Source organism: Rhinolophus ferrumequinum, chromosome 3 (assembly GCF_004115265.2).
Source record: "Rhinolophus ferrumequinum isolate MPI-CBG mRhiFer1 chromosome 3, mRhiFer1_v1.p, whole genome shotgun sequence".
Taxonomy (NCBI): Eukaryota; Metazoa; Chordata; class Mammalia; order Chiroptera; family Rhinolophidae; genus Rhinolophus; species Rhinolophus ferrumequinum.
In genome coordinates, this window is record NC_046286.1 from 79871902 (window position 1) to 80016080 (window position 144179).

Genomic DNA, 144179 nt, shown 5'->3' on the forward strand with positions numbered 1-144179 from the left:
TGCACTCCTGGCTCTGTCCCCACACTCCACCCCTACAGGGTCTCGCCTCACAATTTACATGACAAGTGTCTTCCGCTAGGGGCACTACACGAGGAGCCTGGAGGTGAATGCAATATCCTGGACACAGCCTGGCTCTCTGGACATAGCCAGCATTTCTCAGGGCACCACCAGTCCTTCTAGGCACAGCCAGACTTCCGGGGCTTCTTAGGGTACCACCAGTCTCCCCAGGCACAGCCAGGGCCTCTCAGGGCACTGCCATTTTCTGTAGGCACAGCCAGACTTCCTGGACACAGCCAGGGCCTCTCAGGGCACTGCCACTCTCTCTGGGCACAGCCAGACTTCCTGGGCACAGCCAGGATTTCTCAGGGTACCACCAGTCCTTCTGGGCACAGCCAGACTTCCTGGGATCAGTCAGGGTTCTCAGGGCACTGCCACCCTCTGGGCACAGCCAGACCCCCTGGACACAGCCCGGGCCTTTCAGGGCACTGCCACTCTCTCTGGGCACAGTCAGACTTCCTGGCCTTCTTAGGGTACCACCAGTCTCCCCAGGCACAGCCAGGTCTCTCAGGGCACCGCCAGTCTTTCTGGGCATAGCCAGTCTTCCTGGGCACGGCCAGGGTTTCTCAGGGCACCACCAGTCATTCTGGACACAGTCAAGGTTCTCATATATTCTCGACGGTGGCCGGTTGAGATACAAAAGTAAACATCTGCCAGTTCCACTACATGGTGGTACGTTCCCAAGCAAACAGTCAAGCGGTCCATTAAATTAGGGATGGAGCCCATTCCCCATAGTCCACAGTCATTCGCCAGGGCTGTGCGTTAGCCTCACAATGTGTGCCCTCTCCACAGGGCAAGGGCTCCAAGTCCTCCCCAAACTGGGGGTGAGGGCCTCAGCAAGCACTTCCCAGCCCACAGGGCCGCAAAGACCTTCGCTTTCTCTGGCCTATGCTGGTTGGGGAACCATCCATGTCTTCCCACCCCTCCACGGGGGTCCAGCTCTTGGGCAGCTGCTCCTCCTGGTCTTTCTGAGACTGAGCTTTCATACGTATAAACTGTTCCATTATCTTTTGGAGAGTTTCAGCCAACACCGAACCCTCCTTGCTGCGCCATGTGTCATGCAGGGTGTCAGGTGGGATTTCTGGTCCCACTCCCCACATAAGAACACAGGATATGGTTAGGTCAAAAAGGAACACCCACAGCCATAGGTAGGGGAGTCATACCACTGTATTCTGGCTGGCGGCTGGGTTGGAGACACAGGAAACAGGAGCCACACGACCTGCAACCTGCCATCCGCTTCTCTGTCAATCAACCAACCCAACTTGCTAACTGCAATCAGCCATGATAACTGCAATCTGCACTTGCTAGCTCAGGCACCATCTTCTTGCTAGCCCCCATCTGTAGCCACAGCAATTATATTAGTGGCCAATGGCTCACTGATTACAGCTGATGGCCAACTAGCCACAGCTGATGGCCATCCAATCACAGTTGATGGCCATTTACCACCTGAGCCAGCACCTTTCCATGTGAGCCCGAGAGCCTGGAAATTGCACTCCTGGCTCTGTCCCCACAGTGGGTATTGCTTTGTGAGGGGTATAATGTCTAACTATTATATTGTTTTGTACACCTGAAATTGAAAAAAAAAAAAAAAGAAAAGGAATGCATAGACCGATGTTCCAGGACCTAGTACCTGGAACACAATATGAAGTCAATAAATGCTATCTGGATGGAAGAACAAAGGTTAGAGAGTGAGCGTTGAGAGAAACCCGAAGGTCTGGCTTTATAATACAGGGGCTGTAATTGAGGAAGTTGTAATAGAGCATTTCATTAAAAAAAAAAGAGGAAAGCTTGGTGAAAGCCAAATAAATGAAAACCAGAGGCTTATTTATTCCCTCCAAAACCACAGGAAAATTTAAAGGTGAGACAGAAAAATGGTTATCAAAGAAACTGGATTCTGACATCACACTCTTCAGAAACTAAAGAGCTACTTCTTTAGGTGCATTTCCCTAAATCAAAGCCAAATCAAACTATGCTTGAGTTGTATGGTAAAATAAAATATGTGTGTGTGAAAAACACTGAGGAGATAAGGGTTAAAAAGTTGTGATGGGAGAAATTTTACAATTGAGTTAAGTACTCTTCCTTTACCTTGGGACTTGGTGCTGTTTTATTGTTTTTGGTTTTGTTTTTAAATGAATTGAAGCACAGCTGATAGCCCAAAATGTGAATCAGGGGGAAAACCGTTCCTTAGAATCTGTGAGGAGCTCCTTGTTTATATCTTTCTCAAACCAGTGGGGGTAGGGTCAGCTGTTGACTTCAAGACAAGAGTTTAACTTTTTGCAGTAAAATATCATTGCACAATATACATAGCAATACCATTGCATAATGCCTAACTTTCTCAAGCAGAAACCTGGCAAATTTGAAATGTTCCATATTTCAAGAAAAAAGAACATATCATTTTGAGGGTTATGTGATTTGAAACACACACACACACACACACACACACACACACACACTCACCACCACTTTAAAATGACCATCTTGTCCCAATGTTGAACACAGGCAACATATAAACCTTTCTCAAAATTAAACACAAAATGTGGCTTAACCTCCATTTCCTTTCTCTTAATGGCAACCACTTCATTATAAAAGGAGTCTTAAGTTTTCTACTGCATTTTAATAGAATATTCAAATTGAATCTGTAAGGAGTAGATATACAACAATATATAAAAACAAAACATAAATGCCTCAATTTTGATATTTTGATGTGAAAGTTCTCGACTTAACATAATTTTGGAGATATAAAATCTGACCAAAAAATCTGAAAATTTATTTCCTTAATTTTAAGATAATTTGTACTAAACGATCAGTAACAAATATATTTTAAGTAACATATGATATATATTTTTTGAAAAAAATAGACTGCCCAATGTTGAAAATAGTGTTACAATTAACAGTCATGGCTTTTGTGTTACGGGATTTGGGCCTGTTAAATTATATCACAGCCTTCAGGTGAGGTATTTTGGTGCTATGAATGCTCTGGGCCAGGTCTCCTTTAATATGAACCTGGACTAACTGTCATCTCTTCTAGAACATCTCACAATAACTTTCATTGTGAAGATAAACTGCAATATTACTATCTGATTAGAGAGCAAATTTCCCCCTAATCATTAACATAGGAAAATAGATGAACTCAAATTATCTTTAATGTCAAATGGAATTCAGTCATAAACCCCTCAATTCCCATCATTACCGCTCTCTTCAAAGGACACAACTGTGTTTACAATGGCCCGAAAGCACTTTACTTTGTTCCCTCTCACACACAAGCACACACAAGGTCACAGAGTAAATAAAGCTAGAGCTAAGATTTGATTGTCATTTATCTGACCCAAACACCCATGCTCTTTCCATGATCCCACACAGCAACATTTCAGAGTAGCCAAAAAAGGAGGCAACATGACCATAATACTTAAAAATAATTCTTGATGTGCAAAACACATATTTAGAAATCGTTGTCCTATACTACTGAGATAGCCCTTCAAAGTTTCTTAGTAAACTTGGGAACCTGATAAACACATTTAGCAAATAAAATATATGCTGCAAAAATGAATGTGATAAAGAGATATCCTACACCATCATAATATTTTGCAAAGTTATCATTAATAAAGTGGACATTAGCAGGTAAGTTGTTGCCAAATTGCTGGTACTTCCTGAGATGGAATGTGAGTCCTTAGTATACCATCTCCCAAAGAGAGACACTGTTAGGATAGGCTCGGATAATCCATTCTTGTTTACCAAACGCCCATCGTTTAGTACCTAAAGAAAAGTGGGAAAATATAGTCAGCTCGATTAAAATACGCATTGCAAGTAGAATAATATTTTTGAAACAATCCTATATGTCATGGTTGATCAAGTAGTTCCAGCTTGATGGGGTGGGGTGACTGGGAACAGGAAGCACAGGCAGGGTACAACCATTTTATTAGGTTGGTGCAAAAGTAACTGTGGTTTAAAAGGTTAAAACTAACTGCAAAAACCGCAATTACTTTTGCACCAACCTAATATATGTAATGGAGAGTACAACCACTCTAAAAAGGCACAATATTTGAATTTCAAGGATCAACTATAACCCTTCATGAAAAGTCAAAAATCAGCTGCAGCAAAGATTTTAGTCCAATTATGAGCAAGATAATCAGGAGCTAGAGGAGTAAAATCACACCCTCCCCTCAAGAAGCTTAAAAATTAAAGGTGAATGTCCCACAATTTCTTTATCCAATTGTCTGTTGATGGACATTTTGGTTTTGCCATAAAAAAGAATGAAATCATTTGCAACAACATGGATGGACCTAGAGGACATTATGCTAGATAAAATAAGTCAGACTGAGAAAGACAAATACCATATGATCTCACTTACATGTGGAATCTAAAGAACAGAATAAACGAGCAAACAAAACAGAGATAGACTCATAGATACAGAGAAAAAAACTGATGGTTACCAGATGGGAGGGGATTTGGGGGATGGGGGAAAAGGTGAAGGGGTTAGAAAGTACAAATTGGTAGTCACAAAATAGTCACGGGGATGTGAAATACAGTATGGGGAATGTAACCAATAATGTTGTAAAGATATGGGAGCCAGATGGGTCCTGGACTTATCGAGGGGGTCACTTCATAGATTATATAAATGCCTAAGCAATGCTCTATACACCTGAAACTAATATAAAATAATACTGAATGTCAACTATAATTTGATATATAATATATATATTATATAATCACAGGATATAATATATAGTCACAGGATATAAAGTATAGGAAATATACAATGGTATTGTAATAGCTATGTACAATGTCAGAGGGGTAGTAGACAGGAGGGGTTATTTCTTTGTGAGGGGTGTAAATGTCTAATCGCTATGTTGTTTCTGTACCCCTGAAAGTAATCAAAAAATAATAATAAACGTTAAAGGTGAAACTGAGCAGATCCTAAGCATAGCATACAGGGAGAAATCAGTATATTAGAGAGGGAAACCGATAAAATGCTTAGGAGGTCTGAGAAGAAGAAGCTGGACTCATCTGCTCCACAGAGTAGGACACAACCTGCCACAAGGAGCAGTTAATGGAATTTCTCTCTGGGACTGATAACAGAAGACGTGTTGGGGAGTGGAAATCAAAGAAGCAAAGTCTCCTTCTGAGACAGAAGTGCGTGTGACAGGTCTAGGCGATGTGCTGTCTCACTCCAGTTGGTTAGAACCAGTGGTATGCTGCAGCTAGTGGTGCATCAGCTTGCCAGGACAGACTGTTAAAATCCTGGGAACTTTTAACAGCTGGTTGGTAAACACAGTCATTCTTGGAATTGATCATGGTCGGAACATTTACACCATGAAAACTAGCAAACGCCACAAATCAGGGCTTTTTCTTTTCTTCCTCGGAGCGTGGGTTGTTTAAATTGATAGCACACCACTGTCTAGAGCTGAAGATCAGTGAAGAGGAAAATAAGCCATAAAAGAGGAAGGCAGCGATCAGTTTGTAAGAGCCATGAATGACCAGATGTATCCTGAGTCACACAGGCCTCTTCATAAGGGAGTAACGTGTGCAAACTGATGGGACAAGATTAGGAAGAAACACAAACAGACACTAGAACAGGAATAAAAGAAAATGAATCCATTAGTTGTGGAAAGGACCATTTTGATGGAAAAAAAATTAAAAATTGAGAAACCAGATACTTTATAACTGGAAAAAGAAAATAACTAACTATCTTAGAAGATAATTTCCGTGGTGATCACATACACGTAAAGACACAGGTCACTAACGAGTTGTCAAACACATCACAACCTGCTGGTAATTAAATGAATAATAGCAAGTATTAAATGTTCACTGTGTTTATTAAGTGTTCATTGTTTATAAATTATTCCTTATTTATTAAATTGTTCATTAAAGGAACAAAAATAAAATATCAGAGCTGTATTTCAAATTGGGTGAAAGTATAAAACAAGTTAAACACAGATATTTTATTTTCTAGTGACTTTTCATCAGTATAGTAAAATTTTGTCTATTTGGACCTTTTTGGGATTAATTGTTGTAGATCAGTGATTGTCTCTCAGGTTCTAGCTAGAACTTAGTATTTTTACTGGTTTCTTGGTAGACATTTTCCAAAAATAAGTTATACAGTTTACTAGCCCTCTCAGCAGTATATACTAATATAATTTGACCTATTTTATTATCCCTTAAACTGGTACTTCTTACCCATCAAAATCACCTGTGGAACTCTGAAAAAGTATAGGTCCCACCTTTTCGAGATTCTGATTTACTAGATCTGGAATAAGACTTGACTTCTTTCTCCTCCAGCCCATCTGCACATTGAACTATACTTACATGATGTTCAAAACATGTGGCCTATTTCTGGCAAGCTTTTCCTCCCAGTTGTTAATGAACTTGGTTAACCAGGTAAAGCTTTTGTAGTAAGTACTTAAAAATACATCCTGATATTTGTATAATGCTTCACTGTTCACAAAGTACTTTCACATGCCTTATTGTATCTGATGTTCACCTAATCAGCGAGGAAGATATTCTCTCCCTTTCACAAGAGGTTAAGATATTCTCTCCCTTTCACAAGAGGTTAACCGACTTGCACAAGGTTACATAATTACTTACTGTGTTTCCCCGAAAATAAGACCTCGCCGGACCATCAGCTCTAACGCCTCTTTTGGAGCAAAAATTAATATAAGACCCAGTCTTATTTTACTATAATATAAGACAGGTCTTATAATATAATACAATACAATACAATACAATACAATATAATACAATATAATACCGGGTTTTATATTAATTTTTGCTCCAAAAGACGCATTAGAGCTGATTGTCCAGCTAGATCTTATTTTCAGGGAAACACGGTAGTAGATATAAACCTACAGTCTGAATTCTAATTTGAGACCAGCTTAATTTGTGAATTATTTGGTTATAGCCATTATAATTTGTGAAATAAATATTTGATTTTCAGTTTGTTTCCACATGTGACAAAAGGAAATTAAAAATCTATAAACAAACATTTTTCAATGAATGGTGCCTTGGCTTCATAAGTTCTAGGTATCTTATCGTATTACTTGAATGAAGTGCCATCACTTTGCAGTAAGTGGCTGTAAATTGGAAAAATGGCCAAGAAATTTCCTCTTTTATCCATGCCCTTTTGCAATGTGATTTTATAGCTCTTCCCACTGAAAGGTCTGCATCATTTATTTTTCTAACCCTTGAATCTACATTGGTCATGTGACTTGCTGTGGTTGATGAGATATTTGCAAATATGGTGCAAGAAGAGACTTGAAAAGTCTCACTGTGGTTTTCCCTGTTGATGCTCTTGGACTCCTTCAACTAACACGTGGACAAGCACAAGATTGCTGGAGGAGGAGAGACCTCAAGGGCAGAGTGTCCCCAGTCATCCCAGCTGTCCCAGGCAAGGCCATCACAAACCAGCCAGCCTCTGCCACCGGCTAGTGGCAGAGGCACAAATGAGCCCTGCCAAGATCAACTAAGCCTGTACCAAACCAGAAGAACAGCCTAGCTACGTCAAGTTCACATTGTCAGCCACAAAATAAGGGCTAAAAAAATGGTTATGTCTAAAGCCATTAAGGTTTGAGGAGGTTTGTTACACAGTAAAAGTTGATAGAGTTGCCATAGCCTATTTTACTTAGCTTCAGAGAACAGATAAAATGAAAATATTCTTAAAATCCTCCTACCGCAAATTTTCCAGGTGACAGTTGAATTCTATTAAGTAGCACTTCAGGAAAAACATACTCCGTTCCAAATGTGCCACTTAGGGAGAATACGTCAAATCTTGTCAAAGCAGTTTCTACTGGCTGTCCACAAGTTATCAAATTAGTTGTTTTGCATTTCAGCATTGTGCATACCTGTATGGAACAGATGCAGATAAAATGCAATGCCTTATATCTAAGTTACTAGTACTAGAATTGTTGACTCATTTTAGAACCATAGCAAAGCAAGTATTTTCTCCATTTGATAAAGGGATTTGGATCATGTTTCTTTAAATTACCTGCTTTAAATTATGGCAAATGATTTGAGAACCAGCCCCACTTCCTGGGTAACAAATGGATTAAAAGAAAGAATTCAGTTTAAGTTAGACTTAAACCATTAGTTAGGCTTGTCAGATGATTAGTTGGCAAAAGAGAATAGAGGTCTTTTGGCAACAGTAGTACTGAAGCTAAAATGATGATTACAATTTTGTCCATCTGTTTTTCCCATATCCTTTTCTCTAGGAGAAGGCAGTGGGGCACAGAGTATAAGAAAATACAAATGCATAGCCAACACTATATTAAAAGTTTACATTTTAAATATTTGTCATTGGGAGAGAATAAAATGACCAGGACATCTGATTACAAGAGAAATTAAGATAAAAGTGGTATCTCTACTCATTGTTGGTTTTAAAAGTTAAAACAAGACTGTTTATATTCAAATGCATCAGCAAAGCTACTTAAGGAAGCCTTATTGAAGTTTATTGTAATATGTAAAAATAGTTCATTAGTCAAATAGGAAATAATCATGGTCAGGGAAATAATTTTTTTTTAAAGGTGCTTAAAGCAAGCATCAGGTTATACTTAACTCCAATTGCAAATATCATACGATTACTCCCAACGTGTGTGTGTGTGTGTGTGTGTGTGTGTGTAGTATTAGCAATGCATGGAGTCATGCCGAGAAAAAGCACTTGGCTTCTTGGGACAAATATGAAAAGTTAATCCTGGAATGTAATGACACTTAAACGCTTCCTTTCACTTGAGCCGAGCTTACCTGCCAGTACTCCCTTCTCCTTCGGCCGTGAAGTCCTGTAAAAGCTCCTAGCACATACACTTCATTCTCTTCTTTTTTTAACATTCTATAGCTTAAATGACAGCAGAGATCTTTTTGACAGACTGTAAGGTTTCCAGACTTTTCAAAAAGTTCTGTGAAGTTGAACATATCCTTGGAAATAAATCCCCTGAAAGTATTTTTCTGTACTGGGAATGGTTTGATGGCTGTGGCGTAGGCACTCCAATTCACGGCTATTGGGTAGGCAGAAGAGTTTCGAGGATGGGAATCCACTTCTGAAAGGAGGATCTTTCCCAATCCTGTTTTCATATCATAATGGTACACTTTGGGAGAGTGTGGTGCATAAATTCCACTGCCTGTGAATGGAAAACAAGTCTTTTAAAAAACAAAACCAACACTGCCAGTTTCCCCATCAGAATTGAGCAAGTGGTCATGTCACCATAGTTATAATGAGAGCACACAGGCTTTGAGTTACACTGAACACCTAAGTACTTCTAGTCTCATTTGGATGAAATTAAAACAGATGTTTCATGGTCTCATGCCAAATAACTTTGAATATAATAATCTATTAGCTTTATGGGAAACTAAACCAAATATAAAACCTATGTACTTGGCAGTTACTGAAAAGTAGGGAAAGATAATGCAAAATTCTGTCCTGTTCCCCACTGTCATGGTTTTCAAATGTGCTCCAAAATTGTTCAAAACACCTTTCTCCACTGGGTAGATCTACTTCCCTTCCCTCTGAGTGCAGGCTGGACTTTGTGACTAACTTTTAATGAACAGAACGTGCTAGAAGTAATAGCGTGTGACTAGTCATAAAGGGCATTGCAGCTCTCCCTCTCCACTCCCGGCCCCTCCCCTCCCCTCCCCTCTTCTCCACTCTCCTCCTCTTCCATTCCTCTCTCACGACTTGTTCTGGAGATAGTCAGCTGCCATGTCATGAAGGATACAGCACACAGCCCTGTGGAGAGGCCCAAGTGGCAAGAAATGAAGGTCTCCTGCCAACAATCACTGAGGAACTAAGGGATCCTGTTAATAAACATGTGAGGCAGCTCTTCTGGAAGCAGTCTGCCTGCCCATCATGACTCCCTATGACTGCTGGCCCAGAGAACAGCGTAATGTACCCTGAAGCGACAGTCTGAGCCAGGACCACGCAGCAAAGCCAGTCCCAAATTCTTGACCAACAGAAAATGTGAGATAATAAATGTTTATTGTTTTAAGCCACTTTTACTTTTCACTTTTAGGGTAATTTGTTACAAAACTACACGTTAATAATACATTCATTTGCCCTTTGCCAATGTTCGAGTAAATCTCGTTTCGTTTCTTGCTTTGCCATTTACTAGCTGGCAAGTTACTTGCATTCGCTGTGCCTCAGTTTTCCAAACTATAAAAGTGGCGTGATAAGACTCATCTAACAGAGTTGTGAGGATAAATGAAATAACACACATAAAGGTCTTAATACCATCATAGCTGTTAGTCAGTCACTAGCCTTTCTTTTTTTGTGAAAGCATGACAAAACATGATTAGTGCCAACAGAGAAGCAAAAAATTAGGACAGGTCATATGTGAGGCATTACTTTCTCTGCATTTAGAAACATAATCTGCGAACCTCATCTGATCATGAATTACCTGTCATATTTAGGTGGACATGATGGATATTGGCCACAAGAAGATTAACTCCCATGCCCATAGCCCAGGCTGAGTGGAATTCAATAGCTGTCAAAAGAGGCAAAACATTCATCCAAGCTGTGGGAAACACTATGGTGTCCACGTGGAAATCCTCCACCAGGGTCACAGCAGGATCGTGGAAGAGTATATCAAAGCACGTGAACATGCCAAACCTTCCAAAGGGGGTGTCGAAAGTCACCAACTCTGGCTTTTCAGGGACATCAAACTGAGGCTCAGAATAGAGGTGGTACTATAACAAATGCAAAAGATAAAACCGGAAAAGGCTTGTTTATTGAAGAAGTGACTTGTAGAAACCCTCCAAAGTTAGTAACAGATTTGGCTATGGTCAACAGCAGCAAATCTACAGGAAGTGAATGACTCTGGAGATTGGAAGTAAAATTCCAAGGAAAACATGGAGAAAAAAATCATTCATATTCTCTCTCTCCCTCCCTCCCTCTCCCTCATTCCCTCCTTTTCTCTCTTTCTATCTCTGTCCTTACTTCCCCAATCCCCTCTTCTCAATTAGGAGCCAAATACCTTCCTATAAATTCCAAAAGACTAAAGAGCTTTTGTGAAAGCTGAAGAAGCTTTTTTATGTTTCCAGGATTCAAAGAACAATGTGTATTAATCTACTTTGAATCCCTGATGTCTAGAAATATAATAGATGCACAATAAACATCTGTTAAGTGGATGAGGGATGCCACTTCCATCTTTACAATGTCCCATCCAAAACAATTCCGGAGACTCTTATCCAGCTTTCAAAATTGCTGTTGAAAATGAATATTGTACTTAATTTTCCCTGATTCCTTCCAAGTAAACTTGAAAAACTAACCAAATGTGTCAACAGTTTAAGACAATGGTCTGCAAAGTAGGGAACAGCAAGTATTGGGAACAAGACTATTAAAATTTAGCTCTACATTTATTTTCTATCTAAAACATAAAAATGGATTCTTACTAGTAGTTTAAGAATTGGATGACAAAGGTACTCTTAATAGGTCCATATGTTAGAACTCGTGGGTCATGAGTGGTCTTTGAGGGGACAGTGAAAGCCCTGAAATTTAGAGTAACCACAGGTTCCCCCGCTAGCTTGTCACATTCAGTGCACTGCACCATCCTGCAGTTCACTGGGTCCTGGTTAAGTTGCTTGACCAAGGATGTTATCAGCTTAACTAAATTAGCACTTAAAAATGGAAGAATAGCTTAAAGCCATTCTTGCAAAGAAGTATGTTAAAAAAGGGTACTAATAATGCAAAGTTTAGAAAACAATAAAATGGAAGCATGGACATTTTTATTCCTAGTATGAGACACAGATTTAAAGAGAACATGAAAATTTAATTATGTATGAAAAGAAGTTGTCAAAATGTACCAAGTTATAAAGAAAACTTTAAAAGTTATGTTTTACTAATGAATGCAAAACTAAATATACATTTATTGAGCACTCAAGGTATTCTTTTTTTCCAACATATGATCAAAAACATTGGAAAACCACTGGTTTAATGTCATGCTTCTTGATTGATATTTATATTTTAACTGGAACTTCTGGCAGGTAATTTCTCCACTCAAAAGACTGTGAGGCTACAATTTTAAGATGTTTAGAATAAAAAGGGGGGAGGAACAGAGACAGTCACACTGACAGGCACATAACGTATCCACTTAAAAATCCAGGCTCTCTTCCTACTCACTTGGTATAAAATTATGGCTTACGGTCATTTTGCTCTTTCAATTCAGAGTTTAAAGTAAAAATGTTATGATCTGACCTTAAATCTATAGGAGGGTAATTAAATTAACTGGTGTGGAAAATAAAGAGAAAGATCATTTTTGTGGTCTGATAGAAAACAGGGAAATTAACTTCTGTGAAACTGATTCATACCATTTGGGAACATTTTGTATCATTTCAATATTAAATGGTATCTAGATTATAGTCACCTTAGTAACTTTTGTATCAATATTAAAATTACTTGTTTAACATATACCAAAAAAAATCTCAATCTTAGACTATTGCAACATCTTCTTAATAGGTCTTTGCCTACACTTTTTTTTCCAGATTAGTGTTTTCTTAAATGTCATTTTCTTTATTTCTCACTTTTTAAAAAAATATCTAGTAACACTGTAGTATATAGGAATGAAGCTCAAACTCCCAAACCCAGCATTAAGCACTCTCCTAACAGGTACCATTGTACATCCCACCCCTCCTCTTACCTTATGGTACCGTGCCACCAGTTTTCCCTTTTTATTATATACCACGTTGGTATTGTATTGATAATAGCCATTAGCAGGACACGTGGAGTCAGAGGAATTACATGGCTTTTTGTCCCCAATATTTGCCAAGACATAGATAGAGTTGTTCTTGGCCAGGCAGCTGAGTCTTGCTTGTATTGGTGTGTGACCAAATCTAAATCCAATTTTAATTAAGACATTTCAATAAGTCAAATGGAGAAAGACAAATAATGTATGATATCATTTACGTGTGGAATCTAAAAAAAACAGACCAATAGAAACACAGAGCAGAATGGTGGTTAACAGGGGCTAGGGGTTGGGGACATTGGGAACGGTTGTTTAAAGGTACATTAGATAAAGAAGTCCTGGAGATCCAAAGCGCATCAGAGGGATTAATCAACAATACTGTATTAAAATAAACCTCAAAGTTTCCCCTCTAAATATTGCTCCATAGCTCAGTTCCCTCTTATAGGAAAACTCCTAGGAAGAGCTGCTATTTTGCTGTTCCCAGCTTCTCCTCTCTTTTACAGCTCTCAGATCAGCTTTCATTTCTATCATCCCCCCCAACAACTCTTACTGCCAATGATGAGCCACATCTTACTTGGTCTCCTCCTACTTACCTGTAGCCGTTGACACGGTTAATTACATCCTCTTCTGGAAACACTTCACCTTGCTCACTGGACCCCACTCTCTCATTCTCCTACTCTCTGGCTCCTCTTCTCATTCTCCTTTGCTGGTTCCTCCTCAACTCTCCCGAATCTAAACACTGGAACGTCCCAGTTCTCAAGCCTTAGATCCCTTCTTTTCTTTAACTCACTCCATAGGCCAACCCATCATAGTGTGAAAACCCTCTAAATGCCGACTCCTGATTTTTTATCTCCAGCCCTGACCGTGTCCTTTCGTGCCAGACTCGTATATGTAACTGCCAGGTTGACATCTCCACTTGGAGGTTTTAAGGGTAGCTCAAACTTAAGATGCACAGAATTGACTTCCTAATTTCCATCCCAGACATACTATTCCTTCAGTGCTCCCTATAAGTGGCAATTCCATGTCTCTAGTTGCTCATGCCAAAAACTTGGGAATCACTATATTGTGTAATGAGGCAAGCCCATTTTCTGTCAAAATGTGTTCCTTCTACTGTAGGGCCATAAAAGAGGCATTTCCTAGCCTTACGGAAGAACCTGTCCCCAAACCTTCACTAGTTTCCATAGCTACTGTGATCTTTGACTCATCCATAAATTTGCAACATACATTGTTTTTAATAGGAAATCCAGAACTCAATCCTACTGTGAGATAAAAAAACAAATGGGTTGTTGCAATTCTAAAAACTTCTATGCAGAAAGACTACCTAGCTATTTGGCCTCTTTTTTGCATACCAGAAAATTTCTCAAAAACATGATGGAGAGCATCAGCTAACAGGAAACATAGGCCTTTTCCTAATTGCCCTTATATAAACCTCAGAAGAATGAGGAGTGCCTTAAAATGTGTGGCATCCATAAACCTCCAGCAAAAGTATGACAGAGGAATGTTTGATAAACTTAATTTGAGGTGAAAGAGTGAGGGGAAGTGTGAGAGGGGTAAGAGAGAGTGAGAGGATTTGAAAGATGAAAAAGAATACGTGTGACAGAGAGACCTTTTCTTGTAAGTTTTGAAATGTACACTCTGTACCTCGATAATCTAGTCAAGTCTTGTTAGGCAGTATGATTTATATATTAAATATACACATATCTATTAAATATTCTATAGTAGGAAGTTTCTGTATTACATTTTTCTGCAGGAAACGTATCTTTATGAGCTTAGGAAAATGCAAAGTTTCAAAGCATAAGATCTTAGGGTTCACTGAAAAGTACAGAGTATGGTCTTCCTACCTGGGAAGCAGATTCTGGAACAGAGACTCTATGGAACTAAAATGTGGTACCTTCAATAGAGACCTTGGAATATTTGCCAAATACAACCCACTATCCACTTCAGAAATTAATTTACTACTTGTATCTATGAAATCCTCTTCTCCTTAGTTTCTAATCCTAATAATAAATACCTTGTTTACATATTTTCTCCAAATGTAATAAAGACATTAAACCAAAGGATCATTTAGTGATATCTAAGTAGAATTTCTTAAATCTAACAAATGACAAGATAAGTATAATAATAACATACACCACGTATATAATCATTTGGGAGTTATCATTTTGCTGTGGTGAATGTGCACCTTTTAAAGAATTATAACACTTTTGTACAAACAACTAGGATAGTTAAAATACCTGTGGGGGTCTTCACATGGAATCCAGGTCGTCTGAGGGTCTGGGATGTCCTCCAGATAAGGGAAAATGGTTTCCCTTGTAAATTTCCATCCATAAAGTGCATCTTCTGGAGTCACAATGATTTGAGCATCCTGTTCAGAATAAGTCAAATCAAAATTACTTCTCCACATGTAATAGAGACACTCCAATACTCCAATCTTCCACAAGCTCTCATGTCTCTCCCTTAAATTATGATTAGAAATAAAAGAATACCTGCTCAGCTGCCTGCTTAATGGCGCTCTCTAGAATATCTAGATTCTTGTTCATAAGGAGCAAGGCATCGTCTTGAGAAACAGGTGTTTCTGTTTTATTTGGCAATATGACTGCATGTTCATATACTGCAGCTATAAATGTATCCAGGGCACTGACATGTAGGGTCATCAGGGTAAAAACTGCCACAGAGGTTTGAAAGGAGAAAGTGCTCATGGCCAAGGTCGAGAGATTTCTGAAAGTAAAAGTAACATGTATGTAGCATTTATAAAGAGCAGGACATTTATATAACATGACTACCAGCTATGGGGCTCGTATTTTATAATCTTATGAATATTATGCCTGACCACTTTCGAGGGGAAAAAATATTGCAGTTCAATGAATACAATCAAAAAGTGTGACAAGAATTGTACATGTACGATTGATAAGATGTGATGTCAAATTTCAAAAATCAAAATTCCTATGTAGTATAATCGTACCCTTTTATTAACAGACAATAGTAACTAAAGAAACTCTCATGTGAAAAATGAAATAACAACATACCTGTTCTATCTCCTTCACAAGGTTATTCTGAGCGTCAACGATACATGAAGATTTCCTGTAAGGTAGGATGGGATGACACTATTTAACAAAAATGGGTGACAGTTTAGTAATGTAATGATTCTGACTGCTTAGTATGATTTAATTGTTAAGACCACAGAATACTACTGTTCAATTAATCAAATGTAGTCTATTTGGGGTACTGTGCTAGAGAACCACTGGAGATGAAATGGGGGACAGAGTACCTGGATCACGCCAAGCAGACGCCCATCAACCATGCGGTGCAAACACAGCAAAGACAACAAGACACGCAGGACGGCAGGAGCTGCTTCCGGCTCTGCCACAGCCTGAAGGACTTCCTGGTCTGGCTTCGCTCCCAGAAATGAAACGGCAATATATGAGCTGAGAAGTGAAAGCAGCCTGGAGAATTACTTACAGCATTTCCTCATAAGCACTTAAAAGATGACACATCAAAATGAAGCAAGAAAAACAGAAAAAACAGACCTTTAAAAAAAAACAAAAAAACATTCTCTTGGTACTGTATGAAAGAAAAAAAGAAAGAAAAATATGATACTGTATCCAAAGAAGTACACAGTGGGGAAAAAAACAATGTTTCTGTCCTTGCCCCCATTGGAGGCTTCCATATGCCTTCAGCAAGACTGTTTGAATCGGTATGTTTGGAAGGAAATGTCTGCTTGAGAAGAACCAGACTGAACTTGAGCAATATTTTGGTGGTCCCAACCAGGTGAGGTGCTCCTCCAGCTCAGGACTTGCAGCCTATACGACTAAAACCAAGAGAAAATCTGAGAGTAATGGCATGTCATGTCCTGGTGTTCCCTGAATGATCTACTGGATGGAAAGGGTTGTGTCACAGGAAGTTGACAGTAGCCCCCAGTCTTTGACTTACAGCAACAGCAATTTCATGTGTTTTAAACTACCCTTCTGCTTTTTGCCCTCAGAAGTTTAGGACTGTGGGATGCTGAGCTACAAAAGACCCTTTGAATTGTTATCATGCTCCCGTACTTGGGGCCCCCACTTCTTCAAAAGCAAAATGGTAACAAGCTCTCTTGTTGATGATTTCACTTGCAGATCTTCAACTTTAGTTCTGGTCTAACTCTGCCAAAAGTTCATTGTGTTCACCCACAGTAACTTGAAAATTCTCGATTGTTGCTATAGACTGAATGTTTGCGTTCCTCCAAAAACTAATTTGTTGAAACCCAATTCCCAGTGTGTCGGTATTAGGAGGTTGGGCCGTTGAAAGGTGATCAGTTCATGAGAGTGGAGCTCTCAAGAAGGGGATTCCTGCCCTTATATATATTTAAAAAAACAACAACAACAACAAAAAAAACAGCCTAGAGAGCTCTCTTGACCTTTCTACCATGTGAGGACACGGTGAGAAGATGGCTATCTATGAGCCATGAAGTGAGTCCTCACCAGACAATGAATCAGCTGGCACCTTGATCTTGAACTTCCCAGCCTCCAGAACCATGAGAAATAAATTCCTGTTGTTTATAAGACACCCAGTCAACGGTATTTCATTATAGCAGCCCAAACTGACAATCTAGTTGGATTCTAAACTTTTGGAAAAGTAAAGACGACTGCCTTCTTTTCAGGACAGATGAAATAACTCCGAAGGAGCTGGATCAAGGTCATTGTTTATTTAGGTAGGCAGTTGTAGAAGCATGCATTTGAAAGGGTATGATACAAAAATAAAGCTGAAATCTCAGGTACTACAGAGGGAAAAGAATAACAAAATCGACTAAAAGTATAAAAGTGTCAAGCTGTGGTACATTTATTGTTTTGTCAAGTGATATGAGGGTATTGACAAAGGAAAGTCCAAACCTAAAGAAAGGCTTACAGAGTTTATTAGAGTCAAAGCTGAGGGCCAGGCCCAGAAGCAAAATCACAAAGGATTAAGAAAATGCTCCAAGGAGTCGCGGTTTTGTAGTTCACTTTATATATTAAAATCAAAGGGCTAGATGGAAGGAAAGTTCCATGAAATCCATTGGTGGTAGATTAAGGAGGCAGGAGAAAGCAAAATGGGGAAATATGTAGGATTGGATAAAAAGTACAAATGAAGAGATGCATACTTTTTTTTTTACATTGGTGGGTGCAGGATAGTTAACATTTAACATACACAGTTTACAGAGTATGCAGGTAAAGGATAACAATGATGAATGTAGGGGTGCTCTTGGTCCAGTTCCAGGTGTTTTTCTCTCTGGAGGTCCGCAGAAGAGATCATTCTGACATTTGAAGTATGTTATCCTAGATGCACAAAAGCAATGGACAGGGCTTTTTCAAGGTAAAGATTAATCTATCACATAGGCCTTAGGACATGACTTCCCATTATAACGTGCTCAGTTAGGAATTTTTATGATCAGAACATCCCTGTGGTTACTTTCAGTTACTGAGTTCGTCGGGCCTACCAGGTAGCCACCTGACTTTGTCAGTTTGCCAGGCAGCCCATTTTTCGCTCCCAAGAGCATCACAATAATTCACCAATAATTCACCTTATTATTTTCAATGAGCAAGGATGTAAAAAAACAACAGCAACAACAACAAAAAAACCCACCACAAAACATGTTTGAGGTCTAACATAGATAACCACTTACCCATCTGTCTAGGTGAAGCCCTCCTCTCCCCTGGATTCTATCTGCTTTCTTCTTTCCAAGGCCTGTGGCTCCTCCAGTCACCCGACTTCCTGTTTTGGTTTATTTTCTGTGTGAACAGCAGCTGGCCAGAGGATTTTGCCTCTTGGGCATCAGGAGAAGGAGAATTTGTTTTATCCTAGCCTGGCAACTCTGACTTCTGGGGTTTTCTTCCAAGCAGTCATAGAGGCTAGGTAACACAGGCCAGGTGGAATTACATGATTTCGACTGAACAACGTCCAAATAGCCAGGAGAAGTAACAGAGCAATGGCAAGTGGCCATTTTCTAGCCCTCAGAGCCTAAGGTGACTCTTTAAGTTCACATATTCTTTCTCTTAAGCACATTATTCTTGTACAGTGACACAAATCCACTCTGGAACTTTCCTCCAGGTGGAGATAACTAAATTCTGTATGGTCCTGCATCTAACTACTGTCAACTTACGTAGCAGGCATTTTTTCTTACTGTAGTTATGAGAGTCATGGTGGTATCAGGTATGGTTAAAGACATGGGTCCTGAAGCCCGAATGCCTGGGTTTGTACCACTTCCTTGCTGGGTGACTGAGTAAGTTATGTGTCCTCTCAGTGCCATAGTTTCCCTCATCTGCAAAATGGTGAAATGTGTCGAGTACGTTTTGCTGTTACTATGATTGTGGGCCTCATGCCCACAAGACTGATGCCCTATAGAGAGAGCAATACCCAGTGCAGCTTCAACCCAGGTCTACGGTGCTATGCCCACCTGTTCTTGGCCACACATTTGTTAAAAGAATGTCAGGGGTCTGCATTCTCTATTTTTCCATTGTTCTGTCTCTTTCATGTTTCTTCTCTTCTATGCCAACCTGCTTTGAAGGGTTTATCCTGAGACGATTAACTTGAAGTGCATTTCTATGAGCTAAACATGATGGATTTCCCTCCAACGGTACCGTACATTCAGAGCTCTCTGCTCAATAGCTCTCGCTCCTTCCTTCATGCATCATTCTATCTTTTTAGAAAAAACGCATATACAAACTTACCGAGAAACTGTATTACTCATCCACCGCTTTTGGGGATGTGAAATGGCACAGCTGCTCTGGAAAACAAGTTGGGCAGTTTCTGAAAAAACTAACCCTTGCCCCACCTCCCTCTGGGTTGGAGCAGGATAGCAGGGAAGTGGGGCAGATCCCAGCGCCTCCTACATACTCTTGTTACCTGTTCTGAAAGAGGACAATAGGACAGTATTTGTGGAGAATTTAGAGGCCCCAGTGCAGGAAGAATTTCTTTATGACGTTACTTCCGTTTCTTATAGACCGCACGATTAACCAATGTGACTATATGCAAAGACAAAGAAGAAAAGCAGAAGTCTTGCATTTGTCTGCTTTGAGCTCCCAGAATCAGAACCATATGCCTGTCATACCGCTGCTAAGTGAAATTCATTCATGTGGAATATTAATGCACACCATCTATTTGGGAGTTCTCCATCTTCTGAATCAACTCCCCAAAGTCTTGAGAGCTACGTTAAGACAAATTCACCAGCTATAGGAATGAAGAAGTTATGGGCACATCTACCTTTCCCATGCAGTTTTTTCCAATTAATATTGCTGCTTTGCCTCAAGACATACATTTTTTTCTTTCAGAAGATGCAGTGGCATGCACATAATCCAATGCTGCAGCTTCCTGACCATGAAACGACAGTGCCACTTCCTAATGAACATCCCTGTCCTCTCACTATTCATGTTTCAGATCTAGAGGCTGGACCTAATTCTTAGGAATGGATTCACCAATAACCAAATGACTTTGATCTTTACCAGCTAAGCAAAAAAGAGGTAAAAGCAAACCAGTAACAGTGCTAGAACAGAAAACAATAGAAGAAATGTATTTAGCCCCAAACTCTGAAAGTGTAAGAAAAGACATTAATATTATGTTCAAGTAACATTTATCTACACTGGTTTTAACTCTCTTAAAGGGAAAAAAAAAACATCAGAATTCATCCGACTGATTCCATGGCTTCATGTTTGAAATGTATAATAATATGACTTAACTGATTTGATATTCAAATTTGTCTTGAATGACAAAAACTTTAAAATGATAATAATGTATTATTTTTCATATTTGTCATGCTTTTTTGACCCAGTGTCAACAAGAAAACACGCTTTAAGTTGTTTATTTTAGTACTGATGACACATTTGCACTAAACCGTAAATCAAGTTATACTGAACGCCGTGCTTTCCTAGATTGTCACTTATAAACCTCAACTACAAATAGGGTGGGATTAGAATAGGCTGTGGATTTTCTGAAAGAAATCACTACAAATATTTCAGATTTGCGAGTTGTTCTTAATAAAGAATGATAAAGCAGGTTTTAGTTAGTTTCCTTTAATTCTCTAAACAACATTTTCTTTGTCTCTGAATATGTTGTTTCTGAGTCTTACTCTCCTGTGGGTTTATTTCATACATAGAAATGACACTGATACACAAGGAAAGATAACTAACATAGGACTAGTCTTTGGATTATTCCTTTTTGATATGATTGCATATAAACAGAGATATCTGCTTCTTTACTTTTCACTTACTAATTGTATTTAATGAAAATTAGTTTGAAAATTATGTCAGTATTATCCACCAGCTTTTAGTAGTAGTAGTAGTAGTAGTAGTAGTAGTAGTATTTATAGTAGTAGTAGTATTTATAGTAGTAGTATTTATTTATTATTGGCCAGCTAGGTTTGAGAAGGTATATTTAATGTATTTAAATCTTCATAACTTAATAAACAAGTAAATAGAATATTTCATTAATGTATGATTTAATATTTCTTGTCCAAATCAAATTTCCTATGTAAAATAAATGGGTTATTTGGGAGGGAAACTAAACATGTAACTACCATACAATCCAGCAGTTGTATTATTCCCAGGCATTTATCCCAAAGAAATGAGGACATATTCACACAAAAACCTGTACATTAATGTTCATAACAGCTTTGCTTTTAATAACCATAAATGGAAAATAATTCACATGTCCTTTAATGAATGGTTAAGCAAGCTGTCTATACCCATTCCATGGAATATTACTCACCAACATAAAGAAATGAACTATTGATACATGTGACAATGTGGATGGATCTTAAGAGCATTGTGCTGAATGACAAAAGACAAATCCCAAAATCTAACATACCGTATGATTCTATTTATACAACATTCCTGAAATGACAAAATTGTAAAAATGGAGAAAAGATTCGTGGTTTTCAGAGATTAAGGAGGGAGTGAAGGTGAGAGAGAACTTGACATGGCTATAAAAGGGCAACATGAAGGATGGGAATGTTTTGTGTCTTGACTCTATAAACAGTAAATCCTGGCTGATATTGTACTATTGTGTTGTGAGACGTTACCACTGGGAGAAATGGGGGAAAGAGTACATATGACCTCTGCATATTAATTCTTATAACTCCATGTGAATCAATCATCTCAAAGTTTAACTTAAAAACAATTGATTTTTTTCTTTGCCCTTTCTATTTTTCCTTTGAGTTAGTTTGTATACATATAGGTTGCAATATAAACAACATAAAAAATACACTTTCTTATTATATTGTACATTCCACTACATACGTAAAATAGTCTCCTTTTACAAAAGGAGTGGGGATATGAGTGGAGATGTGATATCTTTTAAGCTGAGCACCTTTTACTGGGCACCTTTGTTATGTTTAGAATATAAATATAAAAAAACATAAAACATAAAAAAAACACACCCAGATTTCCTTTGATAGTTTTGGCCTAACTTTCGGTTTCATTGTTCAAAGTTCCTCTATCCTTTCTCATATTTTTAACTTTTTTTGTCATTTATTTTAATAGTATTTGCAAAATCATAAAATGAGGAGGGTACAAAGTTAGTTTCCTATCAAGCATCATTAAAATACACCGCTATCCACCGCAGCGTGTATGGAAAGCAGCGTGTTGGGAATGGGAACAAAAAGTTCTCTCACCAGAAAGCTTGGAATCTGTGTTCACCTTGAACTCTCAACAGTCAACAGCGCGAGTAACGGTAATAGGAGGGCAGTCCTGAGCCACACACCCAGACGCTGGTACCCGAGGTGAAAGCCCGACTGTCACGCCCGGCTGGAAGCTGCCGGCCAGCCCTGCGGTGTTTTAATAGCGGCCCCGTGCGGCAGCGGTGGGAACTGCAGGCGTTCGGCGTATCTTGGGTCATCGGGCCCAGGAGAGGGGCCCCACAAGAGCCGGCACCCACAGAAGAAAAGTAGTGAGGTGGGACCAGGTGATTTAAGCACTGAAGAGGCGTTAAGGCAATATGGGCCTGGGTCTGTTCTGCACCTAACACGAATTCAGCGGGCCGGGGTCATACTCCTTCCTGGCATCGCTCTGGGAAGCAGGGGAGGGGTGAGTGGCCACTTGGGCTCCCAGAGCACTGGACAACCCATTGGAGGTCTCATGACAAAGGGACTTGTGGGGAGAAGGAGAATGAAGAGTTCATGGGATTTGTGAATGTTCCATTTTGGCAATGAATGCCAGTCTTCCAAAATGGTTGTGCTTCCTGTTGCTCTTCATCATCCCCAACCTTGGTTCTGTCATCCTTTATTTTTTTTTTCCCTCTTCGTGTGAAAGGGCACCACATCATGGTTTAATCTGCCCCTTCAGAATGTTTTCCTCCTAATCTTCCCCATCTCACTAAGAGGCACTGCCATCCACCCATACCTTCATGCCAAAACCTAGGAGTCACCCTAAATTCTTCTCCCCTTCTCCCTCCACGCCAGCAAGTCCTGTTTGTTCCACTTCCAAACAAAACCCTTTGCTCTCCATCTGCACCACCACCTCCCGGATCCAAACCACTGTCTCTCTCAAAGCTTCCAAAGCTCTCCCTCCAACCCTGCTAAATCACGTCCCCATTCACACCCACATGAAGACACAATGACCTTCCTGAAATATCAATCAAAGTCTGGCGACCCTCCACTTCCCCAATCTTCTCTGCTTACTAGAGACTCCAGGCATGTGGTCCACTGTGTCATTTTTGACCATGTCAGGCCCTTTTGTCTGCTCTCCCCTCAGAATGGCTGCCTCACTCTCACATTTCAGATCTTAGTTCAAAAGTCCCACCTCCATGGAGAAGCTTTGTCTTTGTCGAAATTAAGACCCCACACTTAACCGACGCCAGAAAATTCCTCTCTCACTTCACCATGTTGTTTTCCTTCCTAGCATCTCTGTGAGATAATTAGAGATTCTGGTGTTTATCTATTATTTGTCCCTTCCACTGCAATATTAGATTTAAAAAAAATAAAGGCAGAGATTGTGTTTATCTTCATCACAGTGAAATCCCCAGCACCTACCACAGTGTCAGTTCAGAGAAGGCATTCAATAAATAATTTTGAATACGTAAATAGATAAAACCATTTCTTCTATTTTTTTTTAAAAGGAAATGTGTCTACTACACCACAAAAATGGATCAGGAGGTATGCAAGTTGCACAATAGAAATTGTCTCACTTCAAGCAACAGCATGGATTTTACAGGAAGTCGGAGAAACCCTTTCCCTATCATATAACAAGCACTCGTGTGAGGTCACCTGTTCTAGGAATGGATGATTATAGGAATATGTTTAAAAAACAAAAACAAACAAAAAACAAATGGTAGAACTGACACAGTGACATTAAGGGAAATGAACAATGTTATACCAAGCACTGTTTATAAATCCAGATCATAATTGAAAGCATGTTACAAAAATGAAAGTCTCGAGTAATGTTATTCTTGTACCTTCCATACAAACAAAATTTTTAGAAGAGCTGAGGGCCAGGAAATGATAGAGTTTTTACACGGTAGGTGGGAATTTAGCCTTTCAACAAGAAAATCTCAGGACACAGATAAGGCATATATTTTACAAACTGAATTTATAGTTATTGTTCTACATATACTGAATCATCTTTATATTATTTTAACCATATCAATTATTTCCCTTAAGCATATAATTTCTTACCCTGTTAATATAAAAAGGTACATTCACAGAATCAGTGCATTTAGAACGGAAAGTAATCAGAGGAAACAGCAGACCCAGAGTCAATAATATCTTAAGGCTCAGTTTGGTCACTTTAAAACACCAACTTCTTCTGATTTTCAACTACTCTTCTGAACTGAATGCTTCTAATCTGGCTTGTTCCGCAAGCCAGATTTGAAGGGCAATAGTGAATGTGGCACAACACAGATCATACAAAAACATGTGGACACTTCCAGGATGCTGGTGTAGGGTTCATGGAATTCTGTGCATAAAGTTAAGAAAACTTTTCACTTTGCCACTTTAATGTTCAAGGCAAGGCACCTCCATCTCCAAACCTTGTATCAATCCCAGATACTCAAGGCTAGATTTCATCAGACAAGAGAGCAGTTCGTTCCTCCTCTGTGCCCAGGGTATTTGGAACTTTCACTCTACATGGAAGGGAAGAAAAGAAGAACCTCAACATATCTCACCTTAAAAAACTCAGTACCTACATCTCTACCCAATTATCTCTTTAAACGTGTCTACCAAGTCCTGAGGCTCAGAGTGCCCAGAAATCTGATGACTAGAAGAGTGGAGGTAAATGGTACTTCTTTTTCATTCCCACAGGCCATATTTTAAAGGAAGAGAAAAGCTCAAGAGTTGGCCATACCTTTTTCTCCTTGAGTACTCCAGCAGATAAAACAAGCCCATCATTAATCCCTTTTAACACAATTAAAGGTACTGGTTAGTGTCAATTCTCCAAGTCACATTTCTCTTCAAGCGTAAGGAAAATAAACATAAACGACTGATTACTCACACTTGTCAGAGCCCACAGTCCTTGTATAGCTGCTGCCCATTCAAAACCAATTTTCTCATACAGAAATCCACCCAGCGTCGGTCCTATAATAGCACTAAGAATGAAAAGAGGAAAGGGTACTAAGTAGTGCAAAAAAAGAGTTCCTTCCTAAAGGCTGCATGATCCCTCAGTCATTGGTCTTCAATAATTTGCAACTATAAGTACTAAATAAAAATGGCAATTCTTGGACATAGACTTGGGTATAAGAAAATCATTCAACCTGATAATGATGATGCTTAAGTTTTAAACAACTGGAAAATTGTAACGGCTTTTACAAAGTGGGTGCCTTATACAAAAAGAAAAGATGACAAGCATTCAAAAGGATCTTTATATTATTCTCTCTACTCTTCTCAGCATTTGTATGAAAAATAAGAATTCAGTACATACGAGTATTTATGGGTATCTACATTGTCAGCATACCATTACCTCTGGTATAGCAGAAAGAGAAAAATAAGTAAACAAAGGAATACTTTTTAAAAACTGAGATATGCTGATAAAGGAACTTAAAACTATCATTGTTATAAGACAGAGTATATGGGGCCAGTTTGATTAGATGGTAAAACTGCTGTGTAACCAATGATCTCGGAGTCAGAGGGTGTAGGTTAAAACTCTGGTTTTGCCTGAAATGAATTATGTGCCTTCAGGCAACTCATCTGTCTCAGTGTCTCAACTTCTTCATCTGTAAAATAGGGATGACATGTTCCATCTTGCAGGTGGGAACGGAATGCAATGGCTACTCACCCAACTGACCACATGGCACTGAACAGACCTGACACCAGTGCCAGGGTACTCAATCCTTCTTCAAATCCATTTTCACTGCAAAGAGAGACGAGAGGTATCTGTGATTAAAAGGGAAACCTGTGTGAAAGAAAAGAGTTATGTACCACAGATTTAAGGTAAACCAGGGCTAATCTGGACAAAACCAATAGCAAGAACACTCCATTCCTAAGATTAAGAGCTAATCTAGTTTGAAGTCATTTTCATACCGATGTTTACTTCATGGTTTTCTAAAAATAATTTTATTGCATATATAAGAAATGACATCAAGAAGCACAACCCATTTGCACTAAATGCTCAGAAAAATATATGATTTACAAAGAAATTCTTAACATGAGAAGAACATACAAAGAGAACATTAGGCAACTTTCAGGAAATACAGGGGTAGTCCCTTATTTCTGTGAGAGTTGTTGAATTGACACAGCCTAATTACCAATATTCTCCTTGAAGTTCACTTTGAAATGAACTTCCTCAAGTTTATTTTGTGTTCTTCATCACTATGCCCATTAAACAAAAGACCGATGGCCAAGTGACAAATGCCTAGTGTGATATTATGATTTATAGTAAGAAAAACATATATGGTCTTAGTTTCCATTTCTGGCACAGAGCTCCTAAAACCCTTGAAATTTCCTAACTGATGAAAGCAATAAAAGTCTTTTGTTATATTAATGAGGTGACTTTTGGAAAACACCTGTTACCATAGGCAGAAAGAACAGGGTATGCTGGGAAAAAGAGGGGAGGAAGGGAAGAATAGAGGAGGAGGAGATAGGTCATTTTTAAGAAAAGGTGCAGCTACAGCTCATTGTAATAGAGTATAATACTATTAGTATTGTGGGCAGGGAAAAATCTCTAGCTCCTGTGTGGAAAAACCTCCACCCCCTGTGTCATCATGCTAGTTCCAACAGGGCCAAATAAAAACAAGGGAATCCCAAGTCCCCACAGGAAGGGTCAGCAAAGACCTGCCCTGGGAATGCCTGCAACACCATCCCTGAATATTTTGTGCCCTCATTTGAATATAGTCCTAAATTTCTTTGTTCTTCGGTGCAGTTGCCAGTTTTCCTGGCCTGCCCACGCCCATCATTTTGGGAGTGTATTCTCTTTCTTTTGAGAAATTCTCTGCTTGTTAGGCTGTGTTCACATGGCTTACTTCTACATCCTGGAGTGCCTTCCTGTGATGATACAAGAAGCCTTGCATTCTCCTGTAACACACCTCGGGATGGGGGCTATTGGCCAGGAGAGCTGTTATTAGAGGATTGAAACTTTCAGCACACACACCCCCTTCCCCACACTGCCCACTTCCTGGGAGGGGGGAGGGGCTGGAGGTCGAATCAAATACCAATGGCCAATGATTTAATTAATCATGCCTATGTAATGAAGCCTCCATAAAAACCCAAAGGACAGAGTTCTGGTTGGTGAACCAGATGCTTACACAAACCACTGTGCAGGGCCCCAAACTCCATGAAGATAGAGGCTCCTTTGTTCAGGGCCTCACCCCAGGTATGTCTACATGTGGCTGTTCAGTCTTACCCTTTATTATCCTTTGTAATAAACTGTAATCTAGTGAGTACACTGGTTTCCTAAGTTCCGTGAGCTGCTCTAGTAAATTAATCAAACCCAAGCAAGGGGTCGTGGGAACCTCTGATTTAAAGCCACTCGGTCAGGAGTACAGGTGATAACCTGGACTTGTGGGGACAGTCTTGTGGGACTGAGCCCCTAACCTGTAAAATCTGATGGTATCTCTGGGTTGACAGTGTCAGAACTGAGTTGAATTGTAGGACATCTAGCTGGTGTGAGAGAATGGCGTGGTGGTATGGAAACCCCACTCATTGGAATTGGTTCAAGAGTCATTTTACCGGGTCACTCTATGCTCTTGCATGGACTTCATGGGACAGAAACAATGCTGATGCTTTTCCATTTTGCTTTGGCTTTTTAAAAGTGTATCTGTACAGAGGCACAAACCAAGCAAAGCCTCTATCCACAGCCCATTTTACTTATTACTGTGTTAATACTACTCTATATTATCATTTATATCATTACATCATTGCATGGACTATTTATATCACAATAGTATGTGACACAAAATCATGAAGATTTAGTATTGTGGAAAAAATATCCAACATCCTACAAAACTGAGAAATTCAAGAAAGCCTGTGATGTTCACTGCTATTCAAAATATAGCTCTTCAAGCAATGAAAGTAACTTACTATGCACAATTGAGAATCTCCGGAAAAGTTGGAATTATACTCATGCCAGCCGAGATGCCATTTATGACTAATATCAGCACCAACAGCCAAAGCTGACTGAAAAAGAGTTTTGGAGAAAAAAAATTAGCATTTTGAGAGACACAAGCTTCATACTATGGAGGGCAGGCAGGATCAGAGAAGCTCCTTTCACAGGTTTCAGGCCTAGTCTCATCCTTATTTCCCATCTGATCCCATTTCATTCTGCGACAGCATCCTTGAGTTCCTCATATTTGGGGTGGGGTCAGCTCATCCTGGTATCTCAAAGTCTTTGGTCACATATAGCACATGCCTGGAGTCAGCCTGCCTTTTTATCACCATACAAAATCCTGCAAAAATTGGTGACAATGCCAATGCTAATGTTCCTCCAATTGACTCAAAAATGGCATAGAAAAGGGGTGGTAAGTGACAGGAAACTAACATGTGCACCATCTCGGCCATGATGCCAGTTACTGAACGTCCATTATCCTGAATCCTTGCAGTATCTGTGTGATTTTTAAAAATGATTAAAGCAGATAATTTAGCTGATAAAAACACACTTTATTTACCACTGTGAAGTGGACAATCTCCTTTCGGAGGACTGCAAGATAGAGTGGAAGGCAGGAAACTTTCATATGACAAAGAGTAAACAACGAGGAAGAGGAAAAATATATATATCTGATTGGCTGGGACGACATGCCAACTCTGTTTGGGGTGAGAAGGCCCAGGGCTGGCTTGGTGTTTGGGTTTGGCTGACTGGATAGACTGCATTTCTGGTCAAGGACAGCATTGACAGGTAATACAGGGAAGGGGCATGAGGACTATTTGTTTACCAAAGAAGAACTGGGAGGAGAGCTCAGGCAGACATTAATCAGTCACACAGAAGAAACCTTCTGAAGGCTACTGAGTAAAGAGATTCCATTGTAAAGGCCATTGTTATAATTAAACCTATTACACACTAGCCACAGGCTGTACCTTACAAAGGGCAAAGGTAAACCTGCCCCTATTCTTCTTGTACCTTGCACAAGTTTTCCATGGAAACAAGAAACACATATAAACCCTACCCCAACGAGGGGTGGGAGGGGGTCCTCTCTCTCACTAGTGAGTACAGACTGCCACTCTGTGGGGTGGCCTTTCCTTTCCTACTTACTCTCTGTTTAAAAAACTGACTTTCACTTTAAACTCTTTGTTGGTTCATGTCTGAATTCTTTCCTATGTGAAACATAGAACCTTCTTGGTCCAGGGCTTGAGTCCCCACTTCAGAGGATTTGCTCTGCCAGTATTATAGGGACACAAAAGTTATCTAAGGTTTGTTTGGCTGACATGGCACCCCAGGCAGGAGCAGCTTCTTGGGCCTAGAAAGTTATTTCAACAGTATTATTATCAACTCGCTCTTGTAGATTTAAAAAAAAAAAAAAAAGAAGAAAAGAAAAAAACCTGAGGCTCTTGGAAATTAGGTGATTTACCCAAGTTCACATATCTAATAAATGACAAAGCCAGGATGTAAACCTAAATCTGAAGGAATCTGAAACCCTTTCTCTTTCCATATTGTGCTTTATCCCAGAAGTACTTGAAAATGTCTAAGAAGCTTACTTTATTTAGCAAATCAATTATGTTAAGCAAGCTTTAATGAGCAGCTACTACATGCTAAGGATGATAAAGAAAAAAAAATGGCCTCTGCTTCAAGAAGTAAGGAAGAGGAGGAATAGTGAAAACAAAACATCTTCTAAGAACTATCAACTAAAGGCAGGTGGCAACAAATGCTGTTTTAAAAATAAAGTATAAACAAATGTGCCATTGAAACACAAAGGAAGAATAAGCACATTTCTCATTTGATTCAAATGTATGCATTCCTGTTTGCTTGTACCACTGCTAGCTTATAATATGGTAAAATACTGTCAGTCTAACAAACAATTCAATATAATCCTAAATCAAATTAATTACTTCAATAATAAGGCTCAAAATACTAAGCTATACCAGTGTTACACTAAAATTAAAAAAAAAAAAATCCCTAATGCTAGTCAGCCAAAAATACAGAAGAAAAACAATTACCTTTTAATGTGCAAGACTGGGACAGGTCCTAACAGCATGTAGCACCCTGCTGTGATTAAGTTCCCCAAAACCAGAAACCATTTTCTTAGATGCTGGCAAAGAAAGGGACAAAAGAAACTCAGAACCCTCTGTAATCAAAGAATATAAAAAAAATCCCTGATTAACATAAATCATGATCTTTAAAGAATCCAAATACACTGAAGAAAACAAATGTTTACATTTAAAATATGTAGATGGTAAACACAACAAAAGCAAGGACAATGTATCCAAGATAGGGACTGCAAAAGGAGTCCTTGGAACGGGAGTGCATTGAGGAGTTTGCACATGATGAACTCTTTCAAATAGAACAATTTCAAAAGCAGTCATTGCGAGGAACAAGTAGGTAAAACACCTAGAAAACTCACATTATTAAAAAAGTACCCAATCAAATTATTCCTTATAAACTACAAGGATGCAGGCTAACAATCATAGGTGCACAGGCTGCTCAGTTATATAAGACTATGTCTTAAAACCATGTTCCAAACACTGTTTAAGACACTTGCTTTTTGTCACCTGGGTAATTTAGTAATCTCCATGTAATGTAGGTCTTGATAAATTTATATGCAAATGTATCGAAGAAAGGAAATGCTAAAAATAAGCACAATAGCCATAGAAACTTGGGACTTGGCTAACAGTACTAGTTCTGTGTACTAGTCATGGACTGGACTGAACATACACTGGACTGAACAGTGTAGCCCTGGTTAGAGGAGAACTGAAGGGCTTTTCTGTCAGGATGGCTTGTGGAACAACCAGCGCATGCTGACGTGGCTAATCCTTTCCCTCTCACAGAAAACTAGATTATCTCAATTCTCAATTTGATCAAGTCCTAACCACCTCTGGACTCTGTCGTATTTATTAAAGTCAACCCTTTTTTTTTTTTTTTTTTTTTTTTTTTGCATCAAGAGAGCTTTTCCCTTTAGAAAGTCTAATCCAGTAGTTTTTCAACAGTTTTAACACAAGATTCCTCTTTTCCCAGGTGAAGCAATTAACAGTGAATATGTTCAGGGTGATGGCACGTTGAAAGTCACTGGAACCTACAGTAGTACCTCTCCATTAGCTCAAAAAATTGAATAAATTAGAACTTAAATATTCTTACTACGCCCCCAGAAAAAGATAAACAGGTGGGGTGATGGATATGATAATTAAGTAGATGGATGGAATCCTTTCACGACATAGTATATCTGTCTCAAATCACCATGGTGTACACTTTAAATATCTTACAATTTTGTCAACAATACTTCAATAAAGCTGAAATTTAAAAAAATGAATATATCCATTCTAATCAATGGACCTCTAGAGTTCTAGAGGTACAAACGGAAAAACCGCTGGCCTAAATATACAAAAGCATTCTTAAACATAAATTAAGTGTACATACTGGCATTTTATCACTTAGTAGACCAAAGAGTGGTGAAGAAATGGCATAGGACAGTGCCAAACCCAGGAAGACCAGTCCCACATGTCCAGCTGGTAAATTAAACTGTAAAAGAAATTCTGTATTAAAGTTACATTTTTAAAATAAGTATCTATCTTCTGTCTACTATTTCTTCAATTCTTATCTACCATGAGTCTACTAATTACACTCAGCATCCTTCCTAATTTTTTATCTTACTTTTATAAATGGATTGCTTTTTCTCTATGAGGGGAAAAAAAAAAAAAAAAAACAAAAAAAAAAAAAAAAAAAAAACCTAACCAGAGGTCAGAAGTCCTAGATCTTTTGCTTTGTAGCGTTTGACATAATTTTGCTTCTATGAATCACAGCTTTTTACTTGTAAACCAGTGCTTTGCAAACTTTTGTGTGCATAAATACCTGGAGAACTTGTTAAAAGAGGTTCTTGGAAACTAGCCCTAGAATTTCTGATTCAAAAAGTCTGGACTGGGCCTGAGAATGTGCATTTCTAACAAGCAAGCAGGTAATACTGACTGTCCACAGATTGAGTGCATTAGTATAAAAAAAACATTGCTGACATTATCTGTTCTATCCATCTCAAAGAGATATTAATCCCTAATCAAAGAATTCAATGCTATGACACATTGTGAAAAGCTTTGGAAACAGTTAGCTACCACATAACTCTGATACTGTCACTACCGTCAAGATGATAAAAATGCCTTTGATATCTGAGTTGTTCTTATTTTCCTTAATTTCCTTAACTAAGGCCATGGGATTTCTTTATGAGTCAGTATACACTTTAACAAGTTTATGACAAATATTAATTCATGCTCAAAATTAATCCTTTAAAGATACAAGCAAGATACAAAAGTCAGATAGTCTTCTTCTCATGTTACAACTCGAGGAAGGCAGGGCGGAACTCTCCCTACTCTACAAGGCTGGGTGACCAATGACTACACAGAAAACCATCAATTCAAACAGCTGATAAGTCAGAAGAAAAATAACAGGACAAAAAAAGTGATAGGAAAATACATTTCTAAAGATTTCTTATAAGATAGACATTAGTGACTTGGGTTTACCAGAGATTGGTTACAGTTTTTTTCCATTGTTTAGACACAACTTCCTGTGGACAGAAAAGTGACTTTTAAAGACACACACTGTTGGTGTAAATGTGTCATCATACACCTTTTTCTTATGTGTTACCTCCCAGATGCTCACTGCTTTAGCATGATAGTCTATTATTCTCTAAACCTTGGGCCAGGCATTAAAATTACAGTCCCCCAGATTAAATTTATCTTTTTGAGTAGTTCACATACCCCAAACTGTCTTTAGTGACTTCAAGGAATTGTCTTTCTGGTAACTGTGCTTTTTTAATTCTAGTGCCTCACATAAAGTCAGTGGGGGCTGCAATCGACAAATTTCTGCCTTTATAGACACACATTAATTCTCCAATATAATTAACTACCAGACTTAGTAATACACTTTATTGCATTATTAATAATCTTTTTCAAAAATATCTAAGAACAATTTTCTATGACATTAAACTTTTAGAATTCAGTATTTATTTTTCACCTCTAAACAATGGAGAAGGTCTTGGTTCCTCTCTCCCATCCCAGACCAATATAGTCCATAGTCATTCAATTATATGCAATAGCCTAGAAAGTAAGTGGACTCAGAGGAGATCTGGTAGAAAAGGAAGATACCTTCCATTCAATGAGCCAATGAGTATCCCAAACTCCCCACTGGAATTAAAACAAATAGAGGAAAAGAGTCCTTATTAAGCATCCGGGATGATACACAAGCCAGACCTATGATGACTTGAGTTTGGCCTTGGAAAGAAGAAGACCAATGGTGGGGCCACTTAGTGAAAAGTTTCTTTCATTTTCACTGAATCAGACCCCTAGTTATAGGGACATCACAGACGAAGGTACAGGCTACCTCAGTGTGCTGTTCCCACTCAGTCCCCTTCTCCCAGCCACTCAGAGAACTTTCCACAAAGCAGGGCCCAAAAGCAAGTAATTATCTCCACATTTAACAATGCAGAGCTCTTTAGCAATCAAGCGACTTACCTTCTCCAAAACAAAGAGAGACAGGGTAGGATCCAGGAAGCCAAAACAAGCGCTAAGCGAGTTGATGACAAAGGAGATAAGGGCAACCTTGGGGAGAGTGATGAGTTTCCAGAATGAGTGTTTACCTGGATTAGACTCTTCCAGGTAAAAATGAAAGAAAAAAAAATTAGAGTAATTAAAATCACTTAACTTTATCATTTAACCTGTTTTGAAAAGTAAAATTAGTAAGGCCATCTTTATCTGGTACTCAAAATAACTGCACCTCTGAGAGTGCCTAAAATTGTATATTACTTATATTTACATATAAGTTATTCAAACCTAGAGGCCATATTCAGTTTTCTTAAAAAATAATGTCTCACATTCAAAGAAATCAACCAGAATCTGAGTGTGAGGAGAAAAGAGGTCTTAGGTTATAGGTTATAATCCAGAAGCAAGTGAGACCTTCCCCAGGTGGAATAGAGAACATGTAGTTTAATTTGGTGCATGGACAAAGCCAGAAGCTTTATCAAGGAACAATGAGTGAGTGCTGAAGAGGAACCTCAGTTAGTCAAAGAACACAGGACGATTTTTTTTTTCCTGCTGGCAAAGAAAACACTGAATTGAAAGCGGTGCTACTGAATCATGTAAATTACACTTAGCATTCAAGGTCAGTTGAGCACCAAACTACCTTCCACTATTCCCCCAACTTCCTCACTGTTCCCAGCACCAGGAATGGTTGTTTCCAGGCCTCCAGTCATAGTCTAGGACTCCTTTCTTTTTCCCCTGTTAATTTTTCAAACTCTATACACTCTGTAAATTCTGGCTCTGACCCTAATTATTCCACACATTTTGTCTTTCTCTGGTTTTCCTGCTGAACTTCAAGTCTATACCATATATTTTAGCACCTAAACTATATTTCATTTTACATTGTTTACTATTTTTCAGTGGCTTTCCTATTTTCCAATAAATTTACTGAACAGAATCTTTGCTGAGCCAGGTACCATGCAAAATGCAGGGGAGAACAAACCCCAGACCCTGTCCTCACAGAGAAGTTACAGTAAGACATGGAGAGAGCCAGGAAGGTACCTATTGGAGCACATAAGAGTTTCCATTAAAAACAAAACAAAACAAAATAAAAAAACCAAGAAACGCTGTATAGGAGAAAAGGCTTTCCAAAAGTGATATCTAAGTGGGTGCCTAAAAGATGAGTTTGACATAGGCAAATAAAGGAGAAAGAAAGAATAATCCAGGCATATTGTTCCAGGAATGGCACATTCCAAGAAATGAGGAAAAACTATTGTGTTTGAGGGAGTGAAAGTAGAGAAGCAAAGCTGGAGGATGGAGCTTGGGGTAGAGACACCTGTGTAATGTGGGAGATCAGACTGCAGAATAACACACTGATCATATTATGCAGGACTTTCTAAACTGTGCTAAGAAACCTGAGCAATCACTAAGGGTTTCACACAGGAATGAGATTCAGGTCTGGGGTTTAAAGGGACCTCTCTGTGGCCTTGTGGAGAACTGAAATAAGAGCCTGTTGCAGCGATCCAGGCCAGAGGTGATATTGGCCGAGTTTGGACGAGGAAGCTCTTTGCGAGTCAGGATCAGCACGCCTATATCCCCATTTCTTCTCTAGTACCCACCATGGTTTATTACCAGTAAATTCCAGTTGAATAATGATCCAGTATGGAGCAAAGTACAAAAAAAGCACGAAGAGTGGTTCAACTATTTTAAGTGCTATATTTAGGCTTTGTCAGGATACGAGGGATAAAGTGAAACCGTGGTGTTAGTTTCTTGATTTTCAGTCAAATCTTCAACCGTAAACCAAATCACAGCACAGCTCAGGACAGTCCACTACAGAAACAGCAGCGTGTAATGGGACTTAGGAAGAGAACAAACACCACCGTGTGGTGCAGTGGGGTAGTGCCACCAGGGAGGCAGGGGTGGACTTGGCATTGTATGTTAAAGACGTTTATTAGTCCCCTTTAAGATATAAGTTACAAAAGATCAACTTTAATCACTTACGTTTATTGTGCATATAAAAGGTATTATGGATTTATGGTGTAAGACAAGGTATTATGGCATAAATGTTCCCCTTCTCTAAATCCAAAGTGGAAAAAGGGGTTATCAAAATAACACATAAAAATGTCCATGAAAACGAACACATAATGAATTTAATTAAGCTGTTGAAAAAGCTCAAGTAATAAAAACTTAGGGTGATATCTGCTTCAAGAGACACATGGCAGAATCGCCTGGGGCGCTTTTCCAAGCTACTCAGGTTCTCTCTCTGCTCCCCCCAATCTAATATACTCTTCTAAGAGGGATGTGGCTCCAGGGTTGGTAATGCCTGCCAAATAAGCTACTGGTAGAGATGGGGAAGTGGGGAAGGATGTGGGGTACCCCTCAGGTGTGGGGGGGGGGCAGGAAAAATACTGAGCACTGCAGCACAGCTTACTCAGCATTTAGTCCAATGATTGAGAACGTTCAGAAAAATGTCCCAAAAGAGGTAATACAAATTAAGTTTTGAAGGGTATGTACGAGTTAGCTAGTTGGAGGGGGAAATATTCCAGCTCATGTGACTCCTCTGCTAAAATCTAACAGTGCTTAATGGCTTTCAGAAAAAAGCTCACATTTTATAAATTTAGGGATTTTTAATAGGAGGATTAACGCCCATGACTGTGTTTTAAAAACATTTCTTTAGAGCAGTACAGAAAAGGGGACTTGGAGAGCAGATATAAAGGATGAGGGAGAGGGTGGAACCACAGCTGACGTAGACACCCAAAGATAAAGCCACACTGTCCATTGGTCTACAAGGAGGTAAAGGAGTGGAGTAGAACACAAAATTCTGCCAATATCATCAAAATAAAGGATTTAATTTTCTAGCTTCTACTTACAAGCCCTCCTAAACAATAATTTTAAAAAGCACTCCTTAATGGCAACATTTTGATCAGTATTTACAGCTTTAACATGTTCAGTCTTAGATATTTTTACACCAGCTTTTTCCATTCAATCTCACTAAGATCTTTCTGTACATAAACAGCAAGTTTGTCAAACCATTTTGTGCATTAAAAAAATATAGTTAGCTGGGACTTTTTTAAGTTCAGTGAAGATGCAGGGAAATTTTAATTGAGGAATAACAGAAATGAAGAGAAATAAGTATCAAGCAACTAGGCTGATGGCAATTAGAGAGGGCTGCAAAATATACCAATCTGTGGAGGTAAGGGGAGGAAATAGGAAGACCAGGCCAGGACACCAGGGTAACAGATGTTGGGGCCAGCCCAGCAGCTAATCACAGATGTTCTAAATACCATGTCCTACCGTTAGTTAGTAAGCAAAATCTTTTTTCCTTAAATGGTGTGGTAAAGCGTTCACAAAACTCTTTCCCTGGCTGCATGAGAATCTGACCTGGTGTCAGTTTCTTAGTCATCAGCCACTTGCTCATCTTTGAAGCAAGTCTGAGCACCGCCCAGAATGCAGCACTATAGAAACGCTCCTTGTTAAAGTGTTAGGGGTGTTAGAGAGAGGACAGGCACCGCTGTGTTTCAGGGTGATGGTGCCCCATGTCTAGCTCTCTTGTCTCCATCGAACTCTCTAGCTCTGTTCCCCTAGTAATCTGATAAGGGTAAAATGCCAAGCACGTTACTAGGCCATCTTGCTCATAATAAAAATGACCCTGACCTAGTAAATTTCATCGGTACAGAAGGAACTACAAACCACAAACACCGGATGGGGTATTTGTGCGTCCCTGTGCTGACTTGCACCGTATGTACTTCGTGGAGAACCTGGCAGCTATGCCCATGGAGTTGTTACAGGATAGGTTAACATCTATGGGGCATGAAGCTTTGAAGCCAAGATGACTTTCATTACTGCCTGATGTGGCCCTGGGTCCTTGCACCTCAGATGTGTTACACAGACAGCTGCCAGGGCCTCTGGGGAGGAAGGTGTGACTTTGCCCTCCTGTCTTATGTAGCCTTGCAAGAAGGTTGGTGCCATGTGTGGTGCATGGTAGCTTGTCATTCTGAATACTTAATTAAGTCCAAGATTACTTCCAGTTGGCACTGCATGTGGTGACGTTTTATGATCAGAAATGAAATATTTGCTAGTCTAAAGGTCAGAAAGAATTTATGATACATAGAAATTCATATAAACTAACTACATATAAACATCTATAGAAACGTTTCTAAAAAGAGAATCAGTTCTTTCACAGTGCTCTTCAAATCTATTATTGATTTTGTAAAATAAAAATGAGTACATGTTAAATTGGTGTCCAACAAAGGCATACAAATACCTAAATTTAAGAATCTTAAAATGAATAATAAATGTGGTCTTACCATAATTAGGTAGAATACACATGTTGAGTGGTACCATCAGCAAAGTTATGCATCCCAGAAAAATAAAAGGCACCTCATAGCCAAAGGATTGATACAACAAGGCACCTAGAGGAGGCCCTAGCACTAGTCCTAGTCCAGAAAATATCTCAAGACTTCCCTAAAAATAGGAAAAAAAGATCTGAGTTAATATATTTTGTTTGAAAAATTAACAAATAAAAATTTAATGGGCACAATCTGAAAACAATTCTATGCATCTCACAATTTACACACACACACACACACACACACACACACACACACACTTGCCAAGACAGACCCAAAATTTAAACATACATATTGAAATCATATAAGTACTAAAAAAATAAAATATGGGAGTTTTTTATTTTGTAATTCCTATGGTGGGGAAGGTTTTCTAATTATGACACAAAAACTCAGAAAACACAAAAGAAAAGATTGATAAATCTGATTACATGAAAATAAGAAAAACAATGTATGGCAAAACACATCAAAAGACAAATGAAAAATAGAGAAAAAATAGTGATAAAGGACTAATTTTCCAAATACATCAAGAGATCTATTTTATCAATGCGGAAACAAAAATGAAAAACTTAATAGGAAAATGGGCAAATGCTATAAATAGACTGTTGACACATAAAACGAAATACAAAGCTCTTAGGCATATAAAAAGAAGCTCACCCTCACTTTTAAACAAAATTAACTTTTAAAGCATAAGATACCAAGATCCACTTATCACCCATCAAACTCTTTATGCTGCCAAGGATGTGAGGAAAGAAGCACTCTTGTGCATTGCTGGTGAGTGAATACTGGAGGGCAATTTGGCACACTGATGACTGTAAATGCACACATTCTCTGACCAAGAATGCCACTTCCGGGAGATTATAGGGATAGACATAAAGATGTGATATGGTATACGCGTATGTACAAGCTTATGTCTGAAGCACTATTTGCAATAGCAAAAGATGTAAACAGTCTAAATATTCATCAACTTAAGTACACTAGGTTACAGCCATACAGTGAAGTACTATACAGCCATTAAAGAGAAACAAAGTAAGAAACTTTTTGTATTTAGGTACAGGATGATCTCCAAGATGATTCCATCGTTAGTGTAATCACCAAGACTGAACAGTGGAGAGAGTATGGTACCATTAATGTAAGGAAAATGTAGGGAATCACGCTGTCGTTCAGTGAGTGTATATGTGTGTGTACATAAACACGTGGAATCCCTTTGGAAGAAAACTAATATCTGCTGCCTTCTGGGAGAGTAATGCTGGACTGGGTGCCTGGAAAACAGGTGTCTATGAAAGCTGAGGAATGGTAATATATAGAATATGTTCACTATACCCTATATTTTCTTTTGTAACTTTTGAATTTTGAATTATGTAAAACTCTTTTTTTGTTCAAGTTAAAATAAACAAAACAGTGCTATGAAAAGAGTTCACTGTTACAGAACTCTTACAAAAATTGCACCATTTTAAATCAATCTGGGAGCTTGAAACAAAAAACTGTGACTTACAACCTTACATTCTTAGACCTCACAGGAGACACAAAAGTAGTCCATTAATTAACTTTCAATGTTTCGTAAAGAACATAGGAATTCTACATTCAATCATGACAAGGTCATCCAGACAAACTGCCATGTTAGGTATGTTATGTTTTGGCTGCACTTTTATATAGAAACTTGGTATGCCAATACTGGTTTCCCCTGCTGGTAAGAAAATCCCTTGGACTGTTGGATCATAGTTTAGATCATCATCACAGGAATTTCTTGCGCAGCACTTTCCAGACTGTTCCACAGAACACAAGTTTTGTAAGAGTCAAAAGTGGTTCTATAGTCAAATTGAATTTTGGAACATAAAGTATCTCTACTATAGAATTTCTCAGAGCCTTAACACACTAATGTGAACTGGACAGCATATGTATACTCCAAACATGTTTAGCCACAAAACCTTGTTTTACAGAGCATGCCAATGGACCAATCTTCTGAATCCTTCTTGAGAAATATATTTCTGGGAAATGTAAACAGTATACCTGTCACATGGCCACTGTTGCACACCAAATGGCTAAAGAACCTAAAATGAACCTATATACACAGGGTGTCAAAAACATGTATACACGTTTTAAGAAAGGAAAAAAACTATTAAAATTACGCTGATGGTAACCACTTTGAGCACCTCTTGTAACTGCAGAAATCAAACGTGACTTGTATTCATCTTCTGTTATCGGTATACATTGAGTATTACAATTTTAATACAGTTTTTCCCTTTCTTAAAATGTGTATACATTTTTTGGCACCTCTGTATGTATATGCTTAATAAAAAGTTGGAAAAGTTGGAATATTATCTGTCTACATTGCAAATAATTTATTTGATAGTCAAAACTTCCAAAATATAGTATTAATATGGGTAAAGGAGGGAGTCCTTGGAACTAAGCTGATTAGACCCAAGGTCTAGAGGACAATTATACGCTCTGAGGTGACATTTGGTCTGCTGTGCAGACCCAGGTCCTTCAGGGATGCACAGGTCCAAGTAGAGAACTATGGGAACGCCTGCCGGTTGTCAGGGAGGCAGTAGCCAAGAACTGGGACAGGAATCTGGCATATCACTAACACCACATGCCTAGGCACCAAGGCAATATATGAGAATGCACATCAATACCAAGCTACCAGGGTCTGGGTTTTAATGGCAAAAGAAGAGGATGCTCCTCAGACAGACAGCACAGAAGAAGCTATGGACTTCAAGCTGATCTCTTAAGATCCCTTCCATGAGTCTGGGGAAAGTGGAGGAATGACTCTAGTACAAATCAAGTGTTTGGCCATTAAAGATAGCTCTTTTCTAAAGTATAGGAGAGCTTCAAGCTGCAGACCCCCCCAATCTAGGCTACAGAGAGAACAAAATACTACTACAGAGCAAAATACTACTAGAGAGATTAAAAAAAAAAAAAAAAGTCGTATACAGAATATTTGGCTTGGCCCACATTTACCTATTAAGCTGCCCATCAGGGGATTCTACGCCCAGGAAGAGACCTACGTAAGACTAATGGTATAATTTTTGACAGCCTGGTGGTACAAGTACAAATTAGAACAAAAGGTAACAAACACAGATTGCAGAAAAAAGTGGGGCTAGTAAAATGGACCCTGCTTTAACTTGGAAGGTAAAAAAAAAAAATTTTAGCATACATTAAAAGGAAAATAGGAAAAAATGATAAAATACGTACCAATACCGTGGCCACATTATTTGGAAAAGTCTTTGCGAGGATAGAAAAAGATGCAGTTATTCCTGCAGCAAAGCTTATTGCATCTGTTATTCTCACCAGAAAACACATAGCAATAAATATTGGTCCTTCTGGAACTTGGTCCAATAAACTAAAAGGGAATGAATAAAATAATTCTTAAATGCCAGGTTGGTTTTTATTTTTTTCCTTTTAACTGTACTCACTGAAAAGAGTAGTACCTCATCCATAGTTATTAGAATATGAATTTTTTTAAAAAAGTTGCTTTGTTATATACTTTGAGTAGGAAAAAAATTACTTTTTTTTTTTAGTAACAATTTGAGGCATAATGAGAGCTTAGTTGCCCTTTTCTGCTGACACAATTGATACCTTAAATGGTAATACTAAATAGGCCTTTTGAAATATATAGATAGAATCACTCTGACAAGAACCAATATGCCCCCCACACACTGCCGTGGGGCTCAAACCCTCAAAAAAAAGAGTGAATGCAGAAAACAGAAGACTCCCTCCACACACATACACACACACACACACACACACACACACACACACACACACAAAGAAAAGTTTTAAAAACATTTACTTTGATAGGAAGGTTTTCCTGTGTTTACTTCATCATAACCTTATCAAACTCTTATCACTCCTCTATGTTCCCTAAGAACTTGCATAAGCTCTTCCATACGATTTGCCACTGTGCTGCTGGTTTAAGGACACTAAGTTTAAGAACTGTCATAGCTAATTTGCCTCTGGCACTTACTGTCCATTTTTCTTGAAGTAGCAGTAGGGGAAACCATTCTGCTCCCAGGCTTAGAAGTGAGCACGTGACTGAGGCCTGGCCAATCACAGCATTCTCTTCCCCTGGCTGAAGTGACCTTGATGCAGGGATGGGTCATCAACAAAGATCAGGCCAGTGGGACTCCATTCTGTGACGCTATAGAAGCCTTAGGAAAATGGCATTCTTAGATGGGACCTGCTGGGGCCACCTTGCCACCACAAGGGGAGTTTATCCCAGAACAAAGCATAAGAAAAGGAAAACAGAACCATGAACTTGAGAAAGACTTCTGGGGACATTATCTTAACATATGTTTCCTGATGTTCTTCAGCTAATTCTCTAGGTAAGAAATTTACTTTCTTAAGCCAAAAAATTTCTGTGATTCAGAAATGTGAGTTAAGTTTCCATCACTCGTAGTCACAGGAGCCCTAAGGAATAGATTCAGTGGCCAGCTTATCGGTGATTCCCTAAAGGACTCTTTTCTTAAGGTGTCACTCGTCCTGTTTCCTACATCACCCAACTCCCTTCACTGTTAGTCACATGCCAAGCACTCAACAATCAGTGGTACTGACTGATGTAAAGAATCCATTAACATTTTAAACTGAAGACAAATTATGAAGCTTCTAGACATAGACATATCAGAACATGGCTTACCCAAAGAGAATCGTAACTCCTCCTGAGACAAACAGTCCTGCTACAAACATAAATTTTGCTCCAATATGTACAAGCTATAATAAAGAAATCACAAAGAGGTAAACTGATGATTGCTACAAGTAATACTGAAATAAACAAATCCACTGTATCAGAAAATATATAATTTGAGGAAGATATGAACACTTAATATAATGATAATAATTCTTTAATAGAATAAAAACATATATTCCTTACAAATATGAAAAGTTAAAAATCAATTAACCCTAAAAATAGAACTGTCAACAATGGCACAATTCATACAATATAATGGTGGTTATTTCTGTATCATTATAAATTCTAGAATAATAAAGTAGAATAACTCATTACATAGTTTTTTAAAATTAAAATGTACATATGAACTTTAATACTTACATATTTTCCAAATACCAAAGATGCCAGCAATTGAGACAAAGCATAACATCCAAAGATCATACCGATAACTGTATTGCTGGCTTTTTTCTTTTCAGCCTTTAAAGAAATTGAAAAGAAAACCATATTTGAAAGACAAAGTCAATGTGAAAAAATGGAGATATTAGATCAGAGCATCATCATCTTGTAACATTTATCTGTGTAGCAATTTCAAAAATTATTCTAAAATAAACAGAGAGAAGAAGGGAAACTATACTAAACCTAGTCTTTGACATGAAAATAATACACTCACCATGTTTATAAAGAATTGTTAGCTTTATGATCTTGAGAAACAACAAAGTTAGGGGCATCACTCTTCCTTATTTCAAAAATAAATTACATGTGAGGTGTATAAATGTCTAATCATTATGTTGTTTTGTACACCTGAAATTAATAACAAAAAAATCACCAACCTGTAGTAATTAAAACAGTATGGCACTGGCATAACTACAAACAGATAGATTAATGGAACAGAATAGAGAGCCCAGAAATAAACCCACACACATATGGTCAATTGATTTTTCCCAAGAGTGCTAAGGACACACAATGGGCAAAATACAGCCTCTTTAAGAAATGGTATTGAAAAAACTAGATATCCATATAAAAAAGAATGAAATAGGACCCCTGTTTTACACCATTCACAAAATCAACCCAAAACAAATCAAAGACTTAAACATAAGACTTGAAACCATTAAACTCCTCAAGCTAAAAACAGGGAAGGTACTTCTTGACATTGGTCTTGGCAATGATTTCTAGATTTGACACCAAAAGTACAGACAACAAAATCAAAAGTAGAGAAATGGGACAATATAAACTAAAAAGCTTCTTTATAGCAAAGAAAACAACCAACAGAATGAAAAGGCAATCTACAGAATGGGAGAAAATATTTAAAATATTTGCAAACCATCTATTAGATAAGGGGTTAATATCCAAAATATAAAAATCTCCTATAACTGAATAACAAAAAAACCAAAGAACCTGATTAAAAAATGGGTAAAGGACTTGAATAGACATTTCTCTAAAGAAGACACACAAATGGCCATCAGGTATATGGAAAGGTGCTCAAGGTCAATAATCATCAGGAAAATGCAGGTTAAAATCACAATAAGATATCATCTAACACCTGTTAGGATGGCTATTACTGAATAAACAAGAGATAAAAAGTGTTAGTGAGGATGTGAAGAAATTGGAACCCGTGTACACTGTTGGTAGGAATGCAGACTGGTGCAACCATTATGGAAAAGTTAGAAGGGTCCTCAAAACATTAAAAATAGAACTACCACATAATCCAGCAATCAATCCATCTGCTGAGAATTGAAAGCAGTGTCTCAAAGAGATATTTACAGCCCCATGTTCACTACATCATTATTCACAATAGCTAAGATATAGAAAAACCCAGATTTCGATTGATAGATAAATGGATAAAGAAAATGTAGTGTATACTGTTGCCTTACAGCTGCCTTACAGCATTTGTTCCCCCCGTGCTCTTCCCAGGATTTCACAAGGGAGTGCCTCGGCAAACTGAGGCCCAATGGAGAGATATAGGAAAAGCTCCTTTGAGGTATATCGGTCCCTCCTCTTCAGTGGATTCCTTGGAGATGTGCATGTGTGTGAAGGCAAAGTACAAGCTGGAACACAATGGGAACTTTCGGAAAGACAGCCAACAGGCTACTAACACACAGATCTTGAGATTAACAATCATTACCTCTTTAGAAGTTAACCAATAAAAACTACGCATTGGCCCGATTTGGGGCTCAGTCCTTGAGGCTTGAGACCCTTGGCCCCACTTGCACTCTAATCTTGGCTACTGTCTTTTCTTAGCCCTGCGCTGCTCTTCTTGCCTCCCACAGCTGGTGTAGTGCTGGACACAACGATATACATCGATTGAAACATTACTCAGCTTAAAAAAAGAAGGAAATCCTGGCATTTGCAACAACATGGATGACCCTTGAGGAAATTGTGTTAAGGGAAATAAGCCAGACACAGAACAAATACTACATGATTCCACTTATGTGATGTACACCTAAAACAGACTCAGAAGCAGAGAATAAAATGGTGGTTATCAGGAGCTTCAAGGAGGGGGCAATGGGGAATTACTGCTCATTGGATATGAAATTTCTGTTAAGCAAGATGAGCTCATGTTGTATTGTTACCACACAAAAAAAAAAGAAAAAGAAAGAAAGAAAGAAAAAAAAGGGAGGAAGGGAGGAAGGAAAAGAAAGAAGAAAAAAGAAACCCACAAAAGAATGCTAGGGAATTTTTGTAGGTGGTGGACATGTTTAATATCTTGATTGTGGTGATGGTATCACAGGTATATGCATATGTCCAAACTCATTAAGATGGCTATATTAAGTGTGTGCACATTTTTGTATATTAATTATATGTCAATAAATCCCCCCAAATCCCTAAAAAAGGACTGTTGGCTTTGAAGGGCAAAAAGAATTAGAGTATAAGAGAGTACAAACTAAAGCAAAAAAATCTTGGCTGAGGAAATTTGGGCTTTATTTCACCCACGGAATTGAGCAAAAAGCTGATCTTGACATACTTCCTTTATGTTATCGGTGAGGTAATAGAAAATATATGGGTCTCTGTCCTTGGTTCCCGGTGCTGTTTCTGATATTAATACCAAGTACCTGGCAGTCTAGAGAAGCCACAGTTTTCTTTCCTGACATCATCCACGCAGAGAGAAGATACTTCCCTCTGCCACCAGCCTTCTACATTTTCCCAAAACACCTCCCCATCAATTATATCCTAATGCCGAAAGCCTATTCTATCGGTGTGTTCCTAAATTTGCTTCAGATGATATTTATTCTCAATCTATTTCTTCTGAGCTCCAAATGCTACTATTAGTTGTGATGTACAACGGAATTCATGTATACAAACAGAAGATTTGAAGAACTTTTTAAAACCCTGGAAATGTAGATCCTTACATCAGTTTCTAGCTATAGCCACTTAAGGAGTTAAAATATGAGTTTAATTTCTTTAAGATAGGATGAGTAGCTTGGAATACCGTGAAGTGTAAAGCCTGAACTACACAACTCTCTACCTTCTCAGGCTATCAGTGCTCATTTATTGAGCACTTTCTATGCGTCAGGCATTGTACCAGGAGCCAGGAGTGAATATTTATGATTGGAAGATCCAATTTAGAGTCATCCTTTCACCAGAGCTCCAGCTCTTTTGCAAATAACTTTACTCTTAATATAGAAATGCATGTGCAAGCACAAACACGCCTACACCCTTTAAAATCCATTCTCTATGACAGCCATAATCCCATTTCTTTACCTTTTCTCCCTAACTACAATTTTAAGTTAAAAATTTATACCATTGATTCCCACGTAATGTTACAATCATCATTCAATCTTTGTTTTCTTCAAAAATGTTTGTTTCATGTCAGACTGTGTCTCTTTAAATAAACCCTATTTCTCATAGCATTATACCACAGGAAACTGGATAGGTGAACTCATATTCTGAGCTCCACTTTAGGAAGGGCCCCCGTACTCCAGGAAGTCACCTCTGATATGCAGTCTTTAAGTACCTGGTGGCAGGAGAGAGTGGAGAGGTTGAACCTACAGCAGTAATTACTTGGGCAAGATTTAAGTCCATAATTCTATGGGATTCAGAATTAGCTATTTCCCAACTGTGACTAATAACCACATGAGATAATGGTATGCAGACAAGAGAGATTTCATGATAAAAGATATCTTTAATGGCATCCTTGCCAAAGGCTGTACTTTACGTAGGCTGGAGCATGAAGTTGACATTTCTACTACACAAAGGTCAGGTAGTGTTATGAGTTGAATTGTGTTCCCCCAACTTCACATGTTGAAGTCCTAACTCCCAGTACACCTCAGAATGTGACCTTATTTGAGGAGAGAGCCTTTCACAGTCAAGCTGAAATTAGGTCAGTTGGTAGGCTCTAACCCAAAATAATTTGTGTCTTTATAAAAAAGGGGAAGTTTGGACACAGAGATATGCATAGAGGGAAGGCCACATGAAGAGACACAGGGAGCAGTCAGCAACCAACAAGCCAAGGAGAGAGGCCTGGAACTGACCCTTCCCTTAGAGCCCTCAGGAGGAACCGACACCTTGCTCCGGAGAGCTAGCCTCCAGAATTGTGAGACGGTACATTTCTGTTGTTTACAACACCTAGTATGTGGTACTCTGTCATGACAACCCTAGCAAATTAAAACAGGTACCTCAAAGGAGTCAATTAAGATGTGCTGAGACAAGTAAAGAGTTAACAGGAGTGGGCTTAAACATTAACCACTTGGCTCTGAATCCCCCCGGCTCGCGCTGCACCTGCAGGCTATAAGCACCTTACATTCATCATAGGTGGGAACAGAACAGTTCCCAATTGCATCAGCAACACCCTGCAAGCTGACATCCATCGTAGAAGGAAACAGGACAGTTCCCAGGAGAAGACAATTGTAACAGCTTTAGTAAGAAATGAAAAAGAAGAGCCCACTCTTCATATCTACGCCTTATAAAGTCAGAATGTTCTCTTCCAGGCCTCTATTCTTCTTTCCTTCAGCCCTCCCTCCTATGAGCAAAAAACTCAATCAAAAACTTAAAAAAAAAACGTAAAAAAAAACAAAACCCACCAGCTCACAGCCTGGTTTTCCTTTGTCTATATTCCACTAACAAGAAACTAAAGTTAGTTGTGCTGACTGAGCTCCAGCTGAGCTGGCAAATACACCAGTTCTCCTCTGTCTTAATTCCACAGGCTCCCACCCACCATTTTTTTTTCCAAAACCCACATCTGGCCAGACTCCTCTGTCTTGCTCAAACATCTCTGATGACTTCTCACTGAAGAAACCTTTGCCATGCACTGAAGGATGCTTGCATTCTAACTCCAACCTGCCTCCTCGATCCTCTGCCTCCTTTCAGACCTCGCTCCACCCCAGGTTGTCTGCTGCTGGCCAAGAACTGTGCTAATCCCGTGACTGTCTCAAGCTGTTTCCTAGAACACCACTGCCTCTTGTTCACCATGGGAACTACCACTTCTCAAGAGCCACCTTTGATTTATCCTGTGAAGTCCCTTGCAGTACCACGCCTTCTTCTCTTTCTCTCCCCCATCCCCACCATAGCAAAATTAACCCTTCCTCTTAGAGTCTCATAACATTTTGGACATCTTTTTCTTTAAGGATGTCCAAATGCTGTGTAATTTCTTTTTCATATTTTTTCACTCCCAATGGACAGCCAAGAGAGGGACATTTTCCTGACCTTAATTCTGCCCTAGCATCCCCAGCTTAGCGCACTCTAGAGTGGGAAGTCGTTAGCCCTCCACTCCCATTCAGCGAACAGAACTGGATTGGGCCAGTCACTCAACTTCTGAGTCAGTTTCTTCATTTGAAGCATGGTTAAGATTTTCACTGCTCTGCCTATGCTATGGAGTAGCTGAAGATAAATATGGGTATGTGGGAAAGTACACGGAAAACTAAACAGCAGCGCATGGGTGCAGAGTCGGATTGTTCTTTAGCAGAAAAGCCATTGTTATTCCCTTTTGTCACACACAGAATGGAAGACTACATGTGATCAAAGCAGAGGACTGAGAGGGGCCAGTGCACTGAGTTGAGACTTTGGCAAAGAACACGAAGTATAAAACCCATAGGCATATTATGTCCACTCAGCCAAGCCAGCACCATTCCTTTCATACTGTATCCTATCAACGTCCAGATTCCCGGCAGATTCTCTAGATGTCATTTATTCCCTTTAAGCCTGTACCATTATCTATAGACCCTAACACCATATAAAAGACTATGATTAGAAGGAGCCAGTCAAAAATAATCCTTGGCACAAACATAGCCTCTAGATTCCACAAGAAAATTCAAATCAGAAAAGAGAATTTAGTGGACTATGGCTTCTTAATTCCAAAATATTAATAAACCAAACTTCAGGAAACAGAGTGACTGTCTTAACATAGATCTTTTGCAGTAACATTAAAATCTCAATTACTCAGTGCAGCCCCCTTTTTCTCAATTGCAGAAGCCAAATAAAAATTAATCAAACTCCATGGTAAGCAAAGTAATCCTCAGAAGGTCAATCATATTTTGGTGAATTACATCCCAAGATGATGTTTTTTCTGACTGAATTTTCTTTTTCTGGTATCAACTATTCTTTAAGAAGTCTTCTGTTTGCTAAAGTTCTATACATCATCTTTACGCAGATCTTTACATTTTCTATATTTTAAAACAAAATAACTCAAAAGGCTTTTTTAAAATTAAGAGTTCATGAGGTTATAAAAAAGTCTCACCTCTTTGGGGAAAAAGGGTCCAAGGATAGAATAGGACATCATAGAACCTAAGTTAAGGGAACCTGCCGATATCAATACAAAAAGCTGTTCTCTGGAAAGCCGGCTGGGTGTCTCTCTTGCACTTCCTGGAGGGCCATCACCTTAAACACAAACACAGTACAATTACCAGTATGTAATTCGAACTACTGATTGAAGGACATAAATGTCACTTCTGTGCACAGACGATACACTCTAAAAACAACACTTGCAGAACTTAAGGCTATTTTCAATATAACACATTTGATCGTAACACAATTCTTATACATCACTACAATTTTGAAAACATCATTTTCATTTACATATTCCATTCGAATTTCAGTGCAGAATTTATCAAACTATCTAATCTGTTTTGCGTCCACTATAAGGCCTATTTCTTTCACGTTTAATACATTCGTTCAAGAAGAATGAAGGAACAGGGTGATCTCCAAAGGGTAATGCTCATTGAAGCATAATATAATTTCTCCGGTTACCATCAGTAGCTTCATGTGCTACAAGGCCTCTGTGGGGACAGCGTCAGAAGTGCAATTTCCAGGCTCTCGGCCTCACATGGAAAGGTGCTGGGTCAGGTAGTAAATGGCCATCAGCTGTGATTGGATGGCCATCAGCTGTGGCTAGTTGGCCATCAGCTATAACCAGTGAGCCATTGGCCACTAATATAACTGCCATGGCTACGTTAGCAGAAAATGGGGGCTAGCAAGAAGATGGTGGCTGAGCTAGCAAGCGAGACTGGTGCAGAAGACCCCTTGTTGGGGTGCAGGCGGATGTTTGCTTCCTGTGTCTCCAACCCAGCCACCAGGGAGACTATAGTGGTATGGCTCCCCTACCTATTGCTCCGTGGGTGTTCCTTTTGTCTTCACCATGTTCTGGGTTCTTATGTGGGGAGCGGGAGCTGAGACCCCACATGACACCCCACGTGACAGCCTCAATAATGTTTTAAGCGTGTCATGTTTAAGCATTCTATGGCAGTACGGAAGTTGAAAGAAGTGTAAGTAGAAGAAAACAAACTAAAGCATTCAATTGATAAATTAATACAATGGCATGCTCCTGAAAATACAAGTCCCACAAATCAGTAAATCAATACATATTTTTTTACGCAAATGATTGATCTTTTTCATCGATTAATTTAATACTCATTCCCAGGGCTAAACTTTAAGACACCAGGTTGATTACTCAGTTTCAAACATCCAGCAAATCTATCGGCTATTTTTTAACTAAATGGTTTGGAGAAAAAAGAAATTTAAGAAACAAAAACATGGTTCGCTCTATTTTTCAGTTTGTCATTGCAGAAAAATCTGTGCACATGAGGATGTCTTAAGAATCTTTGAAAAAATGTGCAGTAGATGAGGAAGGAAACTTAAGAGAAAGTTCAAAAGGGTGGGACGGCAGTGAGGACTCAAAACGTAATGCTGTCTAAAGGCATACTTATTTGAATGCACTCTTAAACACACAGTACTTAAACGTGGAGCTACAGATCCCCAGTTCCATACTTCACCCCTTTCAGAGAGGAAAGAAACGTTGATCCGAACCCCACCATCAGGCACCCATCTTTTCGAACGCCTTGGAAACAAACCAAGCTAAAGCTAATTCAATCGTCCATAAAGGCACAGGACCCAAGCCAAAGAGGCGCGTCTGGCAGTGCCGCTCTCGGTTACCTCCTGGGGGCCCTGGGCCCTCGGGGTCCCCTGCCACGTCCATGAGCACTGCGCGGACTCCGGCGATGCACCTCGCGGGTCCAAGTTCTCGCCCTGGGACTGGACCGCCAGCGAGAAGACCAGCAGATAAGCAGGCGGAGAGTGCTCAGCCAGGCCCACACCTGCAAATACCCGCTGGCAGCGCTCTGCCAGCGGGAGGCTCCTGGCAGCCTCCAGGGACTCCGGGGCGCTAGGACAGAAGGGGCGGGGCCTTTTTTTTCCTTCTTTAAAGACACAGGCTACTATCAAAATTCACCACGTCGGATATGATGTACTTTTTCATTCTGTATGAGAAAAAATAAAATGAAAGTAGAAGGAACGAGTCTGTATTTCATAGAGTTGAACCCTCTACCTTAAAATGGGTAAAGTTGATTCCTACTAAAAGTAAGAAAGGAAGCATATGTGGACACAAAACATAGACCGAACCTAAACTGAAAGATACAAATGTGAATTAGAAAATCAGGCTCACAGCGACTCTTTGTAAGAGACTTATTTTTCACAGTGGATAAATGATATAGTGTTGTAATCACTGAAGCCAGACATTAATAAACTTACAAACCTTTCCCCAAACAGGATTGCTCAGCAAACTCTTTTTATTCTCCGAGCCATCCAACAGCTTTCCAGTAAATTTACTTTTTTTGTTTTATGTTGGCCATAGGTCATTATGTTGCATGCAAAGAACTATAACTGACATGGTATCATCCAAAATTTCTACAGTGAACATGTTTAGTAGCCCTAACATTAAAAAGCAACAACTGTCATTTACAAATAGAGATCACTTCTAACCTGGAGACACAGGAGGAAAGGTATCAGCTATAGCTCACTGTCATGTGGATGAAGTTATATGGTATCAAAAGCAAATACGGCAGACTACGTAGATATTCAACAGTTACTAAAAGTTAAAATTGTTTCAAACTGATGGCATAGAACCAAAAAAGTGTTTAAAACCATCTCACGCAACACCTTACTACATTTTGTAGATGAGGTACTGGAGGCCCAGGTATTAGAAGTGTTTTGAGTAAGGCTACAGAGTCAGAAAATGACAGAGAGGAGAATCTATATAAAGAATTCTTGAATCAGCAGTCTGCCTTTTAACTTCATTGTTGGGATTAGAACCAGTTATATGACTAGGACTTTTTTTTTTTTTAATGTATCTCTAATTCTAAGGACAGTAGTGGTCCTAGCTTCATTCCAATGATTCTCTAATAAGATCTGCAGTTATCAAACACATTGTAGAGCATCAGAATCCGTTTTTCAAAAGAAACATTATAAAGATAACAGCAGAGCTAGTTTATAGGAAGCAGCTAGTTTATAGGAAGTCTGGAGTCCTAGTACACACTCGGATTCTCCTTGTACCACAGTGAATAAATTTAATGCTAATTTAGCGTTTGCTCTATTGGCAACTACTCTGTATTTCATTTATAAGTTACCTGTGTTGCTGCTTTATAATTAGTTTATTCATAAACTTTATTATCTCTAATTATATTCCTGAATATGTTTAGTTCCCCCAAATTCTGAATCAGCCCTACAGCGAGTAGCTATAGCACTAAAAAGCTTTAGGTAGCACCTGGTAGCAATAGAAATAAGGGCTGAGAAAACATTCTTAGTAAGACTTATGAAAACTCAGATGAGAATTACACAAAACCCTCATATATAAGTACTGGCATAGGTTTCATACTTAGCTATATAATAACCTAGCCCCATTCCCCTCAACCTTTTTTTTTTTCTTAATAAACTGGGTTTTCCAATAAAAGTCCTTATATATTAACTTTACAAACTACCTACAGTCTTTATTAATCTATTCTAATCTTATTCATCTACTTTATATTTTTTAAATTCTCTTCCCTCTTACCAATTTCTCTTTCTCCTTTCTTTCCTTGATATAATAGGATATAATTCTATCTTCTTTGGTTCAAACATTATCTTCAGCTACAACTAATTCTTCTTCAGTGTGTTCAAAACTACATGCTACATATGCCAAGGCTAGACCTATATATTCCTAAGCTGCAGCAGGATAATATTTTCGAGTTGTCTCCTATTTTTTAGCTTCCATTTCCTTCCTTTGGATTTATTGTCTACCCCCAGAGGTAGGGACATTTTAAAAGTTTTCAAATTACAAGTTTTCTGGGATGCCCCAATCCTTCATCTAACTCACAAGAGATGTTAATTTATGATAGCAGTTCTCAACATGGCTTTCTTTTAGGTATGCCATGTTACCCAGATACTTTTTAAAACTTATTCATTTGCTGAGTTCATTTAGTAGACATTAACTTAGTGACTCCAATATGCAAGCCACTGTACTAGTAAGATGCTGGCTTGTTTGGGGCAGAAGAAAGACAATATTTAAAAACATTTCCATATGTTTTGCACATCAAGTTCTTTTATAAGGTAAAAAACTACTTCACAGGCACAGCAGTAAATACTTTAAATGACTATCTCATTTAATCCTCACAAAAATATTACAGTATTATCACCATTTTACTCACTCAGAAAAGTAAGTAATTTGCCAAACAAAGGCCACAAAGTGAGCTGGAATTTTACCTTAGCTCAGTTGGGACCTACCACTCCAAGATATAAAATTTGACTGTTTTCTCTTCCCAGCTGTGGTCATCCAAGTAAACTTTTTTTGTAATTCAACGCAAAGATCTTTCCTATCATTTAATCTGTTCGACATCTCCTCCTTCTTTAACCTCTGTTATGGATAAAATTGTTTTCTCCATATGAAATATGTTTCCACCCTAACCTCCAGCATCTCATATTGAGACCCTATTTGGAAATAGGGCTGTTCTCCATGTAATCAGTGAAGATGAGGTCATAATGGAGTAGGGTGGGCCCCTAATCCAATATAACTGGTGTCCTTATAAAAAGGAAAAATGTGGACATAGACAGACATGCACACAGGGAGAACATCATGTGAAGATAGGAGTTATGCTGCCGTAAGCCAAGGAAAAAGATTCCTGGCAGACTCCTGGAAGCTAGGAGAAAGGCATGAAACACATTCCCCTAACAGACTTAACCCTGCAGGTACCTTGATCACAGACTTCTTGTCTTTATAACTGTGAGACAATATTGTTGTTTAAATCACACAGTTGGTAATACTTTGTTATGGCAGTTCCAGCAAACTAATACAACATCTACACTTAAATGATTCAGAAACCCAAATTTCAACTGCTCTCTTCCGCTTATTACTGCAATATCCTTTCTCCACCTATGCAACTTTTTAGCACAATAGGCAGAATCAGTTGTATTAGGTTGGTGCAAAAGTAATTGTGGGTTTTGCAATTGTTAACCTTTTAAACCGCAATTACTTTTGCACCAACCTAATATTTTTGCCAAATGTGAGATGTAAAGAGTATGCCTTGGGGCAGCCGGATGGCTAAACTGGTTAGAGCTTGAGCTCTGTACAACAGGGTTGCCGGTTCGATTCCCACATGGGCCAATGAGCTGCACCCTCTACCACTGAAGAGACTGAAGGACAACGACATGGAGATGATGGGCCCTGGAGAAACACACTGTTCCCCAATAATCCCCAATAAAAAATTAAAAAAACAAAAACAAAAAAAGAACGTTCCTTGAATTCTCAGTGATCTCCCTCCCACATATGGACAATCACCCAAATGGCTGAAGGGTTAGAAGCATGAGCCTTAAAGCCCACTGGGCTCAAACACCAGCTTCTGCATTTGTGATCTTGGGCAACTCTCTAAGCCTTGTTTTCTTTACCTGTTAAAGGGAGCTAATACCACCAGTACCCCACAGGGTTTCAATGATGATCAAGGAAGAAAATATATGACAATAATTTAGCACATTAACTACTAATTTTGCTAAACAAAATTACTTATTATTTATTGTTCCTAAAACTTTAGAATTTATTTTTTGTATTTATTGCAGATGCACATTTGTGTATGTTATGTAAGTATTATAATCTGCTGGTATAAGAGTGACTCTAGCTATTAGGCTCTACTTAATATTGTGTTCCACCTTTGGTTATATCTAAAATTGAGAAGAGATAACCTTAAGCAAATGAACTAGGAGAATCCATATTTAAAAAGCTTTGAATCATCAGTGTACCCTTTAACTTCATTTCTGGGATTAGAACTGGTTCTATAAATAGGATTTAAAAAAAAAAAGCTCAGTTACAGTTCTAAGGAGGGAGGTTTACAACTAACAGAAAAGGTATTTATAACATGAAATATTAAGGAATAGGCCCATGATACTTGAGTCTACAGAATAAATTACAAGCTGCTAGAAAACAGAAACCAACCACAGCATAAGCTAAAAGGCACTTAATAATTTTCCCCTATATAAACATGTTTGGCAGTGATTATTTTCCCCATTTGTTTCCTGAGTTTTTACCAAATTCCCTGACTCTTTCTCTATATATATACATACATATGTATATATACATACATATGTATATATACATACATACATGTATATATATATATATATATATTTGGTGCGGGGGGAAATCTACTAAAATGCTTAGCATATCAACACTTATTAATTTTAGATAATGGGAAATTTGGTGACACACTATTTACCACATTCTTCCAAAAATACAAACGTGTTAAGATAACTTCCAAAAAAGCCAAGGAGGCATCAGTGCTTTTGCCTTTAGTCTTCCTTCCACTTGGAATACCCTCTCCTTTTCTCTCATTCTCCCTTTGGAGTCCTTTTATTATTTATTTATTGAGCTCTTTTCAAGTGCTGCCAGAAACCTTCTCTTACCTTTCCATATGTCGTGCAGGGTATCAGGCGGGGTCTCAGCTCCCGCTCCCCACACAAGAAAGCAGGACATGGTGAGGCCGAAAAGGAACACCCACGGAGCCATAGGTAGGGGAGTCATACCACTATATTCTCGCTGGCGGCTGGGTTGGAGACACAGGAAGCAGGAGCCACACTGTTCCCAACCCTCACTGCTCCACTTGCAGGCTCAGCCACCATCTCCTTGCTAGCCCCCATTTGCTGCTAGCGTAGCCACAGCAGTTATATTAGTGGCCAATGGCTCACTGGTTACAGCTGATGGCCAACTAGCCACAGCTGATGGCCATCCAATCACAGTTGATGGCCATTTACTACCTGAGCCAGCACCTTTCCATGTGAAGCCAAGAGCCTGGAAACTGCACTCCTGGCTCTGTCCCCACACCATATCATCCCCACTCCCCAACCCCCATGCCACTTTGTACTTCTCCTGTGGCCTTTAGGTATTTTATTTTTTGACTCAAATCCTAATCCCACCACAAGTATGAAAGCGGCAGGAATAAATCTTCTCATCTTTATAAACTCTGTAGCTTTTTTTTTTTAAGCAAAAGCTAAATAACTAATTGGATGAACAACTAAGTAGGTGAACAACTTTCACGATGAATTATAAATGAAAATTAAAGGCATTTGAAAAGCTAAAAGTGAATCATATCAATGTATTAAAATTCCAGTATATTTCTAGTCTGGTTAACCCTACCTCACACTCTTCTCGTTACCCATTTTTGTTTTCTTCTAGGCACTCAGTTTGATATTAACTGTTCGCTTTCCACTGGATCCAGAGTTGGCACCTATCACACGCTTAATAATTGCTACCCGGTTTGGTGACCTGTCAGGAAAGGAAGTTAAAACAAAAGGAAACAAAAAAAAAGACTGTACTGATTAGATTAGCCTGTATTGCATTGAAAATTAGCAGGGTGGGGAGGTGGTCAATCATTGCAAAGTTCAAAAGGTTGCTTCCATGGAAAACCAGTTTTAGGGTTCTTGGATTCTACTCCTAACTTCGCCAGTCCTGGATGGCGAAATTAATGCCGGATATCTCAAAGACTACGTTTTCCTCTCTGTTTTCAGACCCTATAGATTCCTTCCTGTCTGGTACATCGTGTTTTAAACGCACATATTGAATCCTGATTTTCGCGGGATAACGAATTCAGGGGACAATTTAGCATTAAAAAAAGAAAAAAAAAAAAAAGAAAAGCTTCATGTAAAACCAACCACCTGGGCTGGAGGTTCCACTTTACTAACACGTCGCCAGGAAAGAGGAATTTGCGATATGCTTGGCAGTAGTGAAAACGTGTTGGCTTTCGTTTCATGAACACACACACACACACACATACACACACACACACACACAGGCTCTTCCACAGAATGACACATTCACGGACATTCAGAGTGCCTTAGAGGCGAAGGGAGAGCGTGGCACTCAGGAAGGCCCACTTAGTGGGGACGACGGGAATTTCAACACGGCAGGGTAAGGGTTAAAACGGCCTCCCAGGACCAGGCAGACGACGGCGCATGACCGTTCTCGCGCTCCGTAGAATGAGCTCTCTGGGCCTCCGCACACATCGCCCCGGGCGGGGAAGGACGATGCGAAGCTGCCCGTGATGGTGCCTGTCGCGCCTGCCAGCGACCGGCAGAGCAGGATCAGAAGAGTAGTAGTATCCTTGTCTCAGAACCGCCTCAATCCGGAAACAAAAATTCTCGCGGCACCAGCGGAGACACCTCTGTCACGGAAGGGAGTGCGCATGCGCCCAGGGGTCCTGGGAAACCCTTAAATACCGTCATGCGTGTGCGTCCTGTCTCTTTCCCTGCCGCCGCGGAGTAGCGCGGAGGCAGCGGCTTGGGGTGAGTTGAGCTGGGCCAGCGTGGTGGTGATGGTGCGCGATTCGGTATCTTGGCTGGGATTGGGGATGAGTACCTGGGCCAGACCTGAACCCTTTAGTCGACCAGTCTTTTTTTGTATTACAGTGCATTCAAGATTCGGCTCCACCCGTAACCCACCGCCATGGCCGAGGAAGGGTGAGCCCGGGGCGGGGGTCTTGTGCGGATGAGGAGTAGGCAGCGCGGGCTCCGGGTTAGCTGTGGCGCTTTAAGCGTACCTGACGGACTTCATCCATAATTGCCGAGTCCACGGTGTCGTATACAGTGTGCGGGAAATTGACTAACCGTTCTGATGCGTTTCAGCATTGCTGCTGGAGGTGTAATGGACGTCAATACTGCTTTACAAGAGGTGCTGAAGACCGCCCTCATCCACGATGGCCTGGCACGTGGAATTCGCGAAGCTGCCAAAGCCTTAGACAAGTACGTGTATCAATCTCAATACTGTGGGTTGTTGGAACCGGAACAAAATCTGCAGCCGAGGGAAGAAAGCATCGAGTTCATGGTGTTAGCACAAAAGTTCTGAATGGCGTCCGTTCTACAGGAAACCTAGGAAAAGGTATCAGAACTCAGACTATCTCTGTAGCCCACTTAAAGTTTGTGGGTTTCTGTTTGGAATGGGGACGAACACTTTGATTCCTAGTCACAGTAAAACTACAGTGTTTGAATGATGACTCAAATTGTCGGATACCCCTTCACTCTTTCTATGAGTGAAACATAACAGTCTGACAAACCTGTAGGACGTGGGACTAGTTTCACATTATTTAGGGATAGGCACCCTATTTGGTAAATTGCAAACTAAGCCATCAAGTTAAATTAACAAGACTTAAAGATTAAAGAACGTTTTTTATAGAAGCATCTGGACTTTTAGACGAATTAAATAAGTGAAGTAGTAGCTGTTGTAGAAATGTAAATACGGAATATTTGTAAATATATTCGGTTTAGTCTTGGGGCTGGTTACATTGGCAAAACTGTGTGTGTTAACTATTTGAGCTGAACTTAAATGTACTTAGAAGTTTTTAAGCCAGACAAATGAAGTCAGTCAATAAACTTTGGTGTAGAGTAGACCAGCCAGCTGAATCCAGTGGAAACTTGGAAGTACTTCTTTAGGTCTTGTGTGAATCCCCTGCACTGTTTGTATCTTGCCAGTGTTGCAAAATACTAATGTCTGGGCTAGTAGTAAGGAACGACTGTAGTAGTTAGTGGTTCACATAACTGCAAGAGGGCGTGTTTTTGTCTTGGCCACAAGGTGGGGTAAGTTAGTTCCCCTAAAAAACTGTACTTTTAAAAGGTAGTTGAACACTTGGTGTTTTTGCAGATGATTTGAGTGAATATATATAACTCAGTTAAGCTTCATCAAATTGAATTAGTTTTGTTTGCCAGTGGGTGTGCTGCTCATGTAAAGTGCAGGTGGAGAGGATTTGGGCCTGAATTTTAACTTCTGTTGTATTTTTGCATTTCAGGCGCCAAGCCCATCTTTGTGTGCTTGCATCCAACTGTGATGAACCTATGTACGTCAAGTTGGTGGAGGCCCTCTGTGCTGAACACCAAATCAATCTAATTAAGGTAAGTTAACCCATCTAATCTGATTTATCTGAACTATTAAGAGGTATTTTGGCTTCATGAAAATTGGACAAATGAGTCACGAGTAATGCTGTCTAGTGATTTATGTCAGTCATAACCAGAGCAAATTTTGTAGTGTCCAGCTGACTGCTTTCTGCAGGTATGAAAAACATCACAAAAACTTAGTATTGTTGGCTATGCTAAAGGTAATAAAGGAAGCAAGCATTTACTCCAGTGTAAATAATGAATTTTGATGGTGTGGAACAAAACAGGTAGAATCCCTATAGGTGATCTTGTGCTGTACATGATGACAACTGGCTCCCTCTACTGAACTGCAGTGAGGAAACTGCCATGTCACCCTGTCTGACTACAGCTACCTTTTGGTTTTGATTGACTGTCAGTAGCATTAATATCTACTAATAAGGTGATTTTTAAAAATTCCCTCCAATAGGTTGATGACAACAAGAAACTAGGGGAATGGGTAGGCCTCTGTAAAATCGACAGAGAGGGAAAGCCCCGTAAAGTGGTTGGTTGCAGTTGTGTGGTGGTTAAGGTAAGTCACTTCATCTCTGGGGTGGAGGTTGTGCAGGTCAACTATTGAATCTGCGTTGTTAATTCAGGAACCCCTTAAAGGAAAAATATGATTCTCAGATTTCAAGTTTTCTGCCTTTAACAAAAGGGAAAATAAGCCATAATTCAAGCCAGCCAATAAATCTGCTTACCTGAATGTGTTTCTGCAGAAATTTAGAGAAAGCTGGCAATAGTAAAGCCATGTTACGAGCCTTAAAGGCATTGAAGTCGTTAAGGTCCCTGAAAATGGCTACAAGAAATTTTAATGGGGAACCATTTTTGTAAGACATGAGTTAGTTTTTTAAATCTTCACTATATAACAAGTAGTGCTAATGACTTGGTGAAATTTCTGAATGTTAGTTAAAAAAACCCTATATGACTTTTTTTTAGGATTATGGCAAAGAGTCTCAGGCCAAGGATGTCATCGAGGAGTACTTCAAATGCAAGAAATGAACAAATAAACTTGGCTTTTGTTTTTCATCTCTGTTTTGGTTTTGTTTTTCGGTTTTTGTTTTTTTGTGTGTGGGGAAGTAATACAAGGTCCCTGTTAATGAAGGACAAAAGATAATCATTGCAAAATAACTGGAAGCATGCTATTTATTCCCTCTGGTTTGTAAATGACAGCCTACTCTCCCAATCAGTAAGTAACTTAAGAGTTGGCAATTAAAACAACCGTGTAAGCAAAGATAGGCTTATAGTAATGGTTTCTTGGAGTGGACATTTTATCCATTATCATGACTGGCTTGGCCAGCCTAGAACCTGGAGAAATGGTCTGAGGCTAGTCAAGTATGGGTGTTAGTAAGTTAGAATCTTGGAGTTAGTTAGACAGGCCAATAGAAAAGTACAAAGGTGGCCACGGTTGGATTTAGGCTATGGGACACTAGAGAGTACATGCTGTCGGGGTGCTTATGGACATGCCATTAGGAAAGTCAGAGTGTTCATTGAACTAAGTGTTAGGTACCAAAACAAGATAATACTTAAACGTATGAGTATGAAATGTTGAGCCTGCTGAGACTACAGGAAGTCTTGTAAGGGGAATTTCTGGTAAATTAACAACTAGCACTTTGAATATCTCTCCCCCTACTTGGCCGGGCTTCCTGTACTGGGCATGTGTTAGGAAGCTGAACTTGAGCCAGATTTGGTTTTTGAATGCTCAACTGTGTCCTGTATTTATTTGCATCTTAGGAATTGACATGTTTAAGCCCTTTCCCAAAATACACCTTTAGATACAGTAGCCTCTAATATCACCAAAGGCTGGTTGTGTTTCACTGAATATCCAGTAGTGGAGTGAAGGGCCTTAAATGTGAACTCTAGAGCTGATGTAGTTTTATAAAGCATATGGGTAGGTCCCCTTACATGGTGTAATTTCAGGTTATTTTCTACTATTAAATGTCAATCTGAGCTATTTTGCTTTTCTAAGGAAAATGGTAAATTCTGTCCTTATATCAGCATCTATTCAAACATTTTGAGTCCTTATTCTGTATTTGGTACTGTTTGAGCTGTTGATGCAGTAACAAAAACTACCGTGTTTCCCCAAAAATAAGACCTAGCTGGACAATCAGCTCCAATGTGTCTTTTGGAGCAAAAATTAATATTAAAGACCAGGTTTTATTTTACTGTAATACAAGACCAGGTGTAATATACCAGATCTTATATTTTTGCTCCAAAAGATGCAGTAGAGCTGATTGTCGACCTAGGTCTTATTTTCTGGGAAACATGGTATATAGTAAACCTGCTTCACCTTTTATGGGAAATTCTGTGAGACTAGGGAAAAGCAATTTTTGATTAAGGCATTAAGTGCATTTCTACGTTTTCACTCACTGGCTCCTTTTTGAGATTAAGGCTAGGGACAGTTAACGCTTCCCACTGACTTCCAATTAAACCAGTATTGGCATCTGGAAGGAATTTTCCACCCATGACCCTACCACCTTCCTAAGTACTATTTACTGTGTCCTTCAAAATCAGTCCTTGAGATGGTGACCGTCCTCATTCACTTAGGTCTCTTGTGAATTTTGTCCTGCTCAAGTATGGTCACCAAGACCTTACTGGTAAAATCCAGTAGCTATTAAACAGCCTTTTTGTCTTGACCTCGGCTGGCATTTAAAAGTTTTGTCCACACTGGCCTTTGCCACATTCTGTCCCCTCTTGCTCGATGCCCACCCTTTTCATTATAGTTGCAGAGTTAAGGCTGTCGTCCTATTTCTCTATAGCTTTCCTGGGACATTGACCGCAGCTTTCGCTGTAGATTGATTTCTACATCTCTGTTCCTTTGTGTTGGCTCTGGTCAGTTCTAGACTAATGGTGTGTGCTAGACAGCTCAGGACATCCACTTGGCACCTGAAGTTTTTTTTTGTATGCCTCAAAGTGAACTTCCCCTTTAAAACGTTTTTGGTTAGAGGAAAGAAAAGCTATTGAACATCTAGTCACATTCTAGTGTATCCCAGGCTCTGCACCAAATGGTTAACGTGTTACTTCCTGCCAATTTCCCAAATTGGCATCAGGCATCCTCAGCTGCCTCTTATGTAGCAGTCGATCTCATCCAGATGGTAGCAGCCTCCCAACTGATACTCATGCAGTGAGGCTCTGCTCACCAATCATTCATACAACTCAGGGTTGTAAATGAAGTGCTCATACCTGTTTCTTCTCCTAACTGTCTAATTAGCTCCTGCTTCTGGCTGTAGTACCTTTTTCTTTTCTCTGCCTAGCAATCTCTTCATCCTTCAAAATCCAGATCAAATATAACTTCTTGTTACAGTTATGATTTGTATGTATAACATGGTATTCACAGGAGAGCCCTTCCAAGCTCTAGTGCCAGGGCGGAAGCAGATATGTTCATCTTTTATTGGGGGAAATAATAGTTTTATGAAACCTGGTGCTGTGTGCACTTAGAATCTTGTGGATACCCCACATGTGCCGGAAATGAGGTAAATCTGAGCCCAGCATTGATTTTTCTTACTCCCGTGGACAATGAGACTTGGGCATCCCTGTTCACTTTGGCTATAAGAACACTTGGAGCCAAATCTCCATTTCAGTTCTTAACTCTGTTCTATTTATTTTTGCCTGGTGTTGATATTACTAAGATTTGTATTATGTGCTTTTGTTAAGCCACTTTAAATGCTTTAAAAAAGGAACAAAGGCGTCCATAGAAAAATTGTAAAAAGGCTGTATTGTGCTGGTGTCTTAAACAAGAATTGGTCCATCTTGAACTGAAGTGTTGAGGCAATGGAACCATTAATATGGGCAGAGTTGTTAGAAACTTTTAGAAGAGTACAGAAACATCCAGTGTTAAGACGAATATAGCCCTTAAAGTGGAGCTTGAATTTTTTTTTTTCCCTTTTTAGGTGAGTGTACATAGAGTTGGGCTCCACAGAGTATGTTGAGCACACGCAAGCTCTCTTCCTGTACTCCTGAGACTTAGGAGAAAGGGGAGGATATTAATCAGGGAGGGGAAATAAGGTCACAGCTTTTACTCCCGCTAAGGATGGGGCAGGCTTATGGCTGAGAGGGGTAGGGCATTGTCCTCTCGTCCAGGATCCTCAGCTCAGTCCACCAGTCAGAACAGAACTTGACAGTAGTAAGTTCCTGCAAGAGCAGTGGAGGTGGCATGTCTGGGCCAAGGAGGTGCCCAAGAGAAGCCACCAGGTGCTCCCTTCTGTAGATAACCTGTTGGATGAAGTGACTCTTCACTGGTGGCCAAGTCCTTGGGACAGAGAGGTCATTGAGGTCAAAATTGATTAATCTTAATAGAGGGTGAGCAGGTATTTAGGACTTAGGCTACAATATACAGGTATACCTCGGAGATACTGTGGGTTTGGTTCCAGACCACTGCAATAAAGCAAATCTGAATGCTTTGGTTTCCCAGTGCATATAAAAGGTATGTTTATACTGTAGTCAATACATTAAGTGTGCAGTAGCATTGTCTAAAAAAACAATGTGCATACTTGTGGGGACAGAGTCCTTGAGAGCAGTTTCCTGGCTCTCGGCCTCACATGGAAAGGTGCTGGCTTGATTATTAGATGGCCATCAGCTGTAATCAGATGGCCATCCACTGTGGCTGGGTGGCCATCAGCTGTTACCGGTTAGCCATTAGCCACCAATATAACTGTCGTGGCTATTATAGGTATTTGGTTGGTTCATTGGTTGGCAGAGAAGCAGATGGCGGATTGTGGCTAGCGATTGGGTGTCGTGCAGAACCAGTGCAACCGCGGCAGTTATATCAGTGCCTAATGGCTAACTGGTTACAGCTGACGGGCAACTAGCCACAGCTGACGGCCATCTACTACCCGAGCCAGCACCTTTTCACGTGAGGCCGAGAGCCTGGAAACTGCTCTCTGGGATTCTGTCCCTGCAGTGGGGTTAACAAGCGCGGATGGCAGATTGCAGATCGTGTGGCTCCCGCTTCCTGTATCTCCAACCCAGACGCCAGGCAGAATATAGTGGTATGAACCCCCTATCCGTGGCTCCGTGGGTGTTCCTTTTTGGCCTCACCATATCCTAAGTTCTTGTGAGAGGAGCCAGAGCTGAGATCCCTCATTACAATACCTTAGTTAAAAAATATTGCTAAAAAATGCCAACCTTGACCCTGTTGGAAGCATGGTGCCGATAGACTTGCTTGAGGCAGGGTTGCCGCTAATCTTCAGTTGGTAAAAAACAGTTTGCAAAGCGCAATTAAGCAAACCGCAATGAAACTGAGGTATATTTGTGTTGACACATCAGAGTATTCAGGACTGGGACTTGAGCTCCCCAAGTAAAATCACAACTCCTATTTAAGAAACGAGTTACACTTCAAATAGCATAAGCACAGCTAAATTCAAACTGCTTTATTGCAAGGGAGATGTTTGGACCAGCGTTTTATCTAAAACCTACAGGGCCTAATCACAGTCAGGTTGAAAAATTGCATTAGAAATGTAGTCCTTGCTTGGTAAAGGATTAGAAACCAGGGAGGAGAGGGAGCCTAATGATTCCGTACCTACAGTAAAGGGGCAATTTTCTAAACTCGTGGCATGAAACATCCGTAAGAGTATTTCTCTACTTTTTTCTTTGGCTCCTTATTCGCTGACCATCTTTATCACCGCATTCCTAATTTGATTTCCATAGCAAATTGGCTTTGGGAAGGGAATGTACCTGAGAAGAGCAGTCATTTTATGGGTAGAAACTCAGTCTCAAGTTTCCTCTTTCTATCTGAACTAAACTGCGTTGGAAAATGTAGAGGTGGAGGCCCTGTGATCATCTTGTGACCCAGGGGTTCTGTTGACCTTTGCATTTTTTGATAAAGGGAGAGGAAAAATTGTAAAGCATCAATTCAGAATGTCTTTAGTTACAAGAATACATGTATTGACCAAGTGCAGGTAAAAGAATGGTTCTCTGTATTTATCACAGAGCTATTACTGTGTTTCCCCGAAAATAAGACCTAGCCAGACCATCAGCTCTAATGCATCTTTTGGAGCAAAAATTAATATAAGACTCTGTCTTATATTAAAATATAAAATTAAAATATAAAATTAAATATAAAAATAAAATAAGACCCAGTATCATATTATATTATACCCGGTCTTATATTAAAATAAGACCGGGTCTTACATTAATTTTTGCTCCAAAAGATGCATTAGAGCTGATGGTCCGGCTAGGTCTTATTTTCAGGGAAACACTGTAGTAATACTTTTATTGGTTGAAGCAGGAGAAGGAGGTAAAATGTGGTACATTTACATAATAGGGTTATGGTGACATAAAAATGGACTACAGAAGGAAATTGTCAATGTAAATATTTTTAAAGCAATATTCATAATGTACAATATGAATGTGTTTTGTAAAAATAATGAAGGAATATAAGGGTGCATGCTGGCAGAGAAGAGGAAAATGGAAGGATATACATCAGGTTTTAATGGTTGTTTCCAGAAAGGTGAGTATTTTGGTTTTCCTTTTGTTTTTCTCCTTTAATCAACATGTATTGCTTTTGTCATAAGAACATTTTTAATTAAAGAAATTATGGTATAGGACATTCTTGGAGTTGATTTTAAGTACCATTAATACAAAAGTTTTAAAAAATGGTATGTTCTGTGAACAAGTGAATTTACTCATCTAGTAAAATTGAATTGTAAAAAAACGGAACAGCTTTAAAAAACTGAATGCCGACATAGCCAGCAGAGGGCAGTAAGAAGCTGGTGGCTGGTGAAGGATCTCAGTGGAAAACAAGCTGAGATAAGAAGCAGTGACCACGGCAGGCTCCTCTTAGGAAATGACTCTTCTCCCACTTTTTTTACTTTACTATTTTTGGTTGCATCTGCTTTTTGCCTTGATCTTGCAGAAACGTCCTCAGCCGGTGAAGTCGTTTCATCATGTGCTTTAGGAGGTTGTCAGCTGAGGTGATGCCGCTATGTGTACTAGGAAACTGAAACTATGACATATTCCTAGAGGATAAGGTTTTGATCTATAGTAGTGGATTGTATGTTTTTGTTAGGCAACTTTCTCATCAACTGTACTGAGAATTTGAAGCTACCTGAAGACCAGAAGCTATCAGAGCAGGCCTGTTCTGGAAAATGGGCATAACTTGGAGACTACCAAGGAAACGGTTGTACTTTGGACTTTGTGATCTCCCCATAGTAGCTCCATGGAAGCACTGACTTAGTTCCATGCTGTATCTGGTGCCTGGCTTGGTGTGGTAGGCACTCAAATATTTTGTTGGATGAATAGATTTGACCTGCCTATTTATTTATTTATTACTTAGTTCATTTGTGGGCTTTCTTCTCAGGCTTAAACTCACCAGCGTCTTTTGACGTTTTAATTTCTCATGTTCCTTTTTTTTTTTTTTCTGGCAACAAAAGTGAAATTCTCAAGTTGGGCCTCTTTTAGACTAGAATGGTGCCAAGCTGTCTTAACTTCCCTTCACTCCAACACCACTCTTGGGAGTGGAGCGGAGAAACATATCCTATCACAATATGGGGTGCATAGCTCTAAGAGTCTGAAAAAATAATTTTAAAAGCCACTTTGAGACCTGGGAATAGTAAAAAGCACATGAATTCAGGGAAACTATTTTTACACTGCAATAATTTCTTTTTGAAGCCTATTTATCGAGACACATGCCAACAGCAGAGTATTGTACGAGTGATGTGAATTAAATCTTACACAAATGTAGTATTTGTCTTTTTATTTTTCCTTCTCTCAACTGCCCTCAACTGAAATTTACAAACGAATATAAAAATCCTGTTTGTACCTGGTTGGCTTGTTAGAGAAAAATACTGAGTAAAAGGCCTGTGATATTTCACAGTGCTGCCACCAGGTTAAAAGGAGCAAAATGCACATAAAAAATAAAAATAAATATGAGATCCATAAGGGAAAAATAAAATATTTCCATAAAAAAATGCTGCAAATGTAAAACCCTGTCTTTTAGATGTGATGCTGGACATACTTGGTGAGTTTCAGGAGTCAGCAGATGTTTTGCTAAATGGGTGCATGTTGTATCTTACTGGGAGGTTTTTATCCACATGTGGATCATAAAGTGATGCAGTTATGCCATTATTTCAGGAGGGAATACATGTATAATTTTTAAGAAGAAATTAAACCCTTTTCTATCCTCACCCACAACCTGCATTTTGAAATAAAATCATCCAGTTCAAAATTTTATGTTCCAAATTTCTGTCAAGTAAAAAGTCGAGAAATTTCACTCTAAAATAAACATGAAAATGATATAATGTGAACCATGCTAAAGTGCAGAAATGGAATTCAGAGCCCTAGGTGGAAAGAAAACATGTATTATTAAGTCGTTTGGATTTATAAATAACCGTGACCAAGGCATAAAAAGCATACGTGTTACCGTGTTTCCCCCAAAATAAGACCTAGCTGGACCATCAGCTCTAACACGTCTTTTGGAGCAAAAATGAATATAAGACCTGGTCTTGTATAATATATAATATATATAGCATAATATAGATTATATAGTATATAAAATAATATAAGACCCGGTCTTAGTTTAATATAAGACCGAGTATTATATTCATTTTTGCTCCAAAAGATGCATTAGAGCTGATGGTCTGGCTAGGTCTTATTTTTGGGGAAACACGGTACTACCTTTCCTGTTGCCCAATGTCATTTGAAGAGTTATTCAAAGCATTCCGGGTTGTATTGCTGCCATCTGGAGTGCTAGGTAATAGAATGCAGGACAGATGTAAGTTTAGCTAACATTTAGTTACACTTTGAAACTATCCTGTGGGTGACAATAAAAATGAAAAAAAGGAATAAGCTGGTCTTCAAAGAAAGTTCTATGTTGTGGTAAAACTGCTGAGTGTGTTTCTCCTGTCACAACAGGACCTTCGGTGAAGCAGAAACCTACCTGACCAATGGTCCCAGTACCCGTTAGCATAATGACAATGTGAAAATAATTGTTCAGTTTATTTGTGGCAAATGAAGGTAAAACTTTAAAAGCAAGCTGTATTTCTGGGGGGAGAGGAAGAGAGGAGAGAAAGGAGATGCAGAGAAAAGAGAGAAAGAGAAATGGAGATGTAGCGAGGGGTAGAGGAGAGGAGGGAGAGAGGAAGAAGGAGAGAAATGTATTCAGGTTATAAATTAATACAAAAGACTTATTTATTACACACTGATTATTTTCTTCAGTCAAAAAAAAAAGAAAATGTCAGCATTCACCTTTGATTTTGGAAGGTCAGCAATCACTTCACATTTTAAATCCTTAGTTGAAAATAAGTATAAATGAGCTGAATATTGGCTGACTGGTTCTCCTTTTACTGCGTTGGATAGAGCTCCGGGAGTTGTGTTCCCTGGTAATCACAGACAGTCTCAGCTGAAATGGTATTTTATTGAAGTGAAAGTGTTCATAATCATTACCAGTCGCCAGACTTGTACTCGTGTGATGAAAATTTTTCTAAGCAGCAAAATAAAAAATTTCATCCTACCTATACAATTTAACTCTATCTTCCTTGTAAGGTATTCAAATTTGGAAATTAACAGCCAGTTTGGATGACAGATGCAAACTCTTTAAGGAAAAAAATACATTTAATAACATTTATATTGCTTTGTCTAAACTGGAAAACAAACGACCAACCTAAAATCCTCCTAAACTGTAACATAAACAAAAACAACCCCTATGTAGGGTTGAGTGGAAGAGCACATGAACCCTCTCTTTTAACCCTGTAATTCTGATTCCTTGATTTCTGCCTTGATACCTTGATAATGAGAGTTAAGCAGTTGTGCAAAGAAATAATAGAGATATCTTTTACCCTAACATTTTGCTATCTTAAGCAGTTCCCAAGTTATATCGTGTTTGATTTTAGTCCTTTGTATAGGATCTACCAGGAAGGACGTCTTATGTAATTGTGGCCTCTATTTAAGACTAACCATTTAGTATAAAAAGAAAAATAAGTATATGTCTATAATATCTATCATAAGTATCTCCCAAAATTAGTTTATTGCTAAATGATACAAAATTTAGGGAATTAAAACCAACTATCATAGTATTTACATAATGACGTGTTATTCTTTAATACCATCACCTAAAGTAATCATTAATGGCAATCATGGTAAATTATTTTCGGAGAGTCAGTAGCTACTTTACCTCTGTTATCATTACTGGTTGTGTTATTTTCTAGAAGTAACTATGTGGGCTGACCAAAAGTAGGAAGGTCAGGTCAGGTTACTGGCCTTCTTATTTTCTTCCTGTATTTCTGGGGAAGATGCTTTTTTATTGCCTAGAGAAAATTAGGCGGGGAGTTTAGGTAAAGATTTTCCCATTGCAGACTGATTGCAGTTCGAATCTGAAGTTCTCAGGTGGAAGGACCCAAGAAATGATCTTGTGTGGTTCCCTCATTTTCCAGCTGAAGCGACAGAGCCCCAAACCCCAGGACATGCTCCAGGAGCCATTGCACATGTGGGTAAAGTGACTCATTATAGGAATTGTCATTTTGGTGAGGCTTAAAATATTCTACAGGTAATGTGTAGAAGGAATACATTTTGTAAGTGGATGTGGGTGTGAAGAGTACCAGTGATGAGGACCACAAACGTACGATGAGTCTATAAACACTTTAGTACCTGAAAATGAAGCTAACAGTGGCAATTTAGTTGGCTTCCACAAGAGGTATACATATACAGATGTGGAAGAATGTTTATACAAAACTAAAACGCACAAGCATAATTTTCTGCAGGCCATTATTTGCAATGCTGTGGACCTTGAGTTTGTGCCGTATTTTCCTGATCTGCACTGATTCCATATTATCCAGGCTAACCACAGTGATGCAGAGTGGTTAAGTTTCCTGAACTAGACACTTGCTGGGCCCTCAGTAGAGAAGTGAACTAACAGATCCAAGGATGTGTCTTTTAAGAAAAGGGAAGACAAGGGGGAGCTCTTGGTCCAGAAAAGAGTGGTTTGAAGAAAACCTGTCTTGAAATAATGAGGGTGTGTTTTACAAAAGATTACAGCTAGCTGCTTTGACTTGCCATTAAATAAAGGAAAAAAATTAGTCTTAATTTTAAGAAGCACTTTAAAGGAGGAGTGTTGCCATCTATAATTGATTGGTAGGGGAATTGACCTCTTTTGAAAGAATCCTGGATTAGTTATTCATGCTTTGGAGATACAGTTGGCAGAATGTTGGTAATGTATGCAGAGAAAAGCTTGCCTCTTAAGGATCTCTTTAAGGTGAATAGACTCTCATCCTAGGCTAGAATACAGTTCCTATCCACAAAAATCTAGGAAGATAATTGCGTTAACACACCAGTGTTACTGATTTATAGAGCTATAACAAGAGCAAAGGAAAGACTGTTTTTTGAAGGTACGGAACTTTTCTGGTTTTCAGATTCTGACATTTAGGGATGAAAAGATGCTTTTGAACAGTTCCTTTGTTTTCTTGTATTTGTACTTCGGTAAAATTCCAAAATAAGACTAACTTCTGTTGTTCTTAGCTTTTGTTTTCCATGTACTCTCTTTGTGAGTATTTCTAAATTTCGAATTGGAGAGAAATCAATTTTTTGAGTACACTTTCACTAATACTAAAATTAATTGTATACGATTGTTATTTTTAATATCTTGAAATGTTTTATTTATGTTTACATTGTACAAAATAGATATTGAAATTAAGGTCATATGAAAGCAATAGTCAGAAAAATAAGAACTACCAATTTAATTTCTAAACAAAAACTCCAAAACGCTAAAATAACTGCTATCTAAAGCATATCAAATTTAAAACAATTATTATGGCACTGCCCTTTTGAATAAAATTGGTTTTAATTTACTGGCTAAAAATATTTATGAAAGCAGTAATCTAGTTCGTAGTTTTATCCAGTTCCACTTTGCATTTCCATTTGTGGGTAATTTCATTACATTCTATGCAGTGAGCAGGAGATGGCAGCATTACTTCAGTGGTTCCAGAAGAAGGTCAAACTGCTCCCTTCTGTAAAGACAAGATCGGGAGCTGATGGAGAGTAGAGCTATAGCAGCAGGTGCTGCAGTGTGTCTATCAAGCAGGATACATAGAAAACAAATGTGAAATAAAACTATTTAATGCCTCTGAATGCTGCAGATTTTTACGCATATTTTCCAGTGTAATAGCCCCTTCCCTTGTAAAAATGAAATGAGTCAGATGTTGAGATTTTTATGGGATTTAGAAAGCTGTACATGCTTAACAAAGAACTTGACTCTACAGCTGTGGGATTTTTAATCCCTTATTTTTTTTCTATGGAGTAGCAATTTTCTAAGAACACTACTAATTTTCTAAGACACTCATCTTCCTTATTTCTTCTTCTTATTTCTTTTTTATGGAGTAGTAATTTTGTAACACTAGTAATTTTCTAACATGCACCTTCCTTAGTCTCGAATTTCTAAACATTTTAAGAGTAAGGAATAAGGAACCTGGGTCTCCAGTCCATAAAAATACATATATGCACTTGAAACCACTACTGTCTGTTTTGTGACAATGTTAGTGCAGGAGAGAAAAGATTAGATTGGTGAATTTACGAGCCTCAAGGTCTCAAGGACTCGGCTTCATTTTAGTATCTGATTTGGTACCTCTCCTTGAGGAGGCAGATTCCAAGGATTATAAACCTATAGTTTTATATTCCTGGATTAAAGTCCTGGGTTAAGAAATACATAAATATACATCCTGGATATTTTGCTGAAATACTTAAAATGTATATATATATATATATATATATATATATATATATATATATATATATACATATATATATATATACACACACACACATATAAATTTATAGTTGTTATGTGTGTAAAGAACTTATTCTTTCTTTGCTTTCTTCAGGACATTTAGCCAGTTATTGGAAGAGTACCTGGAGAATCAAAACTTATTGGCTTTACGAAAAAGAGGAGAAAATGAAGGCCTAAATAGGAAGTTTTCTTGCTACCTATCTTAGGTCCTTACCCTGGTTAAGAAAGAAAAGACTCAAAGGATTTTTTAAAATTGGAATATTGCATTCCAGCCTTTACCTTCATATTAAAATTCTGTATTAGAAGTTTTGTTTAGGAGATAATTTCCCAAACCCTACCTTTACAATATGAACTTCTGTTGCTCATTTTCATTAACCTTTGATGTTTAATTTCTTCATGTCTGCATATAATCTGCTTTGAGCAATGCTTGCTTTTTTCTTTATTTTGAGAAAGCAGCCCTTCCACAATGGCATACACTTGATCTGTGTGTACTAAACAGAACATTTTATTAACATGATAACTTTTTTCATTAAAATCCTGGGTTAAGAAATATGTAAATATAGCTTTTATGGGTTCACCACAAACACAAAGGTGAACCTGAACACAAAGGTCTACCATTTGGCAGCTTATATCACTGCAAGGCTACTATATCAGAAATAATGACTTGAGTGTGAGTTTGAATAAATGAAAACCATAGACATTTAATCATAGTTCAGCCTCCATAAATAGTAGGAAGGGAATATCTGATCTTAAAACCTATTTTCACCTTTTGCTTTTAATATGCTTGGTCTTCTCATTTAATAATTGTGAACAGAGACACTGGCACTAATTTTCATCCTTTTTGACATACTAAGGACTTTAAAATGGGATTTGACAGATTTTTGGTGTGTTTTTAGGGCCAACCAGTGGGCATCAGATTGATTAGTAAGGTTGTTATGATGTCCATTTGAAAAGTGATAACTAAGACAGGAAAAGGCAATGGCTTAAAATATACTGGGGGTGCCAAAAAATGTATACACATGACTTGTATTAATCTTTTATTATAGATATCTATTGAGTATTACAATTTTAATACAGTTTTTTTCCCTTCTTAAAAATGTGTATACGTTTTTTTGGCACCCTCTGTATACATGAGAAAGAGGGAGGAAGGGAGGGAGGTAGGGAGGGAGGCAGGAAGGGAGAGAAAGAGAGAGGGAGGATGTTCAGCTCATGCTAGCTTTATGGTCAGGGGTATTTGGTGCGAATCCTGGCTTTGCCAGTTAGTGATTGTGAGATGCTAGAGAAGTCATTTAGCTTATATCAATCGCAATTCTTTTTCTCCAAAATAGGAACACTAATTTTTGTTTTATGGGTGTTGTATGAAGATTAACTGAGATAATACATGTAAAGTGCTTAGCCCAAAACATAAATAATAGTGGTTAATATGATGATACAGAATTATCTCAGCAGAATTAAAACTGTCCATAAAACATAATCAGATTACTTTTTCTTTGCAAAGCCCTAATCTATATAAAGATAGTTTTAAAATCAGTTAAAACTTATGATATCCCCTAAGGAATAGGTTATAACTTTTAGTCACATGGTGCTTGACACAATATATTTATGTAACCTCAGAAAAGTCTTATAAATATCTTTCATAGGCCATGGACTTCCCAGTCCTATGGGTTTCATAGAAGCTGGTCTAAAGATTATTTAGAATGGTTATAGAAAACTATTGTGCCCAGTGGGACTTGGTCTGTTCAGATCTTTCCTCTTGGCTTCAGCTCTCCGCTGTGGCTTTGTGCCTCCACAGATAGTGTGCCTGTTAACAACATTGCTTGTGGCCCTTTAGAGCTATCACTGAACAGCATTTCTGAGACAGGACATTCATTTTTGTACACTCCTTACATACTGGATGTTTAACACAGCATGTTACTTTTCATTTCTGTAGATTTTTGTTGTTGTTGTTACTTATGAAACAAAATGAGTCTAAATATTTCCAAAATCCAGGCCTTTTGTCTTGAACTCTCTTTGATATTGGGTCCTTTGTGTTTTCTTTCAATTACGATTTAGGTGTTTGAGCAATGAGGTCAGATAATGTCCCTTATTCTGCATTCTTCTCTCCCTGACTTTTCTTACGTCCTCAGGCTTCTTTTTGGCACAGCCCATATTAGCTTATAGATTGCATATCCAATTAAGTTTCTTGAAGGTGGGGAACATTCTTCCTATATGCTTTCCCAATGCCTAATACGATGTTTTGTTCAAAAGGTGCTTTAAAAATGAGGACATGAATATGGAGTGTGGTCGTATTTTGTGTATTGGGGATACAAAAACTGCCAAATATGGTTAAGTTAAAAAGGGGTTCTTTGTTCTGGAAAGATGACAATTGAAAATTATGACAGGAGGGCAGTTGGTTAACTCAGTTGGTTAGAGCACAGTGCTCTTAACAAGGTTGGCAGTTTGATCCCCACGTGGGCCACTGTGAGCTGCGCCCTCCACAACTAGTTTGAAACAACTATTTGACTTGGAGCTGATGGATCCTGGAAAAATACACTTAAAATAAATAAAAGGTTTTTTGTTGTTGTTGTTGTTTTTCTTTTTAAAGAAAATTATGACAGGAAACTTACATGGTACAGTTTTCCAATTATAATTTAGGCTATATTATGTAAAAATTAAAGAAAACAAAAAGTTATTTTACATATTAAGTAGATAGCATTTTACTCCAATAGGCTGAAAAGACAAAGTTTGGATAGACTATGTAGAGGAAAAACGTAGAATGAATGGGAAGCTGTATGTTTTGAGTACATCTCAACTTTAAAGATAATATGAGTTGCCACCATCTAGCCATCTCTACCAAATTTGATCCAATCTCTTGGACTTTGGACCCTGGCTTTGACAGCAAGGCAGTTCTTAGGCTTTCAGGAGTCAGAAAAAATGGAATATATCACAGTTTATAATTATTTTTTCTTTGTGCCCAAAACCCTTCATCATCCTCACCTTCCAAAACACTAACTCTGGTTAACACAATACTTCTGGCCCATGCCTGCACCCACCCAGTCGAATAGCATTGCAGGAAAGCACACAATTAAACTACCTGGTTTCATGTTAAATATAGGTGTGCAGGTAGATTAGAAATTGTGGTGTGCAGGTAGATTAGAAATCGTGGTGGCAACTTGGAGAGAGGCTCCTTTCTGATTGTTTCTATTTTCTCTCAGTAAAATAAGAAAGCAAGGTCACCAGGCAGAATTAGGATGAGGGAGGAGATGAGGGAGATCTGAAGCGAAAGGAGACATCCAGGAGAATGACAGAATGGATGGGCAAAGGATTGATCCCATATCCCGTTCAGCCACTGCCCCAATTCCTGTTTACATCACAACTCCTCTGCAGAGTTGTTTATACTCCCATCTGACGTTCTGTTTCCACTTCACCTTGAAACCACTCCCATCAGGTGCTCACAAACAAAACAACTTCTCGTCCAGGTTACCAATAAATTACATGTTGTTAAATTGAATGGTCTGTTCTCAGTTTTTAACTTTCTTGACTTCGCAGTAGCTTTTGACATATGATCACTCCCACCTCTGTGAAAAACTTTCTTTACTTGTCTTCTAGGATAGTCCACCCTACTGTTTGTTGGCTGCTTCATTGGCTCCTCCTTCCTGGTCTACATTAGCAAATCTTTATCCTGTCTCTGACCTAACTATTGGACAACTCAGGTTTCATTCCCTGGATTTCTTCTCTATCCACACTCACTCTCTTGGTGGTCTCATATATATATATATATATATATATATATATATATATATATATATATATATATATGTGTGTGTGTGTGTGTGTGTGTGTGTGTGTGTGTGTGTGTATATATATATATATATATATATATATGGAAGGCTTCCAGATTTTAATTTCCATTGCAGACTTTTCCCCTGAACACCAAATGCATATACCCAACAGCTCACTTGACATCTCTACTTGGATGACTAATAGGCTTTTCTAGCAAAACTTCTGGTCTTTCCTCAAAAGGCTTAACTCCAGACCTGATTCCTCCCCATTGCAGTAAATGACAGCTCTATTCTCTTAATTGCTTAGGCCAAAAACTTGGGAGTCATGCTTACCTCCTCTTTTTCTCAGCAGATCCTTGTGTTGCCACCTTCAACATATAGTCAATGTGCGGTGATGTCTGACCACCTTCATTGCTTCCATTCTAGTCTAAGTCACTTTTAATCTCCCACTTGGGATAGCTGCAGTTGCTTTCTAACCAGTGTCCCTGTTTTTACCATTGCCTCCCGACAGTCTGTTCTCCCAAACAGCAGCTACAGTAATCCTTTGAAAATTTAAATTAGATCGTTTTACTCTGCTCAAATTCTCTAGTTGATTTCCATTTACTCAGAGTAAAAGCTAGTCCTTCCAATGACATATAAGGCCCTATATGATCTGACTCTGCTACTTTTATGATTTTTTCCTACTTTCCTCCCTCATTCACTTTACTTGCTTCAGGACCTTTGCACTTGCTGTGCTTTCTGCATGGAATGGTCTTCCCTATGCATTTGCTTACCTTGCTCTTTCATTCCCCTCAGGTTTATGCTCAGATGACACCTTATCATCTAATAAAGGAACTCCCTTTATTACCCTACTTAAAAGAGAAACTCCTGCCCATATTAGGACTTCTTTCTTTCTTCTCCCCTTTCTTCCTCAATTTGTCTCTGTACCACTCATTGCCATCTGACAGCCTATATTTAAATGACTTAATTGTGTTTTATGTCTTCCTCTGCTTAAACTTGATTTTTCTTTTTATAAATGGGGTAGGTAAGGGAGGCCTTTTTGAAGAAGGAATTCTTGAAGTGAGATATGGAAGAGGAGGTGGAGAAGTTGAATAGGCCAAAAGAAGGTGAGTTTCTTCCAGGCAAAGGGAAATACACATACAAAAGTTTTCTTCCTGTGGGAGAAAGCATGGTGAGAATACGGTACTAACTATGCCCTCATTCCCTCATATTACTGGCCTTCTCCCCGATGGCTGAAATCATGGCCACCGGAGCTATCAGGCTCAGTTCCACACAATGATGACCAGAAAGTAACTCTGTTAGTCTCTCTTGTCCCAACTTAAAAAATTCCAGGGAAGGACTTTGATGAGCCCTCTTGGGTCAGGGGACTAATTGGATGAGTGGAATAGTATGCCTGGGCCAGCTTGGGTCACTTCCTCACCCCTACACCAAACCCTGTGGCCAAATACTGTGGGTTCCATAAAGAGATGGCAGCTACCACTCAAACGCCATGTTACAGTGGTGGAGAGGTATGTTTCTCCGAGAGAAAATGAGGATGATACACTGACTGGACAAAGCACTGAAGTATGAGGGATTGTTTTCTCTTTTTTCTTTTTTCTTTTTTTGCTGCAGTTCAAGAATCAAAAGGTTGGGGACATAGTATTCAAGAAAGCAAGGAGATGTTACCATTCTGGAGCTCTGGGAGGACAAAAAAAACAAAACAAACAAAAAAACTTAGGAGAAGTTTTCTGTCATGGGAAAGAACAAGCCAGTTTTAACTTAATTTCTGCTCAGTTGATAAATGTGCTGTACAATTCCCAGGGAAATCTGTTGCGTATAGAAACTTTGTGTTAATGGGGCCTCATGGAATTAACAAGATGGGATGTGTCCTCATTTGAGGAGAATTTTGAAAGCTACAGGAGCAGCTGTTAGATGATGTATGGTGATTGCCAACTCAACTGGGAGTTGGGAACTTTTCAGAAAAAGAGAGAGAAGTTGATAGGCAGCTATCAGGAAAACGTTAGCACTGTTTTTTAATTCAAATCTTGGGCTTGTGCTCAGTATTTCTGATTTGCTTGTCTACATCCCTTTTCCACCATTCTGTGAGTTTATGGAGAGACTGGCCCAAAAAACTGTATTCATGAGCATCCCTGTGTTTAATAATGAGAGGTACCAACAGGGCGGGAAGGCAATAAGTCTGGGGTATTTAATCTGAGGTCCCATGTTGGTTCACCCTGGTCCTGTACAATGATAGGGCAGTCCCTCCTCTCTCCAGGAATAGTATCACCTTTCTGCTATTGCTGGCCCTCGGATCCTGTGTCATTCCTTACAGTTTCTCCAAACACTGCTTACTCTTTTTGTAATCAATCCTTTCATTATACTCTGCTCAGTTATCCAATTTATTTCCTGCTGGGACCTGGGCTGATATAAGGACATAAGGTATTCTAACAATTTTAGGGAGCTAAAGAGGATCGAGGAGATTGCAGAATGTTTTGTGGAGTTTGTACAGAAGCACAAAGACAAATCTAAGGAGACGGAAGTTCTAATGCAAAATGCCCAGCAGAGAACACTAATACCCACTGACACTAGACATGTGCAAATAAAGAATAAAGTAGCCTGATGTCAAATGGACCAAGTCTATGCTGATCATCACAAAGATAGGAATCTGACTTAGGATACATTTTGGAGAAATTTACGGACCGATGATGCACTTTCCTCAATATTAAGCTCCAGCCAGTCAAACGTTCATGGAAAGGTGGTAATAACACACTTTTTCTATTTCCTTGGCATCTACACCCTCCAGCCTTAATATCTCCTTCTTTATTACTTTTATTTAGCATGTCCTGTGATTCTTGCATGATATTGATTTGTAAAATAGGATTAACAAACAGGCCACCACCAGTTCACTGTGTCAGAGTAGCTCTGAAGGAGAAGACATCTGTAAGGGATAAATGAGAGGGAACTTTCACAGCCAGAAGAACACAAAATAAGCAGAAGGAAAAAAAAAAAACAACAACCTGGGACACTGCAGAATTTGGCAAGCAATTTATAATCCCAATTTTACAATGATAGAGGGACTTTCAGGAAAAAAGTTAATGAAGACAGCAGCAGGCTGGGCACTCAGGATCAACAAGCATAGTTTTTTGAAGGTGTGTGCATTGATATTGCAGTTGTATTTGAGAGCATGCACAGTGCTAATCGAACGTAAAGCAGTAATTATTGTTCTTTATCATTATCTTAACTTTGTGAAGCACCTAACAAAGGGCTTTGCATATTGAAAATGCAAACATTAGTTGAGTGAATATATAAAAATTAATCTACTGAAAAATAAATACAAACCACCAGCATAATAATAAATTAACACTTTTGTTCTCTGTTATATTTTGCTAATTTAACTGATTGTTGTTTTGATCGGGATCTATTAATTGACATTAATTGTCAATTATTATACCGCTGAAGAGATATGCTGAGCATCTGTTCACTTTGCTTAGTTAATTGCTGTGATTTCAAACACCTTTGGGGTCCATCCCTAAATGAGTTACAGAAAAATTGACTAATTTGTTAATCATTTATAAATAGCCATTGTGACATGTGTGTAAATATTCAAACGAGGTGCTCATGTTGTCAAGTTACTGCTTATTCCTAATTTGGATCCTGTGTTTCCTTGGCCATTTCTAACCTGAGCAAAAGTATATGTGACAGATCAGTGAAAGTATAATGCCTCTATCAGATGAACAAGCAAAAGACATCCCCAGTTGGATAATCACTACCATCACCTTTATATATTTATGAATTTGCATATTAAAGAATTCTGTTTTACTAGAATTTTATCAATGCACTATAGCTGTTTCAAAAGCTAATTTTGTGCCATCTGTGGTCATTAGGTAAGAGGAAAATGAGAAAATGTTTTTCATATGTTAGGTTCATATGTAAATTTAGGTGCAGCTTTAGCCTTGAGATGAAACACTGAGCTCCTAAAGATTTTTTTACATACTGTATAATAAAAGTCTGCAATCTGATACCTCACACATCTCCATTAACCTCTGACATTGAATTTGTTCTATTCTGATTGTTTTTATATTGATACAAGTGTTTGGTGAGGAATTAAGGGGTTTTCCTTCACAAATGTTTTGTTTGATTTACAGCATTCTGGCTGTGATATTCCTGGTTAGAATATTTTGCTGTTGAAATTGTTGAAGAAAAAACATTAGTTGAATTCCCAAAGGACAGTGTGCATCAGTTCTATGTTAAGCTCTTTGTTCAGACTTATTATTTCAGCCTCCAAAATGTGTTTTCACTAACATAATAGTGCGATAAATGCAAAAGGTGTGTGCACAGCTTAAAACATTTGGAAGTGCTTCTACACGTTGCTTTTATACTGGTCAGTTTACTTTTCCTATAATGGTATTTCTATTCCATGCTCTACTCTCCCACGGGTTCTGAGAGGTAAGCATGAACTGTGTGGGAATTCTAGTTTTGGACTTAAAAACTGGACGGGCATGGCAGTTTTACTCTTATCTGAGTTCTCCAACTTTCTCCCTTCTTGTGTACATGCATGTCAGTTTCACTTGTTTTCCTTTGACTATTTATGTGCACTTCTGTAACTTACGGTACATAAACCTTCCAGTTAACAGAGTTAAGTGTCATGTTCATCCTAGATTTTCCATGCTGTTTCATTCTTCTTTTGACCTTCCTAATCGCTTCCTGAGCTCAAGCACTTAATTGTGAACCACCAAAATATAGTACCATCACCAAGACAGCCTACATCCCTAAGACAGCTTACTGCTTTATACTCTGTATCAGCTTTTTTCAATATGGCAGCCAGTGGCTGTTGAGCAATTGTAGTGGGGCTAGTCCAAATTGACATGTGCACACACTGAATTTCCAAGACTTAGTACAAATAAAAAGGAAGTAAATCATCTTTTACAATAATTTTTATGTTGGTTACATATTGAAATGGTAATATTTTGCACTTATGGATTTAAATAAAGTGTTTTATTAATAAATTAAAAGTATTATTAAGAATTTTTTTTCTCCTTTATATGAGGAGACTAGAAAATTCTTTTTCAAGTGTGGCTACCAGAAAATGTGGCTCACATTTGTGACTTGTGTTATATTTAGATTAGACAGTACTGCTCAACATCAATCTTTCTCAAACCTGGTTACCCATCAGAAACATCTAGGAAACTTAGAAAACACCCACAGTTTCCTGGGTCCTACTCCACACCTACTAAGTCCAAATACATGGGTCTTAAGAATCTGTACTTTTAGAAAGTTCTCCTGATAATTTTGAGGCTGTCGGTGAGTTGAGCAACATTTGAAATTTCTACTCTATGCCTGTCTCTTGCTATATCTCATGACATTTTTTGGTCCTGGATCTCATGTACGATAGAAAGTTCTCTTTATGTGACTGAATATGGTTGTGGGTAAATTATAAATAAAACAAAAACAGACAAAAGAACAAACCCCAACTTGCTTGCTTAAGTAGTTCCCTTCCCTTAAAATATTTAAATTTAGAACTCTTTAAAAATGTGCTTAATAAGTAAGAGTATTTGCATGATGTTATAGAAACCATCCTATGTGATACACTGGGACCAGCCATAATTATTTATTTTTCTTTAGGACTTTTAAATTATTTTTTTAAAGAGGAGTTTTAGATCCCCAGCAAAACTGAGAGGAAGGTACAGAGCTTTCCTACATATCCCCTACCCCCGCACTTGCATAGCCTCTGCCCTTATCAACATCCCCACCAGAGGGTACATTTGTTACAACTGGTAAACCTACACTGACACATCGTCATCCAAAGTCCATAGTTTACATTAGGGTTCACTCTTGGTGTTGTATTATTTACTTTTTAAAACACCATGGAGGGTGGTGATATATTTATATATCAAACATTTTATTTTAACTTAAAAAAATATGTACAGACATTCCATTATCAATCTTTTCATACAGGGCCAGAATGTTTTCAAGATATACTGGTCTGCTGATTAGAGCTCTCCAGTATCTATCTTCCATAAGCAACGTCCCAAACACCTTTTTTATAATTTCCATTCCATTTCTTTAAAATGTAGAACCATCTTAAATATACTTATGAGACAATCTATGTGCAGTACTTTCTAGATTATTTTGATTTTTTCTAACCTTCTGTAGTTTTGTCACTCAATTTGGCAGAGATTTTTCTACTTATCTTTTGAAAGCACTTCACTTAGTCTCCACAAAGATAACAACTTTTATTTTGCTCTTATGTTTCGTAAGTTTCATATTTATTAAATTACAAAATTCCAATAACAATTACACCTGTTACAATCAGGTTTGGGAATAAACTTATTTGACTTTTGTTAAGCATAAAACTCACCTGGCAGGAGGAGCATTGTAAAGGTCTCCTAGTAAGGCATAGTCTGCTGTTGAACATTAATTAGATTGCCCTGGGCGTCGGTATACACTGAACAGAAAGAATCACTAGCATGGTGAATTAATCTGGCAAATCAATTAATTGAAGATCATTAAGAGAAGCTCTATATGAAAAGCAATATAATAGTAATAGTAACTGATGTTTATTTAACACTTACTATGTGCCAGGGAGACACACAGTGTCTCTCTGATTTGGCTCACAAACATCCTTTGGGGCATGATTTATAATTAGCTTCATTTTATGCATGAGGAAATCGAGCCTTCCAGAGATTGTCATTTAAGGTCATACAATTTTAAGTTTGCAGGTAGAATTTAAATCCAGGTCAGTCTGATCCCAGCATCCAGGACCAACTTGTAGCTTCGAAAGCCTAACCCTGACAAGAGGTTTTATGCTCTCCCTTGCTGGAGACCTCACTTGGCCTGACATTGATCTATGGGACTGGGTCACGGGCAGAGACTCTGCAAAGCAAGCCATCATCATAACAAATAACTTGCATGTGTGTCCTAGATCAGAGGACAACTCTATAAACCTTTTTAGAATATGATGAAGCATCATGTAATTAATATATCTAATGGCTTAAACCAATGAAGAGATTGGGTGTTTTGAAACAAACTTTGCTGAGAATATTACTTGAGCTAGAGCCCAGGCTTCATGGAGATAAATAAATTCTTATCCTTATTTCTGGACACTCTATCCTGGGATCCCAAAACCAGGTATTCATCATGCTGTCTCCTTTGTGGTGCTTTTTCTTGGTGTGATAAATGTGGTTTCCTGGAAAGGCTGCTTTACGCCAGCCTTGAGGCACAGTCCTTTTAGTTCAAAGAAAAATAAATTGGCTTCAGAAAAAATAAAACATCACTGTCAACCTTTTAATCCTTTCTTTTCCATCTTCTTTTTCCTGACTACAGTACCATGCATAGTTCAGTCTTCAGGGATCCATTGTTCATTTCTTGAAGAACATCAGATGACTCAGATGTGCACTTTTGAGTGCCTTTTATATGCTTTGTCACACCCATATTTGTATGTGATAATTAATCACTGATGGATCAATCATTTAAAATACTGCCTGAGGCTATCTCTGCCCTCAACCACAATTTTCCTCCCACAGGAAACCTGGGTGGATAACTTTGCTAAGGTGTCATTTGGTAATAAAATATTTTACCAAGAAGTTTTTAGTGAGCTATGAAACACTTAGAGCGATTTACACCTATTTTCTTGTCTTTGCAAGTGAATAATGGCATTTACTTTCTTTGAAGTATAATTAAGTCTGAAGAAGTCATTCTATTTATTTGGTGGGTCTAGATTTTCTGAGACTTTATTTGAAATTGCCACATTGGTAACATTTTTAAAAAATAATTTTGGCGTGAATGTTTTCTTAAAAAAAATCAAACTGTGTAGCTTCTCTTTTGCACTGGTAAGAGCAATCAAAATTATCCTGTGACGTTTTCAGTTCATAAAAACTTGCTGCCAACTGTTAGAGTAAAAGTGAGCAACTGTTAGAACCTTAAACTCAGTTGGACATAGATTAGCTGTGTCGTGTAATTTAAATTTAAAGATTTCTGGCTGTCAGAAAAAATGCTGCCAGGAGTAGGACGAAAGGGAACAGGAACACTGAAATTACTCTTCTGTCAGGCCTGTTTTTGGATGTCTGTGAGACAATATTAAGCATGAGTTTCATTTAATTTAAAAAAAATGTTAGCTTCATGTTTAAATCAGCTTTTGGTGAGAAGAGTTTCTATCATTTCCCCCCAGAAAATCTGCATTTCAGCATTGGGAAAACAATTTGAATATCAAGAGAGGATAGAAAGCTTGGACATGTCTTTATAGATGGTCAAACTCAAATAATTTGCAGAGGGCACTGGAATTTGAACAATGACTCGCATGACTTGTAAAATAAGTATTGCTGGTATAACAGATGAGCGGTTCTCAAACTGGTTCCCAAACCAGCAACATCAGAATCACCACTTTTATTTTTTTTAAAATTTTTATTGGGGAACAGTGTGTTTTTTCCAGGACCCATCAGCTCCAAGTCAAGTCGTTGTTTTCAATCTAGTTGTGGAGGGCGCAGCTCACTGGCCCATGTGGGAATCGAACCGGTGACCTTGGTGGTATGAGCTCTGTACTCTAATCAATTGAGTCAACAGGCCACCCAGCATCACCACCTTAGAAAGACAGATTCTCAATGCCACCCTTGTCTTCTTAAATCAAAAACTCTGAATTAATTTTGGTACATGGTGACAGATACCAGTCCAGTTTCATTCTTTTGCACATGGCTATCCAATTCTGCCAGCACCATTTATTGAAGAGGCTGTCTTTTCTCCATTGTATGTTTTTTGCTTCTTTGTCAAAAATTATCTGTCCATATTTATGTGGGTTTATTTCTGGGTTCTCAATTCTATTCCATTGGTCTATGTGTCTGTTTTTCTGCCAATACCATGCTGTTTTGATTATTGTAGTCCTGTAGTACAAGCTAAAGTCAGGGAGTGTGATACCTCAAGTATTGTTCTTTTTTTATTAAGACTGCTTTGGCTATTTGGGCTTTTTTGTGTTTCCAAACAAATCTGATGGTTTTTTGTTCTATTTCTTTAAAAATGCCATTGGGATTTTGATGGGGATTGCATTAAATCTGTATATTGCTTTGGGTAATATGGCCATTTTAACTATGTTGATTCTTCCAATCCATGAGCACGGAATGTCTTTCCATTTCTTTGTGTCTTCTTCAATTTCTTTTAAAAATGTCTTATAGTTTTCAGCATATAGGTCTTTCACATCCTTGGTTAAGTTTATTCCTAGGTATTTTATTCTGTTTGCTGCAATTGCAAAGGAATTGTTTCTTGTATTTCTTTTTCTGAGATTTCATGGTTAGTATATAGGAATGCAATGGACTTTTGTATGTTGATTTTGTAGCCGGCAACTTTACTGTATCCGTTTATTGTTTCTAATAGCTTTTTGGTGAAGTCTTTAGGGTTTTCTATATATATATAGCATCATGTCATCTGCAAAGAGAGACGATTTAACTTCTTCATTCCCAATTTGGATGCCTTTTATTTCTTTCTCTTGCCTGATTGCTCTGGCAAGGACTTCCAACACTATGTTGTAAAGCAGAGGTGATAGGGGACAGCCCTGTCTTGTTCCTGAATGTAGAGCAAAGGGCTTCAGTTTTTCACCATTAATTATGAGATTAGCTGAGGGTTTGTCATATACGGCCTTTATTATGTTAAGGTATTTTCCTTCTATACCTATTTTATTAAGTGTTTTAATCATAAATGGATGTTGTATCTTGTCAAATGCTTTCAAAATGGATAAAAGACTTAAGCATAAGACCTGAAACAATAAAGCGCATAGAAGAAAACATAACTACTAAACTTATGGACCTTGGGTTCAAAGAGAATTTTATGAATTTGACTCCAAAGACAAGGGAAGTAAAATCTAAAATAAATGAATGGGACTATATGAAACTTAAAAGCTTCTGCACTGCAAAAGAAACCATCGACAAAATAAAGAGGCAACCAACTGAATGGGAGAAGATTTTTGCAAACAGTGCCTCCGATAAGGGGCTAATATCCAAAATATACAAGGAACTCATGCAACTCAACAACAAAGAAACAAACAACCCAATTGAAAAGTGGGCAGAGGACCTGAAGAGACATTTCTCCAAAGAGGACACACAAATGGCAAATAGACATATGAAAAAATGCTCAACATCACTAATCATCAGAGAAATGCAAATAAAAACCACAATGAGATATCACCTCACCCCAGTCAGGATGGCTATCATCAACAAGACAAACAGTAACAAGTGTTGGAGAGGCTGTGGAGAAAAAGGAACCCTCATACACTGTTGGTGGGAATGCAGACTGGTGCAGCCGCTGTGGAAGGCAGTGTGGAGGTTCCTCAAAAAATTACGAATAGAATTACCATATGACCCAGCAATCCCTCTCCTGGGTATCTACCCAAAAAATCTGAAAACATTTATACATAAAGACACGTGTGCTCCAATGTTCACTGCAGCTTTACTTACAGTGGCCAAGACATGGAAACAACCAAAATGTCCTTCGATAGGTGAATGGATAAAGAAGTTGTGGTATATATACACAATGGAATACTATTCGGCGGTAAGAAAAGATGAAATAGGACCATTTGTGACAACATGGATGGATCTTGAGAGTATAATGCTAAGCGAAATAAGTCAGACAGAAAAAGCAGAGAACCATATGATTTCATTGATATGTGGTATATAAACCAAAAACAACAAAAGAACAAGACAAACAAATGAGAAACAAATACTCCTAGACACAGACAGTAGTTTAGTGGTTACCAGGGGGCAAAGGGGGAGAGGGTGGGAGACGAGGGTAAGGGGGATCAAATATATGGTGATGGAAGGAGAACTGACTCTGGGTGGTGAACAGACAATGGGATTTATAGATGATGTATTACAGAATTGTACACCTGAAATCTATGTAATTTTACTAACAATTGTCACCCCAATAAACTTAAAAAAAAAAAAAAAAACTCTGGAAATAAGGCCCAGCGTTCTGAGCTTAACAGTCCCTTCAGTACATTTTGTATACTAATATTTGAGAACCACTGCCGTACACAATTATTCTAATTGGAATAAAATTTTGGCACCTCTTTCCAAGCTCATCATTTACTATATGAAGATCTGAGGCTCAGAGAAGTCATGTGGTTCATCCAAGGTGTTGTTTCACGTTGCAAAGGACAAAGTCAAACAATAACCATTTAGTTAATGGACGTTTATTGTAGGGATATATGAGGCATCACTGATACCAAGTCTTAGACTATCATTATGTAGACTCAAGCATCCCTCTTTCACTGTTGCTATTACATCTAATACCTCTGATTAATGACCGTTTCTTCTCTTCTTCTACCTCATGGCTACTGCTTACTTGTATCTTTACTGCCTTGTTGCTTTTGCTTAATGTCTTTTTTCTCCATTGGTACCAGTTTTTTTTGTTCTTGTTGTGTGTTTTTTTGTTGTTGTTGTTTTTGTGTGTCTTGTTTTCTAGTTTCTGCATCAGTCCACAGCCTGTGTCCCACTCTTTGTGTTATTATTTAAAGTCCCTAAGAGAGAGGATCTGGTATAAATTGTGGAGTTCCCCAATAGGCAGAGCTCTTGTGTCAGACCATCTCATTCACTCATTCATGTATTCAACAACTGTTTGTTGAGTTTTTGTGTCTTTCATTATTCTAGACTTTGGAGACACAGTGGAGAAGATAGACAAAATATTCCGGCCTCCACAGCTATTATTAAATCCTAGTTAGGAGGATGGACAGAAAATGGACAAAGAGTAAATATTTACAGGTTCACAATCTCTTATCTGCGATTCTAAAATTCAAAAAGCTCTTCAAACTGAAAGGTATTTCCTAACTCAGTTGGCAAAAAACCTGACCTGACTTGAACTTCTCTGGCAGCAAAATGTGACCTGGAGAAAGGTGAAGCTATTTGTGGTCTTTGTTTATTCCTCTATGTATGAATTCCCATGCACTGCATTGAAGAAATACTAATGTTTGAGTATGAGGACCTGTCACGGGCCCTATGGGAGTATGCCATAAAGCCTGTATAAAAATTCTAAAAAAAATTGAATTCTGAAACACAATTGGTCCCGTGGGTTTTGGATAAGGGTTGTAGATATCTAAAAAGTGTTGCTAAGTGCTATGACGAATTTTTTTTTTTTTTTTGTCATTTGAAAGAGCATTTATTTACTTAAAATAAACTATATACATACAATTAAGAATATTGATGAATTACTAATAGTCATTATCTCAAGGAAGTACATATGCAGAATTACGTGCTTAAAATAGAAATTTAATCCTGTTAGTTTGCAAGTTCTTTCTACAGGAAGCACATGAATAGATCATGCTTTCTTGGCCTTACTGTGTTACTCATACAGATTCCTAAGATGTCTCCAACACGATGAGTTGTACCATCAAAGGAAGGTGACCTAAGCTTACCATCCATCTTATGAAGAAAAATTAATTGAGATAAGAGAATAGAAAAAAATGGGAAATGCTATGTATAATGTTATATATATATAACACATCTGTCTGTCTATCATCTATCTATCTATCTATCTGTCTGTCTATCGATCTATCTATCTATCTATCTATCTATCTATCTATCTATCTATCTATCTATCATCTTTATATAATGTTATATATCCTAAACATTAAGGATTGTTATAGTTCTCAGAAGGCATTCAACTCTAGGGGAAGTCACTAATGTGTGGGGATGAGGAAATGTACTCACCAGTAGAAGATAAAGGGGCTTTTACAAACAAATCATTCAAAAAGAACTTAAAACTTCTAATCAATTCACACCAACTAATTCCTTAAGCACATGGAAAATATTATTAAAATTATGGCCAATGTAGTAGGATATTAAGGCTTTTAAAGCATGGAGAGTCCAAGCAGATGGATTTAAATTGTGCCCTTCTATAATGAGGACATAAATGATTGTTTAGATCAACGATGACTAAGTGGATTAATTAATGACATGGAGAAGAGAGTATGAGGAGCAAAGGAATCTGAATTATCCCCCTGTGGTCCAACTAAGCAAATTTATGACCTTTTTTTACATGCAAAAATGGTAAATGGACATCTTCAATGCAATTTAGTGATAGCATCAGTCTTGCCAGCTTCACAGTTTGTGATATTGTTTATGTTAAAAATTTTTCTCATGTTACACTGCATGCAATACTCACCTACTAGGAAGTATTATTACTAAATTGTTATCAATATGTTTAAAAGCATAAGTGGCATCTGACTCCATTGCCTTTCCTTATTATTTTAAATAGATAATTTGTAACACTATTTAATATGCACTGAATCGTGCCATAAGCCCAGGATAAACCTAGTAAATATTGAAGGATGGATATGTATCTTGTTATGTGCTGGATTTCAGCTGTTAAGTGGTTTCTGGCTTTTTTGTCTCTAGAATTTTAAAATGAAAATTTACATTTGGCAAAAGATCATCCTGTGAGATCAACAAAATGACAGTGCTGGGTGAAAAGTTAAGAATCTCTTCATCATCCCTCTTGGCACATGATCACATAATCTCTGCTTGGATCTTTGAAATAATACTCAGCCACCTCTATTTCTTTTTATCATTCCATTTGTGCTTTACACAGAGTAAGGTATACGAGCAAAACTGCCTGTTTGTGTTTGTGAAGTTACAGAGACCCACTCTGTTTTTTTAGTCTTTGACATATATTATTGTATTCTACCCTCATCTTTTCTTTCCCAAGTTGTCACGAAAGTTAGTTTTTGCAACTTTTCTTTACAGTTCAGGGTTTCTAAACCAATTTGTCTCCAGCAGAAACTCTTATTTGGTATTGTTCACTTAAAACTTCAGATACAGTCACAATAATTTAGCAGTGTTTTGATCAATACAGAGTATAATGATACTAAAACTTTCCTACATCCAGAATTATACTGTTATTTTGCAATCCTGTCGTATATTTCTATATTTATTCTTTTATTCAGAGCTGTTGTCTTTGATCCTTTTCTGGCACCTCACTTGAGCTATTCTGGGCCTTAAGATTTTTTTCATTCTGTCCTACAGATTCATGGTTGGTTGTGTAAGTGATATGCAGAAATTAGCCTATTTACTAGTAAGTTGGTAAGTTGATATGAAAGCTACACACGGAAAAAGTTCAAGACAACTGAAAAAATTCTGATTACATTGACTAGAATTTTTAAAGCAGAATTTTCATTCTGCTGTACATTTTCAGGTGATAACCTAATTGCCAACCCTATTGTTAACAATACTCGCCGTATGTTGTGACGTACATTATTGATTTTAGAAAATGTCAGTTGAGATTCATGTTCAAGATACTGAGCCATGAACTAACAAGTAATAGCTTCAAGTAGTGCTGATGTATATAAAGTTTTCTGAGAAAAAAATACAATATCGTGGTACTTGTTTCTACAATTGACCATAAGGATGTTAGAGATTCCTTTTTTTTTTTTTTTTTTAACTTATGTGGTTAGAAGAATGAGTTACAGTGTTGATTACAGATCTTCATTGCAGACCTTCAGCTTATGAGGTTAGGAGAGTGATTTATAATGTTGACTATAGGTCAGATTGTCTTTGAGAAAGCCATGCTTTCAACACCACAGGATTAAAAGGAAAAACTGAAAGGAAAAACACTATATTAAAAACAAGCCCTCCTCCTAGCTCCTATTCTCAAACTCCCACTCTCCCCAATATCCTGCTTTATAAACCAGTGTAAAATTGATGCTGGTGACTGATTGTCTTTGCCGCCATGCGTCAACTTCCTTCCCTACTGTTTTACTTTTCCCCAGCCTCTCTGTCTATGCGCATTACTTTTACTCACTCTCGTTCTATCATGATTATTAACCTGGTTGGGTCTTGCTTTCAGGTCTGTCTGGAAGGAAATCCATAGCTATGGCCAAAGACAATGGAGGAAATTTCACTTTTCTAGTTTTAGCACCATATTGCTAAGGGAATTACATTGTCATGAAAAACTGGTTGGTTACCAGATTTCTTAGACTTCACTCATGGATGTAACCCTTACAAAATATCAAAAAAGGCAAGAATCCAAGAACGCTATGCTAAACTTCTCAGAGGGAGTTATATTTTCAACGTGGTAAACTTTTAAGTGTATTATGTATGATTCTTTAAAATGTTATAACTGATTTACTGATTAGGCAGAGTAACAAAAATACCAGTAAAACTACAGCAAATAATAGTTTCGAAAAACTACCACATCCACACTAGATGTGGCAATATATATATACTGCATATTATTTTCATAAATTAATTTGACATTTATTTTAGATTTAAGTGGCCTTACTTTTTATCTTTCATTTCATCATCTTCACTCTAGAGTTTCAAATTGACAAAAACTTTCTTAATTGCACCTCCATCTAACATGGATAACTTAGTAAGTATAAATTCTAATTCATCCAATATTTTAGTAAAACCAAGTTACCAACATAAATGTGATATTATTTTTCATAAAAATGACTCTCTTGGGAGAAACCTACTGACAATGATAAACTGACCAGATTTTACTCTTCTAGTGGGTAATATAATCAGAAAACTGTGGAGTGTAGTCCTGAATAAATGTAAAATAGTTCTTTGGAGGAGTCTAATTATTGACAAATTATGAGTCTTCCAATGTGCCCCACTGCACATGTAAACTGTAGTTTCACTGAACTTACCTAATGACCTTGTACACTAAAAGAGCAAATGTTGAGTGGTTTATCAATGTCAGTGACACTCTAGCTGGATGAAATTTGAGTCACCTTGAATCTATATGTTTTTCATTATAATAATTTGTTTAGGAGGTATATCTGTATTATAGTACGTGTGAAATAGAATTGTCTTCTGCAAAGAGATAACCAAATATTGAAGTGTAGGCCAGGGAAAACATTGAAGTGTGGACTCTGGATGGTAGAGGAGATTATAGGAAAGACCAGTTGTCAGAGACCTACAGTAGCATTTGGGATTATTGTTGAATGTCCCTCCAGCAAGTTTTATAGTTTGTCTGTTGTTCCCTGAGTGATAGATTAAAAGTTGGTGATTTTTAATCACCAGGAACAGAAAATCTGTAGCAATTCAAACATGGACTAAACTTCAGTTAATCTTTGCTCTACCTATGAGAAGGTAATTGGTTAAAAACATTGGATAGGATTATAATAGAAATGTGTACTGTAGAATCAGACTAAAAATCTTGTAGCTAAGTGAAACTTTCCAGTTAGTCATGGTGCTCCTTACAAGTCTTCTCTAGTCTTTTCATCCAACTACAATGATTCACTTAGAACTCTACATTTTCTCTCTACCTTGTTCTAAAAACAGCACAACTCATTCTTAAAAACAAAACCAAATCTTCTACAATTTTGATATTTGCTTATGCCAAGTTATTGTACTAAGTTTAAGTATTCCTAGCATTAAAGTTCTCAATGTAGGTAGGTTGTGCTCCTTTCCATTGCTCACTTCGATCTCAGTTCTGGGTGGCACAGGTATCAAAGCTTGGTGGGAGCTAATGGTGAGAATGGAGCACCTGGTGATGGGTGAGGGAGGTGCATCAATGGGGTGGCCCGAAGTTAGGAAGCTCTCAGGACAAAGTGAACGCTTTAACTTTTATTTCCCCAAACCTCCCCTCTCCCTCATTGTTTCCTCACCCTGAGAAAGAGCCAATTATGAGACAAGTTCATACAGGGACAAGACAGTCTAGTCCAGGTCCTGTTCGGGTATGGAAAACAATGGAAAATCTCGTAGGACTAGGATGGGAGCTGTCCAGGGTTATGGTGAGAAGGCGTATCAGACAGTCAGAGGCAGAGCTGGATCGTTCAAGCATTTCTGTAGGAAACTGAGGGATAAAAAGAAAACAGGGCCTAATCCCAAAGATTTTCAACTTGGATAACAAAGTGGGAACCATGGAGTGTTTGGACTGAGAGGGAAGGAATGTGGCTTCCCTGGGTAGTTGGAAGAATGTACAATAACTTCAAACATTATAAAAACTCTTATTTCTTGTCCGCTGTTTGTACTTCTCCTTGCATGTCTCACTGCAACCCCGGAAGTCTGCTGGAGTATTTATTATTCTGGGCACTGAATTCTGGAAATTCTTCCTTGAGATGGATGCCAGGATGCTGATTTTTTATTAAAAGTATTATGGTAAATACATGTTGTCAGATATTTCCTCCAAATATCTGAATAATTTGTAAGGTAGCAAGAGGCCACTAAGAGAATACTTTTAGACTCATTACAAGTTAAGTTACACCCACCAAGTATTATGGCCCTGAGCAGCACTAGACTGAGTGCTGCGGACTGACGGTAGGGGGTTCAATTGCAAATCAATGCTGAACACAGTCAACGTCAAAATGGGATTGGCTCAAAGGATGAGTGTTATAGAAGTTCAGAAAAGAGAAAGAACTATATGGACTGGAGCGATCAAGGAACCTGGATGGAAGAGGTGTCACTAGGGTATTATGCAGTGTTATTAAGGTATTCAGAGAAGAACAGGGATGTTTTTATGTCCCCCGATGGCAGGGAAGTTATTACATATTAAGGGAGATGGTGAAGAACTTTGGCTAAAACAGAGGTAGAAATTACATAGAGCTTTGAAAGTCAGTCTGAGGAGTATACACTTTTTACTGAGGTAATGCTAAACTAATAATTTATGGATTGCGTTTTACAGTATAGCATCTTGATGAAAGGAGGGTTTTAGGAAGATTGTCTAGCAGAAATGCAGTTTGGTTTGGAGAGCTGCAAAACCGGAGGTAGGGAAGACATTGAGGAGAAATCCAGATGGGGCTGACCGAGGCCCAGGGGGGGTAAAACGGGTTAGAGGATGAAGGGAGATGCTGCTGCCTGAGAGATGCAGCAGTTTGGAAAAGTCCAGACAGGCTCACAGTTAAGAATGATCACAGCTGAGAGGAGTGACAATCACGGTGCTCCCACCCTAGAGAAGAAACCAACTTTCTATTTCTATTTTTGGAGAAAGAGATCATGTGTCTTGATTTTTCGTGGTGGATCCACATGGCACAACTAGTTGCAGTGCTGAGTCTGTGGGCTCTCGCTGACGGCACACAGGCATTCTGGAAAGGTTTTCCTAAGAAATTAACTCCCTGGAATATGAAGGCCTGTCGCCTCTTGGTTGGTTCTAATCTTTTTGACATAGTTTTCCTTGCCAAGATGATGCACGTCAGTTTCATTTTCATCACTGGATGAAAATGCTCGGAGCAGGGAAGCCAACTCTATGGCTGGTACTTTCTAGGTCCATGGATTTCAGTGGCCTCAGATGGTCGCTACACCTTAATTCCTGCAACCTCCCAAGCTCCTTGTCTTGAAGTTCTTTAAAAGCAAGCCTCAGAAGCCTAGGATGTAGTCCAAGCAATCGGTCAGCCCACTCATCTACTCAGCCCACTTGAGGCTAAACTGAGTTAGGGTGATCTCCTTCATTCTCCAAATGTTTATTGACAGGTTATTTTGTATCAGGATTGCCATGGAGATCACCCTGTAGTGAGGAAGTCGCATAACCAGACTGGCAATTAAATATATCGTCAGACATACCATGATAAGTGCTGTGTAGGATAGGGCTTTGGAGCAGGCTGTCTTTGAACTCTAGCTCCACTACTTAATGGCTGTGTGACACTGGGCAAGTGACTTAACCTCTCTGTTTCATTCAGTGCTGCCATCTGCAAATGAAAATAATAATAGCACCTAACGTTCAGGATTATCTTGAAAGTTAATAGAGGTGATATAAAGAAAACTATTTAGAATAATACCTGGCACAAAGGAAGTGCTCAGTACATATCAGCCAGTATATTCCAGCCCAGAGGGAGAGTGGAACAGCTGATTATAGTTAGTACATATGAGAGGTTGATAGCTAGAGTCTATACTTTGATCGTCATGGCCTCAGTGCCTGACCACAGGGGCACCTGAGGAAGAGGAAGAAGTGGTGAGGTGACTGGAGTGCAAGAAACAGGAGGCAAGGCTCTATCTGTCTTGTCCATCTCTCTGTGGCTACAAAAGTGGCAACAAATGTAGCAATAGTGTCTGGGGAGCAGTATTTCATAGGTGCTCAGTATTTGCTAAAAGAATGGGAGCTTTGTCCACAAATACCAGACGGTAATTCTAACTTCTATGGATAGTATGAAATGAGCTTTGAAAACCCACTTTATTACTGTCGATTGGGAGTCGTCTTAATTCATCCTTTTGATCATATTTTCTTCTCTTTTTTCCTCCTTATTCTTCGCATACTTCTAACAGGAAAGGGGTCTGGACATCATTTTTTCATCAGTTGGTCAACCTCAAAATATTGTATTTTATCTATATAAGCTGTCCTATTGTTGCCTCTTTGGCTAATTAGGAATGACTTTGCCAAAGCAGAGAAAGTACAAATCCTAGAAACTTGTTACTCACTAAACTCACTTCATAAATTAATCCAAAGTCATTTTCCACAGTGGGATTGAAAGAGAAGAACAGGTAGTAATCAACTGTAGCACTTATCAGTTTACCCCTCAGATCTCACCCTTCTACCAGCACTTTGGTGCATGATCCTAAGAAGGAAAGAAGTAGAGAAAAGGGGTTAAATAAGCTTCTAAAATTGTCAAAAATATCCAAAGGCCATGTTTAAAAATCCTGGGATTAGTCTGTGGAAAACCATTTATTCAATTATTAAAACAAAGTTATAGATAATGCTCTTTTTCCTTCACTAGCTGCCTGGATGTTTGTTAAAACTGAGTTGTACCCATTGATAGTAAGGATTACCAAGGGTTTCCTATTAATTGACAACTGTGTATTTAATTATTTAAATGCAAGGAAAATATAACTTACTGGTAAACTGTGCAGAATTTGAAACAAAGTACCCTTTTCACTTTTGTAGGAATGTAGATGCTAACCAAATGTGTCTGCATGGTTTCAATTAAGCAGAGGAATGTTAAATGTAAAGCTAAATTGATGAAAATAACCAAACTTTCTGACAAACCAATAAATTGGAGTCTAGAACTCATTGCCCATACTGTATGGCAGCCAGAGAAACATTGCTGGATCATCAATTTTTAGCTAATTTTTTGAGTTAGTTTATACATGAAAAGAAAAAAGGAATGCTAGGAAAGTAATTTAAATTCTTCCCAGCTATAAACAGAGAATATGCACATTGGATGTAGACCTTATACTTCACAGTATGCCGTTCAACTGATTGTTTATTCTTTAGCAATTTCCTCAGTGAAATTTTTGGAAACTTAAGACAAAGTTTTCAGGGAACTCTCATGTCAACATTTTGGCAAATGATCTGGCAAAATGCTAGTCATTGGACTATTTTTCTTAACTCCTCAGAACTATTCCTTTTAAAATGATGTTTTAATTTTCTTTTAAAATGATGTTTTAATTTTCTTTCCCTTAAATTTTTCAGTCTGCAAGTAGCTGTCATATTGAGATGACAATATACTAGAAAAATTATGAGTTTGGAGAAAATTCTAAGATTTCTTGCTGAAAACAGAGGATAAAATTACATAGTCAGAAATCTTACTCTTTGCCTATTTCTGCTTATGTCAGAAATTTCCATTTCTATTAGAAATGTATCTCTGAATAACTTTGTTTTATTTGGGGGGAATTGACAGGAAATAAACTTTTTGAACAACAACAAGCAAGTGGAAGCTGAAGACACCCTCTTTACCACTATGATCTTCATGTTACATGAAATGGGCATCTCTTGCTAAAACATTGCCCAGGAGCCGGGCCCCCCACATCTTGGTTCCTGCTGTCCTATAGGTTCAGGGGTCTCCTGTGATCTTCTTTGCTTAGAAAGAACGTCTGCCAAATGTAGGGGGGAGGGTCTCTTGGTTTTCATGGCCCTGCCATGAAGCTCAGAGTGTGCCAGGTGGACCCTGGTTCTAATTTGGTACATTTCCAGTCAATGGCGTATTCAAAACCTATTTAGGCTATAATTTTAACAACACCAGAGAACAATCAACTTTTTAAAAACATTTTTATTTATGTTAAGTGTGTTTTTCTGGGACCCATCAGCTCCAAGTCAAGTAGTTGTTTCAGTCCAGTTGTGGAGGGCGCAGCTCACAGTGGCCCATGCGGGGATTGAACCGCCAACCCTGGTGTTATGAGCATCATGCTCTAACCAACCGAACTAACCGGCCACCCTCAATTTTTTTGAATTGGATGGTCACTCAACACATTTGTTTGGTGGTCACTCAATGCATGTTGTTTTTTGCAAGATTATTTTTTAGGGGCACTGTCATAAATGTCATGAAACTACTTTACATATGTGTTTTTAGATCAAGTTTTCAAACCTTTTAAAATGCTTTTCAAATTAACCTAAAATTTTAAACTGGACATCATTAAATATATTATATATATTTACTTCGACTTTATTTCAATTTTTCTTTACCTATTTAAATGGCATCCAGAGGGGGAAAATAATTTTGTTTGAGAGCAGGCAACACAGTTTTTCCTAAATGTATCTTTGTATCCAGTTGTTTCTAATGGTTCTGACTTCATACAAATGCTCAGTTAATATTGCTGCTAGAGTTTCCATTAGCTTCTGTACGAGTATTTAAGACGTGTGGTGGTGCTCTACTGATCAATCAAGTATTTACAGCACCTTACATGTAATAATAAGTATCCCTTCAAGCTTTGTGTCATTCACACATTTGATCAACTTAAACTTGTCCAGTATTCATTCACATCACATATGAAAAAATTGAACATCTGAGTTCTGTGATAAGCCATTGGACATTTCCCTCCTAGTTCCGTTGATCTGGAAATATTGTATATCCTTTGCTCAGCCTTGGGATACAAAGATAAAGAATATTGCATAGTCTCTGCCCTCAGACACTCACAAGAGAGATAACAGTAATGCACTGATTGATAGATATATTTCAGACAGCTATGAATCCATTTAATGTGGTTTTCCTTAGGTCAGATTCCTCATTCTTTATAAAGCACCTTACTATATGTCAGGTAATATTATAGGTTTTAGTAATGGATAAAACATGGTTTCTGACCTTTATTCCATCTACAAATTTATGCTGACAAGACTTTATCAAGAGTTTTGCTATAATCAAAATCCACTATACCAGTTGACAGGATAGTTTCAGCCAGGTGCTTTTACCAAATTCAGGCACAGAGAGCTGGTAGGGAGCAAGTTTCATTCGCAAGTTCAGAACAATACCTGAAGCTTTCTGATACTCTGGTTCCTCTGACTTTACCATCCTCTTTTCTGGGTTTGATTATATTTTTCTAATTACTTTGGCTTTAGAAAAATCCATTGTGTTTTTGTGCTTCTTCTCCATCCTTTCTTCTCTAGTCTTTCAAAACTCCTTGCCCTTCACTTCTATCCAGCTCTGCTCAACTGTCACACTAGTGTTTAGCCTTTACTCAATTTATTGCCCATTCTAACATTAGAACTTTCAAAAGCTATGGAAGGATATCTAATAAATGTGTTGGGCATATGTATCCATCATTATACATTATTACTCTCATTTTATGCATTTGTTTTAAATATACCTGAGATAACTTTTGTGTCTAGCCAAAAGAAATTAAATCATGGGGTAAGAAACAGTACTCTTGACCCCGAAGACTCAAGGCCTGATAAGTGCAAGGTTATTATGAAGGGGCAGTGTATTTGAAAGCGGGGTTTTCAGGAGAGTTTTTATTCACAGTCCTGCACTGAGAAATACCATTAGGCCCATTTCATCAGATTTGCCCTTCAAGGACCACCTAGAGTATGTATGAACTTTCCTCTCACAGCATAGAACTAAATGCAGTCGAGAAAGTTTTCTGATTGTCTGATGGTCAACCATTTTGTCATCCTTTAATTACAGTTCTGTCTTGTCATTTTGGTAGAGAAGTGATAAAATCCAGATTCCACAGTCATTTATGAGTAAGGGCCTATTGTGTGTAAGTACTCTGATAGGTACTTTTACAGTAATTTGTTATTCTTTATTTTAAGTATATCTTGATTATTTATTATGTTCCAGGTTTGTGTGCTATATGGAAGATTTGATATTTGGTCTAAAGTCTAATCCCATCGAATATAAAATATGAAGTTAAAGCCTCTCAGGAGGTTCATGCTAACTTTGTGTTGATTTTACCAAAATAATTGTATGAAAGTTTCCCATATTCCAGAATATTAAGCAACAACAAAACAAAATGAGAAACTTTTAATATAGGGATATTGTTGATATTTTTATTTAGTTTTCCCCAACACAACGCAAAACAAAGCAAAGATCGCATATGGCGGAAATATATACATTTTTCTTTCTTTTTACCGTTTTTTTCTTTCCTTTTTGTCTTTTCTCCTGCTTATGAGTCACAGTAATGTATGGTAAAGATAAATTTGTAATATAATTAATACATTTGTATTTTACATGTACAAATTTTAATTTAAGTACTCAAATTCAAACTGAATGGTTTGGATGAATCCAATTCATATATGAACAGTAACTAATATAATTTTGGTCACCAGGAAACTTGTGCAACCTACTCTTGGTGGATTCCTTTATATTTTCCTTTAGAAGTGCTGCCTTTTCAGTGTTAAGTGCTAAAAAGATATCAGACTGAAACTTAGAATAGGCTCAGAACTCAGATAGGAAATCTCATTCCTAGTTCTAATTTAGCTGTCCCATTAGCTGTATTCCTTTGCTTCTCCCTAGTTAGCTTTGGTTAATTTCTGTTGAATAGCAATATTTAGGAATTCACTAAAAATCCATTTAATTTTAAGGGCTTTACTAATGGTAATGGTAATAAAAGTAACAACAACAATATCAATAATAGTATCTAACATTTCTTAGGCCAAGCGTTTTAAATACACCCTCTTTTAATCCTTACCGTCATAGATTTGAATTTGAGACTTAAGATAATTTTGATCAATTATTTGTAGTATCAAGAGAAACATTTGAAAAGATTGTAATAGCAGGGTAAAAAATGGACGAGAGTTTACAGTGTAATGGCAATCCCTGAGATTTAGTGGGAAACCAGTAGTATCCTTGGGACAGTCTTTAGAAAACGCTTTTGCACATGGCAACTTTCTTTTTCCTTGGGGTTGTAACAAGGGCATTTTGTTAATAGAGCAATTTATGTCAAATCCCTTTCTGAGCCCAAGAAAATGGGCCTTTTGCTTCCAGGTTGTATTTCTCTCATCCTTCCAAGGCCAAGGTTTGAAAAAAGCAAGATTCAATAAATACATGAGTCTGCTAGGAATACTTAGCCACTTGGTCTTGTGACTGTGGCAAATCATTCACTTGAGAAGAACCCGAAGCTTTTATTTCCCGTTATGGGAAATACAATCTGGGTGAGATGGAGAATGTTCTTTAACCGGAGTTGTTTGTGGGTCACTTCAAAGTTACCTATGCTTACCTAGGGCTCTCTCCTTGAGGAAACTTTGTTAGCATCAGCATCCATGTTTCTGTTTTTAGTTTAGAATGCACATTTCTCCTCCCCACTCACCCCTCCCTTTCTGTTTTTCTGGTAGCTTTGCGGACTCAAAAAGCCTCTTTCAGTATGCAGTGCAGAGGGATGTGATGCCAAACAACCAGCTGCAATTTAGAACAATTGAGTCCCCGTTGGATGTAATTTTCTGCTTTACCAGCAGTTTGATAACCAAGGACTATAAAGTTTGGTGATTCCATTGCCCTATAGACTGTCCGGTTCACAAAATATTGAAACATGATATTTTCCAAATGCTGAAAAACTGTGATGGAGGAAAAGACTGATTGATAGTATTTTTATGTATAAATTCCTTCTTAAAATGGCCTTTCCTTATTGATTATCTATAGTAATAAATAATCAGCCCAAATAATGTATTTGAATGTATGTATCTATGGCACAAAAACCATCGAAGGACTCTTTGCATCCTTTTGATGTAGAGTGATGATGGCTTTCCTTATGAAAAATAAACAGATTCTAGTTTGATCTTTTAAAAAATGTTACATTCACTGAGAATTGGCTAAATACCTTGCACTGTGCTAAGAGTCAGAGAGTAAAAATCACAGTTCCTGTAGCCGGAAAGCTTCTGATCTACAATAGCTCAGTTCCACAACTGTCCTATGGTTTATGGTACTTGTTATGATTATATCAAATATGATAACCAGAAAAAAGACAGTAATTTTCAAATTATGTTTTTACTGTAACTATTATTTAAAATGCACTATATAAATAGGCAATACTGCAAGAAAGTGTTCTGCAGTCAAATAAGTTTGGAAAATGTGTGATTAGGCAAAGTTGAACAGATTCCTTCAGTGATCCTCTAGGAGGAGGGATCCTCAAATTTACTTAGACCCCTTTTTCTTGAGTAGCTTCAAGGGCAAGGTCCTATGGAATACAACTTTTAATAAGTATATTAACTTTCAATAAGTTTAAAATGTGATTGAAAGGAGGCTTGTGGGGCTAGAAAGTTCCAAGGTGAAAGTTCTTATGGGACTGAAAGATCTGCTATGTCGCAGGAGTGTCTGGAACTGTAAACATTGTACCTGACGTGCTAATGCTCCGAAAAGAATAGCTCCTGCCTTGCCTTGTGTCCTCAGCCTTCCCACAGTCCTCTTCTGATAAGGGACAACTATGGAAGGAACAACCACGAAGATCACAGAGAGGGGGCAGTTGCGTTGACATGATGGCAAATCCCTTGGCTTGATTTGGAGAGCAGCTGGGTCAGGCGTCACTCCATGAATCTCCTGGGATAACTCAGCTCCATGACACTTTCGTAAACCTGAGCATTTGTTTTACCAAATGAAATGTTTCCCTGAGGCTTTGTGGGTACACAGGGATGGTGGAGGCAGCTGTGAGGGAAGTGGCCAAGACATTCCAGGCACCAGCCCAGGCCTCTTGGATTTCTCCTGAACATAGATGCCCATTTCAGGGGAGACTTCTAATGGTGCGTTCCAACTTTCCAAGTGCTTTCACATAGTTCATTTCATCGATCCTTCTATCAATCCCCTGCATCAGTATGGCAGGGATCCTCTCTGTTTTAGATATGATATGAGCAATTTAGGTTTAGAGATTAAAATATTTGTCTAGAGTTAAATGCTAAGGAAATAACCAAATCAACATTATCACAGAGACACAGTGCTTCTCAAGAATCACCTGGAGATTCTGATTTAATAGGTAGATGGTCTGGCCATAGGATTCTTAGATGGTCTGGCCACAGTCTTCCAGGAAATTCTGAGATGTCTGGTTTCTGCTAGACCATACTTTGAGTAGCAAGGTTCTAGACCCCATTGCCTTCCATAAATAAGAAATTAATTGAAAATGTATGGACAATTTATTTTCGAAAACCATCTTACAAAGGTGTCACTTGAATAACTGTAAGACTCAATGGCGGTAAATCTGTCTCTATGATCACGTAGTTATGCTGCTCATACTCTTTCAGCCAAATCTGTCATTGCTTTGGCCAGGCAAACCCTGTTCTGTGCTTTGCATTGAATTCTCTTTTTTTCTAGTTCACATTCTTTATTCACATCTGTCCATCTGTCCCCCCATGTTTAAATAGCTCATATTGTCCCTTCTACTAATTTGGATCCATTTAATTCTTTAAAATTCAAAATATATTTTACCAAGAATTTCCCCCAATTGAATTAAATCATCCTAATCCATATCTCAGGTCCTCGATTAGTGAACACATTTAAATATTTATCTATTAACTATTTTTGTGGTCTATAATATATTGTGCATAATCCACATATTTGTATAGAGTAACATCTACTATAAGGAAAGAATAGATTTTTAACTGTAGTTCTCTTGTATCCACAAGAGAACTAGGTAGAGAAGTATGTCAGAATTATAACTTGATTTGGTAGAATGAGTAAGGAGCGCTATGTTACAATAACAATGTAAGGTAATGGTTTCCAGCTGGCTTCTGGAATCACACAGACTTGATTTGAATCCCAGAACTTCTATCTATGTGACCTGAGCAATTTATCTAACCTCTTCTATACAATGGGAATAAATGATAGAATTTGTGTTTTAAAATTATATGTTCAATAAATGTTAGAGCAACATTTTCTGTTTTACAGGGAATAATTGATGTGTGCCTGGTATTGTCAAAATGTAACCCAGGGAATCTCACTTTGGCACCAATTTTATAAAATTGTACATGAAGATAAGGTGCTGAACGAATAGATTAATGACTAATTGACAAATAAATACCCTTAATGTCTACAATATATGATCCTGCAGTCTTTGCTTTCTAAAGCTGTAAGATTTATTTTCTGAATAAAAAAATATTATTATGTATATTTATAAACTCGAGATAGAATCCTGTGCTTTATACATATATATAATTTCTCTCTATATAATTTCTCTCTCTCTCTCCATATATATATATACATATATATATATATACACAAATAAATAATTCTTGTGCTAAAAATATATTTTGAAGGTTCTTGATAAAAAAAGTCTAAATGAAGATAATCTGTGACCTTATCAAAAGTTTATTTTCAGTAATGTGTGAAATAGAAAGCTCAGTAACTCTTACTGGCTGTAATTAATATACACAAAATCTTTTAAAGTAATTCTGCTTTTTTTTTTTTTTTTTTTTTGGTCTGAAATATAAGAGTTTGAATGTAGAACTGAGACTTCAGGTCTTTCCTGGAGCTTTGCCCATATTGTAACTTCTGTCATTGACAAAAATCCTAGTGCCCCAGATCCTAGTTCTAATTTAGCTGTCACATTGGCTGTATTCCTTTGCTTCTCCAAGTTTAAGCTGCTAACATACTCAGGGGAGTCAGAACAAGAGAAATGTAGTTTTTGCATAAGTTCACAGAGTGTGCATGTGAATCTGGGCCCTGAAGAAAATGCTAGATATGGATAGTTCCAAGGGAGAGAGAGAGACACTAAAGGAAAAGGAAGACTGAGAGGAAAAACACATAGTGTGTCTTAAGGAAAGTAAGGAGCCTGGCCTGTTTTGAATGGACTGCCCATAGTATAGAAAGAAAGGTAAATATGATGGAGTAGGTAAAGGTGTATTTGTGTAATCCCATGTGATGGAGGAATTTAAATGTACTGCTGAAGGTTTGCACTCTAAGGTTTGTTTTTTAGAGCAATAACATGATGCAATCCATGTTTTAGTGATAACATCCAGACATGTAGTGTGCAGAATGGTTTGGATCCTGGAGAGACCAAAAGCAAACCCATTTAGAAGTTGACTGCATCAATGCAGGTGTAAGGTGAAAAGTGGCATTCTAGGGAAATGGCCATGGTAAAGCAATTGCATTAAAAGGACTAGAGCATTCTGTTGTCTATTTGCATTTAGGGAGGTATAAAAAGGGAAAAATTCACCCTAACCTAGAGGTTACAAACCCAGGCGATTGGCAGAATAAGTGTCGCAAATGGCAAAACTGAGGTGATTTGTTTGCTCATACATATTTTGCTTTGAGGTAATTCCAGAACCTTTGATTGAACATACTTTGTGGTCAACTGAGTCTCAAGAGAAAATACAAGTAAAATTGAGAGGAAACATTACAGAAGTGGTATTTGAAGTGTATGACCACATAAATTCTCTAATAGGATAAGCTGAAAAGGAGAAGATGCAGTAAGCAAAGAATGGAATCATGCCTACATAGAATGGAAAGCGATAAAGTGTTAATTGGAGACAGAGGAGGACTGGTCAGTGAGATAGGACGTGAATCAGGCAGAAAGCAAAGTTGTAGGTTTTTTTGAAAGCTGGTTAATTAATTGTGGGTCACGTAGCGGAGAAGTAAGACGGCAGATTCTAGGGGGGAAACTATGTTCTTTTTAATTCACAACTTGCCTCTGAACTTCCATGCATACATTACTAATTCATGTACACATTCGTGGAAACATGGAAATATAAATTTTGAAAAATAGTGATAAAAAATTAAGCAGGATTACTCATTCTTGATAAATTTATATTGTGTGCAAAAAATAGGCATAATCTTTTTAGCACATCAAAAAATTTAAATTTAAATAACAACAGTATAGGACTAATTATAAAAATCATGTAATATATTAAGTGACTGCAATCATAAAAGCACGTATACTTATGTGGGTGAACTATCCACTCTTCTAAGACCAACTTCTTCACTATATCTCCTGCCTTCTTCCTTTGCAAGAACAAACTCCATCAATTCCTTGCTTGCTAATCGGTCATTCCTATCAATGCACAAACATGTCATCTCTTCAGTTTTAACCTGCTATGAAGACAGTCTTCCTCAAACCCACTTTCTTCTTCAGGTTTTGTCCATTTTTTCTGTTTATAGACAAATTTCTCAAAAGAGTTGACTTAATTTGTTGTCTCCAGGTCCTCTTTCCCTATCACCTCTCAAATCTACACTAATCAGTCTTTCACCCTCATCCTTTCACTTCCCCACAACAGCTCTTGTGAAGTCACCAATGACTTCCATATGGCTGAATCCAGTACTCAATTCTCAGTCTTCGTATCACTCAGCCTCTCAGTAGCACTTGATGCATGTGATCACTCCTATAAAATACTTTCTCCATGCCCCAAAATGAACTCCTGATATTTCAAACATGCTCCTTCCACAGTAAATGACAATTCCATCTTTTCCACTGTTTGGGCCAGAGACCTTGGTGTCATCCTTCACTTCTTTCTTTCTCTCAAATCCTCCTCCAATCTGTTGGCAAGTCCTATTGGCTCTGCAATCAAAATATATCCAGAAATCTGGCCACTTCTACCCTTGATGGAAGACACCATCATTTTCCACTTTGGCTATTACAAGTCTCCCAACTTGTTTCCCTTTTGTCCTTTCATATGGTCCAGTCTCCATACAACAGCCAGGGATACTTTCAAGAACATAAGAGATATAGATTTTTTTGTTCAAAGTTCTCCAATGACTTCCCATGTTACTCAGAGTAAAAGCCAAACTCCTCACGTTGGCCCATACGGTCCTATATAATCTGGTGCTTGCTACTTCTCTGATCATGACACCTGTGATAGCCTTGATTTATCCAATTCAGAGATATTATACTTGATGTGTCCTCTGCTTGGATCTCCTTGTGGCTCACCATCTCAACTCTTTTAGGAATCTGTTCAGATTTCATCTTTTCAAAGAGACCTTTCTTAATCTGCCTATTTAAAATGATAAATCCTAGCTCTTTATACCCCCAGCCCTCTTTCATACTTTATTTTTCTTTAGTGCACTTGCTACATTATGACAAAATACATATTTTATGTGAACACTATTGGAGTAAGGATTTTTTTTTTCATTGCTGTATTCATTGCAGCTAGAACTGGTCTGGCACTATAAGAAGCACTCAATATATATGACTAAACCAAATTAAAAACAAAATCGGACTAATTTGATTTAACAAAATCACCTGCATTCATCTTACATTGTCCCTTGGAAAATTGTTTGTATTGCCCATAGAGTATTTTATATTTCAATCCAGTTATAATCCAATGATAAATTTCACAGGTTGTTTAAGTATTTTAGGAAATACTGGTTTCAATGGGAGCATTACTTTATGGGAAGTAAACTACATTTGTAGTAAATGCATCAAGGAGCTAAAATATATGAGAAGGTCCTGGCATGGATTACCAGTGATTATCAGCTTCTCAACAGTGTTCTCCTGGCTATAAATATGTCTCACTTTCCATAGTCGATGATTTAATGAGAGGCAGTGTGGCCAAATGGAAAGAGGCTGAGATTTTAAGAGACTAGGCTACCCTCATCAGTTGTGTAACCTTGGGTAAATTATTTAACCTCTCTTAAAGCGATGATGTTTTCTTCTTAAAAAAATGGTAACAACAGTGAGTTCATTGTGATTATTAAATTAAGTCTAAAAAATTATTTGAGAGCACAGACTTTATTTTGTTCATTATTATATTCTCAGTGAGTATGTGACGAATGAGTGTCACATAGTACAATCACTAAAATAAATATTTGTTGAATTAATGAATAAAATGTACAAAGCACTTAGGCTGGTGCCTGGCACAATGGAGGGACTCCACAAATGGTAGCTATTTTAATAATTATTAGTAAATTAACTATATTTCTTGAGTTATACAAAAACACTTAAAATTTAATCACATATAGTAGGTTCTAGGTGACATCAACTGTTTGTTCCTTATTGAATAGAATTGAAGATGTTTGAGCTTAAGGAATATTTTTAGCACTAGAATTAATGTTTTCTTTCACTTTTCTCTTGATGAAAAGAACCATTCAACACTGAAACTATAGCCGTAGTTCAAATAGAAGCTGCAGTAAATTTTGGTGAACAGTTAATGTCAAAACACAATTTCCTTGAGTTTTTCTACAAATTTGATGGCACAGTAGAACTACAAATAAAGGGTCCTGATGTTTTCAACTGAATCATTTACCCATGCTCTCCGTGTAGGGTGCTACCATGGCAGAACCCAGATATGGCAATTACCAGTTACACCACCTTGTACGCAGACGTCTGCTGATGTGTACAATGGCTACCAAGACAGCATTAGCCATATTTACCTCCGAATAGAGAAGATTTAACAGCAGTGGGACTGGAATCAAAAGATCTAAGTTTTAGTCATGAGACTGCAGTCACTAGTCATAAAATATTAAGTTATTTAACTTAGTTCTTGATCTATGAAACGTGGATAAAAGGTGCATGTCTTATCCACCTTTCAGTGTAATGTAGAAAGGAAAACTACTTATTTTGGTTGCTTTGGTTGTAATCAACAAAATAACATCTAACATTTATTTAAATAAAGGGAGAGTTTTAATAAGACATCAGGCATAGTTTATGAAATCAGAGATAGGCTGTGTAACTAGGCCTGAGTGAAGTGCTGAAACAGAGATCTAGAAAGCCCTTAGAAACCATAGCTGCTTAATCAACCACCTTGTCTCCACACAACTTGGTTCTTTACGTTGCTTTGTGTTTCTACTTAATTTTCTTAGTCTTCCCCATAGACTGGCTCTGTTGGCTGGCTCATTAACATATGCAGTCCTCAGCTGGTAATTTCAACAACTAATCTAATAACTTGACAGGTAATGTGTTGTCAGAAAACAAATTCAACCTCTCTATGTTTTAAGTGAAAATTCCCAGAAAAGAGAATATCAGAGACCTTGCTTGGATTAGATATGCTTCTGGTCCAAACATCTATGTCCCCAGATTTGGGTCATATGTCAGGCTGCCCGCTCGAAGGAACATTCTCTTAGAGACAGGGCATGGGCAAATTCTTTATTTTTTGTTCATTTATTTTTTAAGTCTTTACTTTTATCTTTTAATATTTTTTTATTTTTAAATTACAGTTGACATAGACATATAATATTGTATTAGTTTTAGGTGTACAACATAGTGATTCGACATCTATATAACTTACAAAGTGATCACTCCAATAAATCCAGTACCCATCTGACATCACACCTAGTTATTATAATATTATTGACTATATTCCCTGTACTGTACTTTACATCTCCATGACTATTTTGCAACTACCAATTTGTACTTTTTAATCCCTTCCTCCTTTTCACCCATTCCCCAACCCTCCTTCCATTGGGCAACCATCAAAATATTCTCTGTGTCTATGAGTTTGTTTCTATTTTGTTTGTTTATTTTGTTTTTTAGATTCCACATATAAGTAAAGTCATATGGTATTTGTCTTTCTCTGTCTGCCTTATTTTACTTAACATAATACACTCTAGGTCCATCCGTTTTTGCAGATGGCAAGATTCCATTCTTTTTATGGCTAAGTAATATTCCATTGTATATATGTACCACTTCTTCTTTATCCATTCACCTATTGATGGACACTTAGGTTGCTTCCATATCTTGATTATTGTAAGTAATGCTGCAATGAACATATGGATGCATATGTCTTTTGGAATTAGTGTTTTGGGTTTCTTTGGATAAATACTCAGAAGTGGGATTACTGGGTTCTTCCTTGTCTCTTGTTATAGCCTGTGTTTTAAAGTCTGTTTTGTCTGGTAAGTATTACTACCCTACCTGTATTTTTTGTTTGTTTCCATTTTCATAAAATGTCTTTTTTTTATTAAAACTTATTGGGGTGACAATGATTAGTGAAATTACATAGGTTTCAAGTGTACAATTCTATAATACATCACTTATATTTTCATGAAATACACATATCTTTTTCCACCCCTTAATGTTCAGTCTGTGTGTGTCTTTTGATCTGAAGTGAGTCTCTTGTAGGCAGTATATGTAGGGGTCTTGTTTTGCATCCATTGAGTCACCCTATGTCTTTTGCTTGGAACATTTAATCCATTTACATTTAAAGTAATTGTGGATATATATGTAGTTATTGCCATTTTATTATTTACATTTATGTTCTTATATTTTCCCCCTTCTTTTCTTAAAGAAGTCCCTCTAACATTTCTTGAAATACTGGTTGGTGGTGATGAACTTAACTTTTTCTTGTCTGGGAAGCTAAAAGAGTCCTCTGTTTAATTTGTTGGTATGTTAACATTACGAATGCTCTTTGTTATATTATATAGGGTCTTGCTTGTGAGAACCTATGGGAAACTTTCCTCTAGCCTCACTAGAAGGAGTGCTTTTCCTAAGTAGTTGTTATGTTTTAATCTTATGGATACCGAATCTTGTAACTTACTCTGTTCAGTTTTCACTTTGGTTGTTTTAAACCACAGAGCCATATTTGTGATCCTAATTAATTTATTTATTCCTTCAGGTCTCCAACAAATTAATGAATTATTTTAAAAAATTCTCAATTTCTCCACTTTTCTTCTATGAATACATACTTGCATCCAAATGGTGTTTGTAGTACCTGTTTAAATTGCTGCCTTAATTGCCTATTTCTGATTTTTTTTTCTTTCTTTTTAAAATATTGCAAACTTACCTATAAACTGAAAGAATGATTTCAGGGAGCAGTAAAAGAATGGAGAGAATACCCACTATGGTAATAATGAGCTGAGTCTCATATTTTAAAGAGAATGTAAGTTTAGCTTTGCTCTGTCACTGGAACAGAAGTGTTGTAAACACTTGAAAATCACTACATCCAGGCTTAGGCTCCCTTTGCTCCATCTTATTCTATAAACCTTTACTCATGCCCTTCAATATATGAGAGAATTGACCTCATTACTATTTATAGAGATTTTACTTACACAAAACTCAAGGCCCTTCAGAGGCTCTTAATATTACAGTACCTGTCGAAATGACTTAAGTCAGTGAATTGTTATATGTTCCAAAATATTCCTGTAAAGAAGGGGTGTACCACATTCCCTCTTTCCCAATTCAAGGACAAGAAAGGGTTCTGATTCTGTACACAACTGCATGAAAGGAAAGCATATTCTCATCATGTTGGGGAAAGTCTTCTGATATGTCACAGACCATTCTGCTGTCAGACAGAATAAGGTGATGATAGACAATTTACACACATATATCAGGAGAAAGGTTGTGTATTCTTTCCCCTCCTTCTTCAACTTTCTCTTTTGCTGAATATTTTTCTTTAAAAACTAATGTCTCCATTGTAATATAAGATGCTATAAATATCTGTACTTCTTTCTCTTGGTATAATAGGTTAAAAGTCACATTTACTGTGGCATCCTTTTATGGAGAAGAAAGAATATACAAAAATTGTCTATTAACAAGTAGTATATAGCTAGAGGAAATAAAAGAAGTTGTCTTTTCACAAGCTGAAGTAACAGCCTGATAAATTCAGGATCAGAGGTCACAGAGACAAATGTTTGGTTTTATTTCTAAAAGGGCAGAATAGCATTATCAAATCTCACACCATAGCATAAAAGGTTAAGCCAATACCTGTAAAGGACTGGCCAGATGTTTTTCTTTTACATCTGAGGGTTAACCTCCATCTGGAGCTTTTGTTCTTTTCATGTTTTGGGTTTTGTGTCTATGTAGCCAAACTGTGAAGAAGTCCATCCTAAGGAGTCATCTCTGAAATGATAGAGCATTTTGGATTAAGGTCCGAATTATTCAGTTGCTTAGCTTCTCTTCTGATAAAAATGATAACAATCAAACTGACAAGACTCAAGAATTTCTGCAAGGCACTTGGCTGAGCTACATATTATTTGCATTTTAGTATCATGTACCATTTAAATAAGAAAATCATTTATAGAAATGCAAGAATAAATCTTTTTAGCAAACCAACTTCGTTCTGAATAGAAATCAATATTTATTGTTTTAAAGTGATATTGTGTAGGAATGATGGATTTATTCCCTTGAAAACATACCAAAGGTGAAGGGGTCAGGGTGGAATTCTCATTGCACTTTTTATCGAAGAGCTGTACTTTATATTATTTAATACAATTACATTTCAACTTCAACATAGATTTTTCATACTAACAGCCAAGTGTTGCTTTTGATGATCTCTGTAATGCCTGTTTCTGCCTGTGCTTGTTAGCACTGTTAGTGGGGATTCTCCTTTAGCCGCCTGGGGTACCACATTGAAAGACAGTGCCAAATCTGGAAGGGCCTCCTATACCTCCAAAGATAAATTGTGAAGTGCATTTTGTATTTACTGATTGTGATTATAGCCCATGTTTTTGAAAATGGGTACTATAAAAATGTATGAATCACTGATAGCTTTCTTTAACCTTATTTTTTGATTATCATATATACATTTCCCAAATCATCTGGATAGGCATTTGCTGTAATATTTTTGGAGTGATTTCTATGTGTTTCCAGCCTTGAAAAAACAAAAGAAGGAAGAGTGACTGTGCCAGATCTTTCTGAGTCAGTACGTATCTAACCTGATTGCTTTTCTTCAAGGAACCATATATCAATCAGGCTTAATTTCTAAGAAATGCTTTGTTAGGCTTGAAGCACAACTATTCATTATTTCTACAAGTATAATAATAGCAAAACACAGAAGCTAAAAAAATAGTTTTTCTTTTAAAGGGAGCCAGTTTGTATAATTTATGAGCGTAATCTTTTTATAAAATTTTACAAAAATCCTTCCGTCCAACTTTTGCATTCCAATTGAGCTTGATAGCTTTGACGGTTTTGATGATCTAGCAGGTATGAAGCACAATACGTTAAATGCAGTGTTGACAAAGGAAATTCACTAGCAAGGGTTTCATTAACTGGGGATTAAGCTAAAACCCTTTGCCAGAATTGCCAATAAATGAGACTCTAATCTAAAATTTCACATTAAGTTTAGTACAACTAAAATACTAAAATGTGTGTGTTCACATGTGTGTGTGCTTGCTGAATGAGTGTGTGTGAGTAAGAGCAAATCCTAAAATGAGTTGTTTTTCTTTAATTAGCTGGCTGGAAAAGTACAATTTTTCCTGGTTGTTTTGTAAGTATAATGTACTAAGTGGGAGAAAATCCCACAACTTAAAGCATACTCTATAGATACATGCAAACAGATGCAGAAATACATAACTGAGAGACTGAAAAGTAAACTCTTCACTAAATTCTATGGGTGGGTTTAGGCTGATTGGAGACAATATCTTTAATTTTATTTTACAGAATGGAGATTTTAAAAAAGCTATTTGTAAAGTTGATTCTGAAATTACTACTCTGAAAAATACTTCGCAATTCTTAAAACTTTTCTATTTAGATTTGGTTATGGTTATTAAACTACCCTAAGTTTAGAATAAAGACGACTCAGACCTTGTTGAATTTTTTTTTATTCTACTGATTAAAGTATAGGTTTTGAAGCAAAATTTTTTGTAATTGAACATATTAACAGAAACCGAATTTGATAATTAAATCACAAGAGTTTGCTGTTTATTTACCATATTTTTTAGTTAAGGGTATTAGCTTTACCACTTTTGGTCTGAAAAATTTGAATTGATAAACTCCAATTTGTACTGTTATGATCTAATTTCAATCATGAAGTGTGGGATAAATATGGAGATGTTTATAAAATCATCATCCAGGGAGCTTCAAATGAACTCAGTTTAGTTCCTACTCTGAGGCTGATACATTTTTACCCTGTGCCTGCAAATGAGTTATCTGAAGCTTTGAGAAGTTACGTGAGCTGCTGTAGGCCTTGCGTCTTGTTTGTGCACTGTAAACGGGGGACTAGAATGCAGGTAGGTTTTCCATCATCTTGTTAGTTTCCTTCATTACATCACATGGCATTTTAATTAATCAATATGCATTTTAAAAGTTTTATTGTGGAATTTGTTAATTCCAAATATGTCTGAAATTACAGAACAGTGTTAAAACCCTTATATACTCAACATCCAGATGAAGTGATTATCATCAACTCAGAGCCGACTGTTTTTTTTTCATCTATACCCCAATTTACTTTCCTTCTCCCATATTATTTTGAAATAAACCCTAGATAGACATTACGCACACACACAAAAACACACATATATACAAAAGATAAAATTTAAGTTTATACTGTTGTTTTCCCAGCACTACAGGATTTTGATCGCTCTAGTTTATATATATATATATATATATATATAAATACTTCTTTTCTCTAATGCTGGGCATCCTGGTTCTCAAGTTTGTTAGAATTAACATATTATCTAATTTGCTAATTACGAATTTGCTTTTACACGTTACACACATAACAACCTCAGAATAATAATAACATAATGACAATTTATTATTGTTGAGAATTGTTTAATGTGTGTGTGTGTGTGTGTGTGTGTGTGTGTGTGTGGTGGGGGATGTTTGGACTGTGTTTTTATCCTTGGGGTATAAATTCTATTTAATTTAATTCTTCTTCGGTTACTTAGAGATGACGATAAAATGACTAGACAAATAAAATTCGGGACTGTTCAATCATAGGAGAAAATCTTCCAGAGAGCCTCAGAAATTTATGTGGCTGCAAAGTTAAGCACAATGTAAGAAATTGGGTAGGTATTGAAAAACAATTTCTTTATATCTTGCATTGGTCAGTGAGGTCAGATCGTAACTAGAATACCATCTATGTTCCCTAGTTCTTTTCTGAAGAGACAATCGAAGACATGACGAGGAAAAAAAATTTTTTTCCTCAGAGACTAGGAAAATATAAGTAGGAAGAAAACTAGAATTATTCAAAGTGGTGGATAAGCGAATGTTGGGCGAATAATTGAGTCACAGTCCTCAAATATAAAATAAGTTCCTAATTCCACTAAGAATAGAAAGTAAAAACTGGATGTGAAAGCTGATGAAAATTAAAATCAACCAACCATTTTTTGGGTAGTTTTATAAACCTGAACAGGGCTATGCATCCTAGGGGAGACAAGAATATACGAGACATAGTTTCTGTTTGTAGAGTTAATGCTGTAATAGACACTCTCTGGTGATCTTCCCAATGCCTCTTCTCTGGCATGTACTCATAGGGCTTGTCTCAAAACATGCCTAATTTTGTGGTGTAGTCTGTCTCCAGTCGTAGCTCATTTGTTTAGGGGTGGGTATGTAGACCTAAGTTTAGATAGTCGTATTGTCTTTTTGAGAAGATATTATTTGAGACTAAAAGAGTTAGGTCTCCATCTGTGCTAGTCTTTTGAATACGGAAGTGTATAACTCTGATGTAAGGTGGTCATTTGTTTTTTGGTCTGGTGGACAGAATTGCAACAAAAAGAGAAGAAGAAAGTAGAAAGAGGAAAGTAGCCGACGTACTGAGAGAAGGAGTGAGAAAAGGTAGAAAGAATAGTCCCCTGGCTCCCAAGAGCTTTCCAGTTTCCACTTTGATTCTTTCTGGAGGCTTAGCTGTATTTCTGCCATTGGACTCTGTGAGACACTGTTGCACATTCTTTTTGTTGTTGTTGTTGTTGTTTGTTTATTTTTTCCCTTCTTCACTCACTACCATATATGAAGAATATCAGTCACATCTAATATTTTAGGATTCACATGGAGTTATGACTGAATTGATAACACTTGTTATTATATAATAACTAGTGAGATTTCTTGAATCCTCTGTGTTGGTGTTTCACACTTTTCACTCAACAAAGGAGAAGAATGAATCCTAAGAAACAAAATGGATGTATTGTGCTAGATATCTTCTGTTTGCTCCTCCAAATCTATTCTCTGTTCTTTCTCACCCTCAGGGTTGACCTGTATGGATCTGAATAGACATCAGTGTTCTCAACACTGTAACCATTTTCTCCTTTCAAATTTCATTATTTTATTAACCTTTTCTCCCCTCATTCCTTTTGGCGTGGGATGGTAAACTCTGTGTTACTGGACTGTCTTTGTCAGTTCTCCTATAGCGACAAATTTGTAAACAGTATTTTTATAATTAAATTATCCTATTCCAAGTGTATCAGAAATTTTCTGTGAGTATGTATGGTGATGGAAGGGGAGCTGACTCTGGGTGGTGAACACACAGTGTGATTTATGGATGATGTGATACAGAATTGCACACCTGAAATCTATGTAATTTTACTAACAATTGTAACCCCAATAAATTAAAAAATAAAATAAAGAAAAAAAAACAATTAAAAAAAAAAAGATGCTGAGTAGTTTGGGGCGTGTTGAATCTGAGGGTCCTAGAGATACATATTGAAGAACTTTCCAAAGAGAAGAGATGGGGAAAGGTCTAGACTGACAACATACATTTGGAAACAAGCAGAAAAATAGAAGATGAGGTCACCCATCTGGAGCACCAGGCTGATGACAGAATACTGGGGACACAGGTATTGAGGTGGCAGAAATCTGATGGGGAGCTCACAAAGGAGGGAAAGATGGCACATGATTAAATTATTAAGAGAACAGGAAAATGCAACATAACAGTAATAAATGGGGAGGGCTTAAAAAAATGGGGGAGTGTCATCAGTTTTTATATGCAGTAGAGAGAGCTAGTAAGATGTAATTTAAATAAAGAAAAACTCTATTGAATGTAGCAACTGCTAATTCAAAATTCTAGAGGCAACTGAAAAGCCATTAGTGACCCAGTAATGTTGTAGGGGACAGAAAACAGATTGATATTGTTGGTTGAGGAATGGGTTGGAAAAGAAGTGGAGTCATCTTCAAAAATGTTTTGTTAAGAAAGGAAGAAAAGTGACTGGACACAGTAACATGGCATGAAGTCTTGGGAGAGGTTATGTTTTTTCTTTTTTTTTAGAGCACAATGAATTGCTTTTATTTCGATATATATCCACATCTCAGCATTAAGTGGTCCAAGGTTATACTTTTTTAACATAAGGAGCACTTCAGTATTTCTGTACTTCCTTGTAATAAACTTTTCTGTTTTTCTTCCCTTCTCTCTACCTCCCTCCCTTTCCCTCTGTCTCTCCCTCCTTATCTCTCTTTTCCTAATCTACTTACATTGGTCTCTGATGTTTGCAAACAAAAGAATACTGATTAAAACTTGCATCTTCTATGGCAATAATAAAATTAATTACCACCTCCTATTATGTGCCAAAGGAACTTCAGAGAAATTTCAGAATCCTAGATAAAGAAATCAACATGAAACAATAGCAGCAACTTGCATTTATTACATCCCTGGCACTGGGTTAAACTCTTCAAAAACAAGATCATGCAGTCCTATGAGGAGGGCACTGTTAGTAGTCCTTAGCAACTGTGGGTTAAGGAAGGTTAATTTTCAGGCCCCAGATCACACAGTTAATATGTGACCCCAGAACCTGAGTACGTAGCCACCATGTATTGACTTTTAGGCTAACTATTGATATCGAGCATATAGAACTGTCTAATTTCAAAACACTGATCAGACATTGAAACAATGACTCATAGGTGGGGAAAGATACAATCAAAGTTGAACCATTTTACTAGTTAATAAATTGTTAAATATACAATACTTTGCACTACACCAGATTAAAATTTTGAGAATCACCATTGATCACATGAAAGAAGGTGAAAATAAACTTGGAGAACATATTACATAGTCAACACTTAAATACTGCTCTTGTACTTAAACGTGTGGAAATAAAATGACATTTTAACTGAAAGAAGGATAATTTTCAAACTGCTGGACTAGCAGATCAAGTCATATAATTTGAAAATTTTCATCACAAATTTTATTCCTGTATCATTTTTCCCCCCTAATTCTCAGTCTAAGTTTCTCTGTTTAATACTTGGGGGGGAGACCTTAAGTATTTGAAATTTTACTTGCCTTTTCTTTTCAATAGAGTCAGTGGAATAAAAACTCCTTAGGACCCATAATATATAAAACAAGTATACATGAACAGTACTTTAAAATGCACTCAAGTTTATTAGAATCATATCCACTGTTCTTATTTGTGTCAAACAGAAAAATGAGATGGCTTAAAAAATAATAAACTTTTTTTTCTTTCAACAAAAAGCTCCTCAGATAAGGGTGGTCTCAAGTCATCAGTAGCCGATCTGACAGAGTAAATCTGAAACAAATTGCAGCCATGATAATCCCTCTCTGGTATGACATGCTGACCAGGAAAGAAATCACAAGTGTCTCAGAAATGAGATGGCTTAGTTGGTGAACAATACATTCATTATCATCTTATGAGATGAATGTAATCTCTTTTATCTTTAGACATTAAAGTATTTTTAAGGTACAGGTATATTTATCTGGATAAAGTAAATGATCATCTAATTATCTTTAATAATTTTGAACCCAATATGGAAATTTAAAATGAATGCATTTTGTTTAGTCTGTCATTTACTTGAATTGCTTAATGATCTGTGCATGAAATGGCATTAAATAAAGCAATAGTCAGAAATTTGTGAAACTCAAATAAGGTTTAATTAATGTATAAGGCTGCCAAACAAATAAACATCATTGTTCAAATGTTTCTTGGGTTGAAAATGGAAAGCAACGAATTCTTAATGCCCATGTTTGGTTCTTATCTCTGATTTTGTACCTAAAGGATGATTGCATCTGCCCTCTAGAATCATATTTTACATAACACTTCAGGGTTCCCATAATAATACCTTAATTAGTGGCTAAATCACAGGTCTAGTCATTAAAATAGCAAGAGTTATATATCACAGGTCAAAAGGCTTGATCTGGAGAATAGAAGTAAAAACCTTTTTGTTTCATCAGGTTGGTTTTATTTTTAAAAAGTCTTTATTTTAGTTGCTTATATTTGGACTTAATACTTCTTTTTATTTAGTCCATTTAATTTGGTTGTCTCAACTCCAGACTTTTGACTAGCTCAAGAAATTATTCCAAGTAGAGTTACAGAGGGAGAGTTTCAGGTGGATAAAAATATGACACTTGCAGTATATATTAAATAGCTTATGAGAAAATAGCATTTAATGCCATAAACAAATTTTTAAAAAGATATACGAGAAATGATTAAAATATGGATTGATTTGAAAAAGTATTATATTCAAGCCTCAGAAACATGCTTTAATGCTAGGCTTTTTTTTAAAACTCTACGATAGCAAGCAATTAGAAAATATCAATTTTTTTTTGAGCAATTGATACCCTTAAAAAATTCAAATGTACCAAAAAATGATACTTAGATTTTTTTTTTGCAGGCTGATTCATGTGAAGTTTCAAATCTAGCAAGGAAGACCCAAGCGTGTTTTTTATTAAAGCTTAAACAACCAGCTAGTATAATGTTCCTGAAGTTTCATCCATCATGCTACCAATTTCTTCGTACTAGGGAAACACTATATTCTCTTGTTATGTCTCACAGACAAGAAATACATTCACAAAGTTTTGCCAGTGACAAATGGATAATTGCGAGAGTGAAAATCATACACAGCATAATGCTAGAAGGTGTTCAGAAGTTAGGGCAAGGAGATTTCCAAAGCATTTTACAATAGTATGAACCCTATCCAGGTGATCCTTAACTGGTGAAATTTACATTTTTCGTGGTCCCACGGAATTCGGAGTTTATACAAAAGTTAGCAGTGGAAATAATCCCAGGAATCACCCTGTGTTTAGGTAGGGAAAACAAGTCTTTATGGAGAGCATGTAACACAATCGTAGACCACTAGGATGAAGTTTCTGATAGAAATTATAGCACAAAACTAGATTTGCAAGAGAGCTTATTACTCTCATATTGTTGGCAGATTAAGAGTAGTTAGGTACTTTCAAACAATGAGAAAATATTTGAAAATTAAATATCAGACAAATGAGATGAATTTAGCTGCTGAATAAATTATTACTCATTATTACTTCGGTGAAAGCGGGCTATTATACTACCAGCTATGTTCAAGAAAACTCACAACGTGCTTCTCACTTGTGGTGACCCTTCTTTGGATGTCTTATTATTTGAAGCAGAAAGTTTCAATCTCATAATTTTTAGGACTGTTCTGTTCTACCATTTTGACTCGGAAAATAGTAGTCTCGATAAGTAACCAATAAAAAAAAAGGTGAAGATCAAATCTGCACACAATTCTTTTTATAAACCAAATTCAGATGTGCAAAATGTGATCAAATGACATTGTTCTTAAACAAATAACAGCCACACATACAATCAGAAACCCACAATAGCTTTCGTAAAAATTGATATGGATAAATATCCCTCAAATTAGCTAAAGTTTCATTGATGATTAATATTGTAAAATTATTTTGAAAGTAAGTTTACTAAGCTTGAAAAAAATAACAAAAAATGTAAATGGTTAACTGTGCCACTTTGAAAATTATCAAGGGATTAAACTGACAATAAATTTTGCAAAAAAAATCATTGTATATAAAAATTGATCATTAAAGGTAAAATCTTGATTAAAATATTTATTTTCATAAACATTGATTCAGATTGCACTCAGATACAGTGTAGTATATAAAAATGACCAAAATGATAATATTCTATATTCAAATTTATGAATTGTTCACTTATTGACACTTAATTTTCACTTATTGACAGTTTAATGATTACTTATGAGGATAAGACCAACCCTTTACTTCAGTATTTCACTCAAAAAAGTTACATTCTGTAAATTTACTGAAATATTTAGGACAATATTTAATGCTTTCAGATATGGGCACTCTCATTCCACTTTGATTTGGTGAAGTGTCACTGTCTTTTCACATATGGTGTTCTGCCATTATTTATTTTAAAAAAAGAAGACTTGAATGTCAACTATAATTTTATATATATATATATATATATATATATATATATATATATATATATATATAAATATAGTCACAGGATGTAGAGTACAGCATAAGGAAGAGTCAGTGGAATTGTAACAGCTACATACAATGTCAGAGTGGTAGTAGATTTGGGGGGCATATACTTTGTGAGGCATGAAATGTCTAACTATTACATTGGTTTGTGCACCTGAAACTAATAAAACAAATAAAAAATTAAAAATAAGACTAATTTATGTCTAATAAATATTCTCTATATTACTAGAGTTTATAACAAATTTAAAGAGATTCTTTGCATGTATGCGAGCATTGAATAAAGAAAAAATGGAAATATGAAATTTAATTCCAGCAGTCCGAGACAAGTTCCATGTTTAATAACAAAATTCTTACCAATAAAGCCACTCAATGTATATTTTTAGAATATTTAGGACTAGGACTTATTTCGGGTGGATTTTCACCATTTTCATGGTAATAGAGGTTTGAAAATTCAGTCGTCTTTATTTTCTCTCTCTTATTTTTAATATCCTTTCTGTCATCAATCTCTTTATGAATCATTCACATGTATTTTCCTCACTTTTCTCATAGCCACAGTCTTAGCCTCTACACAGAACACTTCATGCCTGGATTACTCTGATTTGCCTGCCTTTAGCCTTTCTTCACTCCTCTCTATCCTTCATATTGCTTTCTTACAGCCTGGATTTCCTTTAAATATCTATAATGATTCCTTTCATATGCGACTCAAACTTCTGGTTCTGGTTCGTTTTACTATCCAACGTTATCTTGCCCGCTTAAGCAATCTTTTCTAATCAGATCACTTCTCTCAGAATTCTCATGTAGCTACCCACATCCTCACTTTGTTCAGTCTCTCTTTGCCTAGAATTCCTTTGTCTTCTTATTACCCCTCTGTTGTTCCACATCAACCTTCCTTTGAATATTTATTTCAGTGTCCACCTCCTCATTAAAGTGTGTGCTGAACAACCCGAGCCCATGTTGAAACTCTACATAATTGTCCCTATTGTATAAGTTCGGCCATGGACTTTTCTTGAATTGCTTTTTTCAATTAAGTCTTCCTCCCAGATTTTAAACCTAACAGGAAAGTTCACAATGCATTGGGCTGTGCTGAGCAATAGAAACCATTAAGTCAGTGAATAATAGTTGGACTTGAAATGAAGTACTGAGATCTAAAGAATGAAAATGACTTAAAATGTTCTTTATCAATAACACCAAATACATAAGCTAGTGTCAGGCTTTAGAGACCTTAAATTGTTAAACAAAAAACTCAAAAATGGAAACTTAAATTTCAAGGTTTCACATATTCCTTTGTGATCACATATACATTAAAAAGAGTTAGAATTTAAATTTAAAACAGAAAGAAGTTATTCAATGAATGTGGCCTTTTTCTATAAAGATAATTTATTTTATCAGAAGGAGTAATTAGAATTTAGCTAAAGAAAGGACTCTACCGATTTTAGCAACCCTTGTCCTTGACATAACTAAGGTTTTTACAAAAAAATGATTTTTTAAAAATTTTGTTGGTATAAAACTATCTCACAAGCACTGTAGCCATTATCTGCTGGAGAAGGTGAAAGGCCTAAATTACAACTACTTAAGAAAAGTGTTTTAGTTTCTTCATCAGTTTGCTGAGAGACTAGGATAAATTGAATTGGATTTCTCTTAACTCTTATCTCCAGCTTGATTTATTAAGATTATTAAGATCAACAACTAATTTCAGTGTTTCTCACAAAATATTCCATTTCATATGGCAATTAAAAATACATTTATCATCTCATAAATGCTCAAACCACACCATGTTAGATTTTTCTTGAAGGGACTACTCCAGACAGTCTGAAGTTGGAAATGCCATGTTCTCATCTCTGCTCTGTCTTCCAAATCATAGCAGTCCTTCATTTTAGGGCTGAAAGAGTTCTTCGGGGTTATTCAGTTCTTTTTTTCCTGTTCCTTATTTTTACTTTACAAGTTCCTCTGATTTTCATCTTGAAGAACCAAACTGATTTTCTGAAAGTTTGGAATTCACTAGTCCAAGATTACCCAGATGTAGTCTTTGTAGATATGTTAACCTTCCCTCTTTCCTCTAGAATCTGAAGACCAGAGATTCAAGCCTAACTCTACCATTGACAAACCATTGATTTTAAGCCAGATAATGTCTCAGAGGCTCAGAGTGCTTATCTGTAAAACCTATAAGTGATAATAATGCCTGTTTCACAGAGCTCTTCGGAGAATTGAACTCACTCTGAAGTATCTGGGTACAGTGTCCTTTTCTACTTTGAAAAAATGTATTACTTGACTGATTCTGGATATGCTATGATATAAAAGTTATTAAAAATTAAATTATAATACATATGGATTCATCATGTAATAGATTTATTTTTGATTTCACCTTCTGCATGTGATGCAGAAGCAAGAAAAAGTTCATCTGTACTCACTGGAAAAAATGAGAAACAAGAAGCAGGAAGTATGGATGAGTTTACAGACAAAACTTTTTATGTGAGATGCTCTTTTTCCATCTTTCCATCTTTTTCCATCAGTGTTTCCGTCATCTTTTTCCAACACAGCAGTGTGTTTGCCCAATTTATTCTTTTATTCGAACATTTTTATTGAGTACTTACTGTTTGTTAACACTTTCTGTACCTTTAAGACTTCTAGTTATTTCTAAGAAGTGTCAAAATTTTAACCAATCACTGTCTGATCTAATACTACTAACCTATTAAGTCCACTGAGCACAAATAAGAAAAAAGATTAGAGAAAATGGTACAATTATTGAACATTTGATGCTTTTAAACAAATATTATAATTACTTTATATAGCAGTCAGAATTAAAAATCCAAATTGACCTATACTTATTATTCTTTCCTCAGTGGCATATCTAAGTCAGGGTAGGGTGGCAGGAGCAGTCTCCCTTGAAGGAAGGCAGTAAGAGGATGCACTGCCCTTAGAGAGTTTAAAAACAATAATGCAGCCAACTTTTAGTCAATCTGCTTTTTATTATCACCATGTGCCAGGAAGCCTAAACAAAGTTAATTACAAACTATTCCTTGAAAAAAAAAAAAAAACATTTTGTCTAAGTTTAAACAATTGATATGGTTACTGTTCAGTTTTAATTACATATGTATGTGTAAGCTTTAAATTAGCACATTTTAATTTCTTATTCTTTAATAAACATCATTTTCTACATGAAAGTGTGTATCTGGAAATTTTCCAGTTTTATAGCCTGACCCCAACACACACAGTCTCAGCTACACACATTCATGTTTAGAGCAAGTTCTTAAGGCTTCCAAATCCTTCTAAGCTCACTGTGGGGGCAGTTCATGTTCACAACTCTTGTGATACTCGTTATTCTTGTTTTTTAAGTACTGGGTTTGAAATCAATGATGACAGCATGGTGACTGCTAAGAGAAAGAAAGAGAACTTGGGTTGCATCAATTCTATTGTTCTATGTATTCCCTTAGAATTTTATTTATGTTTAAAACTTTCAACCTGTGGACTCATTTGAAGTCCTTAGACTTAATTCCGAAGAAACAAAAACAGAATTGCAATTTCTGGAATTTATTGTGAAATGAGATTTTTATGATTCTTTGTCACACTAGCCTTGTACTTACGTATCTTCCTATTTGTATGTCTGTTTCTTTATGGGAAAGAATCTTTTCAAAGCTAAAACTGTTCCTTTTAAAATATGTTCCTTAATCAACAATAAGCAAAGATAAAAAAATCTGACTACATTGCCTATGAATACACAAAGATCAACTTTGATAAAGTCATTTACAAATTTGCAGAAGTTAAGCTTCCAAAGAAGAAAATGTAACAGTTATTATTCACTACTGTGATTAACTAATGTGCATGTATATAAACTTTTTTCTTTTTCAAAAAAATGCATTAATGTATAAATATCTAAGTATGTATTTAATGTATAAAATTTAATTACCTTTTCCCTATTTTGTAATGTAATCTTTTTTTATTTTTTAACACACATGAATGTATATACAAATTTCAATAAAAGAAAAATTTGCTGCTTACATTTCTTCTATGATCATATTATTATTTGTTTCATTACATGATTACTGCTGGAGATAATTTTTTGAATGCGGGTATTAAAAATGATATTCTCCAAGTATATTATTGTCTTTTCATCAATATTTTAGGTACCTAAAAGCAAATGAGAAAAATAAATAATATTTTTCAACGTAACTCCAGAGGATGCCAAGGAACTGAAGAAGGCTTACTCTTTTAAAAACAAGAAGAGTTTAAACAACATACATTGTCAAAGGTAGACATTGTGATTTTAAAAATAATTTTCTTGTTGAAAGACAAGAGAAGGAAATGTTAAACAATGTTCCATGTGGACATACCTATCAACATTTAAATGGCTGTTTGTCATTAAAATAATTCCAGGAATTGTTAGGTAGCATAATTGGTACAACAATTCCCCACCCTGCCCCAACCCCAAGTTTAGGAGAAGCAATTAAAATGGCTGGCTCTGTAAATTTTGAAAGAACATTTTTAAATTGTGTTTAGAAATTTATGTTTAACCCAGGTGAAAAAATCCAAAGCAAACACTAACAACATCTCTTTCCCTTTCATAGCTTTAATGATTTCAAAAAAAACAAAACAGAGCAGAAAATTTATCTTCAAGCCTGGTCTACTTCCTTACTTTCCCTAACCATCTCCCTCAGTCAGGGGGACTAGACTAAACTAGATGAAAAAAATTTTTTTCTTGATCTCTCTAAACCAGAATGCTCATTCATATGACTTTACTCTAGGGAAGCTATTTGACATATGAGAAACCCAAAATCAACAGAGAAAGTGAGGAAAGCTAATTGCAGGTCTTTGTCCTGAGGTAAGAGCATGAGGCCAAGGCCTCCAGCTTCTTACTCTAGACAGACCAACCTGTCTTCAGTGTGTTTGTACTGTTGATTGTGTGTTTTTAAGTTTGGAGACTTTTCCAAAGTGATTAAATATCCAGGGAACACGTCCTGTCTACAAGGAAAACATGGATTTTTCTTAATGTTTGAGTGTCCCAGGTAACACAGTCCAGGGGCATGAGGAAGACTTCCTGATAAAACTAAGCCTAACTGCTTCCAAAATTCTTCTTTAATGATAACTTCTTTAGTGAGAAGCAAAACTTTTCACTCGAGAATTAAAAAGAAGACTGAAAAACCAAGGTGTAAGTAGTTTGCATAGGATCCTTTCAGATGCTTTTCTTGAATATAGATTTTGCTAAGGAAAAAACTACTGGCCATACAAATGGACATTACACGATGGGACACATACGAAGGGGATGGCATGAAGGCAGGCAACATTTGAAGCAAGACAGCTTGTCGTATATTATGTGGTGAAGGTCATCTGCAGTACACCTGTTCACATCTATATTTGAAACCTGGTATCCAGCTACTCATTGGATGCCTACAGCCTTTTACTTTATTATACCACATGGTGTTGAAATGTGTTTCAAGCCCTAGAATAGTTATGAGCTCTTCTTAATATCAAATTGACTTCCACATCTGATTACTCAAAGAAGGTCTTGGTGAATGGGAAATGACTAATCTGAAAAATGAATCTCTGCCAGGGTAGTGACCTAGGTGTACTACCTCTTCCCGGCCATATATGTATCCTGAAATTCTTAACCCAGAGGTATTCCAACGTCTCAGCAGGAAGATAGTTTGGTTGGAGTGAGGACAAAGTCTTTAAATAATTCTGAATAGGCAACTTCTTACTTTGCCTATGGGTAGGACTGGCTATGTGTCTAGATATTCTTGAATAATATGGAAAAATCTACATTGTTCTCGTGGTTTTTGCAGCAGACACTAAGCCTTTCCCAATAAGCAGGACTCTTTGGTATAGATCTAGTAGCCATTCATCTCAACAGAGAGTTAAAACATTTTATTAGATCTAAATATTTTTGCGGTAACTTACATAGAAGCAACTATCTAGGGTATCCTCGGCATTGATTTAAATGTTTTACATGTATTACTTTTGCTAATCCTTAAAAAATCTATTGTTATCTTATCATCTCTATTTCATGGATAAAGAGGCCAAGGCAAACAGAGGTTAGGTGATTTGAACTGGAGTTGCTGGGATCTGAAACCATGTAGTAGCTTGTACTAGAGTCCATGTTCTCAGCCACCACGCTACATACTCTTCTGCACATGACCTAGGGAAAGCTTCCCTCACTGTCAAAGGAGAAGTGACCACAGGTATCCTAATAGCACCATTTATCTCTGTAATGCAGCTGCCACGTTATTCTATAGATTTTACATTTCTGTGTCCCACTAGAGTGTGATCTTCTTGAAGACAGATGCTTTATTCATTTTTGTTGACTCTTTGTAAAACGAATCAGTTCATGTTATTTGTTTTATGGAAGGCAGTGCAGGGGAAGTCAGTTACATAGAGAAGATCTCTCTTTTTTTTTTTTTTTTTTTTTTAAGGAGGGCACAGCTCACAGTGGCCTATGTGGGGATCGAACCAGAAACCTTGTTGTTATCAGAACCATGCTCTAATCAGCTGAGCTAACCTACCACCCCAATATAGGAAAAGATCTGATCCGTGTCTATTGAGCCTGCGTTGCTATCTATCATAAAATCTAGGGAGTTGTTTGTATGTAACTGGCTCTATAACCAAGTCTGAGCTGGGTATTGCTTTCTCAGTAATGACTGTAGAACAAATACATAATGTACCTTTCATGACCCAAGCATATGTTTTGGGAAAACCTTTAAAACATCAATTTGCTGTAACACAAAAAATTTTTAAATCTAATTAGAGTATACCAAGCTTCTGGATAAATCACCCAAATAAAGGGGACAGAGAAACTTTGTAAACCAAACCACAGAGATATAGTCAGCAATATCCAGAATGTAAGAAACTCTGCAGGACGAATGACTAAGGTTCCTCAACAATAAAGTACAAGGAAAAAGTAAAATGAAAGGGAGAAGCTACAGATGTTTAAATGACAAGCAATGAATCAAACCAAATGCTCTGTGTGGATCCTGACTAACAAACAAACTGAAACAAACAAAACACTTTACAGACAAACGGGGAAATTTGAATAGTGACAGGATATTTGGTAATATTAGGGCAATATTAAGGACTTATTGTCAATTTCTTCTTAGATGTGAAAACGGTTGTTATGTTTTTAAAAGAATTGTGATTTTTTTTTAGAGACACACTCTGAAGTATTTAGGAATAAATGATAGGATGACTTGAATTTGCTTTAAAATCCATGGTGAATTTACCCTGAGTGGACAGTTATTTAATCTGAGTCACAGGTACACACGTGATAGACTCATCTCATTATTTTTGTATGATTTAAACTTTCCCAAAGTAAAAAGCTTAAATCTTTTTTTTTTTTCCCATAAAAGTAGCTTACAAGTGCAGTATGGTTTTCTTATATGAAAACTTGTTCTGGAATTGAATACTTTCTTGTCACTCATTAGTCAGTTATTTGCTCTATCAGTTACATTTTGCGGTGTGCCAAACCACCCCTTGAACAACAATCACTGACTTTGTCCCTAAATCTGCAATTTGGATGAGGCGAGGTGGGGACAACTCATCCTTGTTCTACGCAGCATCTTCTGGGGAATCTCACCTGGGATCTGGAAGATTTACTTTCAAGAAGATTCATTCATATCAGTTGTGTTAAAGGAAAAAAAAAATGTTTCATGACACTTGTTAAAGATGGTAAGGTAGGTTTTATTCAGGACCATTGTGATAAGGATAGGATTTTGCAGTAGGGGACGAGAGGTTGGACTTACCTCTAAATACAACATGGGCAAGTGAGAATTTATAGCCAAGGAGCTCGGTGGGGGGCAGTGTAGAAAATTACTAAGAGGAAACAGGGTAAGGAGGGTTCTGGCTAAATTGTCCTAAAAGGATTCTGGCTGAATAAAGGCCAGGGTGATCAGACATCACCTGAAAGAAGTTGGCAGATGAGGATCCCAATTAGACATCAAGAATGATCAGACATCAAGGGTGGGTGGGAGGCGGGGTTCTGGTTAAACTGACTTGGCAGGGTTCTTGGTAAAATTGATTTTATAAGTAAGTGCACAGATGGGCCTAGGAAAAGGTTCAGGGATCTGGCTAAATTTTGTTCAGGCCAAGAATCTTTGTCGGCTGGCAAGTTGGAGCTGGCTGTCAGCGTGAGAGTTCCGCCAGCGTTCTGAGCTGGGGCCTTGCTTTTTGTCTCGCTGAGCTGCTTGGGCTCCTAAGGAACTGATCCACAGTGTAGATTCAAGAGGGAGGGACAAAGACTTCACCTCTTATTAGGACGGTGTCAAAATATTAGCGGTCAAATTTTAAAACTGACCTACTAACCTCCTTTGCAGTCACGCCCAGTGCCCTGGGACAGTGTCAAACCACGGAAGTATTTTATGAAAATAACTAGAATATAGGTTATTGATGTTTGGGCCTTTAGAGATAAGCAGCTCTCCTTATGGTAGGCCCAGCCTATGAGTATAGATGGTGTCCACCTTCAAATAGGCAACATGAGGGCAGGCTGAAGTAAGAAAGGGGAACACAGATCCCTGGAATCGATTGGCATGGCTGCGAGTTCAAGTGTGGTAGCAGGGAAAGTAAACTACTGCTGAAGCCCTGACTACAACTGCCCTCACCATATATCTGTGGGATCGTGGAAATGTCCTTAGCTGACTGCCCTGTCAGGGGCTGGCGCCTCACTCTTTTTTTCCCACTCTAATTGTGTGGTAATGCCAAGTAGTCACTGCCACCCAATTTTGCCCATGAATGTGGTACACACAGGAAATTCAGAAGTGGGGAGGAGAGTATGGAAAGGTTGACAATGGGTACATTTTGTGGACAAGATTGAGGGCTAAAAGAATGATTGGCAAAAGGGGTAGTTGGTATACTGCTTGACTTGTACCAGAAAATGAAAGACTTAGATTTTCCCCACAAGTCTGAATACATTCATTCACCTAACATGTTCTCAAGGTTAGGACCACAAGTAAATAATGATTTGGAATATAAATGATATTTCTTCTGAGACTTTTTCAGCTCATTTTTAACTATGTTTTGTTGCCAACCATATCTTCTGGGAATCCTTTTCTGCTTAGCTGATTCCCACCCATCTGTCTTTAAGGAATTACTTTAATTGATACATTTGCTTTGTTACCTGCTTCTTATGGAACTGTCATTTCAGACACCTCTATATTTGGTTGTTCAACAGACATTTATTAAGTACCTCCTGTGAATTGTGCTTGGCCCTGGAGATCCTGGCTATTGAGATTTTAAATGAAAAATATATTTCATGAGAGAGGTACAAAAGCGATGTGGCAACACAGTAGAGAGGAATGTTTGCCTTGGGAAGGTGGGGAAAGCTGCATAGAGCAGGTGACATTTGAGCTAAATCTTGATGAATGGGTGGGAGCCTGCTAGTTGGAGAGAGAGGAAATAACATGTTCAAATGTCCAGAGTTGTGAAAAATTCATGGTATGTTGTGTGATAGAGAAAGTTTAATGAACTGGCTCAATGGGGAGCGATATGATTGGTGAGGCACTCTTTCTCTTGTCATTGTTTTTTTTTTTTTTTTTTTTTTTTTTTTTCTGACCTAGACCTAGAAGAAAAACATTCCAGAGAATTAAAGCTCTCTACATCACAGACTAACAGAACACTGGTGCCCTAAGTGTCTCCCATGCCCATCTGGAGGAAAGAACCAGAGTTTCGATTTCCACTTATAGGCAAAGGAGAGCCAATGGAAGACGTGAAACAGGTGAATGAAATGATTACATTTCTTTGACAAGGTAGTGGGTAGGAGGTGATGGGCTGGATGGATTTGAAAAGATTGGAAGAGGCAGAGTCAACAGGATTTACTGTTTTATTGGCTCAGGAGGTGAGTGAAAGAGGAAGGGAGGCCTTGTGTTTGGGCATCTACTACTATGGTGCTGTCATTTGCTGACAGACACGGGGAAGTATTTTGGAGGAGTGGGAAGTGGGAGAAATGAGTTCATCTTTGGGCTAATGATACCTGTGGAATCTGAAGGACATCCAGGTGTTGTTAAGAGTCTGATGGTCAGGAGTAACTAGTCTACTCTTAATCATCTCAAGATTTCTCTTTAAGAAATGATTCTTCCTTTTTCCATGTTGGTGAGCTGCCCACAGGCCTCTGGTTATCACTTGTTTTGGAATTAAGAGTCTGATGCTCTTGACCGCTCCTGAGCATCAGACTCCTTTTTAAAAAGATTTTTATTACAAATATAGCTAACGTACAGTATTTTATGGTTTTCAGGTGTACACATAGTTGTTCAACATTTATATACCTAAAGAATAGATCACCATGATACGTCCAGCAGCCATCTGACACCGTACCACATTATCATATTATTGACTATATTCCCCATACTGTACATTACATCCCCATGACTTATTTGTTTTATACCTGGAAATTTGGACCTCTTATTGCCCTTTACCTTTCCCCCTTCTTCGTTTTTCAATTACAGTTGACATATTATTTTAGTAATTTTAGGGGTATAGCATAGTGGTTAGACATAGTACCCACCTTGCACTATACATAGTTATTACCATATCATTGACTATATTCCCTATGCTTTACTTAACATCCCTATGAAGTACAACTATCAGTTGCTGCTTAGCTGATTCCCTTCACCTTTCCACCCTGCCCCAACCCCCTCCCATCTATCACCCCAACAAATCTAGCTTCCATCTGACACATACATAGTTATTATAATGTTATTGACTATATTCCCTACATTACCACAACCAATTTGTAGGATACTTAATCCCTTACCTTTTTTTCACCGACACTCACAAGCGAGGTTGCCTTGTTTCTGGCAACCATCAAAATGTTCTCCGTATCTATTTGTTTGCTTCTGATTTTTTTTTTGTTGTTTTTGTTTTTTTTGTTTTTATTTTGTTCTTTCAATTCCAAGTATGTTGGTTCTGGGGCCTCTTTGGAGGGGCCCTGGTGCAGGCCCAGGTCACCCACTGCCTGTGACTGGCTGGGGACTACCTGTAGGAGTTATAAAGCAATCCTCAGTTTTTTGCTATCTGAGCTAAACATGGAGGCATGTGGGAGAAGCCATGCTGAGAACTGAGGACAGCTGCCACCAGTACTAGGCCTGGGGTAGCTCCGAGAAAAGCCAGAAAATCCGAGTCTTGGTGCCACCTGCTGGCTCCCTTAAAGTTCAGGTGCTGATAAAGTCTTGTGCAGTACGCAAGTTGTGTGAGGCAAGGTCTCAGGTAGTCACTACAGTGGCAAGCATTCACCAGGTTAATGTAGTTCACCAGGTTACAGTGGTCACCAGGTTAATGTGGACTCTGGTTTGGTGCCAGTCCTGAGGCTGGAGCTACTCAGAAAAGTCTCCATAATTTTCCATGGAAGATTGCAAAGTGGGCGGGGCTGACTGCTCAACAAGAAAGTGTCTCTGGGGGAGTTGGATAGGGCGGGGTCCAAGTGAGTCAGCAGGGCAGAGCCCTGGAGCTCAGCAGACCAATCAGATTCAAGCATAGGGGAAGAGCTCAATACATTAAAAATGGTGGCCACCTGCTGGCCTCCCAGGAGAAAGATCCCTCACAGGGAAAATGGTGACTATCCTCCAGCCTGCCTCGAAGCCACACACCTCAGTCTGCTCCCTATATGCCTGTGATGCCCCTTGCATTACTGTCTCTTCACTGGAGCCCAAGGTGAGTGCCTAAGAGCGAGTGAGTCTGTGTGCCAGCTGTTTAAGAGGACGTCTGGGTTTCCCACAGCCTTTCCTCCCACCTGAACGTTGGAATCCCAACTGTTTTTCACAGCCAGATGTTGTGGGGGCTCCTCTTCCAGGCACCAGTCCTCCGGGCTGGGGAACCTGGTGTGTGGGGTCCTTCACTCCTTTATGGGGAACCTCTGCAGCCAGGTATCCCTCCCAATTTTCATCTGCCACATGAAGGTTTGGGACCAGCCCGTTTCATGTTTCTGCCCGTTCCTACTGGTCTCGTCATAGTATCTTCTTTATATCCATAGTTATAAAACTTCTGTTCAGCCTGACTTCAGGTGGTTCTCCAGGTTGGTTGTTCTTACTTTAGTTGTAATTTTAATACGTTCATGGAAGGAAGCAGGCACTGTGTTTATCTACCCTGCCATCTTGGGTCTCCTCCCCTGAGCATCAGACTTTGAGTAGATTCCGCACTTTGTTTAATTTGACAGGACATTAGTATTTCGTAGACCTTTGCTTCCCAACACCTCTATTTAAGACGGTTTTGGGGAAGTCACATCTTTTTTGTTAATAGTTATATTCTCTCTTTTCAATCCCTGAATTCAATGGTTCTTTAAGATAACATCTCTTAAAATATGTATACATTTTTTTGGCACCTCCGGTACACATATATTTTTCTTGCAATTTTCTCTTTCACTTTGTTTTCTTGACTCCTGTGACTGATGTCTTTACGCTAAGGCTTTTCTTTCTCTGTTGTGTGTCTCAGAAACCAGTTACTCTTAATCATCTCAAAGTTTCCCTTTAAGAAATGCTTCTTTTTCCATAGCGGTGAGCTGCCCACAGGCCTCTGGTTATCACTTATTTTGGAATTAAGTGAGTTTACATTGTTGAATTATTCTATGCAACCTGTTGCCATTTTTCAGCTCCTTCTAGAAATATAAGATATTGGCAAGTTGTAGCTATTACGTGCTGTTTTCTGCTGGGCACTTAGGTATCAATAGCAATAATAGCAAAGATTTGTATGTGTGCCAGGCACAATTCTAAGGACATTATATGTATATATTAAGTCACTTGATGCTTACTGCAGTGCCATCAGGTAGGTACTATTGTTATCCCTGCTTTGTAGCTAGAAAAATAAGACACACAGAATAAATTGTTCAAGGTCTCACTGTAAACGGTCACGTTCTCAACCTGATTCCTGTCTGTGCACCAAGTGGGCCTTTCACTCCACCATTTTGGTGTTCACAAGTTGTTCTTTTTCAAACGAAGCTTCTCACAAATGTACAGCACTGTTTTTAAGTACTGAGGGTACATGGCCTCTTTTCTAAAATTTAGATAATGTCTCAAATCACATGGATGAAGTAGGTAGTCTTATTTACTAAGGTCAAACTGACAAATGCTATGGAAGATGTGTCATAGGAAATAAGTATTGAATTTGATCTTTGTGAGCTCCATGTATTACTTCTCACCATTTTTTCCCCTAAAATCCTACATGGCTGAGAAATTATCATCAGAACCTCATCGAGTGATTTAATGCAAGTCAGTGAGTACTTTCCATCAAACTCTGCTGTTCCAGTGTCAAAAATATGCAAAAGTACTGATGAGGACCAAGCGATGTTTGGTGTCTGAGATCTAATTTTAGATTTTCTGAAAGCGTATGAGGAAACTACCATTCTGGATTACCCTGAGGATTTAATTAGATGTGTAGGCTATTAATTGGTCATTCTGATTACAACATAACTTATTATGTCACCAAGGCCTGGTCAGTATTATGAAGATTGCACTTTTTGTCAGCAAGACCTGACCTCTCTTTTAAGCATTGGGTCCATTCATAGACAAGTACTTTTTTTCCCTAAACTTTCAGGCAAGTCAATATCAGTATACATAAAGATGTGATTCCTGGTATCACAGAAGAACTGTTGGCTAGCTGTTCCATGTGAACAGCAACAGTGAGACAGCTTATTGGATGAACTACAATATAAGGACAATTTCTTGGAAATATATTCCCTGATGAATATTTCATATTCTATCACTGTGTGGTTAAATGACATTTCTGTGTGAAAATTTGGAAATATCAAATTCTCTGTTTTTTTGAGTGCCATGGTAATTAATAAATATGACTTGATTTTTTTTTTTTTTTGTAATGTGCATAGTGCATATTATACCACGTTTTCCTGAAAATACGACCTAGCCAGACCATCAGCTCTAATACGTCTTTTGGAGCAAAAATTAATATAAGACCGGGTCTTATGTTGTATAAGACCCGATCTTATATTATATTAAAATAAGACCCAGTATTATATTATGTTATGTTATGTTTTATTATATTATATTATTATATTATACCCGGTCTTATATTAAAATAAGATTGGGTCTTATATTAACTTTTGCTCCAAAAGATGCATTAGAGCTGATTATCCGGCTAGGTCTTATTTTCAGAGAAACACTGTATTTAGCTATTTAAGACAAATTTTTGCTCTTTATTGTCTTTTTAAAAACATCCACATAGAGAAACAAAACTTACTGTGGCAATTGCTCATGACCAATTTCAGTTTCCAGTTATGTTTCTGGAATTTCTGATAGAAACTCTATCATGAGCAGTATTAAAATTTTATACATTCCATGAATTGTAATTATGATGGTGAGGGTTGAAGTGTGAATAAAGATTTCTTCTATTTTTCTGAGACTGTTAGCTGCTTTAAAAGGAAAACTCATGTTATCTACTTCCTTATTATGGGACGTAAGAGCATTTGGGATGTTTGTCTCTTTTTTTACATCTTATTATTCTCCAAAGTATATCAATAACTCCATTACATCTTATTTTTTATTAAAAAAAAAAAAAAGATTGCCAGGGGTCTTTTTTCAATTTTGGTCAAACAACTCTTTCACTTGATTACATTGTCAAATCCACATAGTTTCTGAAGTGGGCTCCACGCAGTCTCCATACCTGAGAGAATACCAGACTTCCTGTTTCCTCATTTACATGACTTCTCAAAGTCAGCATTTTGATAATGACTTATAATGAAAACGATCCTTTTAAAAGGAATGGCTTGCCATTGCTATGGGCAGGAGGCCTTTTGGGTGACCCAGCAGCTTAAGTCATCTCTTTATTTGAGGATAAATGATGAAGGCGAGGCTGAATGGGTTACCAAGTTATAAATTAATCTTGAGGTACTCAAATGATTGTAAACCACCCGAGCTTTCCTCTCAGCTTTTAAATCATATGATATCAATCTTTGCTCATTTTCCTCTGGGTAATTTGTTATTATGCTTATGGTAACCAACTCCACGAGACATTAACCGGCAATCCACATTACCAGCGAGTATACATTACAGCACTAAAATAAAAATAAACTCATTGAAGAAATGGCTGGAGACCTCAACCATGCTTTTCTGTCTGCAAAATGGCATGACAGTCTGAGGATTTGTAACTGAAAATAAATTTAATTATGGCACTACCTTGCTGCTGCTAATTAGTGCCTGAGATGTGTATCAGGAGGGCAGCACACTGCAAATTTGGAAGAGGGTTCATGACAAAGGCAGGATGAAGAAATGGGCTGCCTCTTTAACTCTTACTATCTAAAGTGACGTTTAAATTAGATCCTGGAAATTACCTTTTCTGTTTATGTTAGCAAGGTATTTTTCTCTGTTACCTTGGTTGAATAGGGAAGCAGCTTTGTAACATTTTGCATTGCCTGCATGAAGTGTTTTGCATACCTGTAACCTTTCAATTAATGTTATTTATGTTTCAATAAACCACCACGCTACTTTTCCAGATGTTCTAATCCTTCATGTAAATGAATTTATTAGATCCAGCCACCAGACTCAATGAAATCTGCCAAATTCACTGTCTGGGCCACATACCATGGTGTTTAAGCTGTATTTGCATAAGCTTGTTCTGTAAGTGTAATCTTGTGTATCATCTGCAGAGTTAAAGTTTCACTAATGTAAATCCCTGACAAATCAAATACAGATGTAGCTGTTTGCCCTCAGGGTTGAGCCTGTCAATTTTCTGCTCTCATATCTACCTCCTCCTCCTGGCGCTGGGCCCCCCCATCCTCAACTTTTATTCAATACAACTAATCTTTCAAAATTGTTTATGTAAATACATTGCAGGTACTAAACATGGCAGTGAACAATGGTTGCTCCGGTCTTCTTTCGATCATTCTGCCAGACTAAAATAAGGTTGGCGAGGCATTTGAGGGGAGCTAGTTGTACCACCTGGAAAAATTTGCCCTGCCAATCAACGGATAGCAGACAGATTGTTTCAGTTTGCCTAGAGATGTTTTAGATAAGGAGGAGTCAAGCTCAATCAATGAATTAATGTCAGCCGGCAAATTCCATAACATGGCCAAGCTAAATAGGCCAATAGAGAAAGAGGCGGGGGTAGGCTTGGTGTGGGAGTGGGGGAAGGGTCTATCTACTCATGCCCACTCGTTATGGTTATTGTCACAACCTCAGTAAAAGGCAGGATTCTTCTTTAGTTTCAGTGATTAGCTTCAAAAACTCTTGACAGGTTTAAGCCATGTCTAAAAAGAAGGAAAATATGACTGCTGAATGTGGAGGGCGTTAGTGTTCTTTGGGTTTGTTTTTGATTATTTTAAAGTCTAAATATGTTTCCTCCGCTGGTGCCCAGTTGCTATTTATTTGGCTTTAGCCTTTGATCCCCCTTATGCTGGCACATCATAAAAAACATATTCCTGCTCAAGTCTTATATTATGTAGTTTGTTTCTGCTCAGGGTATTCACCAGGCAGGGCTGTACCCACTGAATAAGCCTCTCTTTGTTTTTGATAGACTCCAGGTGTTTATCGCTATAAGTTAGTAATGGAGTTAACCGCAAGAAGCAAACGGAAAAAAGAAGGAATTGAGGAAAATTCTGAGTTTGATAACTTAGGAGTCTGCCTTCTGGCAAATCCCTTAGGAGAATAAATACCTAAGAGACCTAGCTTTTGCTTCCTAATCTAGCTGGATGAAATTGGGATTTCAGTATGCGTAGATGCTCATTCATTTTATGTGTCCTATGAGTTTTTTCTTTGAAAGAGACCTAAAAACCTTTTTTCCCCTTGCATTTTCATCATGGTACTGAAATGAATAATGATAGCTATTCCAGGAGAGATTACTGATATTCATATTCTTGATCTGAACTAGAAGGATTAATGCCAGAAGCAATTTTCCACCTGTGGTAACTTTTTCTTTCCCATTTGGAGGGGGAACAGCAGGGGGACAGTAATAATATTGGAATGAATGTCTGATAACCGGGCAGTGAAAGTAATCAAAAGAGCCCTCCTCTTTTCCTTCCAATTTTCAATTGGTGTTCATTTTATGTTTGCATTCCTTTTCTGTTCAACCAGATATTGTTTCAGGAGTTTAGAAACTAATTTAAGGATATTTTGTGATTGTGAACAAGATTATTAAAAAGTTTGTCCATTTGTCTACCTTCTTTGTTTATACAAATGTATATGGCTTCTTCTGTGTTAAGGATCAAAGCTTACTTTTGAATACGTTGGGGATCCAAGAACAAAGATCAGGGCCTTTGGAGAATGTAGATTTGTTGCCATTAAACTAAGACTTCTAGTTTTTGATAAATTATCTTTCTCATCTGATTTAAGTAAGGCAGTCTTAGGCATAATAAAGTTTGTAGCCAAATGAGAAGATTGTGGGGTTAAAAAATATTCATTGAAAGTATTTGGTACGCACAGATGCAGTGCCTAAGGAATATGCATTTCATAAAGTACTACTTTGTGAAATAAGAAAGTACTACTTGAAGACATTTTTGAGCATGTGCTAGACATTGTTCTAATATCTTTCCATGAGTTAACATATTTAATTCTCTCACTGAGTGATCTGTGAGATAGTCACTGTTAACATTTTCATTTATTGAGGAGAAGGAACAAAGCATTTAGCTCATTTGCCCCAGCAGCAAGAGAATGGCATAGCCAGGAATAAATCATAGGCAGATTGACCCCAAAACTTATATTTTGTACCAGGTTTGTGTACGATGCCAATAACAATGGGATAGGTTTCCTAACTTTCTGAAACTTATGCTGCTAAAACAGAATTTTTAGTTAACAAGATTTTATTTGAAATGTTAAAGGAGAAATGAGTTCCATAAAAGGTATAACTTAATACTAAATGTTCCATTATTTTGCTTGACTTTTTTACCACATAATATATCGTGGTACTGACATAATAAGTCTACTCAAAAGTTAACTTTTTTGACTTTCTTGAAATGGAGATTTCTAATATCACTTAAAAACTCATTTTTGATGTCTATTTTCCATATCTAAATAGGTGTATACAATAAATGTGCATAATCTCAAGCAAAAATGGTAATCATAGGACTACAATTTAAAGAGACAAAAATCTATTCTTACTTTGGTCTTTCCAGAGCAGTAAGTTGCTTCTGTATTATATTTTATTATGTTTCTTTTTTTTATGGTCTACTGTTAATCCAATCCAAAGTTTTCAAATTCAAATTAGATTCTTCAGTTGCCCAAATAAAAAATTAAGAAATTTCTAGTTTTTTATTATCTTGGAAAGAGAGGGTAGCTATTAAGAAAGTGGAAATTGGAAAAAGAATTGGACTCTAAAGAAACTCTCTAGTTAGCTTTCCCAAAGGAAAAGAAATATTTAAGAATCAGCAATCTGTTTGGGCATTTGTCCCTCTGTTTATGTGCCAATAAAACGACTAGATTGGCATTCTTGATAACTACAGGTCCCTATATATTGAAAGCTCCATTTCTCTTATGGAGCCATGTGACTGAGAGGGAGGGAGAAAAAGGGAGGCAAATAGGTAGTTCTATTTTTAGGATACACCATTTGATAGAACCTTATTTTGGGGCGGGCTCTCTCCACAGATATTTCTGGATCCATTTATAGTCTATTTACAAAGATATGCACTCCTTGGACCTTCTACCACCTCTCTACTCCACAATATACACAATGTTTAAGAATGTTTTTTTCTTTAAAAATATATTTTTTTACATTTTTCAATTATCATTGACATACAATATTATATTAGTTTCAGATATACAGCATAATGATTAGACATGTATATATAACAATGCTTATTTAAATGTATCTAAACAGTCACAGTACAGCATTTCTTTCATTCCCCTTTATATTTCTCAGAGTACATATTATCATATTCAAATGTGTATGGTACAGATCTTTAGGCCTCTCTGTGAAGGTCAATACAAAGGATTTGTAAGTGCTTTGAACAGTCATCACAAAATGCCTTTTCAGGTACCTTGCAGTTCATGGGGTTTGCGCAGGAAACGTTCTTCTCAAGATATAGGACCTGAGTTCAGCATGCAGCTCCACAAAATAACAGACATTTAATCAGTCAGAACACCACCAAGCAGGCTTGAAACTTCTCGTGGAGAATGTATACAGCTGGTGCCACAAGACCAAGCGTAACTCCAAACAAGGCCAGGGCTCCCCGCACATTTGCAAAATGATGCAAGTGGAGGAAGAAATCATGATTTTCCTCTCACTCCAAGCTGGCACCTACCGTAGCAACACCTCCAGCAACAATGAGAGCAGCACCCCAACCGTGACCAGCAGCACCAGCGGTAAGGTACACCTACACACACTCTATCGCTGCCTCACCTCTTGCGTTTCAGCTGCCCAACTCTTTTAGATTTTTGTCTGAAGAAATAAGGTTTGGAGAGCAGTGCCAAAAGGATACACATTCCATTCACTTGTCCAATTTTTCTAATATTTGCCAGTCTTCCAGACATGTACATACTTGGACCAAATTGCTTTGGCCCCTTGTGGAATCGCTTTTACTGAACTGCATTTGGCATCATGCCTTCAGTAAGGGCATTGAGGCAGGCAAAGAGAAGCAGTCACAGGAAGTGATTGTAGTTTTTATTGAAACAATGTTCTTAAGTATGTTGTTTATCAGTATCTTCTTTATGAGTCCCCAAAGAGATATATCTGTTAAGCCGCGGCCAAGGAAAGCTGTCCCGAGCAACTGGTATGCTTCTAACTCACAGACACCAGGAATTTTATAACTGCTAGTTCAACAAATATTCAAGTAAATAAAGTCTTAAGAACATAGTCAGAATTCACCATTTTCACATTACTGCCAAGTATTTCATCAAAGAAATGGGCTGAAATTTATTTGGCATAAAATTGTTCTATCAGTGGTCGTAAAATCTGCCAGTCTTTAAATGCTGGGGAGAAAACTGAGTTTAAGAATTTGCATTCACAAGAGATAACTGTGCTTCCACGTCGATGAGGATGGTGATGATAATTTGTTTCCGGGAGTTTTTTTTGTTTTTTTTTTTTAACCTACTCATATGATTTCAAGAATTTTTGTTTTGAGTTAATTGATAATAAATTGAAGGTGATGAGGAGGTAAATAGAAATCCTGATGGTGGTAAGGCAGAGAAATGTATCACGCAAAGAAAGGAAACGAATCTTAGGGACTACAAACCTCCAGAGGTTTTACTCTAACTACTGGCATGTTAATTGGGTCATTTACTTTATATCAATTTCATTTGAATCAAAAAGATAGAGGCTTTAATTTGGGAAAGACTCTTTGCTGTCTTTGGTATGTGAACAGTAAACGACAAACATTAACTTCAGTGCCCAGAGGAAGGTGGCCAGATGATGGACTTGCAGGAAATGCAAATTCTTGGGCCCCATGTACTGCAAGAGAAACTCTGGGGTGGGACCAAAAATCTGTGTTTTAACAAGCCCTGCAGGTGATTCTGATGCCCGCTAAAAAAAGTTGGAGAATCACTGCCATAAAACAAAAGTTAATTTACTCTATGGCGATGGTGGTGTGTCAAACCTTTTCTCACCCAGACTGACTATCCACAGGCCTAGTCTCTCAGAAGGAATTGCCCCAGGCTGCAGTATAAGAAACATTACCTGACGAAGGAGGTATCCCTGATCAATTTTATATTTTTCCCTGAATTACAAGGTATTGTAACCATGTAATTATGATTCAAGTAGAGAAGTCATTCAACTGTTATGAGTCATCGATACACTTATCTCATGTAGTACTTTTTCTTCAGAGGTAACAGTTTATTATGATCTGGTAAGATTTTCAGGGCAGAGCTATTAGTAGTGGCTGGATTGGCTGAACCGTCAATCCCAGAGGTCTCCAGGGAGCAAGATCTGACACTGTGGTTTAGAATTGCAGAGGAACACAGCTAGAAACATGGAGTTTCATAAGAACCAAAGTGAGTCACACAAAACCTAGTAATTCTGTCCTTTTTTTCAAGTTTTTGAAATTATAAAAATAATAATGCTTATTATATAAAAATGAAAACAAGCATAACTATATTTTTTTCAAAGGAAAATTGAAGTCTCTTATAACCCCCACCACTTCTTCCCATCTTGCAAAAGTTCTGCTTAATTATTCTTCAGAGGTAATTACCGTGAACAGTTTGGATGCATCTCTCTAGAATGTCCAGCCTATAGAAACATATAAAAACACACCATATTTGAAAAAACAAATTAAATTATATTCTACCTACTATTATGCTACTTGTTTTATTTCACTAAAGTATATTGTGGGGCAAGTTTCTGTAGCTGGGATTTACAGCAAATGTGATTATGAAGAATCAATCCATGTATAAGCTTTGGTAGCTCACATTGCTATGCCAGAGAGAACCAAAGAGTGTTCCGGGTAAATGTACAGCGTGGTTAGGAAGAGAACACTAGTACCAGTGAATCAGAACAATTATGAGCTGAATTGCCAGGGAATGTTCACGCGTGGTTTTGAAATGAAGACATATGAGAGAGATATCAATAAGGCTCAATTGCCAAAAAGTTGTTTCTGGTAGAGAAGGCAGCAAAATGCAAAGGATCAGGACAAGTAAAAAAGAAGAGGTGCAGGCAGCACTGAACTTTTCAGTTTTGCTCAAGCAGGAAACAAGTCATAATAACAAGAGCAGAATTGAGCACAGCATCTGTGAGAATAAATTAAAAGACTGGTCTGGAGTGAAGGGGAATATTTGGAAATAGTGGGAAATCCACTGGATTAGTGGAACAGTGGGAGTGCATTTGGCATGAAGGCAGAGAAATTTAGACATGATACTGTAAAATACTTAGATAACAATAAAAATGAAGACATTATGTGATACAGCCAAAAAGGAATATCTTTCCTTGTTTACATTTACTTATCTAATAGATATCTCATCTTTTTGAAAGCAAACACACACAGCCCTTCTTTTTCAAGCAGTTTCGTAAAAGAGTACTTTTTAAATAATATCCAGTTTTGTAGAGTGGATAGTTCAATAATGTATATATAAATTTGAACTTGCACGATTTATTATGTGACGGTCTATAAACGAAAGTATTGATTTGTATAACAGTTAAACCCAGAGGAATAGATGCATGGCTTTAAAAACTATTTTGGTTATGTGTTGAAGTATAATTTGTATCTATATTTTTATTTCTAATAAGAGGGTTCATTCTGAACCACAACTCACTCACTACTTGCCACGCATAACAAACACTGTTCATGGTAATAGTTTTATTTTAAAAATACATAAATGGCATAGGCATTTGTCTGGTACTTCTTCAAAGGGAAACTTTCTCTGACAAAATACATATAATTCTTTCGGTGGGCCACAGGATTCACTGAACATTACAGCATCAAAGTATAATCATAGCTGCCTGAGAGTCGCCCTGGATAGAAGAGTGTGAGTTGGTTTTGAAACAGGCTGAACATTTAGCAAGATTTGTTTACTTCTTCTCTTTAGACTAAGATCAAATGAACAAATTCCAAGTGAATGTTATAATAGAAGGAGACAAGGGAAAATGAGCAACAATATTCCATTGCTGACCTTTCCCCTTGTATTGAAATGTGATGTCCAAGATTTCACAGTTCCTCTCATGGTCCTGAATCATGCATAGGATAAACAGGATTTTCCCAAGAAAAGCAGCAGAATATCATGGTTTTACAAATATGTATTTTTATGCCATTAATTAAGCCTTTTATGAGGTGGCTCATTATTTTCATGAGAAGACAGCACCACACTAAAGAATCTCTTTTAGACTTTATATAATAACAAAAAATGTTGGGCATGTTTTGTTTATTCCCTTTCTAAGTGTTACACAAATTTAAGTACAAAATTGGTTTTAAAAAGTCATGAAAGGATGAATTAAATTGTTTCCAATAGGATAGAAACACGTTACAGAGAGAAATTTGGGAAAAGCCAAAGAAAGTCTTAATCTATGCATTCTTCCCAATCTATCTTCCCCTGTTTTGCAAAATCCAGCTTATTTTAGGATTTAAAAATATTACACATAAAACTTTCCTTTCTCCCTTTTCCTCATGTTTCTTCCCACTTTTTATTATTGTTGTTATATATTATTGTTTATATGTTGTTGACTATTATTATTATTATTGTTATTATTATTATTTTAAGCTCTGCACTGGTGAGAGTTTGGTCTATAAGTCTGGGGCAGTTTTAGACACCAGTTATTTTGGTCTACTAATCTTTCCCAGGCTCTCCCTATTTTCAAAACACGTTCTAATTTGGGGTCACATGGATCATTTATAAGGAAATGCCTTTTTGTAATCCACTTGCCCCTACATATATTTTTATTTGTAATATTTACACAGCTAATTTGACCGGAGGAGAAACTGCTCTTGGAACATGAGTGATTTCTACACAAAGAACAAATTTAGTTCCAATCAAGATCTCCATGATTAGGAACGGGTGTTCAGGGCAATTTGGAATTCAGGGCAGCTACCAATGTAGCACACGCTTAGGTTTTTAGATGTGGTGGTGAACTGCTGAAAAGAAACTGGCTGAGATTTGAGCATCATTTGAAGTGGAAAAAGAAAAATTGCTTGTCTTTCGGCTTCATGCCATTTCTTCCTTTGGTATCTGAAGATTTTTTTTTTTTTTCTGGTTTGGGGGAAAAAACGAGGCACCAAGGACTCTAATAGTAACCAACAATGTTTCCTCTATAAGCAAGGGATATGTGCCCAATATATCTCAGAAAAACTAGGTCTAGGAAATTGTAGACACATTCTTATCACCAGGATTAGAATAAGAGGAATAGAAAATTACAGTGTTCTCTCTTCCAACATGTTTGATATTGGGTTGTTTAGAGTAGTTTTAGCTGCAAGCAATAAAAACCTGACATAAACTGGTTTAACATAAAGGGAAATTGTTCCAATTTCTGCAGCCTAGAAATTCCAGAAGTAAGCCTTCAAGTCTGCTTAGTGTAGTAACTTGAAAACAACATCAAGGGCCAGAGCTCTTTGCTTGTCTCCCACTCTGCCTGGGCCTGTCCAGGTTGCTTCCTCTTCTGGGTGTGAGGGAACAACCAGAAGTAACCAGGACTATCCCTTCATGGGGCACCTCCAGTGGGAGGGAGACAAAATTCCTCTCCTTCAAACAAGGTAAGGGATTTTTCTCTGCAATCTGGGTACACCTTTGAATCCATCAGAGCCATCAGGAGAATGCCATGTGCTGATTGTTTCTGAGTAGTCAGCTTCACCCTAGTTCTAGCTGGGTATAGACTCAGCTCCTGTTTTGTTCATGGATGCTGTTTGTTTGATGCCAATTGTGGAAAACATTTTTATGTGCCACAATTTAAATTTTGTTCTTACTGGAGAGAATGACATTAGTAACCAGAAGTTAGTACCTTTTCAATGTAGAATCGGGAACGGGGAACATGTGATAGACCCACGTGATATATCAAATTAATTTGTGGGGATCATCTGGGAACACAACCTCCTTTGAAAGCACTGTTTCTATGGAAAAATGCATTCTGAATTTAAAAAAACAACTTTCAATTAAGTAGGCTGCATTGATTGCCAACATTTAGCACAGAGTCTTGTATGGCATAGGTGATCAATAAATATGTGTTGTACGACTTCGGAAATACAACCCATTTGTGAGTGGAAAATGCTTCTCTGCAACTCAACTCCTTTGTCAAGGAACTTTCAGTGGGAGAGACGACATAGA

General features: G+C 37.6%; 3 protein-coding genes, 3 non-coding genes and 1 pseudogene across 10 annotated transcripts; 5 read left to right on the forward strand and 2 right to left on the reverse strand.

The window, feature by feature from the left end:
* Positions 1-3182: 3182 nt before the first annotated feature.
* LOC117020605 (vascular non-inflammatory molecule 2-like) lies at positions 3183-16136 on the reverse strand. Its single transcript, XM_033103214.1, has 9 exons — positions 15985-16136; positions 15743-15797; positions 15203-15434; positions 14951-15081; positions 12672-12864; positions 10434-10722; positions 8788-9161; positions 7722-7892; positions 3183-3810 (listed from the first exon to the last, which is right to left on the reverse strand). The coding sequence occupies exons 3-9, from the start codon at positions 15413-15415 to the stop codon at positions 3622-3624; spliced, it is 1560 nt and encodes a 519-aa protein (XP_032959105.1). The 5' UTR covers positions 15416-15434; positions 15743-15797; positions 15985-16136; the 3' UTR covers positions 3183-3621.
* A 3145-nt stretch (positions 16137-19281) lies between these two features.
* Positions 19282-20276, forward strand: LOC117020698 (splicing regulator RBM11-like; annotated as a pseudogene).
* A 2732-nt stretch (positions 20277-23008) lies between these two features.
* On the reverse strand, positions 23009-51361 carry SLC18B1 (solute carrier family 18 member B1). Of its 5 annotated transcripts, XM_033103472.1 has the most exons (15): positions 49921-50035; positions 49412-49551; positions 43412-43542; positions 43123-43218; positions 42712-42785; positions 41271-41418; positions 38037-38193; positions 33727-33863; positions 31646-31747; positions 30232-30323; positions 28165-28260; positions 25925-25999; positions 25145-25238; positions 24998-25047; positions 23009-24776 (listed from the first exon to the last, which is right to left on the reverse strand). In XM_033103472.1, the coding sequence occupies exons 3-15, from the start codon at positions 43412-43414 to the stop codon at positions 24710-24712; spliced, it is 1191 nt and encodes a 396-aa protein (XP_032959363.1). In that variant the 5' UTR covers positions 43415-43542; positions 49412-49551; positions 49921-50035; the 3' UTR covers positions 23009-24709. The 5 variants fall into 5 exon arrangements, with proteins under 5 accessions (XP_032959363.1, XP_032959360.1, XP_032959362.1 ...); XM_033103469.1 differs by lacking the exons at positions 43412-43542; positions 49921-50035 and adding an exon at positions 51103-51357; XM_033103471.1 differs by lacking the exon at positions 43412-43542 and having other exon boundaries at positions 49921-50034.
* A 6273-nt stretch (positions 51362-57634) lies between these two features.
* RPS12 (ribosomal protein S12) lies at positions 57635-60390 on the forward strand. Its single transcript, XM_033094492.1, has 6 exons — positions 57635-57744; positions 57868-57918; positions 58084-58200; positions 59241-59343; positions 59792-59893; positions 60301-60390. The coding sequence occupies exons 2-6, from the start codon at positions 57905-57907 to the stop codon at positions 60361-60363; spliced, it is 399 nt and encodes a 132-aa protein (XP_032950383.1). The 5' UTR covers positions 57635-57744; positions 57868-57904; the 3' UTR covers positions 60364-60390.
* LOC117020908 (small nucleolar RNA SNORD101) lies at positions 58439-58511 on the forward strand. Its single transcript, XR_004422743.1, has one exon. It is a non-coding gene; the product is annotated as a small nucleolar RNA SNORD101 (small nucleolar RNA).
* Positions 59638-59714, forward strand: LOC117020919 (small nucleolar RNA SNORD100). Its single transcript, XR_004422754.1, has one exon. It is a non-coding gene; the product is annotated as a small nucleolar RNA SNORD100 (small nucleolar RNA).
* Positions 60039-60168, forward strand: LOC117020918 (small nucleolar RNA SNORA33). Its single transcript, XR_004422753.1, has one exon. It is a non-coding gene; the product is annotated as a small nucleolar RNA SNORA33 (small nucleolar RNA).
* Positions 60391-144179: the final 83789 nt, after the last annotated feature.

Bases quoted from the DNA above. Each gene is read 5' to 3' on its own strand.
- LOC117020605 (XM_033103214.1), bottom strand. From the start codon at position 15,415: ATGAGCACTTTCTCCTTTCAAACCTCTGTGGCAGTTTTTACCCTGATG. The intron at 7,893-8,787 runs GTAAGCTCGGCT...TGTTCCATACAG, and splicing joins GGAGAAGGGAGTACTGGCAG to GTATGCACAATGCTGAAATG. The intron at 3,811-7,721 runs GTAGGAGGATTT...ACTTTTCTTTAG, and splicing joins TGTCACCTGGAAAATTTGCG to GTACTAAACGATGGGCGTTT.
- SLC18B1 (XM_033103469.1), bottom strand. From the start codon at position 51,145: ATGGACGTGGCAGGGGACCCCGAGGGCCCAGGGCCCCCAGGAG. The intron at 41,419-42,711 runs GTAAGCCATGTT...ATTCCCTTTTAG, and splicing joins GGAGTTACGATTCTCTTTGG to TTTATTGGACCAAGTTCCAG. The intron at 38,194-41,270 runs GTACGTATTTTA...TCCTATTTTTAG, and splicing joins ATAATGTGGCCACGGTATTG to GGAAGTCTTGAGATATTTTC.
- RPS12 (XM_033094492.1), top strand. The intron at 58,201-59,240 runs GTACGTGTATCA...TTTGCATTTCAG, and splicing joins GCTGCCAAAGCCTTAGACAA to GCGCCAAGCCCATCTTTGTG. The intron at 59,344-59,791 runs GTAAGTTAACCC...TCCCTCCAATAG, and splicing joins ACCAAATCAATCTAATTAAG to GTTGATGACAACAAGAAACT.